This window comes from Microcebus murinus, chromosome 3, assembly GCF_040939455.1.
Source record: "Microcebus murinus isolate Inina chromosome 3, M.murinus_Inina_mat1.0, whole genome shotgun sequence".
Classification (NCBI taxonomy): domain Eukaryota; kingdom Metazoa; phylum Chordata; class Mammalia; order Primates; family Cheirogaleidae; genus Microcebus; species Microcebus murinus.
The window spans coordinates 68,887,952-69,032,130 of NC_134106.1; positions in this window are offsets into that span (position 1 = coordinate 68,887,952).

The window sequence follows — 144,179 nt, forward strand, 5'->3', positions numbered from 1 at the left end:
TAACTTGCATGAGTCCTTTTTAGTTTCTCTAAACCCTGCCCACAAGTGTGTAAATAATATTTTGATTAAGCTATCCCCACATATCTAACTTAAATGTGACATATCTTTCCTGTGGGGACCCTGACTGAAACAATTATATACCACAAAATCAGAAAGAAAAGGAAGGATCTCATATAAAATGCAATCCCAGACATAAAATGGGACTGTCCCTTCTAAACCAGCTGGCATGGTCACCCTTCAAAAGCCCAATCTTCATTTGACGATATAAATAAATTAAGGGGTTATTCTAGATTCCCCCCATAACAACACAACTTTTCACTCAAGAAAATAATATTAATAATAATGCTTGTCTCTAAGACCAGAGTAAATTGTGTCTGCTCTTAGCAGGAACATGGTGAGTTTAATATAAAATTGATTATTTGATCCTCACTTCTGTTATTTACATCTGAGAAAATCTGCCTTCTGAAAAGGTTAGCTTAGTTCTGCTTATTATTGTTACCAAATCATGATAATCAGCATTTAGAGGGATATTTAAAATTAAATAGAATTTAAACTCAATTTTTAAAGTCTGATTGAATGACATTTATTTTCTTCACAGAAACTAGAATTTGAAAGTATATGCCTTTAACAAGATTTGGTTTATCAAAATTTCTTTATTACTTTTATTACTACAAGATGTTCCTCTTCATCATTTTATTTTCCTAAAGGTTTATGTAAGTATTATCTTATGCTCAAAAAAATTGAGAAATGGTATTATAGTACAAGTATAATGGCACTCCTATAATATTACAAGTGGCAATAGAAGCAACAAAACTATTAATATATGATAGATAAAACAGAGGGCATTATTTTTTAGTTGACCACAACGAAGTGCCACACTTCTCAACCAAACAGTGTGGCCTCGACTACTTCTGTTTACCATAGATCATGGTATATATGTCCCTGTGCCATGGGTAAGGGATTATCAAGAATGACATGAAGTGTCACATTCTCCTGGACAGATGGGACAACCTCTCTCCTCTTAAGATTCCAGGAAGCACCTAATTGCCAGGGAAACCAGCTGATGGAGATGAGGATCCTTTCAAGGGTAATGTTTTCCATTTTTAGGAGTGTCTTTATATCTTGCCTATATCTTTAGTATAAGGCATAGAAGCAGTGCATTTAAGAGGTAAAAGCATTTTTAGCAAAGGTTAACAGGGTTAATCTAGACCCTAATCACAGCACATTTAATAGTACGGTTTATTCTGAATAATGAATTATTAGATAATCATTGTGTTTTAGAGTCTGGTACTATGTGTCATCTAAAAGTCCTTGTATTTCATTTTTTATAATTTAAGAAAGTTCTTTAAATTATTTGTATTTAGCCAAGAAGAGTAGAACTGAGATTTTATAGTTTTTTGCCCTATCATTTAAAAAGATGTATACTTCAAGATTCTTCTCCTGTAACACCACCTGTTGCATGTGCAGGTATCACCTGATCTTCTTTGCATGTTTTTACAGAAATTGGGACAAAGAGAAGAAATGTAATCATGATGTTTCTTCTGTTTGTTCTATAATAAAGTCTTGTGTCTGTAGCTGGCTAACTTGCTAGCTTACAATTGTGGTATTATTTCATACCCTTGATAGTTATTGATACAATTGACCATTTTCTTCACCAAAATTTTATATTCTGAAAATAGCAGGAACTTTGAGAAATGAGTTTTATATGGGTCAAATGTTAAAGTGATTAATTCCGATAGGCACTCATTCAATAAAATATTCACTTAGATTCTACAGCATTCTTAGCATTTTATAAGCTCTATGAATAAATGGAAAGCATATATCTATATAAAATATGACATAATGCTGACAAGTATACAATATAATTTTGCAGTCATGGTCTCCTCTCAACAAGATGACAATCTAATTGCCAAATTAATTTACATATTTATGAAGAAAACCTAGCAGATGAATAATCAATACACATGGATACCAGGATAAACCAGAAGAATAACTTAGAACTTCAAATTTATTAAATAAAAAAAAAACTACTTTCAAATTTAAGAGTTGACAAGATCCTTAAAGGAAACAATAGGGAGTGATAAGGAGGTATTAGAGCAAAAACCATGAGAAATAAGCATGTATATTCAAATTACAAAGAAATTAAATTTGTAAATGATTCAACTAGAAGCAAAAATATAAACCATGCAGTATTGTGATTTCTGGAACAGAGTAGCTAATTATCATTTGACTAAAAACAACAATTAGGATATTTTGTATTTTTTGCATACTCACCCACATCTGTGAAAATTTCCAATGAAGGAATTAAATGGTTCACTAAATACAGAATGCAGCATCCCAATACTACAGAGAGCAATCCTTGCTAATTGAAATGTGATGCATTAACTGACAATACACAGTATTCTTTATTTTCTTATAAGACATGTGTACTGGTGAAGATGCCTAAATGTTATGCTTATTTCACTTTAGAATTATCAAAAAGTTAACATTGAACTATTTTAAATTATTTCTAACCTTACAAATTAAATATAATTATAGGAGTGTGTGTATAATAGATAGATTACATTTGTATGTCTACTTATATATAAATATCCCCTTACCTGTATGTACATAAATGTGTACATATATATTTACACACATGCACTTATTTACTTATGGATAATAGATAAAATAAAATGAGTAAGAACATGTAGGGAACAAGATGGATGTGATCTCATTTCCACTGTGGTAACAACTATATTACACATAGATCACAGTAAGCTGACTCCTGCCTTGGGCTGTATACCTAAGGGGGCCCTACTTTCTTCAGTGATTTTTATGAAATTTCCTAAGTATTACCTTGATAACTGGACCTATCTGATTCGTAGATATCCCCCAAACAGCAAGGTATAGATCCTTTCTCAAAATACTCTTCACCCTTCCCAGGTGGTTGGAACCAGCTCAGAGCACTAGTGCCATTTGGGTAGGAGGATCTGAGCCCAGATCTGGACCCAAGTAATTCCTTGTATCTATTTATTTATATCAGAGCACTGTATAACCCTCTATTCCATGTGTGCAGTAAATTAGCTTTCCCAAGGAACTCTGGGTTCATGCCCAAGTGTTGTTTCTAGAAGAGTGGCTTGGTGAGTAGATCACACTCCCTGGCCAGCATGATATTTCTTTTGTTGCATGAGAGGGCTGTGAGGATGCTGACAAGATGCTGGCTTGGGTTGACTTTCTGGTATGAAACTGTTGTGTCCATGGGCTATATATTAATACCTACTTCTGGTCACCTACATTCTCCCTGAAGCAAAAGTTTGTCTTCAGTGGTCAGCTGCAAATAGCAGAGTATTAGGTTCAGAAAGGTCATAGTGAGCAGAGACAACAATGCCATTCATAGCAAGATAAGTTTTCAAGGACTTTCTTAGAATGGGCTCATGAAAAATGTATTAATTTGGGAGCAGGAATAGGAGAGAGAGGCCAATTTTTGGTAAGAAGCCCAATTCTATTAAGACCATAGAAATTAAAATATCAACTTAGTTTGTAGTGCTAGGTTGATGTGGACAAAGATATGTGGCTTACACATCTATAAACTAAGGCAAGGGACAGAAAAAGTTCTGAGAAACAAAGGAAGGGTGGCTGATCACGAGGTAACCATGTTTAATATATAATAATATGCAGGATAGTATAGGTAAGAAAGTAAAAGAAATTGTACCATTTAAAAGTAACATTGAAAATAGAAACATAGTTTAGCTCCCATGTTTCTGATTACTTTCCTATTAAAATGTGTCAGCATGTTAAAGGTTGAGTGAACATTAATTTCCCCTTACATTTATTTGGGGGAGAACCTTAAAATAGCAGTCAGAAAACTCACCTTTCAATTTACACCAAAATCTAATGTTATAAGAAACACAAGAAGAAGGAATTTGCCACCACATCTGTGAGTACTTGTTAAAAAGCTCAATCAGTAAATCCTGGTGAAATGAAAGTGTAGCACTTTCCCAATTTCTCCAAATTTTACCAAAATAAAAGGTTTCTTTGAAGGATTATGTACAATTCATTAAAATGTTGAAATGATAAGACAGCTCCATATAACTATGGATAGAAAAGCAATTGTCTTTCTGCAGATTCTTCCTGACGCTTCCAATAATTAATCACCTGTACGGTATCTTCTGGAGGACAGTTCTTCCACCAACCCATATGTATTTTCTGAAAAGTCTCTACCCACTCCCACCCAGGCTCTATCGGCCCAAAATCTGTGGAGCAGGAGACAAAGGGAACACTTCTAGAACTGAATTCCTGATATGTGTAGTTACAGTGCTAGTAGATTTTACTTCCTCTTACTGAGTCCAATCCACCAGCATTTGAAGAACCAGTTATAGAATTGAAGTTGTGAATAGTGAAATGAGTAACGGTGACTTCAATGCCCTGAATCATTTTCCTGTGAGATGCTTGAGGAAATACTTAATATTTGTACTCTGACTTCCACCCTATAGCTACTTGATGTAATAGGGTCACTGCCTTGTTTAGATTTCCTTTCTGGAATGAGTTTACTTGCTCAGAATTCAATAGGCTACAATCTGTCTCTTCTAATCCTATTCAGCCAGAGAGAGGAAAATGAAAAAAGTCATTTTAAACCAGATGGCAAAATAAAAGAAATTGATCTTTGGGACTCAATATAGACTCTATGACCTCACAGAGCTTAGTAGAAAACTTGGTATAATTTAGAATAAAGGGAAATTTCAAAAGGAAGTATAATTCTCCCTCCAAAAATGTGTAATATGTAATATTTTTGTTTGTTTGTTTTGTTTTGTTTTTCTAGAGACAAGGTCTCACTATGTTGCCCAGGATGGTTTCAAACTCCTGGCCTCAAATGAACCTCCCACCTCCACCTGCCAAAGCACTGTTATTACAGGCATGAACCACCAAACCTGACTGACATATATATTTATAGATGAATATATTGTGAGGTTATCATTTTACATTAGACTTACCACATTTGCAAAGGGAAGTTATTATACACTAGCAAACTCACACAACACACACACATATACACACACTCACAGAGGGGTTTAACTCCTACTACTATTCTTACTTGGGAGATAAATCTTGAACATGGGAAGATACAAGTGGAAAACAAAGTAAATTTAAGACATAAGAAGTGAATGAACACCGAAAACCAAAGATAATCTATTTTAATGCAGCTTATTCTACTTTCAACATTAATACAGAGATTCAGTCTGATCCTTGGAAGCAAAACAGGGCAAGTCCAGTGTTGCACTCCATACAAACATAAGAAAATAGATAAAATATTTAAATTAGCATAGAGAACAGACCTGAGGATTATGTTGCTTTCATTTTTTTTTTTTTTTAACTTGCAGGTTTCTCAAACTTTGCACTGTAATCTAGTGGAGATTTTGGTAAGAATGCAACACTTTCAAGGTGAATTTTTATTTATTTTAAACTTTAAAGTTTATTTAAATTTACTTATTCTAAAGAGGTAATGTGGGAAGGAGATGCCAAAGATGAAAATTAGCTACAAATGAGTTGTGCAGAGGAAGGCTATCATCAACTTACACAACTCTTCTAAATTTAAAACACTTTTTGTTAATCCCACTTGGATAGCCTGGGTACTTCAAACTCAGCAAATACAATACATGCCTCCTTATTTTCTCACTCTAAATAAGCACAAACTGTACTCGCTATTTTCTATTCCTGAAATGCTCGTACTATAGTTGGTCTGTCTTTTACCAGTATTTTTGATTACTAACATTTCCTGCATCCAATTCTTTCTTCCGAAGTTTTAAGTTCCTCTTACATTTTTCATAGTCCTTTTATTGATGGTATTTCAATGTTAAATTTGGTTACCATTTAGTTTTTGTCTGAAAAAGTAACTTCATATTGCTTCTACACTTTGGTAAACATATATATAATTCTAGATTGAGAATCATTTCCTTCAGCTGTTTTCAGATATTCTATATTGTTATGGATCTTATTGTCGCTGATAAGTCTGTGGCCAATCAGATTTTTTATCACTCTAGGACTTTCGTCTTTCTTCAATTCTGAATATGTCTTATTCACAATCAGTAGGAAGAAAATGTTCTCATTATAGTTATTTTCTATTCAAGGAACTACTATTATATGTGATTTTATGTTTTTATCATATCATCTGTATTCTATTTCCCATATATGCACTTGTCCAGCATAATATTTATAGTATTTTCAGATCTATCTTAAAACTTAAGTATTATTTCTTCATCATTTGGACTGCCATTTAAAATGTCCACTGACTTTTTAAAAAATTTTCAATAATTACCTCTTTTTTCACAAAATCATTTTTTCTCTTTTCAAATTTTGTGGGTTTTTTTGTACTTTTTTATTTTTATATTTGTTAATCCATCATTATCTCTTTAATAACATTATTCAATAATTAGGATGTCTTCCCAGTTGTTCTCTTATTTATTTGGTAATATTTTGACATGCTAATGTTCTGCTTTTTTATATAAGTTGATTCCATATTGGATCTTATGTGGTTTCTTTGGTTTGTGTGATCATCATTTATTTTTACCAGGAGATCTTTTTATTTTCTTTTTGTTTCTTTTCTATTTGTCTTTTTCTTTTGTTGAGCCACTTCTCTCCCCACTCCAATAATGCCCCATGCACTGTGGGTTTAGGAAATGTCTATATAGCATGGTTATGTGTTTCCTCTTTTCAGGTTCTCTACATATTTCACTGATCCTGTGAGATTGTTTGATATTTAGTTATTAATTTTTGAATCTTAGAACATCACATTTCAAGGTAAAAAGTCACATGCAATATAATATTGGCTGTTTGATTTCTCATGGATTTACTTATGTACAACATAGAATCTGGAAACAAAGTTTTCTTGTCACATCTGAGGAGCATATCAGATTTTGAGTATAGAGAGGTTTAGTTAAAATATGACTCTTTCATGGGGGCCTCAGATTATTTATTGCTTTCTGATTGTCTGCTATGTCTACAGGAAGATGGAAGATATATGAAAACTGAAGAAAGGGAGTAGGGAGAGGCACATATGAGGCCTAGGGTATGGTCCACCATTCACACTCATCTGAGAAAAAAGGCTACCAACATTTCCTAAAGCCATATTTGTGTCTCACTTATAAAGCGATGGTTGGGCACTCATCAGTGATTTAGGAAACAGGTATTTAATACATTGGCATTTGAACAAACATACTATGAGTGTAGCATCCCTGGACTTTAAGTGAATGATCAATTAATGTAAAATGTAGTTTTTTATCTCAGAGCTATTATGACCATATGGATATAAAATCCCTGATGCAAATGAAATGACATTTTAAATGTGATCTATTAATTTCTCTTATCATATATTTTTTCTCCCCTTTTACAATATGAAAACAGACACACAAGTCTGAACACAGAAAATGGGCAGATAAAAATCTCTACAAATTGCTGTTCATGGGTGGCCTCCTAATCTTTGTCTCTGAACATGAGTGGGTGGTACTGAGAAGTATGTGGAAGTAGGATGATAGAGTAATGATTGTTTTACTTTCTTTCTTCATCTTCTTTTTATTCTATTTTTTAGTCTAGGGAATTTAAAACCCAAATATATTTTCTTATGCCATGCATTCTGCAACATTATCAAATAAATGTTAGCTATTCTAACCATCAGCATGCCTTTGAGGAAGTTATCAAGAAGGAAATTGAAACTGACAAACCTCTCCTACATAGAAGAGAGCATATATTAGTTTCCTGTGTGAATTGGAGGAATAATACTTAATAAATACACACATCTACATAGTATTTTAAAAAATCTGTGAGTTCAGAAAAATTTTTCAACAAATTACTTTAAAAATCATTCTTTTTAATAATGAAGAATCCATTGAGGTAGATGATCTGACAGGATTTTTGAAGGAAATAAAAGTGACTTATACACTTTCCAGAAGATAAAAGAAAACTAAGTAGAAGGGTAGCAGGCCAAAGTGGCAACAATGGATGTCCAATTAATATCTCTCTCTTTCTTCTTTACTCAGTACTTCCTTAAGTTACTTCATTAAAGATGATGCTGCCATTATTTTAATAGTTTAATATGTTAGTTTTATAAAAAAATGAGAAAGCTACATATACCAAGCACCATCCAAAAGCAGATTATCCTCAGGGAAATCATATTACTAACCCTGGAAATCAGAAGACTATAAAAACTCCTACTCTTTTTCAGGGGGAGAAGAGGGGGAGTGGAGAGTCCGAAAAGCATCAAAGATGTATGCTGTTAGCTTCATAGATCATTTGTGCTCTCAACTTCCTGAGAAACCAAATCTGATTCATTTAAAAAGCAATCCAATGCTGTTGCCCTCAGCATAAGCTAATCTAGGCACTTCATTCACTTTGGTGATTGATAATAATGGCTTGTTAATAAGGTCAAGCAGACCTGATTAGTTTGTTCTCAGACTTTCTAATCATTCATCTCATATTGAATAATGGCATGTCCTTTAGTTTTAATTGGTAAAATCATATGTATTGAATATTGAATATAGGGCAATACTGCTTATGGGAAGATATGCACAGATAAAATTTTATAGTAAAAATGTGAAAAATATATGTGATTAATAATACCAATACTAAGATTTACAGACAAAGATTATATTTGACCTGAGGTTGTCAGGGGACCTCTCAGTGAAGGCTGGGATTGATGTGAGTCTTTAAAGGTGCAGATTGAAGGAGATGTGATGGGAGGCTCTTACCCCTAAGGATAATAGATGGAGTAAAGGATGCCCTAATAAATTAAAGAGCATCCAGTGAGCAGTGAGAAAGCAGTATGGAAGGATGGAAAGATTTGAGGATTATGATTTTCCTTGCAGTCAGATGTCTTTATGTCTTTGTGTCTTATGTCTTTGTGTTTTGGTACATCAAAGAGTAGTAAATTCCCCAATATACATGAATAAATGAATACCAAATCATCATTAATTGTGAGCAAAAAAGTACAAATGAAAGAATATTTAACAAAAATATAAAATGGAATTAAAAGAAGCTGTAATGACAATAATTGGTTAATAAGCAATAAAACAACTATGAGAATTCTGATGTCTTCACAATAGCATGGAAAAGAAATGAATAGTTGAACAAGCATTATGAAATAAATTTACCTTGTCAATTAATTGAATATGTTGAATGAAGAAGAAATTTAGGAAACTGCAAAATTTAGAACAGATTAATCAAACATTATCCAGTGAAACTCAGACTCAAAAGGGCTAACTCTTGTAGAAGAAAATGAACGGTAAATGTATTATGCAGAAGTGACAACAGAACATGAGAGAGAGAGAGATTTTTTTCTTACATGCATGTTTGGTTTTTGAATAATCAAAAGCTCATGAGAAACACAATTAATCTAAAAATGCAGCAGTGTTAATATAGATGGTATAACTCAACAATCACTTCCACATGTGTCTTTATAGCACCCAACTAACAGGGACTCAAGTTCAGCTTCTATCTCATTAAAAGACAAAGTTTCCTGTTATTCAAGTAAAAACAAGATCAACAGGGCTGCTTCCTACAAATGCTCCTGGGAACTCCTAAAAGGAGTAATGTATTCCTCTGCATTAAATATTTGATTTATTCAATACTATAATATGGAATGGCACTTTCAAATACTAAGAATGTATGTGAGAGGACATGATTGCCTTTCAATTCATAAAGTCAATGTGAAAGGTTTCAATATATATTTCCTCAAAAATGCATATAGCTCTCCAAAGAACCACCCAAGTATTTGAGCATGTTGGTTATTTATGAACACCGAATTTATCCACCTATGTTGAATGCTCAGTCAACATTTTGAATATTAAAATACTTAGCAGGGGCCAGGTATGGTAGCTCATACCTATAATCCCAGCACTCTGAGAGATGAAGGTTGTAGGATTACTTGGGCAACAGAGTGAGACACCAGCTCAACAACAAAAGAAAAAAGGAAAAAATAGCCAGTTGTGGTGGCACGTGCCTGTAGTCCTGACTACTTGAAAGGCTGAGGTGGGAGTATCACTTGAGCCCAGAAGTTTGAGGTTACAGTGAGCTGTGATCATGCCACTGCACTCCAGCCTGGGCTACAGAATGAGACCTTGCTTGCATCTAAAAAATAAGAAGTCAAAGTAAAAAATAATAATAATAATAAAATAAAAATAATGTTTAGGAAGTATAAGCCCATATTAACCTATATTTATGTATATATGCACAGATATATATGTAGCTGAAATTATTGTGGTTCTAGTTTAAGGTTTTCCAGAGGTTCTCATGGACTGTAGGAAACTGGAAGGTCATTCTACTGAGTATAAAGTATAACTTGTAAAAGTATAGTAAAGTAAAACATAAAAATTACTGCCATTTAAAAAGTATTTTAGGTGACAGAAATGGTGCAAAGAGCTTTACATATATTATCTCACTTAATTCTCCCAAACCCATTTACAGATGAATAAAGTATGTAGTAATTTCAATTTAGTGAAAACATTGTTATGCTGTGTAATCTTACACAAAATATTAAGTCAGAAAGTGTAGTCATTGACATCACTAAAGATGATGCATTTACTCATCCTTTTAGAAATTTGCAATTTTTATATCTAATGATTCTCATCAGAATTGGTTCTATAGGAAAAATCTGCTGTCAGTCTTCATGTTCACATATTAGTAAAAGTCACCATGTTCTTTCTTCTGGATGGACTTGCAATGTAGTCTATAACTTGTGGGCTAAGAAACATATAAATGCTTTTTATAGAATTTCCTATATTCCAAAAAGTAATTCTGAGCACTTCAAATATATTAAATATTAGTTTCTTTGGTCCTCATAAATATTTCTATTAATCATATTTTTGTAATCCCCATCATACAAATGAGGAATCTGAGGCACAGAAATATCAAGTACTGTTAGGAGTCAATTAGACTATGGCCACTGTGGCAAAAAGACCAGATTTACTCTCTAGATGGAAAGAACCAAAACATTGACCTCAGGCACTGAAGGACATATTTATCCCTCAGAGAGAGGAAACAAATAAGATAAGTCCTATACTATTGCCACAACTTACTGCTTTAAGAGAGTTTTCAGATCAGGATGAGGGAGTAAGAAGTCAGACAGAGCCCAGCTGAATGCTTAAGTAAAGATATAAAAGTCGAGCCTAGAGAGATGATATTAACTAGAGTTCTCACTACAGAGTTCTGGGGAGAAGAAAGCTGCATAGAGAGAGAACACTGGAAATATTGGAAAAGTCTCCCTGGAGTATACAGCTGAATAATCATCTGCACATGAACGTGATAGAGCTAACCAAGATCAGAGCAGAAATCACCTAAAATTATTTGTGATTACAGTGCACAAATCTCACTCAGAGCCAGAAATGCTTTCTCCCCAACAATAGCCAGGATAGAAAACCTCATATAGCCAGGATAAGGCAAGGCCTTTGCTGTGGACAAAAAAGTTTATGAAGACACCAAAAAACTTACCAATCAAAATAAATGACAATTTAATTCAATATTTTTAAAAATAAATATTAGTGACAAAATCCATAACAAATTATCAAAATTTTAAACAAAGATAGGATTCGCTTTAGTACCACACTGAGTCATGTTGTAGCCTGAGGCAAAAAGAAAAGGCAATAATACTGATGAATTGAGTTAATCTTACACTGAACACTGCTCTGGACCCACCTAATGAATGAAACAAATCCCAGAAGAACCATAGTATTTCCAAATAACATAACTTCATCAAGAGAAAGCTCATATATGTGTGTATATATACACACATATACATATATACACATGTATGCACACACACACACACACAAATAGGAAAATATTCCTACCCCTAAAAATATAAAATTTACCACTTTTACTATCCAATGAAAAATGAATAGACATGGAAAGAAGCAGAAAAATACAATACTTAATGAGAAAAATGATATATAAATGCAAACATAAACATATATTGGAATTAGCAGCGAAGTACATTGATATGGTTAGTACTCCAATTCATATGTTCAGAAGTTAAATGGAAGCAGAATAGATATAAAAAGTACCCAAATCTAATGTCTAGAGATAAACTATTATGTGACATGTGAAAAATAAGCTGAATAACATTAACTGCCAATTTGATATTGAAGAAGAGAAGTTTAGCAAACCTGGAGGAATAAAAATTGAATGTATTAAAAATGAATAGGGAAAATTTATAGCACTAAATGCTCATATTTAAAAAGAAAAAAAGATCTCAAATTAGTGCTCTTCTTCCTTCTTCTTAAGGAACCAAAGAATTTAAGAGGCAATTAAACCAAAAGTCAGTCAGAAAAAGGAAATAATATCATTCAGAAATCAATAATATAAAAATATAATAGCAAAGGAAATCAATGAAATTAAAACCTCGATTTTTATCATGAGCAAAATAAATAGTAAACCTGTCACAGAATTATCAAGAAAAAGAGAGAGAAGATACAAATTACCAGTATCAGGAGTGACTATGGTTATATAATTACATATTTTGTAGACATTAAATGAAAAATAAGATGTGCAACTCAACAAGGACGCCCATTCTCACCCATGTACTGGGGATTCTATCCAGTAAAATAAGGAAAGATAAAGAAATAAAATGCATATAGATTTGAAAGAAGGAAAGAAAGTAAACTATATTTGCTAACAACATAATTATCTATTAGAAAACATGATTATATCTAGAAAAAATATCAGTATCACTAAGAAGTGAATTTATGAAGGTTGGAAGATAAGTGATCAATATACAAAAGTAAATTATTATTCTCTATACTAGGAATGCACAAGCAAATAATTGATATTAAAAATGGTACCATTTAATTAGCATTAAAATTACATTCGTATGAAATGCTTGGTGACAAATCTGACAAAAAATGTAAAAGACCTGTACAGTAAAAACTGCAAAACATCTCTGAGAAATTAAAGAACTACTAAGAAAATATGCATTGACTTCATTGCTTAGATACTAACGATTGTTAAGATAGAAATTCTCCATATTTATTATCTTCAGTATAGAAAATCTGTTATCAGTGTACTCACTAAAATTCCAATCAAAATCCTATGTGACTTTTTCATAAAAATTGATGTACTTATTCTAAAGTCCATATTGAAATGCAATAGATCTAGTATAGTCAAACAAATTTTCAAAGCAACAGTACAAAATTGTAAGACTCACACTACCTGGACCAAAGTAGAGAATCTAGAAATAGACCCACATGTGTACAAATGACTAATTTTAGATATAGGAACAAATATAAATAAGACTCTTGTGTGTGTATACACATACACACACACATATATAAAATCACATAACACACACACACATATATATATATAATGAATCAAGAGAAGAACATTATAAATAAGACTCTTGTCATATATATATATATATATACACACACACACACATATGTAATGAATCAAGAGATGGACTAAAATTTAAGAAATTAGTTTTTTCTCTTTTTCAGTCTCTCTGTGTGTCTCACTCTGTGTGTGTGTATTATATTAACACACATATATAAATAAATATAATGAGTTTATTAGAAACTTTAAAATAACAAAAATTATATAATATTATAAAAGTAAATCAATCCATATAATTTCATACTCTTTTAGAAAGTCTTTGCCAAAGGTTCCAATTCTCTTAAATAAGTCATTTTATAATTGTCATGGGGTTTGAAAATCAGAATAACTAGAAAATTATTTAGAGTGAAAACAAAGGAACAAATTTTGCATGGTGATGTATAAAATAAGATTTTAACAAAAGCATTAAATATTTATTGAATCTCCATAACGGCTGTTATATGTGAGAGAACTTGATCCTCACTCCTACACTCTCAGAAATTAAAGCACAGGGAAGATAAAGTCTTGCAGCTTTTTGAGAGCTGAATAGAAACAGCTCAGTCCTGTACCTTTTCACTTCCCTTAAAGAGGTGGTATTTATTTAAACCAAGACTTTAAGAAGCAAATGTTTGCATAGGAGTAGATAAGCAGCATAATTGAGCTTTAAAATTCTCATAATCTCTCTCTCTAGTGACAAAAAAATACACGATCTCTCATCTCTCCCTCTCTCTTTCTCTCCCTCTTATTTGAAAAGCCACTGGAACATAATGCTATCTAATTTTCATTAGTAAGTACATTAATTAGGATGGGAATTCATAAGGACCAATATATTCATTAATATCCTTTTAAATAATATAATGTATTCTGTGGGGATTATTTGGTTAAAAGTCACTTATGATGAGGTTAATAATCTGTATTCTTACAATCTCTTCTACTGGGAAATCCTAAGGAGACAAGATATCTTTCAGATTCAGAAGACTCAAGAGCATTACCTATTGGTGTTGGAGAAATAATGTTTTGAAAATGGGGAGATTATTTAAAAAGACGTATTTATAACAAGTATTTGTATAAGAGATTATAATTTTAGGACCAGCAAGATCATTTATTAGTTGTTTTCTTCATTGCCCATATTTATAATGGCCCTTGCTATACTGTTGAATCTCAGTTTTCATATACAGATGTGAAATGACATCAAAGTTTGTGTACCTGATTTGTAGTCATAGTCATGAGAACAGAGTAAAAATGGTTACAAAAAAGTCAGGGTAGAACTCGTTATGGCAAATTAAAAGATAATTCAGGTTTTTCTACTTTTTCTAGTTTTATTGTGGCACCCAAGGTCTTCTATATTCTAGCTCTAAACTGGTTTCCAAAATGTACCCACCATTATTTAAGACCTCCATATCCCACCTACACACTCTTTTTTATTTTTTTAATTTTTTTTTTTATTTTGGCATATTATGGGAGTACAGATTTTAGGGTTTCAATAAATGCCCATTTCCCCCCCTCCCCCCAAAAGTCTGAGTCTCCATCACGACCATCCCCCAGATGGTGCACATCTCACTCATTATGTATGTATATACCCACCCCCCTCCCCCCTCCCCCCTCCCACCTGCCCAATACCCTATTACTGTAGTACCTATGTGTCCACTTAGGTGCTACTCAGTTAATACCAGTTTTCTGGAGAATATATCTGGTGCTTGTTTTTCCATTCTTGGGATACTTCACTTAGTAGTATGGGTTCCAGCTCTAACCAGGAAAATATAAGATGTGCTATATCACCATTGTTTCTTAGAGCTGAATAGTACTCCATGGTATACATATACCACATTTTATTAATCCATTCTTGGATTGATGGGCTTAACAAACCATATTCTTCCTCCTTTTCTCAGTCCTGTTTGTTGACTTTGCTCATGCAATTCTTCCTGTCTAGAATGGATTGCTTTTGTTGTTTTTGGCTTGTTTTGTTTCTTGGTTCTATATTGCCTCCAGGTAAGTACCCATAGATCCAGGCTCCAGGTAAGTACTCACAGACCCAAATGCCAGACTTGCCTTCAGAAACGCAGACTCCAGTGAACCTAGGATCCAGGCCTGAGCCATTAAACCCCAGTTATGGTCCATCCCCATGGATCCAGGCTCTAGGACTACTTCTGCAGACCCTGATTGCAGCCCTGTCCCCACAGTTTAAGGATTAAGGCCTAACCCCTTCCCAGACCAGACCCGATGGACTGAGTCTCCAGTCTCATCCCCATGGTCTAACTCATCAGGCCTATCCCAGTGCCAAGCCAACTCTTACAGATTCAGATTTGAGGCCTGCTTCAGAAGTATGTTGTCCCTATAGATCTCAGTTCCAGGCATACCATTGACAGTCTCAGTTGATAAACATACCCCTGTGGGCCCTAGCACCATGCTGTCTGAAACTCAATGAACTATAAAAAAATGCAGAGAGACAACTAAACAAAATTAGGGTAACAAAAATACGTGAAAAAAAATGAGAGTTCATCAAATAAAAACCATAAAAAAGAGCCAAACAGAAATCTGGAACTGAAGAGCACAATGACTGAGATGAAAAATTCTATAGGGAGTTTCAAAAGCAGACTTGAAAAAGTAGAAGAAAGAATTAGTGATCTTGAAGATAGGTATTTAAAATAAACCAGTCAGAGGGAAAAAAAATGTAAAAAAGTAAAGAAAGCTCAGGAGACTTACAGGACACCATGAAGCTAACCTATATATATGCAATGTGGATTTCACAGAAGAAGCAGAGAAGGAAAAGGGGGAAGAAAGGTTATTTAAAGAAATAATGACAAAACTTTGCACATCTGGGGAGGAAAATAAACATCCAGATCTGTAAAACCCAAAGAATTACAAATAGATTAAATATAAACAGATCTTTACTGATACACACTATAATCAAATTCTCAAAAGTCAAAAAGAGGATTTTGAAAGCAGCAAAAGAAAAACACCTTGTCACATACAGGGAATGTCAGTGGATTTCCCTGCAGAACCTTTACAGACCAGAAGAGAGTGGCTAAAAGAAAAATAGCTGTCATCCAAGAAAACTATATTTGGCTAAGCAAATTGCCAGAAATGATGAAGATATAAGGACTCTCCCAGACAAACAAAAGCTTGAAGTTCATCACTACCAGCCTGCCTTACAAGAAATGCTAATGGAAGTTCTTCAAGTTGAAATAAAAGGACACTAACTAATAATAGAAAACCACATAAAACAATAAAACTCCCTGGTAAGGTTAAAAATACCCTCAAATTGAGAATAAGCAGTAGTATAATGGTGATGTATAAATCACTTTTAAAGTAGGTATAAAAGTTAAAAGATAAAAATATTAAAAATAATCATAGCAGCAATAATTTTAGTGGACATACAATATATGAAAGATGTAAACTGTGATATTAATAACATAATAACATAAAATGTGAGGAAAGGAGAAGTTAAAGTATAGAGTTTTATGATTTTAATGTGGTTGAATTTAAATTGCTTAACTGCTGAAAATATTCTACTATAACTGTAAGAAGTTTTATGTAAGCCTCATGGTAACCACAAATAAAATACATATAATATATATACATATATATATACATATACACACATATATATACATATATATACACAAAAAGATAAAGAAAAATAATTAAAGCATACCACTACAAAAAATTATCAAATCCAAAAAGGATGATAGCAAGAGATTAAGTGGCACAAAGTAACTACAAAACAGAGAACAATTAGCAAAATGAAATTAGTAAGTCTTTTCCTAGAAATAACTACCTTAAATGTAAATAGATGAATTTTTCAGTTATATGACTGAGTGGATGAATGAATTAAAAAAAAAAAAAACAGAAACAAGATTTAACTATGCTGCCTACAACAGACACAGGTAAGCTGAAATGAAGGGATGAAAAAGATATTCCATGCAGATGGTAACCAAAAGAGAGCAAGAGTAGGCTATACTTATAATAGAATAAAATAGACTTTAAGTCAAAAATTGTCATAAGAGACAAAGTTCATTATATGATAAAGAGGATAATTCATCAAGAGGATTAACAATTGCAAATATGTATGCACCCAACATTGGAGCACCTAGATATATAAAGCAAATATTAAAAGAACTGAAAGAAGAAAATAGAAGCAATACAATAATAATATGGGACTTCAATATTTCACTTTCAATAATGAATAGATCATCCAGACTGAAAATCAATGAGTTAATAGCAGACTTCAACAACACTATAGAACAAGTGGACCTGACAAACATATACAGGGCATTCCATGCAAGAGCAACAGAATGAATATGCCCGAGCACTGAGCTGGGCAAACAAGGCAGCTGATGTTGTCTTGCGGGGACTCGGCTGTAGTCCCAGCCTGTAGTCCCAGGTACTCGGGAGGCTGAGGCAGAAGGATTGCTGGAGCCCAGAAGTTTGAGGTTGCTGTTAGCTAGGCTGATGCCATGACATTCACTCTAGCCTGGGCAACAAAGCAAGACTCTGTCTCAAAAAAAAAAAAAAAAAAAGAAAAAGAAAGAAAAGAAAATCCACAAAAATGTGCAAATTAAACAAGACACTCATGAATAACTAAGGAGTCAAAGAAGAAATCAAAATATATCTTGAGACAAATAAAATGGAAACATAGAATACTAAAATTTACATGTTGCAGACAAAATGGAAACAGAATAGTAAAACTTACATATTGCAGCAAAAGTAGTTTTTTTTTATTTTTTTTTTGAGACAGAGTCTCACTCTGTTGCTCAGGCTAGAGTGCCGTGGTGCTAGCCTAGCTCACAGCAACCTCACAGTCCTGGGCTCAAGTGATCCTCATGCCTCAGCCTCCTGAATAGCTGGGACTACAGGCATGTGCCAGCATGCCCGGCTAATTATATATATATAATATATATATATATATAAATAATATATATATTATATATATATATATAAATTTTTTTTAGTTCTCCAGCTAATTTCTTTCTATTTTTTTTTTTTTTAGTAGAGATGCGGTCTCGCTCTTACCCAGCCTAGTCTCAAACTCCTGACCTCAAATGATCCACCCACTTCAGCCTCCCAGAGTGCTAGGCTTACAGGTGTGAGCCACCATACCCAGCCAAAAGTAGTTTTAAGAGGAAAGTTTATAGCAATAAATTCCTTAAGAAAGGAGAAAGATTTCAAGCAACCTAATTTTAGACATCAAGAAAGTAGAATAAAAACGCAAATAAGCCCAAAGTCAGCAGAAGGAAGGAGATAATAAACATCAAAGCAAAAATAAATAAAATAGACATCACAAAAACAATAGAAAAGGTAAATTATATTAAGAATTTTTTTTAAAAAAAATTACAAACCTTTAACTAAACTAATCATGGGGGGAAAAAAGAAGACACAAATAGTAATAAATAAAATTATGAATGACAAAGGAGACATTACTACCAATGCCATAGGGGAAATAAAAGACCATAAGAGACTCTTCTGAAGAATTATAAACCAATGAATAGGATGATTTAGAAGAAATGGATAAATTTCTTTAAACATGCAACCTACCAAGACCAAACCATGAATAAATAGAAAATATTAATACATATATAATGAACATGGAGATTGAATCACTAATTAAAATCCTCCCAACAAAAAAAGCCTGAAACCTGATGTCTTCATTGGTGAATTTTACTAAACATTTATGGCTATTATGCCAATCCTTCTCAAACTCTTCCAAATAATTGAAGAGGAGGGAATATTTCCAAATTAAATTTATAATACCCCCATTATATTGAAAACAAAATCAGACAAAGACCCTAAATGAAAACAAAATTGTAAGCCAATATCCCTAATGATTCAAAAATCTTCAAGAAAATATTAGCAAATAAAAATTAACAGCATATCAAAATGATTATACACTGTGATCAAGTGGGATTTATTCCTATGATGAAAAAATGAATGGTTCAAAATATGCAAATAAATAATGTGATATACCATGTTAAGAGAATAAAGAATAAAAACTACATCATTATATCAATAGATGCAATAGTAGCATTTGACAAAATGCAACATCTGTGCATTAAAATATTCTTGAAAAATAAAGTATAAAAGAAGTACCTCAAAATAATAATGGCCATATATGACAAGACTACAGCAAACATCATGCTCAATGATAAAAAGCTGAAAGCTTTTTTTCTAAGATCAAGAACAAGATCAGGAAGTCCCCTCTCACCACATCTACTCAATATAGTGCTAGAGGTACTAGCCAGATTGATTAGACAACAGAGAGAGAGAGAGAGAAAAGTCATCCAAATTTGAAAGGAAGAAGTTAAATTGTCTTTGTATGCATATGACATAATCTTATATATAGGAAGGCCTAACATTTCACAAAAATGTGTTAGAACTAATAAATGGATTCAGTAAAGTTGCTAAATACAAAATCATCATACAAAAATCAGTAGTGTTTCTATACATGAACAAGGAACTATCTCAAAAAGAAATCAAGAAAAAAATCACATTTATAGTAGTATCTAGCAAAATATATTTAGGAATAAATTTGCCCAAGAAAGTGAAAGATCTGTACACTGAAAACTTTAACACTGATGAAAGAAATTGAAGAAGACAAGAATAAGTGGAAAGATATCCTTATTCATGGATTGGAAGACTAAGTATCATTAAAATGTTCACACTACCCAAAGTAATCTACAGAGTGAGTGCAATCCTTATCAAAATTATAATGATATTTTTCACAGAATTAGAAAAAACAATACTAAAATTTGTATGAAATAGAAAATAACCTGAATATCCAAAGCAATACTGAATAAAAATAGTAAATCTGAAGGCATTACACTACCTCATTTAAAAATATGCTACAAAGCTACAGTAATCAAAACAGCATGATTCACACATTTTAAAAGACATGTAGACCAGTGGAAGAGAATAGAGAACCCAGACGTAAACCTACCCATTTATGGTCAACTTATCTGTGACAAGAGTGCTAAGAACACACAATGGAGAAAAAACAGTCTTTTTGATAAATTGATAAATTGTGTTGGGACATCTCTGTATCCACATGTAGAAGAATGAAATTGGAACCTTATCTCACATCATATGCAAAAGTCAACTGAAAGTGGATTGACAACTTAAATGTGACACATGTAGCTGTAAAACTATAAAAAAAAAACGTGGAAAAAGATTCTAGATGTAAGTTTGGGCAATGAATTTTTGGATATGACCACAAAAACATAGGCAACAGAAATAAAAATAGACAAGTGAATGAGATTGCATCAAACTAAAACACTTCTTCATAGCAAATGAAACAACAGAGTGAAGAAACAACCTATGAAATGCAAAAATAAGTTTGCAAACATACAAATGATAAGGCATTAATATCCAGAATATATGACAAACTCAAAAACTCAATAATGAAAAAAATTAAAAATGGGGGAAGGACTTGAATAGTCACTTCTCAAAAGAAGATGTACAAATGGCAAATAGGTATATGAAAAAATTCTTAAGATCACTTATCATGAGAGAAATGCAAGTTAAAACTACAAAGAGATACCACCTCTCAACTGTTAGAATGGCTGTTAAAAGACAAAAGTTAAGTTTGGGCAAAGATGTGAAAAAAAGGGAAACTTTTCTGTATCGGTTGTGGGCATTTAAATTAGTAAATCCATTTTGAATAACAGTATAGAATTTCCTCAAAATATTAAAAAATTAATACTGTATGATCTAGCCATCTCACATCAGGGTATACAGTATATCCAAAGGAAATGGAATCAGTATCTCAAAGATATATCTACATTTCCATGTTTATTTCAGCATTATTCACAATAGCCAAGATATAGAATCTTCCTAAATGTCCATGAACTAATGAACGAATAAAAAATTTTATATATGTACATGGATATATGTATAATGGATATAAATGTGGATAAATTTATACATCCATAGTAGGATAAATAATAGGATTTTCTTCTTTTTTAAGTATAAATAATATTCCATAGAATCTATACTCACTCTTGAAAGAAATTCTATCATTTATGACAAAATGGATGAACCTGGAGGACATTATGCTAAGTGAAATAAGTCAAGCACAGATAGAGAAATACTGAATGGTCACATTTACATGTGAAATCTAAAGAAATTGAAATCTTAGAATCAGAGAGTAGAATGGTGATTACTAGGGCTTAGGCTGGAGGAGGAGGAATGCTGGTCAAAGCATCTAAAGTTTAGTTCTGAAAATCTATTATTCATCATGGTGACTATAGTGAATAATAATATATTGCATACTTGAAAATTTCTAAGAGAGGAAATCTTAAATATTCTCACCACAAATAAATAGGTATGTATGCTAATGAATATCTTGATTTAAGCATTTCACAATGTATATGTGCATCAAAATATCACATTTTATACCATAAAGACATAATTTTTATTTGTCATTTATATCTTGTAAAGTTATATGTGGTTGGGGGGCAAGAGTCCTCAGTATAGAGTAAATTTAAAATAACTACTCTCAATTTGTGTCTTTCTTTCTAACAAAAACTAATTACTCATATGTTGTATGGAAAATATCTATTTTTCTAATTTTGGACATTATTTCTAATGTACAATAAGAAACAGTCTAAAGAGGTTTGGGGACATTCTGAATAATTTGGTGAATGTAGGAAAGATAATGTAATTATTTTCTCTAGGAATAAACCATTTGAAAATACCAAAGGCATAAGTTCTTTTTGTATATATTTAAATAAGCTTTTTATTTTAGAATAGTTTTAGATTTACACATATGTTGCAAAGGTGGTGCAATGTTTCTATATACCACAACTCACTCACCCTATAATTAGCATCTTAATTTTCTAGGAGACATTGTCACAATTAATGAACTGATATGGATACATTATTATTAATCATAGTTTATACATTATATGAACTTCCTTAGTTTTTACCTAGTGTTGTTTTTTCTGTTCCAGTGTCCTGTAAGACAATATTACATTTAGTTGTGATGTTCCTCAGGCACCTCTGGGCTGTGACAATTTCTCAGACTTGCCTTGGTTTTGATGACATTGACTATTTGGAATAATATTGGTCAAATATTTTGTAGGATATGTCTCTAATGGAATGTGTCTGATATTTTTGTTATACATGAGTTATAGGCTTTTGGATGGGAGAGAACAAAGGTAAAGTTTCATTTTCATCAGATTGTTTGAAGAGTATGTGCTATCAATGACTTATTACTATTGACGTTAACTTTGGTCACTTGGCCAAGATCGTGCTTATAGTTTTACACTACTATAAAGTTACTGTCCCCCTCTTTTCATACTGTAACCTTTGGAAGGAATCTGATATGTGCAGCCCATGCTTGCAGAGTGATAACTATGTTCCACTTCCTTAAGGAAAGAGTATCTACAACTTATTTGGGATTCTTCTGCACAGATTTTTCCCTTCCCCTACATTTTTCATTACATCATATATATATATCATGTATATATGTATATATATGATAACTAATGAATATTTATAATATATTTGGGGTTATTATCCAATACTATGTTATTTATTTTCTTTGCCCAAATTGTCCAATTTTGTTCATTCGGAGCTCTTATTATTTGCTCCTGTGTCCTTTTGACATGGCTTGTCATTTCTGTATTCTTTCTTTTCTTTTCCTCTCTTTCTCTGTCTTCTTCCTTCCTTCCTTCCTTCCTTCCTTCCTTCCTTCCTTCCTTCCTTCCTTCCTTCCTTCCTTCCTTCCTTCCTTCCTTCCTTCCTTCCTTCCTTCCTTTCTTTCTTTCTTTCTTTCTTTCTTTCTTTCTTTCTTTCTTTCTTTCTTTTTCTTTCTTTCTTTCCTTCTTTCCTTCTTTCCCTCTTTCCCTTTTTCCCTCTTTCCTTTCTGGCACTGTAAGATACTTCATATTCACCTAGCATATCTCCTCCCTCTGCCCTAAAATCAGCCATTTCTCCAAGGAGAATGGTCTATTTTAAACCTTGAAAATTTTGCAGTGACTGAGCAGATGCACCAATTTATATAATTTCTTAAAGGAATGAATTATGTTTTGAAAGTCTGAAATGTCTATGTTCTCCAACCTTCATCAAGAATTGGTCTTATTGCAATTTAGAAAAAGTTGTGTGTATTTATATGCATTTAATTTATTCCCTACTATTTCATTCTTACTAATATCATTTTCTTATCTTCAATTATTTTTTCTTTTATTCGAGGTGCCTCCGTTTTTCTGTTAAATAAAAAACTACAGAAAGTGCTTTAAAGTTTTTGTATAAATGAAATTACTAGCTCTACTTTGCTCAAGTGTTCTGTCAAAGGTATTGGCGTAGTGCTGTAATTTTCATATTCTAGAAATGCAAATAACTTGGTTTAAGGCATATTACATTTGCTTTTCAAATAGGTGTCCTCTATTCAAACAGAATTGAGCTAGAGTATATTGGAAATCTAAGAATTACAGGCAATCCTCTTTCTACCACTTTAATATTAAATACAATTACGGAAAGCAGTGTACATAGAATGTCATCTAAATTTTCCTCTCAACATGAAAAAATATTTTTGACAATACATTGCAACTTTCTATAATGTTCTATATCAATGAAAGCCTCACTTTTTTTTCTATAGCTTACCAAGATTCTATTCAAATGAATCAACCTCATTTCACTTTATAATAGGAGATGGGAGAACATTGATTGCTTAAAATTCAAAGATCACTTTAAAGTCACAACTTACATGAATTTACAAATCTCCCTCATACCAAACATTTGTTTTTTATCAAACTATTTACCAAAGCTGTCAATTACTAGGAAAAATGTGTTAGAGGTAAATGATTGCCTCCTCACCCAGCACTAAAATGTGAAAATAAGGAAAATCAACATCCCTTGATGTTCCAGAATTGAACCAGCATTCTGGAAGGATTCCAGACTTGAAAATCATCTCTTCTGGAAAAAAAAATCAATAAGAAAGAGCAAGTCAGCCTAATTCTGTTGTCCTTTCAAAAATTGGAACTTCAGGCACAGAGGAAAGTAATGGAAAGGTAACATGTGGATGTCTTCTGTTTTCACCAGAGTAATCACAAATAGAAGGATTTCACCCTCATTTCTCTGAATCATCCCAAAATTGACATTAAAGAAAGCAGAATCTAATTCCTGAATAAAAATAAATATAGCTAGGATAAAGACAAGAGGAGTAAGGCACATAATTAGCTCACAGATGACTGAATACTAAATCTATATCTTTACTGCTCTCTATTGGTGACAAACTTCTCATCTTTTAATACTGTTTCCTTAACTAAACAACAAAGTTCTCAAATAAATCTGAAGACTTATTTTAACATAAGAGAATAAATATATTGAGTGTTTGACATGTTGAGATTTTCCATGTTTATTATATATATCTACAAACATTTTCTGTAGAGATTGCCATTATCGGAGCTGTATCCTTTCACAGCCTATTATAGTAAACATTTGCTGTGTAAATGATAAAAGGAAAATCCCTCTGTTCTTTCTCTGTATCTTTCTTTAACATATGCTTTGGACTTACCAAATGGCCTCTCCTTTTAGGGTAACCATTGCCTTCAATATCCCATCAATCACCCTGCTTGTTTCCTTCACAGAGATCATTATTCTCTGAAATCATCTTATTCATTCACTTAACTTACATTTTTATCATCTGCTACACTTTGTTCATGAATATAGTTTTATTATTTAGAATAATAAATTACATATAGTAGGCATCCAGTAAATAATTTTGAATGAATTTATGAATTGAGAAGGGAAACTATTAAGCAAGCAAACACTACCAGAGGTATCAGTTCTGAAAAAGTAAGAGGAAGTTTCTCATAAAAGCCAACATAATAAATGTATTGGATATACTCCCATCGTGGTACATAAGAGCTCTAGGCACCAAGAGGAAGTTTATTAATTCAAACAATAAACATTCACTTAATGCTTATTTGATGACCTGAGGTTAGCCAGGTACTTACAATAGGAAATAGAAACAAGTTCAAAAATCTAAGCAGAAAAAATAAAAAAGTAAATAGACTATTATTTTTAAAAAATTGACATAAACACTGTGTTAATAGTAAGCTTAAGATGTTAGTGAAAGTAAAAAGTTTTGAAAATGGTATGAAGGTTGGATTAAAGAGCATTCTTAAAAGGAGTATTTTAAATATTTATTCCACCTTGATACCATTCGTTAATACTTACAAGTCCTCAGTTCTCATCGCCTCAAAAATTGTTCAGCCCTATATTTTTCCTCTAAAACTCATATTAAACATATACTGGATTCTCCTTCTATAATACCCTTGTCTTTTATTTTCTTTTATATGCTTTTAATATATATATTTTTCTTTGTGTTGTATTCTGGGTAAATTAGTGTAACTTTCTATTTCATTAATTCTTTCTGCTTTGTGTCCAATCTGCTTTCTTAATCCACTCCCAAATATGACTTTTAAGGCTTTTAATTTTGGTTAGTTTATTCTGAACTTCTAGAAGATTTGCTTTGTCCTTTTTCAAATCAGTTATGTTAGTTTTTATAGTTTTCTATTTCCTGTGATACATTCCAGCTTGTCATTTAATGCTTTAAACATAATAAGCACAGTTGCTTTATAATGTAGCTGTTAATTCTTACATGTGGAGTCTATTTCAGTCTGTATAACAAATTCTCATAAGGCTTTAAGGCACTTACTATAAACCTGATAAAATTGATAATTTCTAGTCATTGACCTGGAGAAAAATTACAAAAGAAAATCATTTGAGTCAGCCTCAAAACACATTTCAAGGCTTGCACATCTGCCAACACAGGCCATGTATACCCAGTTCACATCTGTGTAAAAGCTGTAGTGAGACCATGATTTCTCAGAGATATCCCCATCTCCCTTTAATATTCTCTTTTTCTTTTTTCTTCTCTTGCTTGGCTTAATCTCTCCTCTAAAGAATTTTTAGGTTAAAGTAAAAAAGGTGCGTTTGTTGCTAAGTTGGTCTTTTCCTGGGGATTTAGCTATTTGTAGAAAGCTTATATTAAAAGAAATGTCTATAACACTTTCACATTGAGTTTTCTCCACAGGATTGCTGACCTGAAGCCCATGTGTGTATCACTGGAAATCATATCCTATTTACTCATATAGTCAGAATAGAAATATTACATAGGGATAATTTCTGAATAATAATGATCTACAAATGAAAAATGCTTCACAGATAATATTATAGTTAACAGATTTGTCTGGAATCCCTCAGTGTTGTTATCCAGTCATACAGAGGCTGCATCAGGGTCAGGTCCTGCCCATCAGGTGAAGGTGCCAAAACTCAGAGGCAACTTGAGAATTTCAGACCTTTTTTCTTATAGTTTTTAAGGATTAGATAAAGGAGACAGGAGAAAGAGGAAAAAGGGAGAAGAGAAGATATGAGATGAGACGAGACCCTCAGTGACCAACTTATGAAATCATAGAGGGGTGGTGAAAATGTAGTTTATTCAATATATTATTGTCTACCATCAATTTCTGAATATTGTATTTATTTCAAATAGATTGTAACTTCCGTCTACGAAAAGAATGATAGTCATTGTTTTATAGATTTAGGTTCAGGCTCATCTTATTAATAAATGATAAGTAATTACATTACCAAAATAAATGCATCCCTTTTGTTCTGTTACGATTAGTTGCCAGAGTATACTTCTTTTGATTTTCTGGGAAGTTTTCCAATGAAAAAATGATAATGAATGTAAGAATGTGAAGATAATTTTTTATGTCATCTATATTGAAGAGAGAAGAAAATAGTTGTTGTCAAAGTGGAAAAACCTTCAGAGAATAATTAACCTCATCTCTATTTCTATCCATTTATTTCTGAGAAATCAAAACTACTCTTGCACAAAGAACATTGTGCTATGTTTGAACAGTGATTTTGTGTCACTTTCGTAACAAATTTTAAATGGGCTATGTAGGTGTTGCTGATTCTGTAGAGAAGAATTGTTGAAATAATGAAGAAAAAGAAAATTGCCCTAATTTGACACCAAAGTTAAATTGAAAATAGCAAATAGATATATTATTACTTTAAAAATGCAATTAATTGGCTGTGATCATCTATTTGGAAAGTTATGTAGAGGATTATGAATCCATATGGAACATCAAGACAGAAAGGATAAAGAAGTAAATTTGCAAGTTAGACTGTAAGAACACTCTGGGAATGGCAGTAGCAATGAAAACTTTGTCATCATTAACAATAGCTGCTTAAACCTAGACTCCTGTCTTGTTTAATCTTTTATTTCCCATTCCTAACAGAGTGCCAGGCATTTGGTAAAAACTCAATGGATATTTTAACAGTGTTGATTCTGGTGATCCATGAGCATGATATATTTTTCCATTTGTTTATATCATCTGCAATTTCCTTTCTCAGTGACTCATGGTTCTCTCTGCAGAGATCTTTAACCTCCTTGGTTTAATATATTCCTATGTATTTTATTTTCTTTGAAACTATTGTGAAAGGTATTGAATCTTTGATTTGATTCTCAGCTTGAGTGTTGTTGGCATATAGGAATGCTACTGATTTGTGTACATTGATTTTGTAGCCTGAGATTTTGCTGAATTCATTTATCAATTCTGGGAGTCTCTTGGCAGAATCTTTGGAGTTTTCTAGATATAAGATCATATCATCAACAAAGAGTGATAGTTTGACCTCCTCTTTCCCCATTTGGATACACTTAATTTCCTTCTTTTGCCTAATTACTCTGGCTAGGACTTCCAGAATTATGTTAAATAGAAGAAACAGTGTGCATCCTCATCTTATTGCAGTTCTGAGTGGGAATGCTTTCAACTTTTCCCCATTCAGTATGATGGTGGTTGTGGGTTTGTGGTATATGGCTTTTATAATTTTGAGATATGTTCCATCTATGCCTATTTTGTTAAGAGTTTTTATAATAAAAGGGTGCTGAATTTTATGGAATGCTTTTTCTGCATCTATAGAAGATGATAATAAAATCTGTTTTTGCTTCTGTTTACCTAGTGAATCAATCACATTTGGATTTGCATATGTTGGACCATCTTTGCATCCCTGTGGGTGAAGCCCAGTTGGTTGTGGTGGATTATTTTTTTGATGTGCTGATGAATGTGGTTAGATAGCATTTTATTGAGAATTTTTCTATATACATTCATAAGGGATTATGGTCTATAGTTTTCCTTCTTTGTTGTGTCCTTCTATGTCTTTTGTATCAAGGTGATATTTGCTTTGCAGAATGAGTTGAGGAGGATTCCTTCCTTCTTAATGGTAAGAAATAATTTCTACTATATGGGCAACAATTCTTCTTTGTATATCTGATGATATTTGTCTGTAAAACCATCTGGTCCAGGACTTTTTTTGTTGCTGTTGAAAGATTTTTAATTTGTGCTTCAATTTTACTGGTTATAATTGTTCTGTTCAGGAGTTCTCTTTCTTCCTGATTTAGCCTTGGGAGGTTGTATATTTCTAGGACTTTGTCCATTTCCTCAGTATTTTCAAGTTTATCTGAATAGAGACTTTTAGTATTCATGGATAATATATTTTATTTCTGTGGTATACAAAGTGATTTACAGATTCAGTCAATCCCAATTAAAATACTAATGTCATGTTTTTGCATATCTAGAAAAAAAATTCTACACCTCAGTTAGAACCAAAAAAGAGCCAGAATAGCCAAAGAAATGTTAAGCAAAAGGAACAAATCTGGAGGCATAACTTCACCAGACTTTAAGCTGTACTAGAAGGATATAGTTATAAAACGGCATAGTACTCGCAAAAAGAGACATAAAACAATGGAACAGAACTGAGACCACAGAGATAAAACAATTCTCGTATTTCCATCTGATCTTTGACAAAGTAGAGAGCAATATACACTGGAAAAAATAATTACCATTCAATAGATCATACTGGGAAAATTGAATAGCCAAATGTAAAAGATTGAAACAGGAACCATATCACTCATCACTCACTAAAATTAATTCAAGATGGATAACATACTTATAAAAAGACATGAAACCATAATAATTCTAGAAGAAAATTTTGGAAATACTCTTATAGATATTGGCCTAGGCAAAGAATTTATAAAGAAGACCCCAAGGGAAATCACAGCAACAACAAAAATTAATAAATGAGACTTGATTAAATTGAAAAATTCTGCACAGTCCACAAAACAATCAACAAAGCAAATAGATAACCTACAGAATGGGAGAAAATATTCACATGCTATATATCTGATAAAGTGCTAATCACCAGAATATACAAAGAACTCAAGCAAATCAGCAAGAAAATATCAAACATCTCCATTAAAAAGTGGGTAAATTTCATGAACAGAAGCCTTTCACAAGAAGATATACTAAGGGCCAATAAATGTGTGGAAAAATGCTCAACATCAGTAATCATCAGAGAAATACAAATCAAAACCACAATGAGATATTAGCTAACCCCAGTGAGAAGGGCTTCTATCAAAAAGTCCCAAAATGATGGATTCTGGTATGGGTGCAGAGAGAATGGAACATTTACATACTATTGGTGGGACTTTAAACTAGTGTAATCTCCATGGAAAATAATATAGATATTCCTCAAAGAACTAAAAGTAAACCTACCATTTGATACACCAATCCACTACTGGATATGTACCCAAAGGAAAAAAATCATTTTATCAAAAAGAGACTTAAACTAGAATGTTTATTGTAGTACAAGTCACAATTCTAAAAAATTGGAATCAATCCAAGAGTCTATCCATTCATGAGTGGATTAGTAAAATGTGGTCTATGGACACCATGGAACACAATTCAGCCATAAAAAATGAATTAATACCTTTTGCAACAATCTGGATGGAATGGATGGAAATAGTGACTATTCTCCTAAGTGAAGTATTGCAATAATGGTAAGACAAATATCACATGCACCCACTCTTAAATTGGAACTAACCAATCATCACTTATGTGCACAAACAGAAGTAAAAGTCAAAGGAAATCATGCAGGTGGGAAGGGTGTTGAGGTGATGAGTGAAATCATACCTAATGGGTACAATGTACACTATGTGGGTGATACACTTATGACTTTGACTCAAGCCATACAAAAGGAATCCATGTAATTAAAACATTTCATCCTCATAATATTCTGAAATTTAAAAACTTCAATGGATGTTTGTATATTCACTAGATAATTGAAGGAATAAATTAATGGATCTTATTTGTTTCTTACAGCAATGCTACAGTGTATATGTATTATCTATCTTTTGTTATTGTCATTGTTTTAGCAGATAGAAGAAAAAAATAGGTTGGCATGGTCAAAAAACTGGGTATGTTTCTTTTATTAGGAAAAACTATAGACTGCATGTGTTATTTCATGTTCTCCCTCCAAATAGTGTTGTAATGCCATGCTACCACCCTTCTGAAGAAAAGAAAAGGGGAAAGGGCAGTACTCACCCAAGCAGGAACAGGCAATGCCATACCTGTTCCAAGACAGCTACTTTACTATTAGAGAAGATAGAGATAATAAGGGGAATTTTCGAGTCAATTTAACCCTAGGAGACAGGCACCAAAGAAATTTGGAGTGGAATGGAATGCCAATGATTATGCTGATAGTTGATGAAACAAGTTTCCTCATTTTTTAATTCTAGAACTATTGAGGAAGAATGATGGAGCATTGTTATGAAATAAAACTAAAAGGGATTCTACGAGGCAACTTCAATGACTAATAATCAAAATTAAGTCTTAGATGCAGTTTTTTTCACACATCTTGTAACCTCCTGAGATAAATCATAGTTTATTGAAAATAACAATGCATATTGTGAGGTAAAGAGGAAATTACCTTTTCCTTTTTATTAAGTAGCTGGAGGCAAATAGAAATCATGGTGCTTCAATAAGTGACTGCCTTACCAGATTCTACTGGAGCAGCATTAAATATCATCTCCACATTTTCCAACACACATATGCACTAATAGTGGATTAGGAATTTTATTGCAGTTCACTTTCCAATGCAAAGCCTAGATTATAAATGCTTTCCTCTGAGAAGCATTTCCAAAAGCTTCTCTTTATCGATATTGAGGAACAATTTCTATGAGATGTATCTAAAAACAAATAGATGTGTGTTCTCAAATTCATAATTTGTTTTGACTTCAGCCTTAGAAATTTGAGTGCCACTTGAGAAAATCTGCTTCTATCCAATTTCCTGGGAAACTAAATGCATTTTTTATGTGGACATATTTTTCTGCTTTTCAGAAGAAGAATGCTACATTTCAAAAATGAAAAGAGTAATCTTTTTTTCTTACTTTTTTGATAGATATAGTTATAATTTATATGTGCACATACAATTTTACCATATAGTATTAGAATAGCATGTTCCATGGATCCTTGATAATATTGGACAACATTCTGCCTTCAATGTAAAGTATTTGTAATCTTAAACAGAATAAATGGGTGTAATATCAGCTTTGAATAAGAATGTAGAAGAGAAGTTCAACAGCAATGTTGTGCTATATTTTTTATACCAGCTTATTTTGTTTTAAAATTTACCATCTTCCTCCTTGACCCACATCTGCACTCACCCAATCAATAAATAGTTAACCAATGTAATATACAAAAATCATTCCATTCACAGTAGCAAAAAACTCATGTAGTAGCTGGAAATAAATCTATCATAGTATTTGCAAGAGTTATATAGAAAAAAAAAACTTTGTAAATGAAATAAGAATATCTAATACATAAATGTCAAGATATTTTCTATTTCCTAATGGAAAACTTTGGATAGCAAAGATGTCAGTTCTCCATGAATTAATCTACAGATTTAGTGCAATTGCAGTAATAATTGCATCAGATCTTGAAACAAAATAGTTTTTGTGTTTAATGAAGTAAGTGACATTAATAATAAGAAAATTGTCCTGTGGTCCCCAAACCCCAGGCCACAGACTGGTACCAGTCTATGGCCACTTAGGAATAGACCCGCGCAGCAGGAGGTGAGCAGTGGGTAAGTGAGCAAAGCTTCATTTGTATTTACAGCTTCTTAGAAATAATATAAACCAGAAAATTAGATTCCTTTGACCCCAAAATATACTGAAGAATGTTAAGTCCTGATTATTAACAAAAGAGAGAAGTGATGCTTTTCTTAAACATTAAATCTTGTAAATCTATCTACCACAGCTTTGGGAATAGGTTTCCTGATATTGTATGTGTGTGTGTGTGTGTGTGTGTGTGTGTGTGTGTGTGTGTGTGTGTGTGTATGTTTGCATGTTTTAATGTCAACTATTTTATCACTCATGTTTTTGTTACTTAATAAGAATGAGATAAGTCAGCTGTACTTATCCACTGGCACCATCACTTAATGTTCTTACCATTTGCTATGTGTTTAGCTTCAAGATCAGTGTTCTGTAAGTGTAAAAGTAATATAATCTTACTTGAAAGAGATACTTTATTTTTACATCAGAAAAATAGGCATATAGGCATATCCGCTGGCATATGTATATATTCAAAATTTTAAAGTATACAAATAGGGAAATGGGCTACATTTTATATTGAAAAGTAATTTTTTATTTATCTTTTCTTAGAAATATTTCATTCTTACTTTATGCTGATTCTTTTCTATTGGGAACGTAGCCTTCATTTATGTCCCTTAGTTCTCTGTAGTCAATTTATCTGCAGATTTTACAAATTGACTCTCTTTTTCTTGTTCAGTACTGATGGTTCTATAAAACATTGAATTTAGTGCAAACTCAATTAAAGCCAGTCTAATTAACTATGATTCTTTATATTCTGTACAAAGTATACTTGTCTTTGTATGAAAAAGGCAATATGTATGATGTCTCTTAAGCCTTCATCCTTTTGTGGCATGTACTTTCTGTCTGCTGGAAAGTTGTTACTAATATTTCTAGTCTTTTTCAGATTCTTTTTGTTTGCATAAAATACATGACTCAACACCATGCTTCTTGGGCACAGAAAAGAATCTGTTTTGTAATGAAAACACAGCCCTTTTCTGAAAGAGTTCAAGAAAATGCTTTTTATGGCAAATGAATAAATAACCTGTGAAACTCCCCACAATTGAATATTATTAAGTCTAACAGGCTTATTAAGATTCATAAAGCAATTAGAAGCATTAGGCTGAATTCTCTTGTCAGTTTCTTGTGCCTGTCCAAACATTAAAGTCAATGGGAGCTGTATGCTTTTGGCCGTGGGCAAAATGTGGCCCATTTTGAATAAGAATAGCATCTGCAATTATACTAGCTGAGATAAAAATTAAAAGGTCCATCAATTCTCATGCTTCAGAGCATAAGATTATAACCAGATGGTGCCAGAAAGTTTCTGCTGGGCATGAGGACTCACTAATGGACAGGTGCATTGTGACAATTTTCTTTTGGCCTCCCTCCTCATAATGTCTCTCATACACACACAGATGCACCAAACACAGGACAACAAAACAAATGGGACATTTGCATTTTATCAGGATGAAATCCTCCCATGGCCTAACAATATTGAGACTTACATATCCTAGCAGCTGTAGGATATTTCAATGCAATCATTTTAGAATTGCATCCAGCTCAACAGCAATAACTTATCTTATATTTCTAAACTGGCTGTTTTTTGTCTTTACATGTGTCCTGGTAATTTCCCTTAAACTACATTCACCTCAGGGCATAAAAATATGGGGAAAACTTGCTTGGGAAAATGAAGATCAATTCATTAGAGTTTAGAAAACTCTACAGATAGATATAAAAAAACACAATTAAATGACACATATTCATTAAACACTCAGTAGTTTCTATGCAAAGTTTAGGTTTGTGAAAAATGTAAAAGAAAAATAAGATATCATACTTGCTTTCAGGTTGTTGACAATCCTTCTTTCAGGCTGAAGCTATAGAACAACACCATGTGAGATTTTATGTCACTGTCTATAAATTCAGTAGGAGTCCAGAAAGAAAGTGTGCGTTGAAGCAGTCAGGAAAGTTCCAGATTTTATATACATACGTATCTCCATTATACCTGCAATTATAGATGACTTACAAAATGCCAGGGGATTGTTAATTGATCATATAATTTATGAAATGCCCAAAGCACTAACATCATTTTTTGTTGTTTTTAAAAGATTTATAAAATTTACCATCATATAATTGTGTTAGCTTAGGTAATATCATATATTTGCATAATTTTATACTATGAAATTAATTTGAAACATCATTTCATATGAATATTCTTTAGAATCCAAATGCCTGAGGAACAGTATATTATGCTTATATTGTGGGGCGTTTAATTGAACAACCTTGTATTGAAGAGATTAGGATAGTGCTAATCTTACTTTAATAAACAAATTGTGTTTTAAAGAAAGCTAGTCGTATCATCCTTTCTTTTATTCCCCGGAAAACATTACCTTAGAGCATATAGGCCCAATCCTCTGTGCAGTTTTATGATTTATTTCTTTAATTTTGTAATTTATTTTGCTACACCAATAATAAATGAATCTGTTTTAAGAATTTAAGTCTGCTTAGACAGACCATATGCATTTAAAACAAATTGAATTTCTAACAGTTAAAAAAAAAGGAAAAAATATAATAAGCCTGCAAGGACAATTCATGCTGAATGAAAGAGACCAGGCATTGAAGGATGACTAATGGGCCCTTCCTTTCTTGGGATGTATATAAACAAAGGGTCATGCACAGTTGATCTTGACTACATGAGTTATGTGCACTCATTACTCATAGAAGCTATGTTTTTGGGCATGTGATTTGATAATCTAAAAACAATACCAACAACCATAAAAGGTATTTATATTTTGATTTGCTGTTTTGAAACAACTGATAAACAACTGTTGTCAAAATATCCTTGAAATAACTCATTTCTATCTAGGACAGATATAATTACTTAAAGATTCTCCCTTGTAAATAAATGTAATTAACAGTGGATTTCCCTTACTAGTTCTATTGTGCTGCTTGAAGAAATACTAGAACAAATTATCTTCTGGTTCACTATTAGGAGCAAGGAAAAATTTCCCCTTTGCCTTTTGAGGGTTCCCTAAAAATCACTGACAAGTGGCAGATTAATTAGAAAAATGGCATGCAAATTTATTTGAGTTTTACATCACAGAAGAGCCTTCAGAATGAAGACCCAGAGATATAGGGGAAATTTTCTATTTTTAAGTTTAGATTCAACAAAAGTATGGACAACTGTGTAGAATTATGATTAAACATATGATGTAACGCCAATACACTGAGTGGGGAAACCCAGAAAGGCCTGTGTATCTAGATACTTCTTGGTCTTTATGAGCTATGAGTATACATTCCTTCCTTCTGGGTGTGGGATGGGGCCCTGTCCGGAATGGGGTCTTATGGCCTACAGTCAAACAAAGTGGGTCAGATGATTTTTTACGGCCAGTTTTACAAAGAATAGTTTTAGGTTTTATGGCTGGCTATCAAGAAAAGGGGTTTTGGTTTCTATACCCTGCCATGTGAAAGAGGGATTCTAGTTTCCATAGTACTGGGAAACAGGAGAACAAAGGAAGGTCAGAGAGAAGCTTTTGCTTCTGAGGCCAGTTCTGAGGCTTTTATTTTGGAGCATTGTTTTCTTAGTCTCTAACACTGCAAAAGCAGTCTCTTAAATATGAATAAAGATATTTGAATATTTCAGATGCTTTTAAACATTTTTACATCATTCAACCATAATGGTCAACTTTATCGGAACAAACCTACTTTTGTCCTTCTTAAGTAGAGATCATTTAATTAGAACTTTACTCTTTGATCACTGTGAAATATAATCACTTTCTGTCATAAAAGCATAACTTTTATCAATATAGCTTCTGTTTGGGTTTACATATTAGGAAGTTACTTCATGCCTTGTTTTAGGTGTTCAATGTCCCAACATAGATATTTATCACCCAAATTATCCTAGGCTCCCTCATATAATGATACCATCATTAAACTTGATTTTTTTATTAAAACTGTTACATTCATTTCTGTAAAATTTATCTTGTTGATTTCACTTTGGTATTATGGTTCATCAGGTTCATTTAAATATTGATTTAGCAGTCTTTAATATATAGTCATATCTTGGTATGTAAAGAAGATTGGTTCTAGGACCCTTGTGGACACCAAAATCTATGGCTACTCAAATCCTTTGCATAAAATGGAATAGTATTTGCATATAACCTATACATATCTTCCTGTGTACTTTCAGTCATCTCTGGATTACTTATAATACCTCATACAATGTAAATGTTATATCAATAATTGTTATACTATATTTTTATTTTGCATCATTTGTGCAAATTGTGTTGTTTTATTTTTAATTATTTAAAGTACTCTATTTATTTACTTTTTGCGTCAATCATGTTGATTAAAAATATTTTTAATTTTTGGTTGATTGAATTCACAGATGTAGAACTTGTAGATATGAAGAGCCAATTATAAACTACTCCTTTCAGCTTTATTTAATGTCAGAATTTAAAAGACTGAATTTAATGTAGTCTCTTATAATACTATTATTAATATATAAATATAAAAATAATAAATAATATAAATTTAAAAATATATGGTATAAATACATTTATTATAATACATAAAAATGTAATACATCTTATACACATAGTTAGAGAGCTATGGACTCTCTACTAAATGTAACTTTCTAGTATATATCTCTCTTTAAAGTTTCGTTAGTTGCACAACTCATTTTAGTTAGTGAACAATTAAATTTTCTTTAACTCTGTGAGGGTGAAGGCAAAACTTTCCCTTTGTCCTCAGAAGGTTTACTGAAATATCAACTCACAAAAAATCAGATTAATAAGTTAAAAGGTATCAAATTTATTTAATGTGTATACATGAAAACTCTCAGAAAACAAGATTCAACTCCCCAGTGGGGTTCAGCAGCTTATATCCCTTTCTTGTAAAATGGGATATGGATGGGGAAAAAGAGGAATTCTGTTGCAGGGCATCAAAGTTCAAGGCTGCAGTGAGTTATGATTGGGCTGACAGAGTGAGATCTTGTCTCAAAAAGAAAATCATAGGCCGGGTGCAGTGACTCACGCCTGTAATCCTCTGGGAGGCCAAGGCAGGCGGATTGCTCGAGGTCAGGAGTTCGAAACCAGCCTGAGCAAGAGTGAGACCCCGCCTCTACTAAAAATAGAAAGAAATTAATTGGCCAACTAATATATATATATATATAGAAAAAATTAGCCGGGCATGGTGGCGCATGCCTGTAGTCCCAGCTACTCAGGTGGCTGAGGCAGCAGGATCACTTGAGCCAAGGAGTTCGAGGTTGCTGATGCCAGGGCACTCACTCTAGCCTGGGCAACAAAGCAAGACTCTGTCTCAAAAAAGAAAAAAAATCATATAAAACCTCTCTTACCTAATATTTAAATCATTCAATTTTTTTATTCAAATTCATCATTGCATAATCAGTTAAACCACTTAGTATAATTTTAGCCAATGAAATCAACCACAAATATATTGTAGTTATCTTAGAGAAACAATCCAGCGTGTAGCTCTTTCATAAATTAGGACACTTCATGTAATGAAAATTTAAATCAAAGTAGATTAAATAGAAAGAGGACAATTGGTACAAATAGTTGAATGGTTCAGAACGAGGTATACACTTTGGTTTGATTTGATTTGGTATTTTATCTACATCATCAAGTCTCGCTGTCTTTTGATTTTTCTCTGCCTTCTACAATACCAGGTTCATGATAAGATAGTTTTCCCTCAAGATGATAAAATATATCCATGAGTGTACAAATATATCTTTGAGAAGGATATAGAGATTGGTTTTGAGCATTTAGAGAAGTTATTTTCTTAGGATATTATTTGTCTGAGTTAGATCACCACATTGGTTTAGGCCTGGGTGAGCCTAACAAATCACTGTGACATGTTCAAAACCATTAGGGTTAACCCTTAGAGATTGAGGTAGAATTAACTCCTCCTCCCTTTCAATACCAGCACTATCTCACAACTGTAGGGCTGATACCTCGCAGGGAAGAGATGGAGAAAATATAGACATTCAGTGTACAAGTAAAAAAATAATTTTTTCAACAAAAGAAATAACCCGCCTCACTATGGAAACTGGGTAAAAGTGGTAAGGACAGGAATAAGTGCAGACAGGATTTTTAAAATAGGAAAAGCACATGTTATTGGAGAGGGGGTCATTTTCAATGGGATTATACCTAAGTATTTGTAAAGAGCAATTCATTAAAAATGAACAAGATGGCAGACGCCGAAGTAGAACTTTTAGAACATGAGATGGAAGTTTAAAACATGAGCCTGTAAGGCAGAAAGAATCCAAGACATTAACACCATAGACATGGCATATTAATCCTGAGCTGTACAGCTTACTCAAAATAAATTTTCAATTTACATGTCTGGCAAATGCTCAAAAATATGAGCACCCGATTTTGCAGAGAACTTACTATGAACCAAACATTTCTAAACACTTTATAGCAATTTTTATTACTTTAGGTGGATATTATTGCTTCTCCATTTTATAAGTGAGGAAACCAAGGCATACAAAAGTAATAACTTGCTTAAAATTATACCATGGCAGAGCAAAGATTGAAAACCAGGAAGTCTAACTCTAGAGTTTATGCTTTTAACCACTACCCATTCATTCTCTCTCTCTCTCTCTGTCTCTCTCTCTGTCTCTCTCCTCTCTCTCTCTCTCTCTCTCTCTATCTCTCTCACTCATTCAAGCACATGCGTGTAACTTTAGGGAATGAAACAATTAGTTGAGCTGTAAAGAATTGCTGGGCACTTTTAAATGATTGACAATGGAGCATTCTATATAGTCGCAAGCTTTTTCCAGCAATGATCAGATGCTGGTACTCACATTATATAGGTTGAATGGCTTCTATGATGAATGAATTACTGTTTTGTTGGCTGTACGTAGCAGAAAAATAAAAAAAGGAGAAATTAATTGGGGAGGCCTAGCAATGGTATTGCTGCATTAAACAGATTGCATAGGAAAGGAAATGCAGGCAGGAACATAGTAATGGTTTTGAAAAGAATTGTAGGTCAGTGTACTTAAAGCCTAAGGAGTAGAAACTGGGTGAAATGTAAATAAGAGGAAAGGATATCAGAGTTTAGGATTTTAAGCATAAAGAATTATGCAAAAATTCATATTGTGGTCATATTTATGGAAGTTATGGTCATTGAAATAGAAGTAAGAGAACTATAAGATTGTTGACTCAGTAAGCATTCTACTGTTGAAACAAAGAATGAGTTATTTTATATAAAAGTTTAAAGGTATATATCAGGCATTTTTTAAATTTTATTTTGCACAAGCCAAGCACATCTAGCTGTTTAGCTCCCAAATGATTTTAAAATAACATTTTTTAAATAATTTCATTTGTTAGTATGTTTGGCTGAGAGTAAGAAAATATCTTATTAAAAATTGGATTAATCAATAAGATGCAATTATTTCACTTAGTATGTCTGGAGATAGATAGTTCCAAATTATTCTCAATTCTCTATCCAAAGTATTTCAATAATTTCTCTCTTTTGTCATATAACCTACACTGGCAGCACATAGTTAATACTAATTACTTTAAAATGATTTTTTAACCAATTTTATGTGATGCTGATTAAAATACAAACTAAAAGTGAAGCCTATGGTACAATATAAGCCATCCTTTCATCATGCTATATACTTTTATTAGTATTATCTTTAATTAAATGGTTAATTTGGCTTTTAAGGCAATCATATTAATAATATAATATTGGCTGATATTAGGCTTATTTAACAGGTTAAAAAAGTAAAAAAAAACAGCTCTGTATTTGGGCTAAAAAAGAAAGTGAAGTGGAAGAGAGGTTATAGTTATACAACTTTAGAGCAAAAAGACACATTTTCAATCAAACAATAAAAGTTTTGATCAAAAAATAAGTGTGTATCTAGATACCTATGTCTTTTGGCTACTATCAAGTGTAGTAGCAATTCTTATTAGTTTGAAAATACTACAAAGTATTTTTCACTTCATTTTTTAAAAAGCACACAACCTTACCTTTTCTAAAATATTGCAATCTATATTTATATAATTTTAATTTAAAAATAAGATAAAATTGATTTATCATACATGTGCAAATTGTATTATTTGCATCAAAGACTAATTCTATTCATTCCTTTTTAACATCTTATGATACATTTTAAATAAAAGCTTAAACAATTAACAGTGACACCTTTTGCTCCATAGATTTGAAGTGGAAAATTATAATATAGTTAGAGGCTTTCTGCTCTATAACGACCCTTTTAATACTCCAGCCTGAACTATAGATCCTTAGGCAAGCATAATAAATATGTTACTTTGGGGACTCCAGCCACTTCCAGGAAGATGATGGTCTAATCATTTCAGGGAAAATGTCAGAGCATTTTCCCAGCAGATATTGGTAACAATGCAGCACAGCTGCAACTGTAAATGCTTCCACTCTCCCAGCTATGACTTCACCCCTGAAAGTCAATTTTACTTCCTTCTTGAAAAGCTTTTTGTAATCTGGGATTTGGTACCTGAAGACTGGTTTATGATCCCATGAAACTGGTAGATATTATACAATCCAGTCAATGAATTTAAGGATGATACCTCTTTTAAATATCTAATTATTGTCTATGTTGAAAGATTCTAATTATGCAATTGTTGATTGTTGATATTGGTAACTAAAATGACTCCTAGGATAACTCACATGTTCCTCAGCTCAGTCCCTAGTAAAATCAAATAAGAGATGATACAGAAATTTAAAAAAAACCACAAGAAATTATTATGAATAATTATTTACCAACACATTGGATTACCTAGAAGAAATGAATAAGTTCTTACAAAAATGCAACCTACCAATATTGAATCAAGAGGAAATAGAAATCCTAAATGGATCAATAACAGATAAGGAGATTGAATCCATAATGAAAAACATTCCAACAAAAATATCCCAAGACCAGGTGGCCTCACAGGTAAATTCTACCAAATACTCAAAGAATAATTAATTCTAGCAAGTTTTATACTCTTCCAATAAACAGGAAAAGAGGGAACATTCCCAAACTTGTTTTATGTGGCCAGCATTATCTTGATTTCAAAGCCAATGACAACAGGAAAAAATAAACTCCCATATCCTTGAGAAACACAGATGCCAAAATTTCTAATATAATACTAGCAAACTGAATTCAACAGGAATTTTAGTTTTTAATCCTAAATTAAAAGGATTATGCACCACAATCAAGTGAGATTTATCCCTGGGATATACTATAAGAATTAATGAAGGAATGTGACACACATAAATAAAATGAAAGATAAAAAATCACATTATCATCTCAATACCCATAGAAAAAGCATTAGATAAAATTCAATATCATTTCATGATAAAGACTTTGTAACAAAATAGTTATTGAAAAAATTTTCCTCAACACAATAAAGGCCATATATTAAAAATGTACATGTAACATCTGAATCAATGAGAAAATACTGAAAACTTTTTCTCTGAGATCTAGAACAAGGCAAAGATGCCCGCCCTCACCACTACTATTCAACATAATACTAGAAGTTCTAACCAGAGTAATCAGGACAGACAAAGAAATAAAAAATAAATAAATAAACTTCTAAATAAATAAACTTCTAAATCAGAAGTAAAGGAGTGAAATTTTCTCTCTTTGCAGGAGACATGATCATAAATGTAGAAAAACCTAAAGATACCACCAAAAACTCTTAGAATTAATAATAGGTTAATTATATTGTTGATATTGGTAACTAAAATGACTCCTAGGATAACTCACATGTTCCTCAGCTCAGTCCCTAGTAAAATCAAATAAGAGATGATACAGAAATTTAAATAAAAATTTAAATACAGGTTACATGTTACAAAATAGGTTGTATGTTACAATAGGTTATATGTTACAATGTTATAAAATGCAATCCATTGCATGTTACAATAGGTTGCATGTTACAATAGGTTGCATGTTACAATAGGTTGCATGTTACAAAATCAATATACAAAAATCAGTGATATTTCTGTATACAAACAGCAAATTAACTGAAATAGAGATAACAAAACAATGCCATTACATTAGCAAAAAATTAATATAATATTTAGAAAATAATTTAAGCAAAGAAATAAAAGACCTATATGCTAAAAATTATAAAACATTGATGAAAACATTTAATAAGAAAAAAATAAATAGACATTCCGTTTTCATGGATGGAAAAATTAATAGTGTCAAAATGCCTCTTCTATGCAAAGCAATCTACAAATTCAATGCAATCATATCAAAATCCCAATAGTTTTTTGTAACAGTAATAGAAAAAAATACCATAAAATTCATATGGAATCACAAAAGACTGCAACTAGCCAACACAATACTGAGCAAAGATCACAAAGATGGAGAGATCACATTTTCTGATTTCAAAATATATTTTAAAGCTCTAGTAATCAAAATGATATAGTACTGACATAAAAATGACCATATAGATCGATGGAACAGAACAGAAAATCTAAAATTAAATCCACATATGTATTTTCAACTGATCTTCAACAAGGGAGACAAGAACACATAATAGGAAAAGGATAGTCTCTTCAACAAATGGTATTTGGCAAATTTAATATCCACATGCAAAAAATGAAATTAGACCTCTATGTCACACCCTACACATATACCAATTAAAAATAAAGACTTAACCCTAAAACTTAAAACTGTAAAATTCCTACCAAAAAATAGGGAAAAATCTTATTGACATCATTCTTAGGAATACATTTTTGGATATGACACCTAAAATACATGCCAAAAAACCCCAAAATATATAATAGTTTGATTATATCAAACTAAAAACTGCACATCAAAGTAAATTATTAACAAAATGAAAAATCAGTCTACAGAATATGAAAAAATATTTGTAAACTACGTATCCACAAAGGGTTAATATACAAAAACAATATAAGAAATCTATACAACTCAATACCAAAACCACAAATAACCTGATTAAAAATGGCAAATGACCTAGATAGACCCTTCTCCAAAGAAAAAATTCATATAGCCAACAGACATATAAAAAATTACTCAACATTTTTAATTATCATTGAAATGCAAATCAAAACCACAGTTAGGTATGACTTCCCACCTGTTATAGTGGCTATAATAAAAAAGACACAGGTAAAAAGTGTTGTCAAAGATGTGGAAAAAGGGAACCCCTGTACAAAGTTGGTGACAGTGTAAATTATTATAGCCATATGATAAACAGTTTGGAAGTTCCTCAAAAAATTAAAAATAGAGATACCATATAATCCTGCATGCCATTTTGAGGTTTATAGCCAAAGGAATTTTTTAAAAGGTTACAAAGAGATATCTGCACTCCCATGCTTGTTGCAATATTATTCACAATAGTCTAGATATGAACAGAACCCTGGATGAAGAAAATGTGGTATATACACCCAAAAGAATATTTTTCAGCCTTAAAAAAGAAGGAAATCCTGTCATTTGCAACAGCATGGAAGGAGCTGGGGGACATTATGTTTAATGAAATAAACAGAACACAGAAAGAAAAATACTTCAAAATCTCACTGACATATGGAATCTAAAATAGTCAAAATGATAGAAGCAGAGAGCAGGATGATAATTTCTGGGGGGAGCTGGGAGGAGGGGAGAATGGGATGTGTTGGTCAAAGGGTACAACGTTCCAGTTACACAAAATGAGTAAGTTCTGGATAGCTAATGTACAGAACGAAAATGAGGAGTTCTGGATATCTAATGTACAGAATGAGGATAGTGATTAAAAATACTGAATTGTATATTTGGAATTTTCAATAAGGATAAGCATTCAATTAAATCATCTCAACACACACACTATAACATTATAGAGGTGATATATATGTTAATTAGCTGGAATGTAGTGATCATTTCACAATGTGTAGGTACATCAAAACATGAAGGTATCCACTCTAAATATATACAATATATATATTCCAGTGCTATCTCAATAAAGCTATCTAAATAAAACAAAGAAATTCAGCTGTGTGAAAGATGAACAAATAAGATTTGTCTTGAAAGATGGACAAACAAGAAAGAAAAACAAACAAGATTCCACTCTCCCACAGAATATTTGGAAGAATAAGTTCCCCACGTTTATATGAATACCTTTCAGGGCTTTACAATCCCAGAAAAATCTTGAACTGAAAAATAAAATGATTTATTTTAGTTGAATGTTTAAAAATCTCTAACATAATTTCTTACATGGTAGAAAAAGACATTTGCTACTTCTTTGTCTCCCAGGGTCACATACATAAAGTAATTTTTTAAAATGTATGAGTTAATTATGTTTGTGTTGGAGAAAATCTTGATGTCACTGAAATAATTTATTTTAGAATTTTTTTTTAGTGTTTAGCCGTGTGTTGGAGAATGAATACTATAAATTTTTTAGTAAGACAAAATTTGTTGACTAATCCCCAGTGTATTTCTTAGAAAATTTCTTTTTATATATAGTTCCATGTCATTCCTTTCTAGCCTGAGATACTTCATAGTGAATTTAGCCTTTGGTTTTGTTTTTTATTATATTATTACTATTATTATTATTTATTTTTTTGTTGTTGAAATATAATTTTGAAAGTTACTGACTGATAGATGGAAAAAGTGGGTTAATAGGGCAGTGAGTTACTGTGATTACTCCTTCAAACCATCACATATCCAACTATAAAATCTTCTCTGATTGTCAATGAAAAATATTGTTTACATACATAATTTTTACTTAAACTATTATATTTTTCATTTTTAGTTGATTTAAATTCTGTCTTCTTTCATGATATGATTCTTTACAGTAATTAATATGGTAATAAGCACATAAAAAGTGCTTAATATATTTTTGTTGAACTGAATTAAGACTCGTGATATGGAACAATGGAATGGAGACTTGATCCAAGAGGCAAAAGGCTGATTTCAATTCCTGGATCTGTCTCTGATAAACAGTATATTGTCTAGTTTTTGTTCAATATTTTTTTATTATTATTGTTGCTCTTATTTTAATGGTTTTGCCTTTAAAAATATTTTGGTTAGCATAAATTTTTAATTCAAGAATTTATGTTGACTATTATTTTATTAAATGTTACTTTTGTTTATTTTTTTTTCTAATAGAACCAGTGGATCTCTTATGGGAGGGATTTTAAGGTATTTAATTTATTTTTTATTTTGATAATTCCCATTTATTTAAGGGCTACAGTCTCTGATAAATTTTTGTCTCTATCTTCCAGGTCACTAACCTTCTTTTCAAATGTATCCACTCTGGATGGCTGGGTTAATAATTTTCACAATTACCTTTTTACTTATTTGTTTGTTTGTTTGTTTACTTATTTATTTGTTTCCAAGGCCTCTTAGTTTTTCCAAGTAAATTTCCTATTTATAGTTCTGAGTTGTTATGTCCTAACTTATGAATTTGAGCATGTTATTAACACAAAAATATTTTCATGAGTTATTTTTAACTATATTTATTTTATTATGTTTGTATCTCTGTGTTTGTGTATGTGTGTGTGTGAGAGAGAGAGAGTGAGATTTTAACATTTGCTAAATCTGTTGCCTTTTTGCTACTAATGTTTCTTCAGTATGTGTGTTCTTTATTGATTTGTATATATTTTGAAACCTAGGTGCCTTTTAAAATTCTTGGCTGCTTTTGATTTTTGCAGCATATTTTAGGACCTTAGTTGCAGAGATTATAATATTGTAGCATGTTAATTTCAGTGATAGACATGCTTATAGTTGTGTAGCCCTGTGGCCACTGTGCTGGGCACATGGCTTTATTTTTGCCCCAGATATTGTCAGCCTCTGAGACATAGTTCTCTCTCCCTACCCCAAACTCCCACACTCATTATATCTTGTTGTAGGAAACAACCTGTTTCCTCTTCTGTGGCCCTACTGGAAGGTAATGTTGAGAAATCATCTCATTTGATATTTTCTGTTGAGTTATTCCATTGTAGCATCCATTGTTTATCCCTTGACACTGCCATACTGTTAGATTTTATCACCTCTAACCATGAACTAAAGCAGTGAGAATAATAACTATAGCAAGAGTGGCATTATGTAAAATAATGCCAGAATATCGTGTCATTATATATTTCTGGTATATATACCAGAAATGTAAAGCCATCAAAAGAGAACTAAAAATCTATATTTCTTATTCATGACCTTTATGGTAATTTGGATTATTAATGAAAAAAATAAATTATTAGCATTTCACCTACTTACAGAAAAAAATCCAGAGCAAAAAAACCTAATCTTATACATTTTATATATGCATGAAATGTTTTTTTTTACATAAACTAAGACTCCAAGAAGCTGAATATAAAAATAATGAACAGAATATACATATTCTGTTTAAACTTGTAAAAAGAAAAGGGGTTTGAAATGCCAATATTGACAATGATGTTGGAAAAAAATCTAGAAAGAGGAACATTCTATAGTTCCAACCGTAATGTCAACAGCAGATATCTTTCATGAAAATGTTAGGCTTGGAGACTAGGTGACAGGGCTGAGATCAAATGCAGGTGCTTGAAGAACAGATATAGGTATTAAAGTAAACAACTCTCAAGCAGAAGTTACTTAGAAAGTTACTTAGAAAAATTTTTCTGCCCTTGAAATTGTCATGACAGTTTTAAAACAACCATATAAATTATGAAAATGGAGACTGGGTGTGGTGGCTTATGCCTATAATCCTAGCACTCTGGGAGGCCAAGGTGGGAGGATTGCTTGAACTCAGGAGTGGGGAGACCCCATCTCTACTATAAATAGAAAGAAATTTGCCAAACAACTAAAAATAGAAAAAAAAAAATTAGCCGGCATGGTGGTACATGCCTGTAGTCTTAGCTACCCAGGAGGCTGAGGCAGGAGGATCACTTGAGCCCAGGAGTTTGAGGTTGCTGTGAGCTGGGCTGATGCCATGGCACTCTACACTGGGCAATGGAATGAGACTCTGTCTCAAAAAAAAAAAAAAAAAAAAAAAAATTATGAAAATGTGAGGAAACCCAATTCTAGGAATTACTACCCAAATTTTTAGTAAAAACCAATCCTTTGGCCCTGAATATTCTTCCCCTCAGTTAGTAAGGCTATAAAAAAATCTAAGACCACCTTTTCTCCAGGGCAGCTGCTCTTTTGGAGCCTGCTCAGTCTTTTTCCTGAGTGTGTACTCTCACTTTCAATAAAGTTATTGCTTACTTGGCTTACATGGTACATCCTCAAATTCTTGGTGTTACAAACACCAAGAACTTGGACAATCCTCCACTTGGAGACCAGCAACAGAATTTCTTTTAATAAGTAACTTATCTTAAAATAATAAAATGGATAAAACATTGAAGGAAAAATACAAAGAAATACTATACTAGTTGGAGTCTTCAACTGACTCTTCCTGGTCTCCTCTTGTGAGAAATGCTGAGAGTTTCCCCTAAAACTAAAACTTCAAGCATTTTTAGTCCATGTGTAAAAATAAATAAATCTCATAATTCTCATTGGAGGACAGTCCTTAGAGGAATATATGGCCCTTTCTATCTTGGACCCATAACCTTATTTTCCTTATATCATACATTTCCACATTATATCATGCATTTCCAACCACATTCACTTGTGGTGTTTGGCTTGTGGGTGCTATCATCTGGGACAGGGATTTTTCTGGTCATCTTATACATTTCAGTCTCTTCTAATGTTTCTGCTTTGTTTGCCTCCTGCCCTAGAACTCCTTTTTTGTGATATTACAATTGATTGATGTCAGTTAGGAAAATACAAGCAAGTCAGAATTCTTCTTCTTAAAATGACTCAGTCATTAATTTCAGTTTAATATTTGCACTCCCCTCCACACACACGTATTTACAAGCTTTCTGCTTATAGACCATTTACACGGTACTTCCCAGGCAGTAAAACACGGCTGGTCATTTGACCAGTTCTTAAAAGCATTCCATTGGAATTATGTACCAAGCCATTTTAAGCACTCATTTAGAAACTCAGTATAGGAAACTAATTTGGAATAAATTTCAATTATTATAGAGCAGCCCACAGTCCAAATATTCTTAAACTCTGAAATACTCACCATCATTAACTTTACCTCTTTCAGCAGTTAAATATCACAGAATTATCTGCTGAGTTATTAAAACAGAGTATTTTTTTAAAAAAAGATGAAATGTGGATGTGCTTTCAAAGTTTCCTGTAATGAAAGCTGATTTTTAAACTTTGTGTCTAATTTGTTTCTGATGATATATATGAGCTTAAGGCCCCTATATGGCCGTTAGAGTTTGCTCAGTAACACATTTCAGAATTTACTACCAACTTGATAGCATTTTTAATTTAGTGAAGCAAAACGGTAATGCAATAGTGTCCCTAAAGAAAAAAAAACAGTATAATTATTTTGTGGGTTTTAAATTCCTCTAATGAAATCAATTCCAATTTATGTTCCTTTTGTTATAATATAGAACTTTCTTTAAAGCTCGGACGCTTTACTGCCTGTAATAATGGTGTTGAATGCTTCCACTTACAAGCTGGCTAATGGGATTGATGATCCTGAGATATAAATCTCATATTTGAGGGGTAGTGTGTAAGGTAACAGTATTTGCTTTGAATATAAAAATCATTGCCAAGTAGATCTTTCCTTTTCTCCTTTGGGGAATGCAGGAAAACCTTATCTTCCATGGTGGATATGCAGAACAGAAAGGCAGGAGCTGGAGAGAGTACCAATATTACTGAAAAACAGCGTAATGGGCATAACCGTGCTCATGCCTCCCATCATTCACTTTTTTAGAGATGCTGCAGCTGTTTTTGATGGGTCGTTGGTATTTAATCTGAAAAGAAAATACAGTCTAATGTCTCCATGTCTAAAAGCACAATAAACTGTGTTGAACATGAATAAAAGTTACTAATTCAGTCATTTTCAATATGCTTGGGCACCAGGCATAAAGATATAATGAGGGCACTGGTGCCATTGGAGCAAATCATGTATTGACATTAAGAACATTTCTCATTATCTAGCCCATAATAAAATGTCCAAATTATGTAGCTAGGTAAATTATTTCTCCAAATTTATCTAAGAGGCAAAGCGAAAGATAGAAGATTCTGGCTTTAACCTTCTGGCACACAAAATGTGGTTAAAGGGATTTTATTTCCCTCATAAGATGTTGCCTATACAAATTGACAGATAGAAACAATACTGCTTTCTGCAAAATTGGCAAAGAAAGAAACCTGGGTTCTAACCACCTGTTTCTTACTTAAATAGTGGTGTTGACCCCTGCTATGTGACCTGTGCTCAATGCCCTGAAACTTGTTTTCTTCCTGCGTGAAATAGTTTCAAGTGACAATACACAAGCTTTTTCCTCTCCTATGGCTCACCTACTTCTTTCAGGTAAAGATTTGCTGGAGATTAATTTGGTACATTTTATTTTTAACTTTAAAGCAAGATGCATATGGAAGTTCTAAAACTCTTCCCATTTATATTTTTTAAGAGAGGAGAAAATTCCACTGTCACTTCCTTGATCTCAGCACCATCTCGTCCTACCCATTCTCCTTAATCATGACTATCTGGTTGAGAAAGTACTTGTTGGTTCTTTTTCGTTAACCTGTCCATCTAAGTACCCTTGCAAAGGAGTCTTTCATGCTTTGGAATTCCCTGGTCATGATCTTAGCTTGTTGAAATCAATCGCATCAGTTTACAATCAACCTGCTGCAAATAGTTAACTCTCAAACACTCACATTCATGCCATCTTTCCTCTGAATTAACACAGTATGTTTTATATACCTATTTGATGTCACTTGAAGCATTCTTTAATGACAATATAAAGTAAAATAATCACCAATCATTAGGTAATCCTATAGTAATGAGTACCTGCTTTGGGCAAGGTTATATACTGATCACCCCAAACATGTATGGATGCCTCTGTGAAGGACCTTAAGATATAGCAGAGAAGCAAATCATAAAAATAGTAGGTACAAATTGTGATGAATGCTGTAAAAGAAGTCTATGACTACTAATTGTGATGAGCATTCTGAAAGAAACTCCATAGCTACATGAAAGAAATTAAAAGAAGAGCTAATATTGACTTGAGAGTCAAGGAATGTCTCTGAGGGAAGAAATTTATTTAAGACCTAAGCAATGGTGCACTTAAATAGTCACAGACAGGGTAGAGTGTTCAAAGCAGAAGTCACAATGGGATTTAAAGCAAAATATCACTCTGACCACTAAGTAAAAGATAAGTTTATGAGATATTCAATTAAGGAGATGCTGTAATATTTGAAGCACAGGATTATGTAAAATTAAATGTGGCAATAAAGAAGAATAAGGAGGTAGATTTGAGTTATGGTTTTGATGTATAATCATTGCTACTTTGTGATTGCTTAGGAATATGGAAGAAGGAAAAGTTGATTTATGTTTGCAGATACTCTTTGCCAAGATATGAAATCACAGGCAGAGATTCCATGAGGTAAGGAATATCCAGAGTTAAATTCTTAAGCTCAAGATACTTAGGAGATATCTAAGAGGATGGGTGAAAAAGGAAGATGAAAAAAAATCCATGTCTAAATCCTTGTAACAAGGAATATGTGTGATATGTATGAACAGTTCTAAAATAGATAAAAAGACCAATGCATATACATTATTACTTGAGGAAAAATACCTTTACCTATTTTCAAATGCTACATCTCCATCTACTAGTTTTTGTTATGATTATTGCTAGGTAATGTGAATATATTTAAGTAATTTTACAACAAAGGTAATTTGCATGTTGTATTTTATATCTTTTCATTTTAGAGAATTATCTTTCTACTTTATTTTCATATGAATTGTAGGTTAGTAGAAATGTGAAATCTGGAATCCAAACACTTTCCCCTTATGATTTTGTGTATATTGTCCTATTTATTGAATGAATGTATTGGTACAAAAAGGAAATTTATAAATTAATTTCAATTTAATTTAAAATGCTTTTGAAGGCAATTTTCCTTACTTATAAATTATTAAGAAATTTTTTGAATAGTTTAAGTGACATTTCACTCATAGTATCTTGACATTAATTTCTGATCATTTTAGTTTAGAATTGTATAATCTTCTTAATGTGTAATCTCTAATCTAATTTTATATCTAAGAAAATTTCTTAATTATTGTTTCAGAACTATTTATTCCATATTCTTGGACATTTTGAATTCATGTTTTAAACATCTGATTCGTTTTCCATGATAGTTCCTCTCTCATTCCTTTTTTAAAACATTTCCTGGAGTCTCAAAATATTCTTAAAGTAATTCTCTATGTTGCTAACAAGGGTTTCTATTACAATGTTTGTCAGTATTTTTAATTGAAGTATAACTTTGACTACTATGTTTTTTATTTCACTGATTTTCTTTTCATAATATTTTTAATAGAGTATATTTTATATAGGTGTTTTTGAGATATTTGCTTCTGTTTCATGAAGAAAATACTTTCAGAAGAATTAATTCTGGGCCCTGAAAGCTTGAAGTGTCTTCTAATATAACAAATATTTTTTTCCATTGCTCTGAAATTGTTGTTTTTCTGCTCAATTTAGCCTCCCACGCTCATTATTATCATGTGTGCATTCAGATGCTGACTTTGCATTTCACCATCAATTTTCTCCCTTTTTCAGAAAAGATGCTGCCAGTTTCTTAATCTGGGATCTATGAGAAGGCTGCTTATAGAACGGACAACCCCAGCTTCACTGTATGCCATGTAGTCATAGGTGGACACAGCAAGGAACTCAAGGTGGGCTCTAGAGCATTTTGAGATCAGGAAGGACTAAAACACAAACTTCTGGTGTCGAAGGAAGTTAAATGTGCTCTATGACATCCAAAGAGCTAAGATAAAAGAGGGCGTGAAGCACACAACCCCTTCTAATACAAGCAAAAGGAAAACTGGATTACCATACTGTGTTTCTCTGTTTCTGTTGTTTTTTGTTAGTTGGTATAGACTCATGCCTCAATGTCTCTGCATGTACCTATTTCAACTTTATTTACTTTAACCTTCAATGGAATAGGTTTAAGAACACATACAGATGAGTGTCAAATTCCTACTGTGTCCTTTATTCTCTTTACAACATAAGGATAATTTTTGATATCTCTTAACCTTATTTTTCTCATCTGCAATATGGGAATAGTAACTTTAATTTCCATCCTAGAGTTAAGGGAGTTTTTAATGGAATATTTATATATATTATTTAGCTCAATAATCTCAATCAATGTTACTAATATGATTATTATAAACTGTAAAAAATAATAATGATACTATTCTAAATCTATTCTAAAACATGAATCACTTTAATGAATTTATTAAAATAACAGATATTAAGTTTGGGTTAAACTTATGTAAATACATTCTTATGGTTATAATGAGTAGCATTAATCCACATTAAAAATGTTGGTTATACAAGTGTGTGTATACATTTATCTATTTGTAGAGACAGTACAGTTATAACTATGGAAAAATAGTATATATACTAAAATAAATTTATATTAGAATATTATAATATTAATATTTGTGTATATAGAAATACTATAAGGAACTACACCATGACATTAATAAGACAATCACTGTAAAATAAAAATTATTTATATTTTATCTTTTTTTAACACTTTCCTAATTTGCTTTCATAAAAACAATAAATATTTTTAATTAAAATGAATGTTAAAAAGTTCTTAGAAGATTTATTCACTTTTCTATTTTTCCATATAGTTCAGAAGATCTTGATATCATAGAATGTGTTTATGCAAACTAATTCTGTTTTTAGAAAGAAATATAGTTTAATAGTGCTCAGATTTAGGCAGATATCAAGCAAGTTGGATAAAATAGCCCTTCTTAAATTTCATGGGGACTTTAAATTTTGCTGAAAGTAGATTTTAGAAAATTATTAGAATAAAACTCAGATAATGAGAAAATTGCAGCAGCTATTTGGAGCTATCACAATTTAAACTCTAGGTTGAAAATAAATTGGTTAAGAATTGGTAGACAAGACACGGATGCAAATATCAAGGGCAAGTAAAGAATTGTGCTGCCATTATTCAGACCACTTGGCTAATTCAGAGACTTTCTCTAGAAGATTGTTCAATTCTTTAAAAGTTATTTGCATAGAGACAATTACATATGGTATATCTTTCTTCCAATTATTTTACACCATGCCAAACATCTCAATTGGTGAACATCTGAGCTGTTTTGTTTGTTTCTTTGTTTTTCAGAATATTACAGGGTAAAACATTTTGGCTACATAAATTGCTCTTGTACTGTTTGAGGGTTTTGACATTATCAACAGTTATCTACTACAGGGTCTGGCATTTTAATTTTTTTACTGTTATGATAGGATAGACAGCTAGAAATAATGAAGTGTGTTTAGGGAAGTTGAAAGAAAAATGTTTAGAGTATCTGTAACTGAATTCTATACCTTGGAGAGCCAGACTCCCTTAATTACATTGATTGTTGATCAAGACTGTGATCATGACGTTTTGCAGATATGAGAAAAGTCAAAAAACTGACTTCCCCAACATCAAATAATATTTGATAATGATCTTTGCTTCAACCTGTATTAATGCTAGGAATGCCTGAAAGTGGCATACTAAACACATAGTGAGAGTAATGGAAAACCTTGCAAGTCTCCATCTGCTAATGGAAGTCTCCACACTTTCTATCTAATAAAAGAAATGGAAAGTATACTTTTCTGAGACAACCAATAATTCCCATGTCTGTGTTTTGTTTTGTTTTAATTTCAGAAATCATGGAAAAATCAAATGTAAAAGCTGGGGGTAATGATAATTTGGTGTACCACTCTCAAACCACCTATTTATAAATATAAGGCCTCAAGAAGAATCATTTGCTAAATCAGAGTCTAATAATTTCTTAGAGGTAGAATTACTCAGGTCTTTTAGTCTCCACCAATATAAGTAAAGTTTCTGGTGTGTGTGTGTGTGTGTGTGTGTGTGTGTATGTGTGTATGAGAGAGAGAGAGAGAGAGAGAGAGAGAGAGAGAGAGAGAGAGAGAGAGAGAGAAAGGGAGTGATTTAAAGTATACTTATAGTAGTATTCCTTCTTTTAAAAAATAGTTTGGCATTCTAAATTATTCTGAATGGCATATAAAGTTCTATTTTTGTCAGTTTCATAATTAAACCACTTAAATTTTATAGCTAACAACAAAAAGCTAATATTTCTCCAACTTGATGCAATCTCTTCCTATAACTACAACCTAGAGTTACTGTCCATAATATTGTCATATTGTTTATACATTGTGAGTTTACCCAAAAGATATTAAAAATATATATACATTAATATGTTGACTTAGGCTAATTATTTGTGAGTCTAAAATTGGCGACCTAGCTTACATATTCAAAATATTTTTGTACTCTGGAGAGGTCGTAAAAAATCAAACTCCCTCTGAGACTGGACAATTATAATTTCCATAGTGTAGCATAGGATATAATGACTATCTCTTAATCAAAACCCAGGCTGCCTATTGTCATGCATTTTACGGCCTCCTATATAACACTACAGTTCACATTCCTGGAGCATGTAATATAGGAAGTGAAAGGGAATTCCTTAAACATTCATGCAAGATGAGGGCTAGAAGTGAGATTAATTTGTTATTGCATTTTTCAATATACATTTTTTAGTATTAATATTTAATACATTTCAGGCACACTTCTGAGCTCTGTGGACACAAAAATGAAATGACACAATCATCCCCTGGAAGAGATAGCAGTTAATTAGAAAAGACACACATGCAAACAGATAATTAAAGCAAAACTGGATACGTGTTCTAAAAAATATGGGAAAAGTTTTGTAAGACTACAGGGAAAGGAAAGACCAAGGTAGTCATCATAGAAGAGAAAAATTTTTAAACTTAGTCTTCTAAAGACTTCATAGAGATGATATAAGATTGTGTTAAAGAGAGGAGGGGTAGGGTAATTTTAGGTAAAAGGAGTAACCTAGTCAAAGTCAGAGGACCCCAAAAGATCATGGTACATATGGGAAATAATTAGCAGTTAAATGTACCTAGATCCTCCTAGAATTATCGTGTATGATATTCACATAATTTGGGACAAATTGTCTACAGCCTCACAAGACAATTTGACAGGTATAGAATGCTTAACAAGTTTTTATAAACAAACAAGTGTTAGGTTAAGTTTGCCTAGGTTCATTTACTCAGAAATCTTGGTTTAAATGTCCCTATGTTTCACATTAGAATTATGAGAGTCTTTCAGAGAACAGAAACCTTAATCATGTCCACTGCTTTGTGTTGATTTCTTCCCTGCCCCACAAAGTGACTTTCTCACATAGTGGACCATATCTGTATACGAGACAGCTCTTCACATAAGATGAGAGGGCATTCACTGACGTATTTAATTACTCTGATTCAAAGATGTTCTAGTGAGACTTCTGGTTCTTTGATGGTGAGATACTGGCAGCCCACTCGGAGAATTCAATCTTAGCATGTTCCTTGTTGGGCAAATTCTGCTTCTTCTTTTGCCCCACCTGAGTTCACCTACCTGTGACCCAGGTGCTAACAGATGAAAAGCTTTAAACAAACTAAAACTAACACAAGAAACATCTCTCTCTCACTGCAATCTATTCTCAGTTTAAGGATCTATGATATATGTACTGTTACTTATAGATTTTAAAAAGAATGATGGACACATCAACTATCACCACAAATATAAAATGCTTTTAGCAGGAGCCCTGCTAAAATTATTATTTATATACTTTAACGCTATCACCATCTTTAGTTCAAGTTACAATAAAGAACTCAAAGATGCAATCAATGCTCTTTAGAAAATTGATGTACACACTTAATTCATTTATATACACATAAAACTTATTTGTGTAAGAACAGCATGAGTCCAAATCATCTGCAAATTTGAAACAATTGGGTCAATAGAGTCTCTGCATGTAAAAGTAAACTTTTGCTTAGATCTAGCTATGTATAAACACCAAGTTAAAAAATTTGGCTGTTAGTGAGATTCCAACAGCCTCAAGGAATAATTTAGGCAGCAAGTGAATCCTTCTTAGAGGCTTATTTGCAAAGTTTACACTAATGTTGACTGCAGATCTGAGGAAATCCTAAGAGGGAAGTTGTTTTATATGTGTAAAACTAGTTTCTGAAACTGGTGGGGACAGAAAAAGACTCACTTTTTCCAGATAGTAAATATACAATTGAAACATTTTCTAAAATCGATCAGATGGATGTTCCAGGTGTGAAGTTTTCATAATTCTACATGTTATTATTACCCATTTCTTCACTTCATTAATTTGACTGCTACTAATAATAAAGACATTTTTGTTACTGCTCTAAATCAATCATTCTGGATATGTTACAATCACAGTTAGAATTTCACTCTATAGTAATTCATTTTTAGACACACTCTCTGGGCATTCTTTGCATGTAAGTGTGGTGACAGCTTGACCTAAAAGTTAAGAATTCAAATTCAGTGAGGGAAGTTAGCTTTGAAATCTCATTCTTGTTCCCTGTTACCTCCCTCCCTTCCAACTTGCAATAACTATTATAAGTAATATTTTCTTTTTCTCCCATAAGCTACCTCCTCTTGTCAAAGTCTCTTCCAACTCTGTAAATAGAGAGCACATTTTTCTTCATTTCAGCCTCAAGTTCTTACCTGGACAATAATACAGCCTTAGTTGATAGACTGACATTCAAGCTCTAGTGCACGTTTTGTCCAGTTTCTCCAGATGCCAACAATAAATGCAAGTTCATAGACCATATTCTAAAGCATGCTCAGAAGGTGTTCTCCTTTAAAGTTATCTGTTCTCGTTCTCTTATGTGATCTGAATTTTGCTAGTAGAAACTTGAAAGTTATGTGATTAAACCTCTTGAAGAGTCTTCAATTAAAATTCAAAAGCCTCTATGAAGAAAACCTTGGATTAAACACTTTAATGGACATTTTTAGAGAAGATTTCAGAGAAAACACTTTGTTTCAAATGACACACTGGGTGATGTGAAGAGATGAGGTAGTCTCAGGGGTAATGGGGGGTTGAAGAAGGATGGGGAAGTACTCAAAGCCACTTCAGCTACTTGACACTCTTCACCACATCTGGCATATTGTCCTAAAAAAAATTATGTATGTGTCATGAGAAAAGTGACCTTGGTGTTTCCGGAGAATGATATTGGTGGAAAATATGGAAATTCTGTTACCAGGTACATAATACAAAATAAGTCATGTCGTACATCATTAGTTGCCTTCATTTTAGAAATCTTCATGATCAAATTATGACTGATCTTTAGAACCAAAAACATTTAAAGAATAAGAAGAAATTACAATCAACAGGTAATTCAGAATGTCTGATCATAGCATATTAAATACTTTTGAATAACTCACTTTATTTTTATCTTATTTCCAGATAATTTGAGATATTTTTCTAATGATGTACCCACAGCCCAAGTAAATGAAAAGTTAACCTGTTAGGGTTTAAAATTCATTGTTGTTTTGTTTTGTTTTGTTTTTTATCTCCATCTGAATCTCTTCCTTCACCCAGCAGTCGTTCAGCAACAGATTGTTTAATTTCCATGACTTTGAGAAGTGGTGAATATTTCTGTTGAAATTGATCTCTAGTTTTATACCACTATGATCTGAAAAGATACATGGTACAATTTCTATTTTTTTAAATTTGTTGAAGTCTGATTTGTGGTCTAGGATGTGGTCGATTTTGGAGAAAGTTCCATGAGCTGATGAGAAGAATGTATATTTGGCTTTATTTGGGTGGAATGTTCTATAGATGCCTGTTAGACCCATTTGCTCTAGAGCTCTGTTTAAATCCATTATTTCTTTGCTTATTTTTTGTTTGGAGGATCTGTCCATTTCAGACAGTGAGGTGTTGAAATCCCCTGCTGCTATGACATTACTGTTTATCATGCTATTTAGTTTATACAGGGTTTGCTTTATATATCTGGGTGCTCCTGTGTTGAGTGCATAGATTTTAGGAATTGTTAAGTCTTCTTGTTGGATTTTTCCTTTTGCCATTATATAGTGACCATCTTTGTCTTTTTTTACTTTTGCTATTTTAAAATTTATGCTGTCTGAAATCAGAATCACTATCCCTGCTCTCTTTTGCTTTCCATTTGCCTGAAAGTTTGTTTTCCAACCCTTGACCTTGAGTCTGAAAGCATCTTTGTGGGTTAGATGCATGTCCTGGAGACAGCAGATACTTGGCTTATAATTTTTTATCTATTCAGCCAGTCTATGTCTCTTCAAAGGACAATTCAAGCCATTCACATATATTGAGAGGATTGATATTTGGGGTAGATTTCTGTTCATATTGTTGGGTAAGTTTTTATTATTTTGTTTTACCTCTTGAGCCATTGTGGAATATGGGTTCTGGACTTTTAACTCTTGAGTGTTTCTAATTTGGGGGTGTCTATTGTGCTGTTCAGTGTATAATGCAACTCTGAGTACTTCCTGCAGAGCAGCTCTGGTATTGGCAAATTCCATCAGTAATTTCTTGTCTGGAACAGTCTTTATTTCTCCCTCATAAATGAAGCTCAGTTTTGCCAGGTAAACAATTCTAGCTTGGCCATTGTTCTGTTTAAGAAGATTGAGGATAGGTACCTAGTCCTTTCTGGCTTATAGGGTTTCATTTGAGAAATCTGAGGTTAGTCTGATAGGTTTTCCTTTGTAGGTTATCTGTTGCTTTTTCTTTTTTTTTTTTTTTCTGTCTTACTATGTGAAGTAGTTCCTCTTTTGTGTGTACTCTGGCGTCTGATAATTATGTGACATGGTGTTTGCCACTTCACATTGAGTCTCCCAGGAGTTCTGTGTGCTTCTCGTATCTTGATATCTAGGTTTCTGGCCAGGCCAGGTATATTTTCCTCCAGTATTCCAAGAAATAGATTTTCCAGCCCTCGTGTGTTTTCTTCTTCTCTCTCCTGGATGCCTAGTACCAGCTATAGAAAAAAAAAAAGAGCAAATCTTTGCTCTCAAGTATTGCCAAGGCTGTTGTGACAGATTGTCATATAAACCTGCTGTGCCTTCGCAAATCCCTCAACCGCTTCCATTTTCCTTCACTGTTAATATCCACTTTCACCAAGTTAACCCTCATTTTTCAGATTTGCATGAAGCACCACAACCATGAAGGTGCAGGATCCCACTTAGAAGTATTCACTGGGCAGCCAGATGATTCAACATGGAAATGCAGAGTGTAGGGAGTGTCCTCTCCCTATCTAGTACAGCTATGCCTGTGAGGATAGAAAGCAGGAAGGACCCAGGCACATTAATCTTCTCTACTATAGGGGACCACTTCAAGCGATACTTCTCTCAACTCATCCTAAGTCTTGTATGCCAATTTATCTTCTATGTCTCATCACTGCCCAATTTCAAATGGTAACCAGGATGGTAATGAATTGCCTTGCATCAAATCACATCTGTTCCTTCTTCTCTTTTCCTCTCATTCTCATCACTCTGAGTTTGCAACTCCCAACTATTGTTACCACATTAATCATTTCAACTTACTTTATTTCTAGTGAGCCTGGGATAATATATAATCATGGAAGCAAAGGGACATACTAAGAGGCTAAATAACTGAATTACTATAAAAATTGGAAGTTAATTATTAAAAATTAGGAAAACTAGCAATGAAAAGATTACCTAATATTTATTGAGTATCCTTCATAAACTGGACATTTAAATTTAGTGTTTGTAATTTTTGAAATGACTCTGAAAGAGAAATATTGTTTTCATTAGACATTTTAGTAAAATGCAGGTCAGATAAGTAAACCTAAGCTGCATAGCTAAGTTATACAGCTAATATTGGTAAAATGAAGTTCTAACCTTGGGTTTTTCTGTGGTCAAAAATGGTATATTTTTCTGCCCAATGTTTAAGAGAACAGAGAAGGTTTCCCTGAGGATGACATTCGGTGTATATTTAAAGAGTTCACAAGGGAAAAATAAAGGACTTTCCAGGCTGAGGGAATAATGAGTGAAGGGGCATATATTATGTATTATAATCTGAATGCCCATATTATAAGACTAGAACTTTCTCTGTTCTCAATGGATTGTAACTTGAGCACTGCTACTGACCACATCACTACATGCAACATATTGAAGAAAAAAAAAATATCTAAAGTGAGAAGTAAACCTCATCTTGTCAAAGAGGAATAAAAAGTGGCTTACTACCACTTGCTGATTTCTCACACTTTTCCTCAATGTTTATGTTTATTTTCCTAATAATATAAGATCACTTATAAAAATGTAATCTAGAAATATGATACAAACTTTAAATAACCAAGTTTCTCCTTATATGTAGAATTGCTTTATAACATGGGCATTGACCCGAGAGACTAGGGGTAAGAAGGAAAAGATATTGCTCTGGGAATGCCAAGGTCACTGCTGTAAGGCATTAACATGCTGATGAATGATCTGCAGATTGCTGAGCCAGGAAAGTCTCAGAATTGTCAATACTTGAATAAATAAATAAATGAATGATTAACAAGAGTCAGAGATAATGATTCAGAAATAATAGAGTTTGGAAGAATGAACTCGGATATGTATGGAATTAAACTAACTAAAAAAGGATGAAACGGAGAAAAAGGAACCCCTGGCAAATTCAATCTTTGCTTAAGAGTCTCCTTCCATTGTGAATTGTTACTTATTTAACTTTTTTTGAGGGGCTGCGGGAGTGGAGAATGTGTTTCTTTTGGAAATGTTTCCTATCTTGGAATGACAATAAAAGGACCCTGACTTTTTCTCCTTTGGTATCTTTTGGTTTGAGATCATTATCTTAGTGAGCCTTGTTGTTATGTAAATATATTGTTCCAAAGCATAAGGCTAGTTTACTAGCATCTAACACATGAGATTGTATTCTTTTATCAGATAAAATATAATCAACTATGCACCCTGACAATTTAGAAGAGGGTAAGTTGTGATTCCTGTGTGAGTGTGGTGGGAAGGAAGAAATCTAATGGGAGAAAACAAGGGTTCACAGGTGTAGAAGGTGTTAGTGGGAAGGTATATTCACAAAGTCAGCAAACTGCACAAAAGTTTGAGGTGTCTGGCAATAAAATAACTGGACTTACAGAGAACATGTAAGGCATCATTCCTTTGGTGACTTAAGTTATTTTTGTCATAAAGCATTCCATAAAGAAATATTACAGATTAAAAGGAGGAAAGGATAAAGGAAGTATAAAATCCTTCATGCTGCTGCTTCTAATAACTCTGTAACTATTACATATTGCTCCATGGCTTTGGACAAGTGTATAAGACTCATTATCTGTAATTTTTCTCACTTAGAAAATGAAATTTAATATTTTATATGTATTGAAGCAGAGAACTGGAATAGTTGATTTTCAATTTTCTAACTCTCTGAAAGTTATTAGAAAGAGCACGATATATTCAGAAAACCAGAGAAGTGAATTTGTAGTAAGGAAGACATGGATTTGAATCTTGTCTTTATTACTTTCTGGTTGAATTAGCCAGGGTAAATTATTTGGATGTGTTGGGATATTGTTATTCTATTAAGAGTTAACCAAATGCTACAGAAGATGATAGATTAGATGTAAAAGGAATGGCAGAGTTCAGAGTTTGTACATAAGGATTCTGTTTTGAATTAACTTCAACAAATAAAACTTATTTTTATTTTTTCAGTATTTCTGGTGTTCATTCTCTTAATTTTTAGCTTTCTAGAACCTTCAGTTTGATAAATATTTTCATAGTTCCAGGCTTTCTCTTCAGCCTTTTTTCTGGGTTTAAGTAATTTCAATTTTCTCCTATTTTATTGAAGATTCTGATGGACAAACTTACAATAGAATCTTCTTTTTAACAAGTTGTTATAGATAGGACCCTTTCATAACAAGGTGCCAGAATTGCATATTGCCTTTTTGGAGAATTGTGACCCCGTGAGTCTTTGTCCATTTGTTCTGGGCAAATTGAGTCTGTGGATGCTACCACAGAACATGCCTCAGTAGACTCACAAAGGCAAAGTAGCAGCAAACCAGAAGGAACTGCTCTGAGCTAGACTTACAGAGCCAGGATTCCTATCACACTTTGGCCTAGCCCTCTTCTGTTCTCAGCATGGTCAATAACTAACCTTCACATAATCTTATTCCTGAAGTTCCAAATAACCTCTCCTGTAGCTAGACTTTTTATAGCTGCCTTTGATTCTTTTAACTTTAGCTACCCATATTCCATATGATCAGACCTAGTTTTTCATGGTGATAAATGCTTAGCATGAGGCTGATATTTTATAATGATTTATCATTGATGCCCTTGGTAGTTTAGCGAAACTCTTGGAGAATTAGTCCTAGAGGAAATGAGCACCCAAGGAGGATCTAAAGAGGAGGAAGGAAAACCAAGTCCGTACTTTAGAAGATCTCCTTTGAAACTATGAAAGAATCAATTGAATGTAAGTATAGATGAGTTTATGCAAGAAGTAATGGCACTAGCTATAAATCATTTGTAATAGTTTATGTGAAGAATTAATAGAGCAGTACGTTCAGAGAGTGAGAAGAAACAGGAGTAAAGACACATTGAAGTGGTAGAATGAACATGAATTGGAGTCTAATTAGATTTGAGAAGTGAAGGAGAAAAATGAGCTAATCATGTGCCTAGGATTCTGGATTGAGATACTTAGTTAATAGGAAAAGAATGCAGATTTGAACAAATATAAGTTTATATTAAGTATCAAGGAATGTGATATTTCTATGAATTGTACAGAGAAAGTTGTTAGCATTATGGAAACCAAGAGTGCATAGTTGCATAGCTTCATAGAATTTGTACATCTAAAATGCTGCAGGGAAGTCAAGAAAGGTGAGGACTGAACATTTCTTATTACATTTTTGTCCATATCCACAGTGACCCTTCTTTAAAAATTTATTTTAATAACTTGATGCTAAATCACCAGAACACTATGAGGTCATGCCATGAGATCTCTTGTCACAAATTAGTTTCTTCCCAAATAATACAAGTAGCAATACATTGCAAAGTTTATGTTAATTTCTATTTTCCATTGACTGCTAAAGGAAAAAACACGGACCTTTTATCAGCACCTTTTTTGGTCTTTCAGCTCAAAGTATTTGTATATGTGTATGTAAGTATGTGGGTAGTTATTCATTCTATCATTTGTTACCTCAATTACAAATATTAATAACAAATTAATAGCAAATCTCACCAGCAGTGTATGAGTGTTCGTATCTCTGCATCCATGCTAACATTTATTGTTTTGGGACTTTTTGATAAAAGCCATTCTTATTGGAGTGAAGGAGAGGAGAAGATCGGTATATTCACACCTAATGGGTGTGGTGTGCACCGTCTGGGGGATAGACATGCTTGAAGCTCTGATTTGGGTGGTGCAAAGGCAATATATGTAACCTAAACATTTGTACCCCTGTAATATGCTGACATAAAAAAGAAAATAATAGCAAATCCAGGATGACTATACAGTCAGGTGTTGAATTATTTTCTTCAAGTCCAAGGAGGCATTCTTCATGTGTTCTACAATATTGAATCAGGCTGATAGCCTAAACACAATCCACTTTCTGGTATCACACTGTAAGTGAAGTGAAACCTAATATCCCACCAACACCAAATGATTTCTTGAGGGTATAATTGGACACCTATTTTTTTTTTAATGAATTGGAATTCCTCCAGGAGACATACTAGTCTGCCTCAAGCTTTTATTAATACCTTTACCAAGTGTTTGTTAACATTATCCATACAGATATTGAGTCCATCCCCTTGAAAGCACACCATTCTCTCTAGTCAGTATCCTTTTTAACATCAGAGATCTTCAAAATCGTTACCATCTTCAAATTCATCATCATTGTCGTCACATCAGCACCAACTCTCTGACAGTTTAAAACATATCAACCCAAGCTTACTATGTACCATACACTGTGCTACTGGTTATATATTGGAAACTCACAATAACCCAATAAGGTGCAAATAGATATCACACAAAAAAAATGTTTTATTTTACACACAAGATAACAAAGCAAGAGAGTTAAATAAAATTTCCAAGTTTACATAATTAAAATGTAGCAGAGCTTGTACAGGAACCTGAGTCTGCTTCAACATTATATTAATATTTTGTTAACACATATAATTTATTTTGATATAAATAAAATACATCAATTTACTTCTTCAGAATTTTTGCATCTGTTGATTTCCTTCATAAAAGAGAAGTGGTATAGAGGTTTACATGCATCAAAATTACCACATAAATCCATTAATCTTATATAAGCAATATTGAAAAGATATTTTAAATTGGGATGAGCTTGTGTTTTATAGTTCTCAATATAGTATACACATGAAGACACCTAAAATGATATTTGAATGTCACGGAAAGCAGCCTAACCAATGGCATGTTCTTGTAATGAATAAAAGTAAGTTTAAAAGATGACAGCCTGTAGTAACACTAATAACCACATGAAAAACTGCTTGCAGTTGAAATTTAGAGAGATCAGTGAGGATTTTGCTGTACTTCTTTTGATTATTGTACCCTTAATCTATGTCTGAGAGTTAACTTCTTACAATGTGACTTGTAAATTTACTATCATGTTCAAGGATCTGAATATGTGCTTATATAAGAAATAGTAGAAAGACCATAGGATTTTTAAACATAGAAATGAGACAAGTAAAAGGGATTATGGCTGTATTCTTCAACTGCTTAAATATACTCATGAAAAGATTGTGATTTGCAGCAGGAGACTGAAAGACAACCGGCAGGTTGAGTTGGCAGACATATTTGAAGTAATACCAGAAAGAACTGACTAACATTAGAAGATTTCCAATAATCAAATTATTATCTCTGTGAAACAGAAAGTATTCAAGTGGAGCGTGAGTGGCCATTTGTCAGAGATATTTGAGTTTGGGTGGATGAATAGAATAGAGACTCTCAAAGGCCTCCACAAACACTAAGATTCTTCGATTTTATTATCTCTGTGTTCCCACAGTGTTCCAAGGGTGAGCGGCCATTACGAGGCTGGGACCTTGATTCCTGCAGCAGCTCTGTGAACTGGGAGAATCAAGTGGAAGGAGACGTGATTGGAATCCACAGGTCCTGAAACACAGTATGTTTCAGGGAAATTCTGAAGAGTGGATGTGACCTGAATATGAAATGACTAAAGTCAGTGAATGCCCTTTTTCTATGCTCAATTCCCAGCTACTTTCTTGAACCTCTTACACTGCTTGTAGGCAGGCTATTTTGCTTAGCATGTGCTTATTCCCTTCAAGTTGTTTCTTTCTTTTAAAGCAGTGGCCATTGTCAAGAATAGAAGTCTATTTGATAGTGCAGTGCCTGTGCATTATAGTTTATTGGACACTAAACTTGATTGATTAAGATTTTGGTTAAAATCTTAACCCAGGGGCTTCTGCTGCATTTCTACATTGTGACAATGGGTCTGAAGGAAGAAATTTTATTTGATTATGATTTTAAATTTATCACTCATTAATTTGGATAAGTGCATTAATTTGGATAAAGCATTAATTTGAGCAAAACAATAAAATTTATTCTTAAGTTTATGACAGTTTTGGCACTGCTAGAATAAAACCTATCTCCTAATGTACAAACCACTGGTTATACTGTAGAAATACTCTTCCTAGCTCTGGTTAAACTAGTTGGATGTATTCTATTATTATGTTCAATCTCTGCCCAGTACACATATCAAATTCCTCCAGCATTGGGTGCTTAAGAATGAATGTTGGGAGAAAAAAAATCTCATTGAATACAAAACAAACAAATAGGTAAAATTAATCAACGAGTTAACTAATTAGGGAAAATAATAATATTGAGCAACAAAGTAAACAGACCAGAACCTTCAAAATCAGCATATATATAAAAATAAGAAAAACATCTGACAATAACATCCAAAATATGATTGACATAAAATTAATAAAAAGTATAATCTATGATTTATAAAGTGAAATTGTTTTATTAGAGGGCTTAGGGTAAAAAACATGATGAGGTAAAATTAAGAAAGCACAGACAAGTGAAATATTTTCCAAATATGTTAAAATATAAAACAAAAATCTAGCTTGAACATAGCTATTTCTAACTTGAAATTGTTGAAGTGTACACTAAAATTGCAGAATTCTAAATCTTGAATCAATTCTAAAGGACATAGTATTAGAAGATAGTGGAAATGGCCATTATAATTCACTAAGTTACAATGCATCATAGAGGCAGAGTTCCCTATGATCTGATAATCTTTTTTCCTCTACTATTCTGTCATTATTTCTATACACGTTATTGGTTCTCATCCATCCTCACACCCCAAAAACTTGTAAGGGATATAATACATTATGTTAGGAATACAAACAGGAATGATTGATGTATGTGTGAATATGTGTGTGTAGGTGATAATGCATAGGTATGGCAGGGACGGGAGGGAGAAATTTAGCATATATCCTTAAAAAAATACCAAGAGAGGTCCTGATATTCCTGCAGACAAATCTGCCTCACTTCTTCTCTTCCTCTCTCTCATAACCTCCCTACAGTGAAATTTACTCTCTAGAATTCAGTGCGTATGCACACAATATGATTACATAGATTGTTTTTTGACCACCTAGCAATCATCTTCACTCTGTTGTAGAATCACATACAATATCCTGGACCAGCAGGAGAATGTGGACAATTCTTTGAACCTCTGGTACAATGCAGCAAAGAGCCCCGCAAACAACTGTTTAGACTATTCATTGCAGCTGTATAAGGAATCTGCCTGAGTTTGTTTCCCTTTTTACAGAGCCAAATTATCATTTGAATGAGTTGAGTAATTATTTGTTCATTACATAGGCACATGCTTGGAGTATGACCTTAGTAGTTATTAGTGTAGAATCTCAATCCTTTTATATGAAGAACGACACAATGTAAACAAGGCCAAATGTCTGGATACTTGATTTTTCTCCCAGCTTATCTGTAACTAGGACTATCATAAAATATGTCAATCTCTTTTACTTTATAATCTACAGGTTTCCTTTCATTGAAATTGAAATGATTTATTTGATGGCCTAATCTGTCTGTGTTACAATCATTTATACAATGTTGTATTATTTTTTTTTTAAGTAAGGGGAAAGAGTCCTCTGAATGACTGACTCTTCAGTTCTTCTCCCTACATCTTTTATAAGATAGAAACATCTGTCAAGTGTGTAAGTGAGGTTAATATGATATTTTAAGGAGAAAAGTTCAGGTTTGATAAAAGTACTAAAGAACTGTAAATTGAAAATATTTTATAGAGAAAAGAAACAAGTTATGGGAACTCTAGAACTAGACAAAACTAGGACTTAATTTCTAGATTATCACTTTAATGATTGTGTGACTTTAGGCAATGCTTTACCTATATTCTCAGTCTCCTGTAAAATAGTGGCAATATTTTACTTACATCATTTAGTGCTAAGAATAAGAGGAGTTATAATTTATGTACAGGAAATATATGTGTTTTTCTTTGGTGTCTCTTTATCCAAACTGCTTCTGGTCACAATGTTAGACTAGGTCCAGTTAAAGAAATGTATCCAAGGCCGGGCGCGGTGGCTCACGCCTGTAATCCTAGCACTTTGGGAGGCCGAGGCGGGCGGATTGCTCAAGGTCAGGAGTTCGAAACCAGCCTGAGTGAGACCCCGTCTCTACCAAAAATAGAAATAAATTAATTGACCAACTAAAAATATATATACAAAAAATTAGCCGGGCATGGTGGCGCATGCCTGTAGTCCCAGCTACTCGGGAGGCTGAGGCAGTAGGATCGCTGAGCCCCGGAGATTGAGGTTGCTGTGAGCCAGGCTGACGCCACGGCACTCACTCTAGCCTGGGCAACAAAGTGAGACTCTGTCTCAAAAAAAAAAAAAAAAAAAAAAAAAAAAAAAAAGAAAAGAAAAGAAATGTATCCAGCATGTTTCCAGAAAGGCACTGAGTTCCATAACTTCTACATGGTCCTTTGGATAAAGTATCCTATAAGCTTGTATATAATTCACAAAATACTCAAAGGAATCTACCTCCAAGGTGCAGTATGGACTTGAATGCTGCTAAAACCCAGTAGCTGAGTAGACAATGACATATATACTTGTGTGTATGTGTGTGTATATGTGTATGTCTCTAAGGATATGCATGTGTTTAAGTCCCAATGTACTGATGTTTCAATTTAAATCCCCATACATGCTACTTTACTTATGCTATTTTTTTCAAATTCATTTAAAAGATTATTGGACACCAGACAGCATGACAACTCCTTTGATATTCACCAGACATATTCTCTCTTACATAAGTTTTCTATTTTCATTATAATTTTGTTTTTATCTTACTGCATGTCTTAAGTAAATCATCCAGTAAGTATATGCGGAATATTGGATGGTGTTGGTAAGCCTTGATCTGCCGATAGGATCCATGTAAACAATACATCAGGATCATTCCAGCCAATAATGTGAGATTTTTGCTCAAATGATCTAGATGATTGGCTTAACTATTTTATTTTTTTCATGTAAATAGATTTGATGTTGGGTAGAGGACTAGAGTATTTTTAAGTTCCAATTTTTAGTACTAAGACACAGAAAATTGCAAAGATACAAAAAGATATGAAGCAGTTCTTCATATAGTTTATACAATATAATGGACTAAAGGATATATTTAAATTTATTAAATGAGAAATGAGATTAAGACTCACCATTTAATCAGAATAGATGGTGTTGAATAATGCCCAAAGCAGAGTGAACTCTAGATTGTCCAGAAATACCCATGAGGGGATTGCTTTATTGTTTAATTGTTAAATGAGTTAACATTTAAAATAACCTTAGTTTGTCATGAAGTAGAAGTCTGAAGCACGTAAAATAAGATGTGCTCCTTCCTCTGCTTAGAGAATGTATTTTGAAACATTTAAAAAAGAAAAAGTGGGTCTGTCTAAACAAACCCAATTTAAAATACTCCAGTGGCTTTTACTGGTCTTAAAATAGACTAAAATCTTTAGCATGGCTTTATAAGACTAAACTTGATCTGGCCACTGCCTTCTCTCCAGCTAGCCTTCTCTCCACCGTTTTTTCTTCCCTTTTAGAACTCCAGTCAAACAACAGTTTCTCAGTCACTTGTATTAAACACCTACTTTCCTGATATTGGGCACATCCAGTTCCCTCTGACAAATGCTTTAGCTTTTGCCTAATTACGCCTATTCTTCAGTTTCAAATATTGCAACCCCACGCAAGCCCACTCTGAACTCCCGTCATGTTCTCAGAGCATCATGTTACTAACTTAAAGTTTGACATTCATTTGTATGATTATTTGGTTTCTCTGTTTTCCTCACTATAGCATGAGATCTATATTTCTTCTTAGTTTTTGTCACAAGTAGCCTGCTTGGCATGAAGTAGGTGTCCAATAAAATTAGTTCACCACATTATTTTAAGTATAATAGAGAAAGAAGCCAGGTTCCCAAGAACACAGAGTTTAATTATTCTATTCATATAAGATGTTCAGAAAAAGCAAATCTATGGAAAAACAAAGTAGATTAGTGTTTACACAAAGCTGAGGGAAGGCATAGGGATTAACCATCAATTTGCATAAGGGATCTCACTGGAATGATGAAAATACTCTAAAACTGGTTTATAGTGAGGTTGCAGGATTCAATAAATTTACTAGAAATCATTGAAGTGTACGTTGAAAATGGGTAATTTTTATGATATGTAAATTATACCTTAACAAAAATCTTTAAAAAATATTCAATGTGGTCTAGCTTTTTGATTAAGCATGGCATAATCCCATTTAGGAATGTTTAAATTGTATCTACCTATAAAGAACCATATCAGTGGTTTTTACAGATTCCCATAGATCTTTTTGTTTTTTTCCATACGCCTCTTCACACCTTTTCTGGGCCTTTGCCTTAACAGCCTGTATCTGAGACTTTTCTTTGGAACATTTCCCTGGACTCCTGAAAACACTTTGCCCACCTGGCAGGCAGCATGGAAGCCACTGGGCATAAACTCTGAGCTGTAATGTATGCTCTATCTAAGGTTGACAGCACCTTCCCAGGATCTTTGTCTGGAAATACACCTTCTGAGCATGTTTTCCTTTCTTTTCTTGCTTCCTCGATATAAGATTTATCAAGTTCTGGGAGTACTTTAATAAATTTCTTGCACATGACCCTGCATCTCAGGGTCTGTTTCTGGCAGAACTTGACCCAAGATGCTGAACTTTTCATAAGTACCTGCTTTGAAAATTTTTTGAAGTTTCAAAAAGAATGCTGAGCAATTGACTATCATCCTAGTATATCATATTCCCTTACAAGTCCCAGACTTCTTCACATATTCTTTCAACTGCTCAGGATGCTCTGGAAGGTTCTTTCTGCCCCTTTTCTCTTAGATATATTTCAGATCCCAGTTAGACATTATCTTCACTCAAAGTCTTCTCCTTAATTTCCAATATAAATTGAGTGTTCACCTTCCAACCAATATTATCCTGTTCTTCCATTGCCATAACATATAATGTACGTTATAGAAATTTTCTTTTTATTGTTGATGTCTCTTTCTCAATTGTGTATATCTGAGAACAGAGATTTTCTTTTATTTCTAGATCTCTGGTGCCTCCTATAATGCCTAACATATAGTAGGTATATGATTAATGTTTATTGATTCAAAATAAATTATTAATCTATATTTATTAATATGGAATGCAGTATAGCAAATAAATACAAATTTAAGAAAGTTGCAGAGCAATTTGTATATGAATACAAATTATTATAAAATTACCTATTTAAACATATTTGTATAAAAATATTTGTATATTTGCATATTTGCAAATATTTGCATATTTGAAACATAAGTACTAGTGGTTATGTCTGGGTATTAGAGGTCATTTGTGATTTATAATTCATAATTTAAACTTATGTAACAATTTTTCACAGGTAAATAGTTAATGCAATGAAAGAAAGAAAGAAGAAAGGCATGTAATGAGTGAGTTTAATAACTTACAGGCTTTATGAACTGCCAGAGCAGGAGGTGGTGTTGTGGTTATTCTTGCTGTTAATATTGATGTTATTCTGATAGAGGAGAAAAGGGTTATATAGTCAGTATTAGTTATATCCTAACATGTACTACCTTTACAGCTTAAATATAAGGTTGAATTCAGAAGCCACATCATTTAGCCATTATTTAAAAAAAGGAGGGGGGCGGGGGATGAAACCAGTTCAAAAAAGTTACAGACAATTGTCTTACCTCAGCAAGTAGAAATCAGGAAATATACAGTAATCCTGTATTGGCTGAAAATCACATAATGGCTCTAGAATAGTATGTGAATTTTTATTTTTATTCTCTGGGTTTGGCTGTGTATATAAGACAGGCCATTTAGCATATATTGAGAGAGTAGCATGTAATGTGTATGTGCTATTGCATGCAGGCATTTAAAAATATTTCTTAGGATTATTGGTAATATTGAGCAGTTTAATTGGTTGCTATATGAATAATCATTATGTTGCCCAATTTCTATTTTTGTTGATCATCACCAGTCTGATATAAGGTAACATAAAATGACAAAATGCCATAAGGCTGAAAACTAGAACAAAAAGACCCCAGATGCTAAGAATTGACTATTGGCAAAATCTCTAGAGTTCGCTTGGGAAGATGATGCCTAAAATCCTCATTTTTCTTGTGAAATGGTCTTTTTTAGAACATTTCCACTGGGACACATATGGCTTTACCAGGTAAACCTTTTTATTTTACGTGTTGGACTGTCAATCCACAAATGTCACATTCCCACATCACTGAACTCTCTGAAAATAACAATAATAGTAAAAAAAAAAAAGACAGAGGGAACGAAGTTGTCACTTCTATTTGGCAGAATAAACGATGTAGGTCTCAAGTGATTGGCACAGAAGATTTTCTTTTCTCTGGTGTTAAACTGTGCCATAAGAAAGAAATCAACAAATCATTTAATAAAAGTTATAGTTTTCTTCCTTTCTTTGATATTTTTCTTCTTTTCTCTTTCCTCTGTTTTATTTTTCTCTTCTTCACTCTTTTGTCTTCTCTTCACTTTTTCTGTCTCTCCCCAACTTTTTCTGTCTGGTTTCTCTGGGTCCCCATTTTTTCTCTTTATTTCCTCTCTTCTTTCTTTTGCTTTCTTCCATTGTTCTTCCTTCCTCTATTTTCCAGGCTTCCTGCCTGCTTTCCATCCTTTCATCCTTCCATCCATCCTTTCTTCCTTCCTCCTTTTTCTCCTCCTCCTTTTTCTCCTCCTCCTCTTCCTCCTCCTCCTCTTTCTCCTTCTCCTCTTCCTCCTCCTCCTCCTCCCGCTGCTGCTGCTGCTTCTTCTTCTTCTTCTTCTTCTTCTTCTTCTTCTTCTTCTTCTTCTTCTTCTTCTTCTTCTTCTCTTTGTATTAAAATTTTGTATTATTGAGAAAACTTTTCCAGACTAGCATTTGAGGAAGGATATTATCTCACAGGACAACATCCATTACAATGTAGAAAATTTAAGACAAAATAATTCTGTTCAAGGGAAAGTAGGAGGTACAGAACATTAAACAGCAAATGACCTGTTGCTAATTTAGGGACTTCACTGGAATACCAGTGAGTATAATTAATACAATGCATTTAATAAGCCAGTGGCTCTCTATTAAAACTTCTGTATATTTAAAAATACATAAACATGATCTCATGCCAAATCTATTGAATTAAAATATCTTATGTTGATCCAGAACATGAGTATATTTTAAAAGCTCTATGAGTGATTGTAATATGCATTCATTGTTAAATATGAGACTTTATACCCTATGTTTGGTAAGTCAAAGAGAAGAACTTGTTCTAGTGTTTCATTCTAATGATTAAAGTATCTAGGACATAAATCAATTGTCATTAAACTAAACCAAGTAAACTAAGAAGTTTCCTCATTCTAGTCCTCTTGTCCAACTCATTTGGGCAAGAGTAGAACTGTTTCATCAGATGAACCTTATTCTTCTTTTATTTCTTCCACATGTATACTTCCTAACCAACTGAATTCTACCTTAAAGAAATCATTTATCATCCAGAAGACCTGTATACCCCATTGACAATGGCTTTAATGCACCCATTCATTGAAGCATGGCCTTATATTCATCAAACTGTGAAATGCAAACCACCCAGAGAATTTTGTTAAAAATGCAGATTATGAGTCAGTAAGTTTGTAGGGCCTGAGATTCTGTTTTTCTAATAAGTTCTGCCATTATGCAGACACTGGTAGTCCATGGACCACTTTTTTGAGTAGTAAAGGTCAAGGACACTCACCTATTTTCTGTCCCACTCCTAGATTTACCTACTAGGTTAAATTCCTTGCATTCTATGGGAGGTCCTTTTTGAACAGCTATCAGATGATTCATGTTCTGGCATCTATTAAAAAATTGTAAATATGTAGCAAAGCATAGCTTCTACTCTTATGAACAAACTGCATCTAGTTAGAAAAAGTAACTCAATATTAACAGGATACCACATAACTAACTAGGGTGATGATAAAGACAAGATGAAGTAGCTCAGTTATGTTATTGTGAACCAGTTAGTAAACAGCAGCTTATGATAAAGATTCAGGAAAAGGCAAAGTTGCTAAGTTTGGGGGCGAGCCATGAAAGATAAATAGGTGAGAGAGGGTTATGGTTGAGAAAGCAAGGAGAATATCTTAAAATTGATAAAGAGGAAAAATATTCATACCTAGACTTGTGTTCCCATTCCACTGTGGGACTCCTTGAGGGCAGAGAAAATGCCTGCTTAATGCCTGCTTTTCCCAGTGCATGTTCTATACATTTTGGCATAGAGCAGAGGAGTAATGAACATCTGTCAAATTGTACATACCAAATGAATTGAGAGACATAATACAGCTGGAATGATTAATTGGATGAGTGAAAGATTTATTTGGAGAGATTATGAAATTACTGAATATGTACTGAGATGATAAGAAAAACATTTTGGGGATAAGTTTGATTAATCTATCTATCTATCTGTATGTTTTAATAAAGGATAAAAAGGAGTGAATTCAGAATATTTAGTAAGACCCAAGAGTTTTCAAGAGAAGTATTTGATGTGGCATTAAGTTTAGGAACATCTCATCCACTGACAGAAAAGATAAATTGGAAGATAATGAATATGAATATATAAACCAAAGTTTTATGCAGTGAATTTTTTTTCACACTGCAGGGTGTCTCAGATGAGCTTGCAGTATTAAAATAAAATATGTTCAAAACAAAATTAAGCTTAATTGGTTTTAATTACAAATAAAGATGTTGATGTTGGATAATATTTTCTGTTTGGAGTATGAGTATTGGGAAAGGATTTTTAAAATTTTGATAAACCCCATGTTATACACATACTCTAGCTTTACATTAACTTGTCTGTATTATCCACTAAAATACAATTTTCTGAGTCGAATAATAATGGATTTCTAGGTGACTTGGACATGATTATTTACCTGATTAGAGACTAGGTAATTCATTTTAAATGATTAAAATGATTTTCTTTTTCGGAGATAGCGACTCATGGTGAAAACATATAACATTAGATTGATATTCTGTATATTCCTGCCTTTACATAAGTAGCATGTTCCACAAATAAATTGATTTAGCTTTTTCTTATAATAAGGTAAAAATAATTTGCCTCTTGCTACGTAGTTGTGTGCTGATGAATAACTCTGTCCAAGATTCTAGGGAATCTTCCATTATCTGATGGGGCAGTGGGAAAGGAGACAGCATAAAAACTCCAACCATGCAGACTGTTATTTTAAAACATACAGATGATTGCTAGTAGGGAACCATGGAAAGGCATAATAAGATACAATCAATTCAGTACTTCAGGAATATGACAGATGCAGACATATTTTAAAGAATAATATATCTCTTCTACTATATATCAGTTATTAGGGTGGAAATTAAAAGTGGAGTTAACAATGACATTTTATAATAAGCTCTAATCATTTTTAGGATATTGAAATTACCTTTAATATTTGACTTTAAAATCACCCCAGATAATTCGGTTACCTTGTTCCATTTTGCCTTGCCAATCTTTGCTGTTGTAGTTATTGCTTATTATTTTGTTCTTCTGTTATTGTAAATATACTGCCAAAGCTTTGCAATGACATACATAAGTATAAACCTTGTATCTATAATATCACCCCCATTTCAGCAGGAAGTAGCTTAATGAATATGTCACCCCTTCTCTCATAGATATAGAGGGGTAGAATTGAACGTGAGAAATATGTAACAGAGGGAAGGTCCTGGGGTCAGGGGAGAGATGATCTTCTGTCTCTTTAAACCCTCCCCTATTCTTTTTGGGAATGGGAGCCTGGCTTGTATCCCTGAGGCAGGTTAAGTCCTTTGTTAAAAGAGGTAACTCCCAGGTGACACCAGCCCCCCCCCCCATGGGTGGCTGGCAAAGTTCCAGGCTTTGTCTTAGGCCAAGATTGAATGATTAGAATAGTTAACCACAATAACCTAGAATGGAGGGGCCCTCCCTTTAAAAGCTCTGTATTTCTGCTTATGTTCAGGGAATCTGGATTTTGAGATAAGGTCTACCATTTTTCCTGCTCTGCTGGCAAAGTAATAAAACTTTTCTTTCCTCCTCCCCAAACCATTTGTCCTTATTCTTCTGATTCAGTCTCATTGATAAGTACTGAGATTTTGGTAAAAGAAAGTCAAATTCAAGAACATATTAAAAAGATCACTCATGATGATCAAGTGGGATTTATCTTAGAAATGCAAGAATGGTTCAACATACCTAAATTGATGAACATAATACACTATAATAACAAAATGCAAGACAAGAAAAAAAAATGATCATCTCAATAGATGCTAGAAAGGCATTTGACAAAATTTAACATCTTTTCATAATAAAAACTCTAAAAAAAGTATAGAAGGAATATATCCCAAAACAATAAAAACCATACTTGACAAGCCCAGAGCTAATATCTTACTCTATGGTGAAAAGTTGAAATCTTTTCTTATAAGAATGACCGCTCCTGCCACTTCTAGTTAACAAAGTACTGAAAGTCCTAATCAAAGCAATCAGGCAAGAGAAAGAAATAAAAGACATCCAAATTCAAAAGGAGGCAGTTGAAATGTCCCTATTTGCAGATGACATGATCTTAGATATAGAAAACCCTAAAGACTAGCAAAAAAACTGTTAGAGCCAATAAACAAACTCAGTGAAGTTGCAGGATCCTAAATCAATATACAATAATCAGTAGTGTTTCTGTACATGAATAGTGAACTATTTGAAATAAACATTGATAAAATAATCCCATCTATAATGCATAATATAAAAATATTTTGGAATAAATTTAAAGGGAGGGGTGAAAGAGCTCTACAAAGAAAATTAGAAAACATTGATGAAGAAATTGGAAAAGGCACAAATAAATGGAAAGATATCCCGTGGTCATGAATTGGAAGAATTAATATTGTTAAAATGTTCATACCACTCAAAGTGATCTACAGATTCAATACAAATTGAATACAATTCCTATCAAAATTCCAATGTAATTTTTCATAGAAATGAAAAAAATCCTAAAATTCAAATGGAATCAGAAATGATCCCAAATAGCCAAAGCAATCTTACAAAAGAAACAAAACCGGAGGCATCAGACAGATTTCAAAATATTTTATAAAATGATTGTAATGAAAACAGAATGGGTCTAGCATAAAATAGACATATCAATCAATGGAACGTAATAGAAAGTGCAGAAATAAAATCAAGTATTCAAAGTCAATTGATTTTAGACAAAAGTGTCAAAAATACACAAGAGAAAGAACAGTTTCTTCAATAAATGGTGTTGGAATAACAATATCCACATGCAGAAAAATGGGATTGAACCCTATTTCACACCATATATAAAACTCAACTAAAATAGATAAAAAGACTTAAATGTAAGACCTGAAATTATAAAGCCAGTAGAAGAAAACATAGGGTACAAGCTCCACAATGGTCTGGGCAATGATTTCTTGGATACGACCTTAAAAACACCAGCAACAAAAGTAAAAATAGACAAATGAAATTGCATCAAACTAAAAAGCTTATTCGTAGCTAAGGACACAATTAGCAGGGTGAAGAAACAATACATGTATTGGGAGAAAATGTTTGCAAACCATGCATCTAATAAGTGACTATATGTAAAATATATAAGGGATTTACACAATAGCAAGAAAAAACAGATTAAAAAATAAGCAAAGATTCTGAACATACATTTCTCAAAAAAAGAGATACTAATGGCCAACAGATAAATGAAAAAATGCTTAGTGTCTCTAATCATCTAGGAAATGCAAATTAAAACTGCAGTGAGTTGTCATCTCACACCTGTTAAAATGACTATTATCAAAAAAAAGATAATGATAAAATCTTTTTGATTTTATGAATGATAAAAAATGTCGGCAAGGATGTAGAAAGAAGGAAACTCTTGCATATTCCTTGTGGGGATGTAAATTAGTACAGCCATTTTGGAAAATAGTATGAAGGTTCCTCAAAAATTAAAAATACAATTACCATATGACCCAGCAATCTCACTTCTGGGTATACATCCAAAGTAACTGAATCAGTATGTTAAAGAGATATATGTACTTTCATGCTTATCCCAGCATTATTGACAATATCCAAGATATGCAAGCAACCTAAGTGTGCATTGATGGATGAATATATAAAGAAATATGGTATATAAACACAAGGAAACATTATGAGGCCTTAAAAAAAAGAAGGAAATTCTGTCATTCATGACCACATGGATATAACTGGGGGACATTAGGCTAAGTGAAATAAGTCAGACATAGAAAAGTAAGTCCTGTATGATCTCACTTATATGTGGAATCTGAAAAGTCTATCTCATAGAAACAGAGTAGACAGGTAATAACCAGAAGCTTAGTGTGGCAGGGAGTGGGGGGAAGGAGAGAGATGAGTAAAGGGAAAATTTTGATGAAAGTACACAAAATTTCAGTTATGAAGAAATAAGTTTTAGTGATTTATTTCACTACATGGTGACTGCAGTTAATAATAACATATTTTATATTTAAAAATCGTTTAAAACATAGATTTTTAGTGTTCTCACCACAAAAAAACAAAGATAAGTTGGTGAGGTGATAGATATGCTAATTAGCTCAATTGAATCTACTACACACACACACACACACACACACACACACACACAAAGATCAAAACATCACATTGTGCCCTATAGACAAAATTGTCAATGAAAAATAAATAAATAATATTTTCAAATGCTAGTTTTACAAGTAAACAATGAATGTATTAGATAACAATTCAATGAAACCCATAATTGTGATCATCATTGTTTTGACAAAAAATTGGTTAATGCCTATGAATCAGCAAACTTCAGGTACCTACCAAAAATATTAATAAAATATATAATTATTTTACAAACTATTGCTTAAGTGGTGCATAAATCTCACAGATATTTAGCTTCACAAAACATTTGAAAACTTGTTGCACTGTGAGTCCTAAAATTAAAGGTCAATATCGTATGGTGCCTTGACATGTGGTAAAATTGAGAGGGCTTCAAATGTCCTGGCCAAAAATTCCCTTCTCCACTCTGTTCTCATAGGTATGGTCCCAGACTGAATACCCTCTCTATCAGGGGGACCAAGCACAGTCCCTTATTGTCCATGAGTGGCAGGTGTCACTTCCTTGCCAGCCCACAGAATCATGCAAACAAGCCAATACATCCTCTTGTGGTAATTGGGGTGACAGCAACCAGAGAACACGTCATCCTTTTGATACTGTAAAACCTGCCTCCCACAGCCCCTGGTTATTCACACTGTTTCCAAGTACAATGCTCAGGAAGTCCTGTGTGGCATGTGGTGTTATCTTGCCCCAGGTTGTGAGTGTGACAAATAAACTGCTGTCAATCTCATTTGTCCTCCATCGGGTGCAATATGTTGGAATATCCCCATAACCCTGAGGCAGTAATCCATCCCTCACTGACAGGGTAACTAAGAAGTGATTAACATATTCATGATAAGCCAACTGTTATAGTCAGGCTGTGACACAATGAGGGTAGGTGAAGTCCACCTCAGGTCTAGACAAGAAAAGTGTACATTGTCTGGAAAGAATTTAAAAACAATGATGAAACTAATTAAAAGTGGGACTGTTTTTTAATTAGCACCATGTACTGGTAGTCAGCGATAAAATTCTCTCTGATGAGGTGGACCATCTTCTCTCGCACACCTATTTGTCATTGTACACAGAATAGCTAATGCATTGTGTGCTTATCATGTCATCACAAAAGATCTGTAGTGAAGGGAAAGTAATCAAGGCAAAATCAGACAATGTTTGAGAATTTGTTCCTAGCCAAAACCTTGAGAACCTTACAAAATGTAAATAGCCTATTGTTGTCTACCTATATGCTATGTGTCACTTTGTATTATGTTAAGAATTAAAATGTATTAAAATGGAGATTATACTCTAGGTGAAACTGAATGTTACCAAAAGCAGAAAGCAAGCCCTGTGGGAAATATTATAAATGATGTCCTCAAAATGTTTGGAAAGAAAATATATTATATATTCAAAGATCAGGCAGTTATCAATCAGCCATCCAAAACCAACAGAAAAGCCACTCGCCAGATTTGAAGATAAATATACCTGAAATAAAAGCCACACATGTGCCTTTGGAAAACCCAAAAAGATACAGGATTTCATGACTTATTCAAATGCAGCCATTTTAAAAGCATAACATTTTGAGTAGAAAGTACTCAGCACAAATCTTATCTCCGTCACATGTCAGTTGACTCACCTGACCAGGTCACATACATGCTAACTTGGAAATGGAAAAACTAACACTGAACAGAATTGCTTCAAAAAAGAGCAATGCTTGGTATAAAACACCAGGTATAATGCCTGGCTCTTGGTACATCCTTAGTAAAATGGACATGTTATTAGCATATTATTTAAGGGGCACCATCCCTTGGAATGTATGTATGCGTCTGTATAGAATATATATATGTGTGTGTGTGTGTGTGTGTATATATATATATGTGTGTATATATATATATATATATATATATATATATATATACTAGAAAATATCTACTGTCAAATGATCAAGATTGTTAATGAATAAAAAAGACAAAACATGCTATGAAAATACTTTGGGGGTAGGAGGTGGAGGGATGTTAAAGGTACTTGTGTAATTACTGTGGAGATTCTCTGGAAAGTAGCAATAAGGCAGCAGCCTTTAAACTCCTAAAGGACAAAAACTTATAAGAGGGAATTGACTACCCAGCCTTGAATGATTATTTCTATATAGAAGGTAAGGTAAAAGCTAAGCATATGTTAGAAGTTTATGACAGTATTCTACCTGAAAGATAAAGAGGGCCTGACCTATACTAAGTACAGTAGGAATAGACTAAAGGGGCAAATCTGAAGTTCATTTTGATTAGAATTTTGACCTGACCTGGAACCAATTCAGAATAAGGCTTGAGAAATAGGGTGAATATGTTGTCCTACTATAAACAGCAAAAAATATCAAATGTTTTAAAATTCCCTCTTAAAGGGTAGAAAGAAATGTGGAGCAGTAACAGGAGAGAAAGATTATTAGCATAACAGTAGGGAACCTGTACTTTCCCCTTGTAGGTTTAAGAAAGCAGAAAGATTAAACTCTTTTTTTTTTTTTATTTCAAGAAAAATGAGAATACAAACATTTTGGTTTCACTTTATATCTTTGCCTCTCCCTAGGAAGGGTTAGAGGTATGCCCTTCCCCTCCACAATGCTCACCACATCCCTCAACTGTGGATCTACCCTTCTCAACCCCCAAATCGCTGGTGGACACTACTATCATTTTAGCACCATAGTGTTAATCAGTCAGTACAAATTTGATGGCGAGTACATGTGGAGCCCATTCTTCCGATCTTGTGTCACTTCACTTCAGAAAATGGGCTCAAGCTCAATCCAGGATAATATAAGCAGTTCTAGCTCACTCTCATTTCTTATAATAGAGTAATAGTCCATTGTAAACATATACCAAATTTTAATAATCCACTCATGAATTGACGGACACTTGGATTGTTTCCATGTCCTTGCAATAGTGAATTGTGCTGCCATAAACATTTGGGTGCACATGTCTTTATTATAGAATGTCTTATGCTCTTTTGGGTAAATGCCTAATAATGCTATTGCTGGATCGAATGGTATTTCTATTTGTAGCTCTTTGAGGTATCTCCAAATTCTTTTTCACAAAGGTTGCACTAATTTGAAACCCCATCAGCAGTGTAAAAGTGTTCCTGTCTCTCCACATCCTAGCCAGCATTTGTTGTTTTGGGATTTTTTGATAGAGGACAATCTCACTGGGGTTAGGTGATATCCCATTGCAGTTTTGATTTGCATTTCTCTAATGATTAGAGATGTTGAGTATTTTTTTTAATATGTTTGCTGGCCATTTTTCTGTCTTCTTTGGAAAAGTTTCTGTTCATTTCTGTTGTCCATTTCTTGATGGGGTTGTTTGAGTTTTTCTTGTTAATTCTCTTAAAAGGAGAAGTTATGGCTAGGTAACTCTAGGTAATTCTGTGGGACAAAACAAATCCAAAGTGTGGTAGCCCATGTCAATCAAGAGGGAAGAGGTATAATCAATCTCTGTAAGACTTATTTAATTACCAAGTTGCACATTTAAATGCTATTGTCATTTTTTGCTTGGATCAAATTAACTTTAGTAGGCAATTTATGTAATAAAAATGATATATTTGTAAGGTTTCACACCTTAGGTTTAAGTATGTCATCCATTGTGTGTTGATTTTGTGAGTGGTCAGAGGTAGGGATCTGGTTTCAATCTTCTCCATGTAGTTATCCAGTTTTCTCAGCAGCATTTATTGAATAGGGATTCTTTTCCCCAATACATATTTTTGTCTGCTTTGTTGAAGATTAGATAACAACATGAGAATGGTTTTATATCTGGGTTCTCAGTCCTGTTCCAAAGTTTTTTTTTATCTCTGTTCTTGTGGCAATAACATGCTGCTTTGGTTACTATAGCCTTGTGGTAAAGCTTGAAGCCTGACAGACTGATGCCCCCAATTTATTCTTTTTGCTTAAGATAGCTTTGGCTATATACAAGGTCTTCTCTGGTTCCCTACAAAGCATAGAATTAGTTTTTCTATATCTGTAAAGAATGATGATGGAATTTTGATAGGGATTGCATTAATTCTGTAGATCACTTTAGGTAGTATGGACATTTTAACAATATTGATTCTGCTAATCCATGAGCATGGTAGGGTTTTCCATTTGTTTACATCTCCTGCAATTTATTTTCTCAGTGTTTCATAGTTCTCTCTATATGTGTCTCTCACCTCCTTCTTTAAATATATTCTTAGATATTTAATTTTCTTTAATGCTATTGTGGAAGGTGTTGTGTCTTTGATTTGATTTTCAACTTGACTGTTACCAGCATATATGAATGCCACTGATTTGTGTACATTAACATTTTACCTTGAGACTTTACTGAATTCATTTATCAATTCCAGAAGTCTCTTGGTTGAATCCTTAGGATTTTCTAGATATAATATCATATTAAGAATTTTAGAAGAAAATGTTGGGAAAACTCTTATAGACATTGACCTACGCAAAGAATTTATGAAGGAAACCCCCAAAGCAATCACAGTAGCAACAGAAATTAATAAATGGGACCTGATCAAATTAACAAACATCTGCACAGTGAAGGAAACTATCTTTAGAGTGAATAGACAACCTACAAAATGGGAGGAAATATTTGCATTCTACATATCCAATAAAGATCTGATAACAAGAATCTATACAGAACTTAAGAAAATTAAGAAGAAAAAAATCAAACGACCCCATCAATAAATGGGCAAAGGACATGAACAGAAACTTTTCAAAAGAAGACAGAAAAATGGCCAGCAAACAAATAAAAGAAGTGATCAACATCTCTAATCATTAGGGAAATGCAAATCAAAACCACAATGAGATATCACTTAACTCCAGTGAGAATGGCGTTTATCAAAAAATTCCAAAGCAATAAATGCTGGCATGGATATGGAGAAATTGGAACATTCTTACACTGCTGGCAGGACTGCAAATGAGTACAACCCTCGTGAAGACTGCAAATGAGTACAACCCTCATGAATGTAATTTGGAGATATTTCAAAGAGCTACAAATAGAAATACCATTTGATCCAGCAATCCCACTACTAGGCACATACCTGAAGGAAAAAAGGCATTCTATAATAAAGACATCTGCACTGGAATGTTTATGGCAGCACAATTCATATTTGCAAAGATGTGGGAACAACCCAAGTGCCCATCGATACATGAGTAATGAGTGATCTACAGAATTAATATATATATAATGGAATACTACTCAACTACAAAAAATGATGGTGAACTAGCACCTCTTATATAAGCCTGGATAGAGCTTGAGCCCATCCTTTGAAGTGAGGTATCACAAGAATGGAAAAACAAGCACCACATGTACTCACCATAACATTGGTACTAACTGATCAATACTAAGGTGCTCACATGGTAATAATATTCATTGGCTGCCAGTCAGGTGGGAGGGTGGGGGCTGCACAACTAATGCATACGGACCGCACTGTATAGGGGAAAGGCATGCTGTAGCTCTGGCTTGGGCAGTGGCCATGGCAATTTATGTAACCAAAATGTTTTCACTCCCATACTATTCTCAAATAAAGAAAAGAATGTCATATTCAATTACTTTTCAATACTTTAAATAAATAGAAATGGAAGCTAACAATTCACTGACAACTTTTGCAATAAGGAGCAAGTTTGCTGGGAGGAGGTAAGGTGATCAAGGCAGGATTAAAATACAGATTTAAAAAGTTCCCTCTAACACATCCTGATCCAGTTGACTACATATTTTGAGACTATTTGCCATCTTTATATAACCATTGTACACTCTGCTTTTCATAATCAGTCTGTGGTGGAAAGTCCTTTACATGGGGGAAGGAGAATGTCTTGCTCTCTTCTGAAATTACTTCCTTGCAAAAACCAAAAATTATCTAAGTGGTTACTATTGTAAGAATGAATAACTAACCTTTTATTTCACTTGCAAACTTCAGATCATTTCCAACCAGGAAAGGAGCATAACTTTACTGCCATTTTTTCATAGTGAAAATAAATCAGACTAGAGCTCCCTAATTTTCCATAATTTGTACTTTGATTTCCAGTTGTTCACAACTGCAAAACACTTCTTACAAACCTACAAGATGAAAATGAACCAGATTTTAAGAGGAAGGGGTCTTTTTTACCTTTGACTGAGGAATTTGGTAACTCCAGCTTTTTATAAATTGCACCTGCAAAATAACATCAGATTAATAAAATTTATTCGGGATGGATTACCATTAGTGAATGAATGAACGAATCAATGATTAATTTAATGAAAAAACACATTCTTCACTTATTTAGATGCAGTAAACCTGTTGCTTTTATCATGTCCGTTCTTGTGGACCATGCTATGTAATTTGGTCCATTGATCCCTGTTAAACAGATTTCAGATTACATGAAGATATCTTCTATAATATGAGCATACACTAAACCAGATGACCAGAAGGGGCAGGCAGAAAGAGGGGCAGTGGTTTCCATGCTTTCAGACTCCAGGTTTGTCTAGAATGAGGCTGCCATGGGTAATCACTTTATCAGGGACCTTGAAGAGTCCTTTTAAGACAATGTGGTTCTGAGCAATATGTTCTGATGTGTTTCAGGATTAATTACACTCCTATACTTGAAAGCTGAGCTCAAAATCAGAAGTGGTCAACACAGCTTCTGGTTTAACTTAATATTTTGATATAAACGATCCCCAGTACAGCTCTGAATACAGAATCAAGTGGCAAAACCAATACCTACTCTAAAACGATATTCAAGAAGCTTGCTCTGATGACTCTAGGGAGAATAGATACTGCTAGTGTTCAGGCTAAATATTGATTGAGGAGCATTGTAAATTCTATTTGTTGCTGAAATAAAGAAGTTTGGGGTCTGTGAGAGCCTCTTTAGGATGAATGAAACTGTCAATTTATAATTCAGGCTATGAAAGCTACATTGACTTCATTAGTGTATAACAAGGAAATAAGATTCAGCTTGTGCTGAATCATTGCAGAATACCCCTGATCTATGGTCATGCCATCTGCTCACTGTCCTAGGTGCTCATCCATTTCCTTTCATTCACATTTCCCTGTCCAGATTATAGCTATTCCTATACCCACACCAGAAATGCCACACCTTCCATGAGGATTTACCTAAAAAAGAAGATATTTCTTTCTGATGACTCCCTCTTTCCCTTCAAAATGTAATATTACACTTGTGGCAATTTAATTTTCTACTATGTTTCCCTGAAAATAAGACGGGGTCTTATATTTATTTTTCCTCAAGAAGACACCCTAGGGCTTATTTTCAGGGGATGTGTTATTTTCCCCTCAAAGCCTCAGCTTGCAGCACACACAGGATGGCCAGGACCTAACAGGGGGAGCTGATCTTGTTGGTGAGGCTGCCCACACCTTTCCAGTGACCTCTGGGATAGTAGCTGTCATGATGGGGCAGATGAGAAGGGCTGCTCATCTTCTTTACCGCTCTGCCACGAAATGCATGGGTTGTGCAGATACGCTCGTAGCCACGCCCATCACGAGGGCTTATTTTCGGGTAGGGCTTATATTGCTCAAATGCTTAGAAATCCTGCTAGGGTTTATTTTATGGTAGGTCTTATCTTCGGGGAAGCACAGTACTATTTGGTATAAATTTTAAGAAACTTACACAATTGCTGAATCACTGTTGGGGTGATGAGTGGGTTCTCTGAACTTAGAGAGGGGCATGCTGAACTCCAGCTTAGTAACCCATCAACTGTCTCTAGAAAACTTTAAAGCCTCAGGTTTTACATTTGGAAAATAAGGATAGCAACAGTAGCTGGTCACATACTTTGGGACATTAAATGATATAATATATGTAAAGCATTTAGTTGAGATTTTGGAAAAATAGAGATTTATTGTTATTTTCACTAACAATTGCTCAAAAATCATTGTATAAACTGAATTCATCTTCTCATCAGGAAAACACCTATGTTGCTCATAATGAAAATTTAAAGAGACTTCTATACAGAATATATAAGAATATATACTTAAAAATCAAAAGTATCAAAGGTCTGAAAGTCCATATAAATCATTCTGTTGAAACAATCCCCAAACATATCACTACCCTTTAAGCTATGATTCATATATTTTAAAATGGACTCTTTTCCCCCCATTCTGGGCAGGCCACATGCAGCTTCTTTCAACTTAGTAGTTTCACACCATTATGTTTCATTACACACTATGATGTGTTGAATAGGAAAACATTTCACTGACTTGCTGATGAAAATTTAACATGTCATTTATGTTCCTATTTCTAGCACTTAAAATGGTTTTTCAGGCTGAAATAACATGGTAAATAGATGTGATGTAGTTATGTGCCTTGAAGTTTTAAATAGAAAAAAAAAGAAAAGAAAAGAATGGCTATTCAAAACCATTATTGATGCTTGCAAGCCATATGCCTTAATTTGTAGAAGACAGAGCTGTGTGGGAGGCTGCCTAACTGGTATGTTTGAAGGGCGCGGGGAAAACCTTTTACTAAAAATTTTCAATTTATGGACTTACAATATTACCATTATAGTGTAGATGATCTTTTGATTTTTAAGAAATCCATATGAACATTCAAGTTTTCATAAGAATGATAAAATTTTTATTTTCAACCAATTAAATATATTTAGAGGCAGAAAGCCTGTCGCTTTTATCATATCCATTCTTGTGGACCATACTATGTATTTTGGTGGATTGATCACCAAAATATTGTCAATTTAGTAATATTTAGCAATTTATCAGAAAAAGATTCAAAATAGATAAAGGTGAGACTAGGAAAGGCCTAGAGAAAACTAAAAACAAACAAACAAACAAACAAACAAACAAAAGTAGAAAGGAATAAATGGTAAATTTTACCCCAGAACACTTTAATGTCTTCTATAAGAAGAAATCAATTTGGCATCCCATCATTCAACATTTGCTGGTGTTACCAACATTAACCAAAAGGTATCATTCAAGGAATTGTGTTTTTTTTTTTTATATAAATTGCTGTGGAGAGTAGGATTAGGGAGGTGGGTATCACCTCCACATATCAATCTGATATGTTTTGTTCAGTACTAGCAGTTATTAAAGAGACTCAGATTTTAAATGATGCTGTAACAAATTCACTATGCATAATTCTCTTACCTCTATACCTGGAGAGATGCTAAATAAGCATTTATATTTTACTGGGAATAAAATGCAATGGGATCAGGACAGCAACTTTTTTAGCCTACGTTTTATCACACATTCATTTTGTGCTCTTGAGCAATTCAGTTAAATTCTGTCTAGTTCTCAGTTTCCTTATCTCTAAAACAGGGAAGTTAAAAGGTTAATAATCTTTTTTGATTATTTAACAGGATGGTGGTAAAAATACTGAAAGTAACTGTAGTTTTTAGATGGATAGATAAATAGAACAACATGGAGTAGAATCTATAGTCATTTCTTTGATATCATTATATAAATAGATTCCTCAAAATGTTTGTTTTATATCACTCTTAAGATGTCTCCATTCCATTAATTATATCCATTAGGACTAGAAAGAAGATAGGGATATGGGATTTATTATTCTAATTTAGTATTTCTTAATATTTGTTCAAAGACATGATTTGAATTTATTATTAAATGTAAACCATGAATTTTATTTATATAGTCTCTTTCCTCTCATTATTAGTGTTAGTTGCAAACAATAGGATACCTTTGTACATGTATGGTGATGTGTTTAAGTTGATTTTCTATGGATTATATAGATTTGATCTAAATATGGAAATCAGCATTTGGCAGTCGTTTTTATTTCTGAATTTCAGTGTACTGACTGTATTTCATACTGCTTAATGCATTTAAATATTTCTATGCAATTTTCTCTTGAAAATCCCAACATATTTATAAATAGCCTCAGCCAAAACCAATTAAGTTCTTATTAGATTGGCAGACTCCATCCCCTTCTCATGTGGTCACTGCCACCTTCATCCTAACACTCTCCTTCCAAAACTCCTTGAGGATATAAATTAGTTTCACAAACAGTATACCTCTATAGAGTCCACATTGCTCAGTGGTTCTCATCTTCCATTTCTGTCTATGATCCCTTTTTAGCACTGCTCTTATCACCTAATCCTTATTCCTCTAGTGATGCTCCCAGGAAATGGATAGCATAGCCCATTTCAACCACTGCGTATCTGTTAGCAAATCTTCCTTCTCATCCCTACCAGTGGAATGAAAGATATTGCAATTAAAATGTTCATTATATTCCTTGTGTGTGAGTGTGTGTGTGGCTGTGGGTGTTTCTCCAACATCATTATAGACTATCAATTTGCAAATAATATATCTTTTTCTTAGGGCATCCTCTTGCCTACCTTGTTTCTTTTTACTACTCCAAGTTTTCCAAGTCCATGCCTATGAGCGTTACCATTTCAGATTTGATTTACTTATTACTTACTCTTTGAATCTGTCTTCTCCTGTCAGGGACTGTGAAGTCAAATATAATAAAGCAAGATAAGATCCCCTTTTGGGGATCAATTTTATACTTGACTGAAACAAGTTTTTCCACTACTCAAAAGGGAAACACTATTGCTATCCTGCAAGCCATTTGCTAAGCTTGGAATAGTTGTCTGTAACAGGAGTTTATAATGCGTTTGTTCAGAATAAAGGAATGCAAGGAGCAAATAAAAAAAGTATCTCTCTAACATCTCATTTTTTCAATTTTTTGGGAGAGTTCAAAAAGGACTGGTGATAATTCTTCTTTAAATGTTAGGTAGTATTCACCTGTGAAGCCATCAGGTTATGCATGGCCTTTTCTTTGTTAGGATATTTTTGATTACAGTTTTAATCTCCTTCTTAGTTATTGATCTGTTTGGGGTTTCTATTTCTTTATGATTCAGTCTTAGCAAACTGTATGTTTCTAGGAATTTGTCCATTTCTTGTATGTTATCCTCTTTCTTGGCATATAATTGTTCATAATAGTTTCCTATGATCCTGTTTATTTTTATGGCATTGTTGTAATGTATTCTCTTTCATTTCTGAGTTTACTTATTTGCATCTTCTCTCTTCTTTTCCTAGTTATTCTGCCTAAGGATTTGTCAATTCTGTTTATCTTTTCAAAAAATTATGTCCTACTATTGTTGATGTCTTTCTATTATTTCTCTATTCTCTCTACATTTTTCTACTTCATTACTTACTCTTTTTTCTACTCTTTGCACTTAGTTTGTCCTGCTTTTTCTAGCTCCTTAAGTTGTAAAGTTAAGTTTCTTATTTAAGATCTTTTTTTTAATGTAGTCATTTATTGGTGTAAACTTTCCTCTTATCATGCTTCCATCCCATAAGTTTTGCATCCCATAAGTTTTGGTGTGATTTTTTGTTTGTTTGTTTATTTTCATTTGTCTTAAGATATTTTCTAAATTCTCTTTTGATTCCCTTTTTGACCCAATAATTATTAAATGTATGTTGTTTAATTTCCACATTTGTGAAATTTCCCCTTTTCCTTCTGTTGTTGATTTCTAGTTTCATTCTATTGTGCTTACTTAAGATACTTGGCATGATTTTCAATCTTAAATTTGTTCATACATGTTTTGTGAGCTAACATGCCATCTCTCCTGGAAAATATTCTGTATGCATTTAAGATGAATGTGCATTTTGCTACTGTTGGTTTGAATGTTATGTATATTTATGGTAGGGTCATTGATTTTCTACCTGGATATACTACTCATTATTGAAAGTAGGGTATTGAAGTCTCCTACTATTATTGCACTTCAGTATATTTGTCCTTTCAGATATGTCAATGTTTGTTTTATATATTTAGGTGCTCTGATGTTAGGCACATATACATTTATAATTATTATATCTTACTGATGAATTGATCCTTTTATCATTATATAATGAACTTCTTTGCCACTTGTCACAATTTTAGACTTATGTTTTATTTTGTCTGATAGAAATGTAGCCACTCCTGCTCTCTTTTGATTACCATTTGTGTGAAATATCTTTTTGTATCTCTTCATTTTCAGGCTATATATGTCCTTAAAGCTAAAGTGAGTCTGCAGACAGCATATGGTTGTATCTTGTTTTTTGCTTTGTTTTATTTTTATCCATTTCACCACTTTATGTCTTTTGATTTAAAACTTTATTTCATTTATATTTAAAGTAATTATTGGTAAGTTAGGACCTAATATTGCTATTTTATTGTTTTATGTTTTATAATTCTTTTTGCCCCATCTTCCTCTCTTCCTTTTTGTGACTTTCTGTAGTAATGTTTTCTTGCATTCCTTTCTCATTTTCTTATGTGTATACATTATAAATTTTTATTTGTTGTTGCCATGAGGCTTACATAAAACATTATAGCAGTCTATTTTAAGCAGTATATTTTAAGCTGATTACAACTTAACTTCAATCATATTTAAAAAATGCTTACACTTTTACTTCCCCTACCACTTTTTGTTATTGATGATATAATTTACTTCTTTTCTAATGTGTATCTATTAACAATTTTTGTTATATTTTTAAATTTAAAATTACAAATTTTAAAAATTATAATTTTTGTTATATTTATTCTTAATATTTTTGTTTTTTAACTATTTTACTATAGTTAAATGCGATTTGTATATCATCATTGCAGTATTTCTGTATTCTGTATTTTTCTATATATTTATGTTTTCAGGAAATTTATACTTTCCTATGCTATTGTGCTGCCATTTAGTATTGTTTCATTTCAACTTAAAGAATGTTCTTCAGCATTTCTTTTAAGGCATGGTTAGGTGAACTCAATTAGCTTTTGTTTGTCTGAGAAGTCTTTATCTCTCATTCTTTCTAAAGGACAATTTTGTCAGAATTAGTATCTTGGTTGGCAATTTATTTTTTTCTTTCAGCACGTTGATTCCATCTTCCCACTTCTTTCTCCGTTACACAGTTTCTGCTGAAAAATATGTTGATAGTCTTACTGGGAAGTCTTACTGGGATAGTCTTACTGGGGGAATTTTGTATGTATTGGGTTATTTTTCTCTTACTGCTTTCAAAATTCTCTATTTGTTTTTGATTTTTGACAGTTTGATTATAGGGTGTTCACGTTTAGACTTATTTGGATTCATTCTACTTGGGAAACTTTATACTTCATATATCTGGATTTCTATCTTCCCAAACAGATTTAGAAAGTTTTCAGCCACTATTTCTTTAAACAAGCTTTCTGTTTCTTTCTTTCTCACTTCCCCTTCTGGAACTTTCATTATTTGTATATTGGTTTGCTTGGTGCAGTTCCATAAGTCCTTCGGATTTTCTTCACTGTTTTTTAGAATTTATTTTTTTTCTTTTTGCTCCTCTGAGTGAATAATTTTAAATGACCTATCTTTGAGTTCACTGGTTGTTTCTTTTGCTTGATTAAGTCTGCCATTTAACCTCCTCTAGTGAACATTTCAGCTCAGTTATTGTATTGTTCATCTCCAGAATTTCTGCTTTTGTAAATTTTTTATCACTTTATTGATATTTTCATGCTGTTCATGTGTCATTTTTTTTATTTCAGTTAGTTTTCTAATTGTGTTCTTTTGTAACTCAATGAGCTTCTTTAAGATTATTATTTTGAATTCTTGTTAGACAATACACAGATCTTTATTTCTTCTTCATTAAATCCCCAGTTAGTTACTAGGGATTTATTTTCTTCCTTTGATTGTGTTTTGTTTTCCTTATTTTTATGATTTTGTAATTTTGTACTAGTGTCTACACATCTTAAGAAACAGTTACTTGTTCCAGACTTTATTGCCTGCCTTAGAGATTCTAGGCTTTTATTCTTAGTTGTCCGAGGCATCTAGTCTTCTTTGTCTCCCTGCTCCTCCCCCCATTCTATTGCTCCCTTTTGTGTCCTCTGACTATTCTGTTTCTTTCAATGCTCAATGTAAAGCAAGACAGAATCAGTCACCTGCACAGGAACACTGAAAGCCTGGGGACTTTGGAGGTACATATCTCCTCTCCATCTTTAGGGAGAAGCCTTAGTTCTACTTTTTCTAATCTTGCAGGGCCATTAGAAAGGAGTCATCTATCCCTTTTTCTTTGTTCTTAGCTGCCCCAGGAATCCAGACTATACTGGCTCCTTCAACACTCAATGTTAGGTTATACAAAAATTGGTCCCTAGGTATATGCACTAAAAGGCTGGGAAATTGGAGGCAGACTTTGCTCTCTTCTCACCTTTCTCATGGGGAAGCCTCAGTTTTGCACCATATCTCAACCTCTCAGGGCCATGCTGGCTGCAGAGAGATACCTTCCCTTTCCCTTACTTTCCTTTTGTTCGTAGCTGCCCTAGGCATGGGGACTATTCTGCTTCCTTTTGTGCTCAGTGTGAGGTAAGACAGAAGACAGACCCTTGGGGAGCACACTAAACACCAACTCATTTGGCACAAATTGTAGGTTTTCCTTCTTGGATAAATAACCTGAAAGAGAAGATACCAAGTATCAGAAGGCCAAGTAACCGAGGGAAGTGGGTCAGATTTCTGTTTGTAAGTTTCGGGCATTGAATCATTTCTATCCCCTTATCTTAGTCAGAACTTCGGGGTTTCTGACTAATCCTTTCCAGATCAATGTAGTTGGCTAGATAACAACAAACCAATGTTATTATGTAATAAATATTGACAGAATAAAATGATTTAAATGAATTTACCAGCTAAAATACTTCCTTTTAAATGGAACCTCTTTTTAATTCAATGCTTATCAGATCCTGTATATCACTAAGTCATTTGGACCCATTCCATTAGGTAGACTTTTCTCTCACCATCAGAATAATCCCACAGAGATGGCTTTTTTCCTTCTTTGGAAATGGTTGATATTGCCCATTGGACAGAAAAAAAAAAAAAAACATGTCCTGAACTATATTTATTTCCACCCTATCTACATAGAGATTCTAAGAATATTAAAAAATATGTTTTCTCATCAAAAGTTTTTATGAGCTATAGGCCTAGCATTGCATTATCATGCACTCTGTTGTAACTAGAGATTTTGTATCCAAATATGTATGCTTATATATCCAATCTTTTATTCACTAACATATGATGGAGAATAAATTGCCCATCACAGGTCAAGTAAAAATTAACCAAGTCTAACAAATATGGAAAACATAACCTTGACCACATTATCTCATAAGCAAAAGTTTTACCATCTTAACTGTTTGAGTAAGACTTTAAGAATAAATTTACGTTATTTCCATGTCCTTTTTGTCAACTGTTATGTAATTACCCTCATTATAATAGAAGCTGCTTGGAAAGATTATATTGCTAAAAGTGAAATCAATGAGAAGATAACAATAAGTATCTCTTTCAATAGAAATTGCTTAAAATACGATCATATTGTGTTCCCTAATTACATTACAAAAAAAAAAAGCTTTTGAAAGCAAAAGTTGTTTTAGCCTCTTAAGAGAATGTCTTTTGAAAAGAGAATCATTCTCACCTCTTCCAATTTCTAGGAGGAAATAAGAAAGTTCAGTCATGAATGTGAATTACTGTCACTGTGTCAAAGAAAACTCACAGTATTGAATCAGAAATGAATGGATACTATGAGAGAAAAAAATTCTTCCATATATAAGAAGAAATTTATTAAAGGCAGAGTGGAAAGGTGTTATAAATACCCAATTGCTTTTTCTTTTTTTTTTTTTTTTTTGGCTGAATACTAGATGAGGAGGGATACTTTAATCAAAATAGATCTGAGGTCATTTTTCATTTCACATGAGCATCAGACTACGAAAAATGTATGGTTAATTAATATTCAAAATCTTTACACACAACAGTCTCTCACAAAACTGTATGGCATTAATAGTAAATCATCACATTATTTTAAAATAATTGCAAAAGCTAAAGTTGAGAGAATAGGCATTACATACAATCTAACCTGGACCAATGGCAAAGGAAAAGAAAATAGAAAATTAGTAAAAAGACCCAATCAAGAATTACATTTGTCTCGGATTGAAGGATATTTTATTATCATAAATCATATTAAAAATCATCTTATTTAAACCATTCATTTAATAGATGTAGAAATTTGGTGCAAAAAGATATATAGGAATCAGAGGATTTTTACAAACCACTGACATAAAAAGAATCCAAATGCCTGACTGAAGAGTGTTGCCCTAAATAATAAATTGAGTGTTTAAAAACTGAGGCACAGTTCTCAATAACATTAGCTGGTATAACTCAAAAGCTTTATATACTATAAAACTTTCATCTATAGGTAATACAACTGGCAAGTATAAACTTTTGTACTTTATATATACAATTTTTTATGTATTTCAACATGTTGCAATATATTTTCCTAATATCTTTAATAAACAACAGGCAATGTACCATATTTTTCTATGTGTTTCTATTCATAATATAGTTTCTTATATGTAGCATTTAGTCAACAGTTACTTACAATGATGAAATTAATGCACTATGGTACTTAATTTCCTTATTGATAATATGTATTTTCTCACAATATTTGACATTTGTCACTGTAGTCCAAATGGAAATAATTATTGAGAGAATTTCACAAAGGAGATTATATATAATATAAATACTATAAACACATACATATAGTATTTATATAAATATATAATGCTTATTATATGAATGTAAAATTAAATGTAAATTCAAAAAATTTATTTTCATTAAAAATAAACATATATACATATGTAAAACATATACATGTTTATATATATGAATTTATATATATATATAAATTCATTGAAAGGTTTCTGATGAAAATTTTATTGCAATTTAGCCACTGTTCCATTTTGACTAGAGTATACATTTAAATACCTCTGGAAGAAAGAGGAAGGTTTTTCCTTCTCCCAAACTTTTAATGGAGATAAATAAATTGTGTTTACATATCTACCTGGTTTGACATGGCAATGTGCACCTCAAAGTCCTTGAATGCCATGTGCTATGAGTTACTTTGGCTATGTAAGCTTCCTGCTTTCATGGAAGATTACATAGTGTACATAGGATGAAACAGAAAAAAAAATGGAAATTATGCCCTTAATCTTTCATCAGAGATGTATTAATATTCAATAGTTTCCTAGTGTGAGGAATGAATTTGTAATAAAATAACCTACATTTATATGAGTAAATATTCTTATCAATTATTCCAAGTCCTCATGTATTTCTTTGAAGTCTGAGCTAAGGGACACAGTCTATTACTATCATGGGGTAGATTAAAATGATTCTTAATAAATTATTACCATTTATAGCTGCAAATTAGACTTATTCATGAAACTTTAAAAAATACTGATGCTGACCTCTGCTTACTCATATGAGATCTTCTGGGAGCACTCTTAGCATATATTCAAAATAAAACTGAAAAACCATATTCATTAACCAATTACTCTTTTCCTAGACTTTATTTCATTGCATTATATTTGGCCAGTGAATTCACATACACAGAGAAGCACTTGGAAATATTTTGGTCCACAAAAGAATTTGAAAGATACATGATCACTAAAAGGTTGATAAACGACTGAATGTTGAAGGCAGAGATATTACTCAGAAACTGCCAGGCACTGATTCTTCTTCCCATTCAATGTGAAGGTGTTGCTTTACTGATGCTGACTCTGATTCAGAGCAAGAAATGCCAATATCTGTACACATTCTCCTAGTAGGAAATACATACATTTTTAAAAATATAAATTCTTTAGCAATAGTGATATTGACTTTAAATATAAAACAGAAAGAAGTAAGGTTTTAGAGCTGGTGTAACCTAACTTGGCAGATGAAATGTCACATCTTCCTGTCTCTGCTAGAAACATTGGTCATCAAAGAATGCTACATAGGTATAGGCTCCAACTACCCTTTTATTCTGTGGTCACCATATTCTTATCTTACCCTTCTCAAGTCACCTGAAATTTTGAATCCAGAGTGAGCATTAACTGTGAAACTCATCAAACACCAACATGATAGTATTTTGGAAGGGCTGTTAGTGAAGTGAATGAACTCAATATGTCTTGACAACGCATAGTACCCATGAAGGAGGCTATTGGATTAGTGATGGATGAGGAAGGCTTTTCATTTGGCAGTTCTTTTCAGTGGATTTCATCTTCATCTACTTTAATTGTACTTAGATCAGGTCAAGCAACCCAAAATAGCTAAGCCAATGGATGAAATAGCAAAAGATCCAGTTCTTTGGCCTCAATTTACATTTTAATCAATGAGGATTCAAAGATATTGTTTGAGCCCATATTTACATTAGTGAGTCTTATACTAGTGATTTGGTCAAGTATAAAATTATAAATGTGACATATGACATTATTTATATAGTAGAATAAAATATTACCTCTACAAAAAAGTCTTCAATGAATATCCTTTGTTGAATTAAGTCTTATGAAACTCTCTTACCTTACTCTGCTTTGTATTTTTGATATTGAAGCATATTCATTTAATCATTATTTTATTTAAGTACCATATTACAGGGAATGTGCTCGATGATCAATACATTGGCAAAAGAATACTCAGGGAAAGGTTATTCTCAAGGGAAGAAAGCATTTGTTATTTTTAACAGGTTTATTGAAATATAATTCACATAACATGCAATTAATTCATTTAAACTGCACATATCAATACTTTTTAGTATGTTTATGGAGCTGTGTAACCAACACCACAATCAATTTTAGAACATGTTATTACCCCAAAAGAGATCATGTACACTTTAGCTATTAATCCTCAATATCTCCACCACACTTTGCCATAAGTGGTAGCTAATCTGCTTTCTATTTTTTCTAGATATTTAATAAAAATGTAATCATATAATATACAGTCCTTTGTGATTAGATTTTTAACTTTCCAGGTTAATCTGTGTTTTAGTATATTCAATATTTCATTCCTTTTTATGGCTAAATAATAGGTTGTCTTTGTATTTTTGAGTTGTAAGTTATTTTGTACATATTCTACATCTGAGACTGTTAAGAGATATATGATTTACAAATATTTTCTCCAATTGTGTGAATTGTCTTTTCATTTTCTTGATAATGTTCTTTCATTCAAAAACGTTTTTAATTTTGATGAAGTCCAATTTATATATATTTAATTCGGTAGCTTATAGTTATTTTGTCATATCTTAGAAACCACTGCCAAATCCTACGTCATAATAATTTATCCAAATATTTTCTTCGAAGTATTTTATAGTCTTAGTTTCAACCCTTAGGTCTTTGATCTATTTCAAGTTAAGTTTTGCATATCATATGAAGTAGGCATATATGTTTTGCTCAGAAAAATTTATTAAAAACATGGTTCTTTCCCCACTGAATGGTCTTGGCACCCTAGTTGAAAACCCAGTGACCATGATATGAGTTCCAGGACTCTCAACTTGATTCCATTTACCTATACATCTGTTCTTATGCTGGTACCCCATTGTCTTGATTACTGTTGATTTATAGTATAAGTTTTGGAATCAAGATGATGAGTCTTCTATATTTGTTGTTCCATGAAACTATTTTATTGGGAGAGGGGTCTTCTGGTCCCTGGAATTTCCATGTGAATTTTAGCATTGAGTTATCAATTTCTTTAAAGTAGCCAGCTGGGATTCTGACAGGGATTGAGTTGAATCTATAGATGAATTTGTGTAGTATTATAATCATAACAATATTAAGTCCTCCAATTCATAAATGTGGGATGTATTTACATCTATTTAATTTATTTGAGCAGTATATTTTAGTATAAGTTTCGTACATCATCTGTTAAATTTATTACTTATAATTTTATTAACTTGATGTTTTTTAAATACAATTATTTTCTTAATATCATTTTCATCAAAAGCATATAGAAATACAGTTGACTTAACCACCTCGGTACGAGCGTCGACTATAATCAATAGCCACAGATGAACACGTACAGCCGAGCATCGACTTTAGCTGACAGCCGTGATATGACTTTTCTAATTTTTCATATATCAAAATAAAATTGTAGACATTTAAAAAATAACGTAATGAAAACATATATGTATGTGTTACCTATTCTGATTTACATTACAAGTAAAGCTGCCTGTAAAGTAAAACAAGTTTTCAGTGCTTTCAAGCTTTCCTCATCACATAAGAGCAAAACAGATTCATTGTCAATGCATAGCACAAACTATTGTGTGGACTGAGTGCCGGCTGTGGGCAAGATTTCATGGCCGGTGAGAGCGCCGTACTGAACTGGTTAAATATATTTATTTCATATCCTTCAACCTCATTGAATTTGTTTATTAATGCATTAGAATTTTCTATGTGCAAGATTATGTTATCTCTGAATACCGATTCAGATCCCTTAATAATCTGGATCACTTTTATTTCATTTTTCTTACCTAAATATTCTGGTAAGAATCTCCAATACAATGTGAAATAGAAATGGCAAGAGTTGATAACTTCCTATTGTCCCAAATCATAGAGAGAAAGTCTTTTATTAGTACTACTAAGTATGCTGCTATTGGTGAGTTTTCATATAAGCCCTTTATCTATGTTTAAGGTTTTTATCGTAAAAGAATGTTAAATTTTGTTGAATGCTTTTCTTTATCTATTAAGATGGTCATATTTTATTTTATTGATATGGTATATTACATTAGCTAATTTCCAGATGTTAAACTGACCTTGCATTCCTGGGATAGATCCCACTTGGTCACAGTATTAGTCTTTAGTATTAGTATGTATTTATATATGTATTTGAATTACTAACTTTTTTTTAGAATTTTTGCGTATATATTCATAAGAAATATTGGCCTGTGATTTTTTTTGTGTGATACCTTTGATTTTGGTATAAGGATATAATAGCCTTTGAGAATGAATCGTGAAACAATCCCTCTTCTAATTTTTGAAAGTATTTGTGGAGAATTGCTATTATTTCTATTATTTCTTTTTTAAAGGTTCAGTGGAATTCATGGGTGAAGACATCCTCTTAGGCTGTTTCTCTTTCTTTTTTTCTTTTTGGTTAGTTTTTTGTGTTTGTTTTTTTAACAAATTTAATCTCTTAGTTATTATGGGGCTACTTTGATTTTTTCTTTATTTTTCCTTGAGTTAATTTAAGCAGTTCCTGCCTATCCATGGATTTGTCCATTTCATTTAAATTGTCTAATTTTTTTGACATATGGTTGTTCATCATAGACCCTTAAGACCCATTCTTATGTCTGTAAGATCAGGAAAAATGTTTCTTCTTTTATTCTTTAATTTAGCAATAAAGCCTTTTCTATATTTCTTGACCAATCTAGATAAAGATTTATCAATTTTGATCATCTTTTCAAAGACTAACTTTTGCTTATATTAATGTTCTAAATTGCTTTTTTATTCTCTATTGTATTTTTTCTCTAACCCATATTATTTCCAAGTAAGTATTGTTCTACCTGCCCCTCTTTAAGCTTTGGTATATTGTGTTTTCATTTTTATTCAACTCTAAACATTTTCTTACTTCCCTTGGGATATTTTTCATCCCTCGGTTATTTAGGAATATATTGTTTTATCTTAATATATTTATAAATTTTCCAAATTACTTTCGTTATTGATTTCTAATATCATTCCATTGTGGTCAAACAATGTCATTTGTTTTATGTTCTAATAAATGGTCTATCTGGAATAATGATCAATGTGCAATTAAGAATTACTTATATTCTTGGGTATTGTTGGGTACAGTGTTCTGTCAATGTCTACTAGTTCTAATTAGTCTATAGGGCAGGTCCTGTCTTTCTATTTTGTTGGTCGGTTTTCTGTCTAGTTTTTCTATCTGCTATTGAAAGTACAGCAATTAAGTCAGCAAATATTTTTGTCTATTTTTGTCTTCATTTTTGTCAGTTTCTGCTTCCTGTATTTTGGTTCTCTAATGATAAGTTCATATATCTTAATGATTGCTGTACCTTGCTTATAGATTAAATCTTTTGTCATTATAAAATGTGCTTCATTATCTCTAGTAACAAATTTTTCTTTCTTTTAAATCTATTTTGTCTTATATTGTATAGTCACTTCAGCTTTCTTATGGTTGCTGTTTGCACCATTTTTTCCATTTTTTTACTTGAATCTAGTTGTATATTTGAACCTAAAGTATGTGTCATGTAAACAGCATAGACCTCTATCTCATTTTAAAAATTTAGTCATATAATATCATACAGCCTTTTGATTACATCTTCAATCCATTTATATTTAATTTTATTATTGACATAATTGGATTTATGTCTACCATCTTGCTTTTGGTTTTCCATATGTATTATTGTCTTGTTTTGCTCCTCCGTGTTTCTTTACTTTTCTAATAATTGAATCTTGAATATTATCTAATGGATATTTTAATTCATTTTAAGATTTTTTTTACTACATATTTTTGCTATCTCCTTGCTATTTGCTCTAGGACTTAACATATCAGAATATATCATAGGACTTATCAGAATCTACTCCAGATTTATACTAAGTTAATGATATACATAGTGGCATTCTCTCTCCTTTTGTGGACCCATTGTTATAACATATTATGCACATATAAATTAAAATGTATATAAATTTAAATTTAAAAAGAGAAGGCAATCACTTTATGGTGATGGTTTTGTTAGGGTATGCTTTCTGGAAGAAGAAGACTTTTTATGTCTGTAATTATTAGACAAGGGGAAGCACTGGCCAGTTAGAAGGAAAGCTGGAAGTCTGGAATGCTGCAAAATGTTTAAGGGATTTGGGTAGGAAAATGGGTACCTCTCACCATAAATATGCCCTTGTTCCTTCAAAGAATTACTGTATGTGCTTAACTTCTAGCCAGGTTTCTTATTCCTATGTTTTCAGAAGCTATTCCAAGGTCAATAGAAAAACTTCCTTAACAAAACTTGATCTACCAGAAGTGACTGTGGATATTTTCACAGAACAGATTTTAATAATTATTCTTAAAATGTAGTCATTTTCTGTAACATTGTAGCAGATTCTGTACCATTTTATTTAAATTGATCCAACTAGTAGTTTCTCAAATTTGAGAAATTATAAACTTCCAAAACTATACTGACAGGTTTTCAACATGAGGAACAATACATTAAAATTTTTTAAAGTTCCTCTTAAATGATTGTGGACAAAAAGATCCTAAAATCTGAAAGCAAATGCATTCAGTGTAATTAGGGTGATATTTAATGTGTTGATATAAATGGTTTATAATATTGCATGCTTAAATTATTATTTAAATATTAATTCCCAATTCTAAAATTCTCACAGTAAAATTTCTTAACCCGAGGATATATCTGCTAACTATCAGAATTCTTTATATCCTAGTTTAAGGTACACTGGCTTAAGTTTGCATTCTTAAAATGCTTAATAGTCACTTTCCAGTTGCAGTAATCCTTACCCATTAGATAGGGATGGTTTGTCTTTAAAGAGCTAACATGACAAATTTGTCAGTAAAGGTAGGTGCTCTCTTAAAAAGTCTATCCTACTTTTAGTAGTACGTTGAGCTCGTTCTACTGGATTAGTTTTTGATGGATTCCAATATCATCTGACTGAATCACAGTAACTCTTCAAATTTGTTGGCACCTCAATTGATTCATTATTGATCAACTTACTTATCCCTTATACTGCTGAACTCAAGTCATCTTTGCTTCACTCAACACATCACTTGCCCAGGTTAATAAGCTTTGAAGTTTCCGAAGTAGTTTACAGTCACCTCTTTAACTGATAAATAATCTGGTATATTTATAATATCTATATTTACCATGTGTACTTGATATTATTTGTCCTTTAACAATATTTAATCTTTTAAAATTATTCAGTAAATAGTTAAGTAGACAATATTACCTTTCTCCAGTGATAGTCATAAAATTCAAGTATGTTATCAGGTAAGCATCTGATTTATTATCAACTTATTTACATAATTTCATTCTTCATTAAAATATCACCTAAGAAAAGAGGTAGATTAATATAAAGTAATAATATGTAACCAGTAGAAACATGATGGTGTCTTTGAAAATTTTATTTTCCTTATTTATGTCCTAATGTATAAATCCGTTAACTATAAAAACAGTATGTTCCAACACTTTGTGGTTTTTACTTCTTTTACTTAAAACAACCAATCTGACCACAAATCCACAAACACATACACACACAGTTACCCTGAAAACAATGACATTTCTTGCAGCTCTTAGAACTATAAAAATAATAAAGCTTTTTTTTTTTTCACTTACACATAGAGTAATCTTGAGAAAAAAATATTCCTGGGCACTTGATAATCTCCTTAATTTGAACTCATGCTATGCACAGCCAAAAATGTAACCCAGCCATGCTGTTTTTATATTGCATTCTCACTATAGTAGTGCTCTTATAAGGTCAATACAATGGGCCCTGCATATAGGAGACATGGAACACCCTCATAACTTCAGCTGTCTTTCACTATGCTGCATTACTCATGCTTCAATTTTATGAAGGCAGCATTTCCCTTTCCCTGAATTATGGGCTTATTTCTTTGTCTTTATGTTTGCTTATGACATTTATCTAATATAAAACACCTTTACAACTTTTGCCCACTTGAATATTTTCTTGTGTCAATACTCAGATATAATCTTTCTCTTCCTAGTGTCTACAGAGTGTTTTTAATATTTTATTTATATTTTATTCTTATTTGTTTATTTTGTATTTACTTTATTTTGTTTATTTATATATAAGGTTACAATAGACTGCATATTGTATAGAGTTTTAGACTACAGTTTAATATTTTTCGTTCAATATGTATTCAGCATTTGGTACAAAACACTCCATGGGCCCTTTTAATATCAGAGTTGACAATTTCAAATAACTTATTTTTAATGGGGTATAAACAATAAATTAAAGATTACAAAATCACATAAAGTAAGATAGGAATTACAATGTAGTAGAGTTCAAGAGAGAGGCAAATTATTTCCAATTGTAGTACCTAGAAATGTCTCCATGGTCTAGGTGACATTAGATAGGCTTTGGAGACTTAAGATAAAGATGGTGATTAAGAAACCATATTGGCTACAATCTAAAAAACATCCAACATACAAACAAAACAGCCCTAAAATTTTACCAAAACAAAGATGAATTATTGAAAATTTGAGTGATTAAAATTATTTGATTTCAAATTTTCCTGGAGCATAAGATAATTTATAACCCAGTATATCTGCCAATAGATCACATCCAGCATAGCCGCACAATGCCAAAACAGGGACACAGAAAGAACCTACTTATTGAAAAAGATCATAAAGTTCAAACTTATTTTCAATCTTTATAGACATTAAGGTAGCAGTGAAATGTGTGTTTGATTATAGATGAAATATAAAGTATAATAACTGAAATCATTAGTGACTTTGGATTATATCTAATTCTACTAAGTGAAGTATCACAAGAATGGAAAAACAAGTACCACATGCACTCACCATCAAATTGGTATTAACTGAATTAACTGACCAACACTTAAGCACACATAAAGTAGTAACATTCATTGGGTGTTGAGCAGGTGGGAGGGGGTAGGGGGATGGGTATGTTCATACCTAATGGGTGAGGTTAGCACTGTCTGGGGGATGGACATGCCTGAAGCTCTGACTCTGGTGGGGCAAAGGCAATATATGTAACCTAAACATTTGTACCCCTGTACTATGCTGAAATAAAAATAAATAAATAAATGTTCCACTTCATTGGCAAATGAAATTTTACCAATAATACTTCCATGCGCAGTTATACTATTAAAACAAAACTTAAACTGAATCCAAATGGAGGTTTCACACTCTATTCACTATAGATTCATTTATGAATGTGAAATATGTCATAATGTTAATTGTATTACGTAAAAGTTTATGTGAATGTTTATACATGTGTTCATGTATATTATACACATATACTTAGTTGTACATAGGACATATACAAGTGGATCAAATTTTCCTGAATTTAAATTAAATAAATATTTTAAAGAACAAAATAACTTAGTCACATAGTAAGCAGAAAAGCGTAAATTATATATGAAATTTTAAGATTATCTTATCTATCTCTTCAGCTCCTCTGTAGCTTCTTTTTGGTTTCTTTTTATACCGGAGTGATATTTATTAATGACATGCTTATTCAAAAAGTGTCCTCAATTTTCAAAGTTTTTTTAACTTGAGTTTTTTAAAGTTACAAGTATATTTCATTAGTTAACTTCTATTATTTCTCTAATTTGAGGGCATCTTATATGACAATTGTATTTGGCAAAAGTTCTCAGTGAACTTCTGTTATCTTCACAATTGTCACAGCTGCATATTTACATTTATGTGAGCAACAGATTAATGGTCATAACCTCTGCCAAATGCTATGAAGGCAGGAATCAATCTGTAAAGTGTCTGGCAGAGGATATTTATTGGGTAAATATTGTCCAATAAACAAAAAAAATGAATGTATGAATAGAAATTGTGAAAATTTCATAAAAGTCACAAATATATTTAAAGCAGTTTCTCATGGAATAGCAAAGTGACTAATACCAAGTAGTCACTTGGAATATTTATTTAAAAAATGTTTATAGTTTCAATTACTATATTTTCAACTGATATTCTCTCTACTAATATTTCTACTCTCTGCTATGTTATAGATAATGGAGATCCTTAAATAACAGGCTGAGAAATTTCTATCCAGTTTAAACAAATGTGTTTAGGACAAGGAGAGATGTGTGTGTATAGCGGAGACTGAACAAATTAATAATCAAAACTGAAGTTATTTTAATTATTAGTAAAGCTTAGGTGATGATTGTAGAAAACAGAAAGTGTATGTTCTTGTGATCAGTAGTTTCAGATTTTATAATTGATCTCTCCCTTTTTTGATGTCATTTCTTGAAAACACCATTTTAATAGGTGATAAGAGTAAAAGAAGGGTGCTGTGTCACCACTGCACTGATGACAAAAATGGATCTTCTTTGAAGACCATCGAGGCGGACACACTTGGATACCACCACAGATGTACCTCTGCTGCCCTCTTCCCCACCCTATGACACATAGGAACCTAGGATAATGACGAAAGGCTGAACTCTTAAAAGGCCAAGCAGAAAAATATTTCATTAAAGCTATGTTTGTGTCTTGGTTCATGTCACTTATCAGAACTGAATTCTATGGCCACAGAATGCAGATTTCAATCCCAGAATATGTCTTACATTTCCAAAGCAATCCCCTGTGTAAAAGAAAGATTCAATAATTACAAGGCTGAAACTGTTGGATGAGCATGGGCTCATGCCATGAATCTTTTTCATTTTCTTTTCTTTTCTTCTTTTTTGAATGATATTGCACCATTTTTCAATTCGAAAAAATGGCCTTGCCATTCTTCTAATTGAATTCATTAGACTTTCCTATAGTCTTTTTCAGTGGCTCAGCTGGCATTCTTTGTAAGTCTCCATAATACTTCAATGCAGGTGTACCCCCAAGTAGCAGAGATTCTTTAAGGAATTTAGTATTCTGGCACTGGACATGGAGGAATAAAAAGACACTTCAAACCTTCAATTTTTAACCACAGACAATACTAAAAGGTGTTTATTATTGCAAAAACACTCAGATGATGTTCAAAATTTTTCAAAATAAAAAAATAAAGTGGGAATAAAGCTTTGTTTAAAATATAATTTGAGAATAGACAATGATTATTAAAAATTCATAACTATAAAGAGAAAGTTCACAGGGAACACATGGGAATTAGAAAGCCTTATTATTCCTATATTAAGTGCTGCACTTGAAAGGAACTAATTCGTACCTATGTGAGGATCACCAGCTGAACTTCATATTCCATGTGCATAGATTAACAATTTACATTTCTTTCCTGGAATGCCATTTTGTACCATAAAATGGCAAGCTATAGATTTTATGTGAGAGGCTCAATAGTCATGTATGATAATATGTAATTTACAAGACAGAGTAGTACCAAATAGGGAGCTTTGGGATTCTTTGGATGGTGAGGAAGAGGGACAGTTTGGCTAAACAGTTTCAACTGAATTTATAAAGGGAAAAATGCCTGACCTTTGAACATATTTATTAAGGAGACCTAGGCATACTCATCATTTCTGTACTGCTGTACAGATTATAGGGACCCATAAAGCTTTGTAAAATCTTCCCAACTTTCTTTGTTACATTTCCATAACATTACAATATCGTTGGAGATTTCTTCTTCCTCTAAGGGCCCCTTTCTTTCCTGTTTTGCCTCATCAGTTATTCTTCTTTCCAAAACAGTGCATCCCAGAGGAGTAGTGCCCAGTAGTCAGTGCTCGGATCTCCTTTTTATCACTTGTCCTTCAAAGTACCTTATCAAATCCTTGAGTCCCACCTTGTACCTCTATTCGAGTTACTCCCAAATCTACTTTTGTTGTCCCTCAATCCTATTGTTCTAGTTATGAGAGTTTAACTCCAAATCTTCAAAATAGTATGACATAGTCATGCCATATGAAACATGACTAAAATCAAACATGTTTGTCTTAAGTCCAATTTCTACTGCATTTTGTTTTTACTTCTTTTAAAAGCTGTTAAATCAGCTTTTAAGGTATTCAGGCATAAATCTCAAATAAATTTCCGATTACTTACTGTTATTAGGTCCTAAAATCTAATTTAATTGCAAATTCCAACAGATATTTCTCACAACTGTCATTACATGCTTACTGTATTACCTACTATCAAAAGTTCTACAATACTCTCATTATTCTATACCATTCTATAGCTACTTTATGTTTCAATGTACCCTTTTACTACAAAGTAAAGAATAAATGCCTATACTGAGATTCAAAACTCTTTCACAATAAGATATACATATATAATGTTTTTGCTTATTTTTAATTATAAGAACAGTGTATAGATTTATGCTATCATGTTAATATTTTTATTGTAAAAAAATTCCATGTGTTCCACAGAACATTTATTATTAACATAGGGAATAAAGCTATCTTAACACTGCAAGAAACACATGCCCATCATCTTAATCAAATGATTCAATTTAACATCACCTATAATGGGGAAAAATCAGTTCATGTTCATCCCAATAATAGACTGATAAGGAAAAACATGCCCATCACTAACAAAGTGTTCAATTTGAATTTAATCATTAGGTAAATACAGACAAACCCATAGTGAGAGACCTCTAAAAACCACTAGCCTCACCTCTTTAAAAATGTCAATAGAATAAAGCAGCCCCCCCCAAAAAAAAGGAAAGAAAAAGAAATAACTAAAATTGAGGGGGTGGGAATCTCTTAGATTAATGAAGACAAAAGGAACATGACAATTAAATGAAATGATTAGATCTTAATTTTATCCTAGATTTTAAAAAATTATGACTAGAAAGCCTATGAAGACCTTTAGTGGGGAAATTTACAAACTTTAAGTATGGTTTATTCTGATATTACAGGAGAAAGTCACTGTTCTTAGGAGACATATTGAAGCATTTAAGGATAAAATTTCATTATGACCGAAATAATTCTCTTTGAGAGATAAAGAGAGAGTACAAATATGACAAAATGTTAACATTGGGTTCATTAGGGTGAAGGATATATGAATGCTCATTATATAATTTTTAAAATTTTCTTACAATTTGGAAATTTCAAAATAAAAGTTGGAGAAAAGGAAAATGTGATAATAGTGCCAATGTTTTTCAAGCATTTTTATATTGTAAGGACAAGTCTTCAACAAACTAATAAGAGAAGAATTGTGTATTTTTCTGAAAAGGCTTGATTTAAGAGTCACCTTATTCACAGGAGTGGCTCTCGATGGGTATGGTTTTGTCCCTGAAGGGGATCTTTGGCAAAATCTGGAGACATTTTTGAGTTTTGATTATCACAGCTTGATGAGATTAGATAGGGTATGGAGTTGCTACTTTCATCCAGTGGATAGAAAGTGCTCAAATATCCTACCATGTACAGACCAGGCAGCAAGACAAAGAATTGTAAGTACTGAGGTAAAGAAATCCTGATATATAAGAACCAAGAAACCTTTCTTTTAAAATGCAAGTAACTCTGACAATATGCACACGATTAGCCATACTTTGTGATATCTACTGTACCTTACAGCTCTTGTTCACAGTCCTTCCTATCTTGAAAATTCTTCCTTTTTTGCCATTACTGGCGATGTCCCTTCAAGATCCAGACTGGGAACAATTAGGTCAAGACTTTTTCTCTGATTCAACTTTTCATGCCCATAACATATGTAAATCAACAGGAGATTTTAAAGAATGAGATAGTGCTAATTATCCAAATCATCCACTGTGGTACCATTATCACTGCTAGTGAATAACACAAGGCACCAGTTCATAATAAGACATGGTACTTTTTAATCTCTCGCACTTTAAGAAGGTGCAAAATTTCACTTGGAAATATTGGATTTTGCTGGCAATCAGTGGCTAAAGGAAGATAAATGTGGCTTTTTGTTATTTGCATTAGTTTTATTTGACTAGATTTCCCTTATACCTGGGGTGTCAGTCCTCAATAATAATAATTATGGATATATCCATAATCCATAAGGCTTTCACTCTCCATAATGCTTATTGCCCCTTGTGTCTATTGCCCTTATTAGGATATTTTATTGCCCTTATTAGGATATTAATCACATGCTAGTTATTTATTTAAATGTTTTCTTTTACCCTTATGCTATAATAAATTATATTATTTTCATTATTATATTTTATCTTATTTCTCTTTGAAGTCAAAAGTTTATCCTATAATTATGTGCTATTTCTCAAAATTTCTAATACAATACCATCCAAATAATGTTAATAAATATCTGATAATTGATCAGCTGAATCCTTGGGATCTTTTTTCAGATGCTTATGGAACCAGAATGATCATACCAATCACAGGCCCTTGTCTATCCAAGGTAGTCCTTAGTTGCTACTTCATTTAAATCATGATTATGATGTATTTTTACTGCTCAACTGGTTATCATTTAATTGACTTAATCAATCTACTGGTGTTGATATTATGTATAATCAGCCTACCATTCACAGAGCAATGAAACTGGCATTGTACTACAGTTCTTGTTTTCCAAAACAGTGCATCACTGTCAATTAATAACTCTTTGTAGTATTTAACAAACCTCACTCTATGGTTTGTAATTTATCAAATAATTACATCATTGTTTAGAACATGTCCTTTGAAGGACTGACCTGTTTAGAAAGATGCATTTTAAGTGTTGCCAAGAAATGTCTTTTATATGTGTAATTGGGGATAAAATAATACAGCTTGATATTTTTCTCTTTCATTAAAAAGTTATTCTTTTAAAATATAATGATCCTGGAGGAGTCAACACATGTATTTAGGTAGTATCCATTTTTGGTATAATATTGTAAATTATCCTTCCTCTTCACAAGCAGATTGTAAGCTTATTGAGGACAAACACCCAGGTATATGGGAAATCTAGACAAAGAGAGCAAATAAAAACAACAAAAACCAAATTTTACCTACTTCAACCACTGGTGGCCATCAAAACAAACATTTCCAGATAAGGTTTTATCTTCTCATACACTCAGAGATGTCATGCTTTATTATAATCTGGTACCTTGTACTGTAGGCTAGCAGAGTTAATAATACCACAGTAGAAGATTTGGGTAATTAGTATTTTTTCATTTTTTTAATCTCCTGTTCATTTATATAGGTAATGTAACCCTGGTTTGGGCCAGTAAGTTCTAAGGCTGGTCACAAAACCAAGAGTTGGCTTTCCCTCCATGCAGTCCTTTGGTTACCATTTTAACTATCATGCTTTATCTAAAGACTATAGGCATAAACCTGGCAGAATGCAGTAATGCACAAGAGAGTTGTTTAAAGCAGCAGCAGCATTCTCTGGAAATTCTCTTAGTTTTAGAACAACGTATACTGTACACTTATTTATCCAAAGAAGCAAGATTTTTCTCAAGGTCTTTTCTCTGGAAGCCGTCAATGCAGTTTATCTTGGGTGTCAAGTTCCAAACTGCGGCTTATTGTAAGATTTTATTTTGCCTTAATTATTCTTCAAAAGTTTATAGTCTAGTATAACAACAAATACTTTTAGGTCAGTGGCATGAACATAAAAGTAAGGATTTATATTCAGCAAATATAAAAATATAGATACATGACATTGATCTTCATCAATTCCCGAGAGCATAAGTATTGTTGACTTTAGCAAGAAGTTTCCTGTGTGGTATTTGCATAGCACTTTATACATGCCAAAGAACTTTCATGTTATCTTGTTTCACCCTGGCAACAATTCAGTGAGTTTGGCAAGATAGAATTTATAATTATTATCTTACATACAGAAGAATGGAAAACACAATTTTTATAAGTAATATATATTTCTCTGGTTAAAAAAGTAAATCAAAGTTGGAAAAATTCAAATAATATAGATAGAATTATAATTAGAGAGAAAATTTAAATCCTCCAGAGTCAACTCTTTCACTTAAAGATAACCTTGGTTAAACAAATGTTTCTTTAATAATTCTAGTATATATTCTAACATATATTATAATAGTGTTTTTCTTTTTTTAACACAATTTGCATTATATCATGCATACTATTTTTGTGATATTCTCTTTTTGAAATATGAGTATCTTTTCATGTCAAGAAATATAGAGCTAAAATTATTTTTAATTATGAGTCAGATATTCCATATTGATGAATATTTAGGTTGTTCTTATGGTTTCACTATAGTGGGCTATGTAGTTTGAATGGAGATATATATACATATATATATTTTTTTTTTCAAATTTATTGGAATGTTTCTGTGGATGAATTTTTAGAAAAGATGTCATTAAGTTGAAGGTTACAAATAAATATTTCTTCAGTTTATTCATTTTGCATCATACATATATATATACATTTGATTACGATTCATATGTGTTTTACTGATGAAATTTCCAACTAGTATATGAAGGGGACTATTTCCCTCACAACCTCACTAATGTGGGTTATTTTTCCTTCCTTCCTTCCTTCCTTCCTTCCTTCCTTCCTTCCTTCCTTCCTTCCTTCCTTCCTTCCTTCCTTCCTTCCTTCCTTCCTTCCTTCCTTCCTTCCTTCCTTTCCTTTTTCTTTCTTTATTCTTGCTCTCTCCCTCTCTTTCTTTTCTTTTCTTTCTTTCTTTTTCTTTTCTTTCTTTTTTTTCTTTTCTCTCCATATCTTTCTTTCTATTCTTTTTTTCTTTTTTTTAATTTCAGCATATTACAGGGGCACAAATGTTTAGGTTACATATATTGCCTTTGCCCCATCTGAGTCAGAGCTTCAAGCGTGTGGACCCCCCAGATGGTGTTCACTGCACCCATTTGGTGTGTATGTACCCATCCTCTCCTCCCCCTTCCCACCTGCTGGACACCTGATAAATGTTACTACTATATATGCACTTAAGTGTTGGTCAGTTAAGTCAGTTAATACCAATTTGATGGTGAGTACATGTGGTGCTTGTTTTTCCAGTCTTGTGATACTTCACTTAGTAGAATAGGCTCCATCTCTATCCAGAATAATATAAGAGATGTTAAATCACCATTGTTTTTTGTGGCTGAGTAGAACTCCATGGTATATATATACCACATTTTATTAATCCACTCATGTATTGATGGACGCTTGGGTTGTTTCCACATCATTGCAATTGTGAATTGTGCTGCTATAAATATTCTAGTGTAGATATCTTTTTTACAGAATGTCTTTGTTCCTTTGGGTAGATGCCCAGTTATGGGATTGCTGGGTCAAATGGTAGTTCTACTTGTAGCTCTTTGAGGTATGTCCATATTCCTTTCCTTTCTTTCTTTCTACTTTGATAATCAGCCTGATAAAATAATACATAGTTGTTGTTTTAATATGAATTTTATTGATTACAAGTTTTCATTGATTATTGAATAACCTTCTACCACTGAGGTGACAGAAAAAAAAGTCATACAAAGGATAGGAGCTGTTCTACGCAAGTTGTGCCATTCATTCTATTAGCTGTGGTTGGTAACAATTTGTCTGTCCTATAAGTAATTACATTTATGGTCTGGTTTATGGTTCTTCCTCATAGGTATTATTTGAGGAATATAAAAATACAATCGACCTTTGAACAATGCAGTCATTACAGGTGCCAACCCCTTATCCACACAGTCAAAAATCCATGTATAACTTTTGATTCCACAAAAAATTAACTGTTAATATCCTACTATTGACCAAAGGCCTTACTCAAACATAGTTGACTAACACATATATTACATATTATATGTATTGTATACTGTATTCTTACAATAGAGTAAGATAGAAAAAAGAAAATTCTATTAAAAAATCTTAGAAAACAGAAAATATATTTATTATTCATTAAATGGAAGTGGAAAACCTTAAAGGCCTTCATCCTTGTTATCTTTACACTGAATAGGCTGAGCAGGAGGAAGAAGAGGAGAGTTAGTCTATCCCTTCCTGCCTCAAATCCTGGTGCTCACTTCTCTTCCTTACTAATATATGTCCTTTGTGCCATTTTTTTTCCCAGAATATGGTACTTTTGTCTGCATTAGAAACCTGTTCATGCAGATATTCTTTCTCTTCAGTGATGCTCTTTTATTTTCCTTTTATTTCATCATATTATGTAGGTACAAATATTGTTAGGGTTACAAATATTGCCCTTCCCCCCTTCCCCCCTCCATGTGTCCAATCCCCGGGTGGTGTGCACCACACACGTTATGTAAGCATGCACCCCTTTCCTCCTCCCCCTCCCGCCTGCCCACCACCCGATAAAATGTTTTTTTTTCTTTTTTGTTTGTTTATTTGTCTGTTTGTTTTTGACATTTTGGTTACATTGTATATCTTTGCTTCTCCCTAAGAAGGTTTAGAGTTATGCCCTTCCCCTCCAAAATGCTCGCCACATCCCTAAGATTGGGTCTCCCCCCACCCCGAATCCCTGATGAGCATTGCCACCATTTGAAAACCATAGTTTTAATCAGTCAGTACCAATTTGATGGCGAGTAGATGTGGAGCCCATTTTCCATGTCATATGTTGCCTCACTTTGGATAACGGGCTTAAGCTAAATCCAGGATAGCATAACGGTGCTAGCTCAGTCATTTCTTAGGATTGAGTAATAGATACTTCACTTTTATTTTTTTTAATTGTTATATAATAACTTCAGTTTTTCTCAAATCATATTTGTCTATAGGTATGCCTTTCTTATAGCAATCCTGTACCCCCTGAAAGCTCCATTTTCAATATGAGATAAAAAGATATTTTGCAAAATGTACAAGATTTTTACACCAGCTGGCATAGTAGTAGTGACAGCTTCACAAATTTTCTTTTGTTTTTTTACAGTGGTCCGTACACTGGATTAATTTATCTTGAAATGGCAGGGAACCACAGCTGCAGACCTCAATCTATGGTGCATATTAAGCAATTCAACCTTTTTTTTTTTTTGCAATGTCATAACTTTTCTCTGCTTTTTGGGAGCACTTCCAGCATCTCTAGAAGCACTTTGTGTGGGTCCCATGATGTTATTCAAGGTCCATGTTATTGCACTAAGCATGATGAAACATGAGAATCACAAGAGATCACTTCTCACTATGATAAGCAATTTACTAGATAGATGGACTGTTCACATGGAGATGATTAGCGTGGCATAGCATTTGAAAGGGGTACTGGAATAGATAATCTCAACAAAAGCTCACAGCAATACCAACAAGAGGTGGCTACAAAATTATTATAATAGTACAATAGGTACTACATTTAATTTTATCTAGTTGTGATTTCATATTTCATATTTATATTTGCATTTCTTTCAACTGCACATGGTACCACATATGATATGTGTTTATGTATGTTTTGATAAATTTTACCTTTTTATAATAGATTTGTGTGTTTTATGGTAATAAATAATAAAATAGGCTAGTATCTACATATATTTTATGCATTCATGACATACCTAACTTTGTATTACTTATTTTTTTCCCATTTCTAGGCTATGTTGTTCATCTGCAAGATTTTTCAAATTGTTGCAGACATCTAAAAAATTTTTCAACATATTTATTGAAAAAAATCTGTGCATGAGTGGACCTATACAGTTCAAACTTGTGTTGTTTATGGATCAGTTGTGTAAGTGTAAACTTTATAAAAGTGACTTACAAAAAACATCCACAATTTTACTGCTAATTATTTACTGCTAATAGAGTCCTACTTGCTTAGCTTTACAAGGACAAGGGTTAACTTTTCCTGACTCAGCTTTACAACCTTAGCTGCCACTCACATTTTCTAATACTGTCTGCTAATGACAAACTGAAAATGTTGTCATTTTTTTCATGTCTGTCTGATTCTGCATGCATACTTCCTTTGGCTGTTATTAACCCCAATTTCTCACTCAAAAACTCTTCACCCACCTTCAAGATTCCCTCCATATATTCCCTATTTTGTGAAGCTTACTCTAATAATGCTATTAGAGATCACCTGCACTCGAATGCTTATAGCAGCACAATTCATAATTGCAAAGCTGTGGAAACAGCCCAAGTGCCCATCAATTCATGAGTGGATTAATAAAATGTGGTATATGTATACCATGGAGTACTATTCAGCTCTAAGAAACAACGGTGATATAGCACATCTTGTATTTTCCTGGATAGAGCTGGAACCCATACTACTAAGTGAAGTATCACAAGAATGGAAAAACAAGCACCACATATACTCACCAGCAAACTGGTATTAACTGAGCAACACCTAAGTGGACACATAGGAACTATAGTAATTGGGTATTGGGCAGGTGGGAGGGGGGCCGGGGGGCGGGTATATACATACATAATGAGTGAGATGGCATGATCACGCTTAAAGTTCAGACTTAATATGCTGAAATAAAAAGAAGAGATGTTGGCAACTTTATGCACATTTCAGTAATATATTGTACTTATGATAATGTGGTTCTGAACACACTGTAGTCTTGTTTTATCAGATAAAATTGGGTTTGTATCAGGTCTTCCACATGGTAGACATGCAATTTTGAAACAGTAACTTAAACAACATATAGTTTCTTTTCTTTATTTGTAAGATGAAGATAAAAGTATTTTAAAATATATAGAATTATCATGGATATTAAATAAGTTATTGAGTGTGAAATATTTCTCACAGCATATAGAACATAGTAAGCAATTAATAAGTAATAGCTATAATTATTTATTAAAATATTAAAAATGCATTCAGTACATGTAACTAAAGAGGAAATTATATACTATTACTGCTTTAATTATATTTAAGGTAATATTTTCTTCTCTTATATTATAATCTCCTGAAGTTCAGAAACAATTTCTTTAAGCTTCTTTGTGTTCATGAAGTAACAAAATGTCTGTCACAGAGTAAATAAATAATATATATTTACCAAATAAATAAATGATATGAATAAATAAATATTTCATTCAGGTTGCTGTTAGTGCTGTGTACTGCTTATGAAGTCAAGATACATAGCAGAACTGATTGGGTAGATAGACAGATTTTCATTATAGTCTGTCAAAGCCAAGGTATTGGCACTTGTGCTGGGTATCATAATGTAAATAGACAGATATATGTGGTAATTGATGATGTTAAAAAATCTCCCTTTCACCCCAAATGCTCTCCTGGCAGAATATGATGGCCATTATTTCATAAGTTTCATTTAGGCAAGAATGGAAGAGTTTTACCCTAGATTGTAAGTGGCTGAAGGCAAATATTTTGCTTAAACTTCAGTTTGATACATGGCAGGGAAAGGAATACCAGGACACTTGAAAGAGGGTAATATTTATTTTTTATTAGAAAGAGGGAAGATAGAGTAATATAAAATGTATTTGTACCAGAAAAGGCCTTAATGAATTTTCATTAATTTAAGTTTAAATTTAAGTAATCACATATAGCAACTGACTCCTATGGATAGCACAGGTCTATATTAATCCTAAATCTTCAGAATTACACAAAAGGCAATAATCATGTCTTTCACAAGTTGACCCTGTCTTGATACACTTTTCTTTCTCAATAAAATTTCAAGAACTTTCAGCATCCCATCATTTATCCTGAGCTTCCTTTCTATTCATCAGAGTAATTTTAGAGGTCAGTTTCATTAGTCAATGTCAGTGAGCAGTGTGGATGACTCCCCACATGTGAAATGATAATAGAGTTAACTCAAGGAAATTTTATCATGAATACAAGGCACTCACATTCCTTTTGAAACAAAAAATGCACACATGTAAGAATTTTTAAAAGAAATACCAATGCCAATTTAATACAAACTTAAACTCCATCTGATTTATCAGAGACAATATCTCTCTGATAAGAAGAAATTTCTCATGGACTTCTTGTTAAGAATGTTTGGAAACAGTTTTCCATGCTAGGCACTGAATTAAATAATAAATCTTGAGCATCTTTGGAAATTCCCATTAAAAGCTATAAGAGAACACTTCTAAAATTCATTCTGAGTTATTTACTGTTGGTATGAGATCACACAATGCATACTATTATATCTAGCTTCAAAGGCCTATTAGCTAAGTCAGAGAAAATTATACACTAAGAAAAAACATGGGCTTTTAATTGGTTATATAGACTATCTTATAATTTTTCTCTTTGTTTCTACCTTTGAATAGAAATGATGATTAAACATTCTTCGATTTTAGAGAGCTGAGAGTGCTGGAAATTTCAATTCTTTCTTGGTTTCAACACAAAGTAATTAGAGGGGATTCTCTGTAGATATGGAAAGCAAGTTCTATAACCTCAAGTGGAATCAGATTTCCACCTTAATTTGAGAAGTTCCAGTGTTGGAGACAGTTGGAAGCAGTGGAGCAGGAGGTAACTGATATAATCACTGACCAAAGTGTTTCCTGAAGGAAAAATAACCTATTTAGAACATAAAAAAGATATGTGTGTAGAAATCGTTGCTCCAGACCACAATCTCAGGCTGAAGGAGGAGGAGAGACTATTTTCCTTTCAAAGAGCTCTCTAACCTCTCAAAATCTCCATATTTATTGTAGGGAAAGGCATACATGTTTAACAGTAAAGAACATATAGATAAAATCTTTGGCGTCATACAGTAAGCACATTGTTCTAAACAAGTCTATTTGGCAAATACATTAAACTTATGATTATTTTGTTATTGTCTTGTTTCCTAGGGCTATAAAGAAAAGGGCAAGGACGCAACGTCAGTCATACCCCCATGCATTCATTACAAAGCCTGCTTTATGCAGCTGGCTGACAAACATTCATATCCCAAGTCCTGTTTGCAGGACTGCTAGATGTCTGCCTTTCTCACAGTCCCTTTTAACCAGGTCTTTATGCCTTTTCTAACATCCTCTACAATGTGTCTTAAAATTCTATAGTAATACTACCTCATTATTAATGTCATTGCTGTGTTATATTGCAATATTTATTTTTGAAGCACTATCTAGATTTGAGAATTTATTTGTATATATTAAGTTTGATTGATAATGTCTATGCATAACAAAAACCACAAAGTAAATTTGCTTTTATGTTAGTAGGAAGTTGTCTTAGTCTATTCAGGCTGCTATAACAAAATGTTTTAGAATGGGCAGGTTCTAAAGAATAGAAATGTATTGCTCACAATTCTGAAGTCTGAGAAGTCCAAAATGAAGGTGCACACATTAGGTGTCTGCTGAGGCCAGTTCCATACACTTCGCCTTCTTGCCATGTCCCAACATGGCCGAAGAGACAAGGGAATTCCCTCCTGCTTCTTCTATAAGGGCGCTATTCTCATTTATGCGGGTGGAATCTTCATGAACTAATCACTTCATGAACTAATCACTTCATGAACTAATCAGTCCCATCTCTTAATACTATCACATTGACTATCAGGTTCCAACATATGAATTTTTGTGTGTGGTGAGGGGACTGTCATTTAGATCATAGCATAAATAAATGAGAAAACACATAGAGCAAGACCCTTAACAAAGAAAATAACACTTTTCAACATTACCTAATTTGAGGGGAAACATTAAATTTTTTGTTAGAGCAGTTAAGAAATTATTAAATGGAAAATCTGGAAAACCATCCTGTTTTTATCAGAACAAAGTTTAGGATATGTATATATTATACTGAAATTACACATTGTGATTTTAGGATGATAGTTTTGTCTGTATTGAAAGTCAGATAAAGTTAGAAATGTTAAATTAATCCCCTTTTTATTAATAGTATATTCTTGGAATGTCATATAGAGAATAATCAAATAATAGAAAATACTGTAATTTGATGCAAATGCTATTGACAACATCCCATCATCAGTAATTGATAATGTTTTTAGTTTTGGCCACTTTATCTCTTGTCTGGAGTGTTAGTGAGTCTGTTTTATTTATTGCTCTTTATCCATTTAAAGCCAGAGAATAAATGAATGAATGTCTCGGTACGGGAAAAAACTATACCTGTAAATCTTAGAAATTTTACAAATTTTAGAATTTTCTTTAGTTTGGATTGTAGCCTTGCCTTTGGCCTTCACTTCTAACAGTGATACCTGATTTCTGCTATCTGCTGACCAGAGAATAGAAATTTTCTACTAAACTGCTGAAGTTTTATACATTTTAGAGATGGTTTCAGCAAAGCACACTCTTTATGGCAATTGACAATTTTCTTAAGGTCCAGCACAGTGTATAGATCACACTAATAGCAACTAACTGATCTTCCCAGAGGAGGCATTCACCAGGACTATCTAAAATCATCCTACTTCTAATCTGTTTTGAAAATCAAAGATTTCACCATTTCTGAATTTCTTAAGGTCATTGATCTATTTTATGTTTCCTGTGATATAGAGCCTAATCTAGTTTGGAGTTGAAAGATGGAGTTAAGAAGGCAAAGTGAAGAAAAGAATTTTGAAAGGCAGTACTTTTAGTTTAAAGGGCTATGCATGACAATAGCACATGCAACAACAAAAAATGTTTCTTGCATCTTTGCAGAGGCTCTAGGATGCTAACCCAGGATGTTTGACTGATAATAATGTAACTATATGGTTTTATATTAGTATAATTTTTGTGGTCAGTTTCTCTTTTCTAATAAGTATTTTCAGTAAAAACTTCTTTAGTGAGGGGAATTTCCTGTGTCTGTGTGTGTGTGTGTATGTGTGTGTATGTATTTAAATCAAATTACTTAACATTTTTATTTGGTACAAAGTTTTTCTTTTCTTTTCTTTCTTTTCTTTTCTTCTCTTCTCATCTCTTCTCTTCTCTTCTCTTCTCTTCTCTTCTCTTCTCTTCTCTTCTCTTCTCTTCTCTTCTCCTTTCCTTTCCTTTCCTTTCCTTTCCTTTCCTTTCCTTTCCTTTCCTTTCCTTTCCTTTCCTTTCCTTTCCTTTCCTTTCCTTTCCTTTCCTTTCCTTTCCTTTCCTTTCCTTTCCTTTCCTTTCCTTTCCTTTCCTTTCCTTTCCTTTCCTTTTTCAGACAGAATCTTACTCTGTTGCCCTGGCTAGAGTGCTGTGGTGTCAGCCTAGCTCACAGCAACCTCAAACTCCTGGGCTTTCAGCAATCCTCCTACCTCAGCCTCCCAAGTAGCTAGGACTACAGGTGTGTGATATCATGCTCGGCTAATTTTTTCTGTCTTCAGTAGAGAAGAGGTCTCACTCTTGCTCAGGCTGGTCTCGAACTTCTGAGCTCAAGCAATCCTTCTGCTTCGGCCTCCCAGAGTGCTAGAATTACAGGTGTGAGCTACCATGCCCAGCTGTTATTTGTTACAAAAATTTTTGATACTGTGTTCTTGTCAAAGTCATATGCCTTTATTCTTTAAATAAAAAATACAGAGAAGTGGAAAAAAGTCAAGGCTATAAGGAAAATAATATCTCTGTCTTCCCTCACACCGCTGTGGTGTTTGAAATCACTTTTCAACATTTCAATCAAGACTTCCGAGGAGCACTGTCTTCATATACTTTTACAGTGAACTCACTACCTTCCAAGTCTGCCTAACATATTGCAGGTTTAAACATTTCCAGGCTTGGGAAATGTTGAACTGAAACATTTTCCATTTTAATTTGTGTATGTTAGTGTTGGTACTGCTTTCTGAGAAAGCTTAAACAGGTATGAATCTCTTTTCTATATGATTTTCCCCTTCCCAAGTCCTTCAAATATTTGATGTTTGCAAGCATGCACCCTGCCAATCTCCTCCACAAACTCGATAAAATTTAAAACAATTTACAAAAGTCATGATTTTCAATTGTTTAACTATGATCTCCTTCATATATTCCAGGACATTCAATCCATTCTATTCCAGAAAAATAAAGAACGGATAGTGGTGTTGGAAGTGGAGTATAGGAAAGGTCATTCTGCTCTTCCTGTTTTTACAGAAAATTTATATACTCCACACTCCCCCAAAGGGGATGAGAGAGGAAAATTGATGAGTTCTTCCAGTTCACCCACCATTTATTTACTGGCTCCCCTGAAAGGATTAATACTGTTAAAGAGGAATTGCATTGAACTATTGCAACGGGGGGGGGGGGGTAAGATTATTGCAATAAAGGAGAGAGACTGAACTTAATTCTATTGATACAAAAGGCAGAAGAGATTTTAGGCATAGGAGGGACATAGTGGAAAAGTATTCCAGGACATCAAGGGGGAAGTTGGTCGGTGTGATTATGGAATCTGTATTTTGTTAACTGGAATTTATCAAAGTTAGGCTGCTACCTACCCTTTAACAGATACTAGGAGATAGGGGCTCTAACTTTCTTGATAATTACATTTCAAAGGAAAGCCTCCCAGATTCTTGACAAAGTTATACTTACATTGTAAAACTGGCAGAAGATTGAGAGCATAGTTATATTTCAAAAGGGCAGAGAAAGAATTTACACTTATGGGCTTATTGTCAGGAAGAAAACTGTTAAAAAATTAGTCAAGCTGGGGGGGTGAAATTAGGCTATCTTGGTCAATATCTACTTTTGATTGTTGAAAAACTAGCTTTCACTGGACATATTAAATAGTGAAAAGAAATATTATGTTAAGAAGGCACTAACTGGATCTCTCTTGGCAGTTTTTGTGATGCCAAGAATGGTTCTTTTAAGTCAATCATTTTTTATTTCAGGCATCTGGATAAATGTGTAGCAATAATTCTCTAAATCTTTATATATTTTTTTCAGATGGGTAGAATATCTTTTCTTTGTAGAAAATGGATAGAAGCTTATCTTGGACTGAAAGTAACAACTTTGTTTTGCAATCTACCTTACTCAAGAGCCCTGTATTTTGGCAGTTATTGGACCTCACCTAAAAAAGGTAATACCTTGATCTCCTTCTTCCTACACTCAACTTAAGAATACATTTTTTTTTTCTTGAATAGAACCCAGAGGGGTTGAGAAATAGCGACTGTGATCCTTACATCCATCAACTGGAACAGAGTAAGGAGAAACTCTAGGAATTAAGTATCTAAAGAACAACATGAAACAGACGAGGGATCTGAAATTGCCTATAACTTGGTAGAAGTTGCTGGTGAGAGAAAAGATACTCCTTATGGGAATAGGACACTGAACAAAGTGGGATTGTAATGCAAGAACACCTATGAAATTTGGTTTAGGAAAAACTATAGATTGACTAAAACTAAGAGGAGAAAAATACAGAAAGAAAAGAGAAAAATGTACATGGAAAACATGAGTCAGAGATCCAAACTGATACTCCATAAGCCACTATCATGCTGAACAAAATGACAAGTTTAGTGTTTCAAATTCATAGCTGACATACCAACTACAGGGCAAGGAAGCTAAAAATCCAAACAGGAATCAGGTAATTGAATAAATATTTGAATTTGGTAAAATTTATTGGACATTCTATAGATGACGACTCTCCTCTCCCCTTGTCATAATATAAGCCAGTCAACTAGAACATGACGTAAAGAGTGGTGATCTCATTTGAAGTGAAGAATCCAACGTTGATCTTAGTACTCTATGGCAGTAAATAGCTTATTTTTCCTGGATAATCCCTTTCTATGGATATAGCCTGAGAAACGAGTTATTATTCTTTGCCCTATCTAACCTTTTGAGTTAACAACAAATTTAAAAGTCCTAAATATTTATTTTTAAATGTGAAAATCTATGTGTCAACTTAGAGTACCATAATGTCAGAGATGAAAAGAGGCTTAGAGTTAATCTATTAAAACCAACTTATTTTAGAGATAAATACGATGGCCAGATAATTTAACTCCAAATGTGGACCATCTGTTTGAAATCTCAGTAGAAACAACCTGCACAGTAGGGGCTTCAGTGCTTGTTGACCAGGGTTAGCCCTTCTCTAATACACTTAAAGAAAGTAAATCCAAGGTCTGTAGAGAATATGAGAAAAAACAAAGGAAATAGGAGGTTCTTAAAGGAATATATTTCCTTCAATTTGTATTCATTAAAACACTACAGGGTTTATTGAAGTGCCTGCTACTTACATGAGAAAGCTCAAAATCAGCATAATGCCTCAGCTTCAGTAGAAAATGTTCTGATCTAAACAAAACAAAACAAAAAAGTGGAAAAGTAAGTAAAGCAGCAGATTAATAATGGAGATGCACATCACAAGTCACTTTAAAATAAGTCTAAATTATTCAAGCTGCAGAACACAATTTTCAATTGAAAACCATTTGATATAAGTAACTAAGATACCACTGAGACTTATAATATAAGATTTTGAGCAGATTTGTATCTTTGGTGACTCCTTTACAATTTCTTTGCATATGCATAATATATTAGAATTAATAGTTGAATAATGGATGCTTGTCTGAAGTTACCTGTCAAAGCCATGATACTGAAAATATAAATTATTTATTATAGGAATCTAGTCAAATCAATCTTGGATTGATTTGTATAATAAAATTTAATGGAAATTGCATCAAATTTTGAGTCAAAAATTCAAGCACAAATTACAAGTCCTTCATTTTTGTAAGTGGAAAGCTGGGGCAGAAATATCTATTACATTTCCCTCCTAGGCTTTTTCTATTAGAGTAAATAAGCTTAATGTCTTTATGAATATTTTATAAAAACCATGAATCATTATTCAAATATTAGTTGGTTACCTACTATTGGTACCTTTCATTAATAGTAATAAAATATTAAAATATCAGCCCTTTTTAAGAAATACAAATTTAATATTGGTGACAGTTAAGCAAAATTACAATCATAATGTGATTTTAATATAATGAATCCCCCAAAAAGAACAACTGGATAAAATTTTAAGGATCCAAAAAGTTTTCTGGATGTGATGGTTGCATTTATGGACAACTTTTATAAAGACACTAGGTAGATGAAAATTGAGAAGAACATTCTGCGAAGAAGGACAATAAAAGGGGGGCAAGCCAGATTCGAGTTGAAAAGTAAAAAAAAAACAAAAGGAAGGTTTCTGTGTCACCTAAGGAGTTTGCATTTGATTCAGAATGGTTCAAAGCACCGATTTACATTTTTGGAAATTTATTCTGGCTTTATTACAGGGAACAGTGAATTGCCGATAGCAAAACTGCATGGCAAGGAGACTCGTGGGAAATCATTGCAGTTATTCAGTAAAGGATATTGCTAAGTCAGTGATAGAGAAAAATGAGAGAGGGAAATTTGAGAATGAGTAAAGCAAGAGAAGTGACAGAATTTTGAGGCTACTATGATGAGAATCTAAGAGAGGAAGGTGGCAGTGATAACTTGGAGTTGTTACTTTCTTCAAGATTGGGATAATTGAGGACATACAAAATTTAGGAGATGGAAGAGAAGATACATTTAGTTGAAGCTGTTTATGGACGATTCAGGTAGAGGTTTGCAGTAGGTGGTGAACCACATGCAGAGGAAGGCGATTTGGGCAGACATACAGATACCATAATCGGGATCCTCAGCAAGGATTAAGTCACCAAGAAAGTGTGAAAGGCTACTGTCTACCCTTGTTAATGAGAATGAACACTGACTAGGAATAAATTGATAATATCCTAATCATGCTTGAGACCCCATTTATCACTGGAATCCATTGTGTGAGGTTTCACTTTCTATTTCTGTGATACTTTTCAAACAGTCAGTAGCCTGAGCTAGGAAATCCAGTGTTATTGTACTTCTCTCTAGGTCTGCATTTGCAACAAAAGAACAAGTAGCTTGTGGCTTGAGAATTTGGACAAGAAGTTTGCCCATGTGGTGACTGTGGACTTTTGTCGTGATGGAAAAAGAGATGATGGCAGTATTGACAGCTGGGCTGGGACAAAATGGCTCATCAGCAGCCCGGAACTCTGAATGGGTTCAAAGAGCATATACAGTAGAGAAATATATTCCTTGCTGAGATGCCTGAACATTATCATCAAAGTTATGAACTGGGCTGGAACAGACAAGGTCAGGATTGTGAATACATAATAGGATTGGTATTTCCCCTCTCTATTCTGTGTAATAGAGATGTGGCCTGCTATACAGTGTTATAAAAAATAAATAAATGTTTGATAGATAATGACCTAGACAATTTAAATTTATTTTAAACAATATCCTTTTCAGGTATTATTTGATCTTTTAGTATCAGTTTCCGAAACTATTTGACCATCATATCCATTTTGGCTCAGTATATTAGTGATAATGGAGCTGATTTTGAGAAATACTAAAGTAGATAATGTAGGTCAGGTACCAGTGTGATATCTGGCATAATTCATACTCAATAACTGCTAATTTTAAAATAAGTAGCACATGTTGATATGATCTCCTTATGCATAACCCTATGGCCCCATGATCCAGGCAATACTAAACAGTTGGCTGTGTCCCAGAACTTGCCATGTCTTGACTGTCAGAAACTTAGAACAGCAGCTTCCAGTGCAATTCAGCTCTGGTTGGTAAAGTTAAAGTAGAGAGCAGAACTGCACATTAGATGCAATCTCAGTATTTAGAAACTGAAGAAAATAACCTCTAATAGATTTTTAAAAGTTACTAAGAGTTAAACCATAGAAGAGGTCCAGTTAATATCTGCATATGTTAATCAAGGCAGGACAAATGACGGGGCTTGCTGAGGCTTCCGAGGATGTTTCAGCAGTACTTACAGGGGTTTCCCCAGTGGTAACCTTCAATATATTTAGAGATGCTCTGTGGTGGGTGACAGTTGCATGTGTCCCCACCAGCCTATCTCCCTAAACCTCCAATCACTAAAATAAAAGAATTACATTACACAAAGCTTCCTCATTTTAACCTTCTAAAAATCCCTTAACCTGGTTCCCTTCTACCTCTGACAAACTGGTCTACATTAGAGAGATACTGCAATATCCAGAAATTATTCTTTGTGGTCTTCTCTTTGATATCATCACTTATAATAGCTTCTCGTTGTAATACTCTCTCTACAACATAAAGAGATACTTTAAAAATTCACATATTATTTTTAAAGACTTTCAGTGGCTTCACTCTGTTCTGAGGGTTAAGACTCATAACATTAGCATGTGGAATGTAGTCATGACCAGCCTACTAAACTGAGACTTCATTCCCACCAGTTCCAACCTCCATGCAGACCTCATGCCAGGATGACACTAAGCCCCCTGAATGAACTAACCTCTTCATTCCTCAGGACTCCTTCACATGCTGTTGCTTCTAGATAAGATCTTCCATATCTCCTTGTACACAGTGAACTCCTACTTACCCTTTATATTTCTGCAGAAATTTTATTTCTTCAGGAAAGTATTCTCTAATTTGTCATATTATATTAGGACCTTATGTTATAAGATCTCACAGCACACCATAATTATCAAATGAATATTTTATTTTCTTCTCCTAACCATTGCACTTATTTGAAGACAGGAATGGTGTCTATTTTTGAACACTCTTACATCCCTAGTGCCAAAAAAGTTGTATGCCCTGTAGTAGGTTCTTAGTAACTTATTCCACAATCCCCAAGAAATAAATGAATGGATACATCAGTACTGAAATGAGTGAATCAAATATTTGAGCTCAAGCTAATGTCACAAAGAGACTGGCTTATCTGCTGTACTCTCTTCCTTCTAGTTTATTATCTCTACATACCAAAGAGGGTAGAAGGAAGGTGTATCATCAGCCTGAGCAGAAGAATGAGTGCAAGAAAGAGGTTTTTGGGGTAAGAGATCCTTGACAAAGGCCAAACATAATATGAATTTAGCAGATTAATTTCTGCTGTGGGTTTCTAGTGCTCTTCAGGCAGTGCCTTTCTGTTGTTAGGTCAAGCTCACTTAAAGTGATGGGGAATGTTTTATCATGGTTACTTAGTGGTTGGTCAATACTTTTTGTCCGCTAAATTAATTTACCAAGCCATTTGGAAACAGAATAAAGAGAGAACATTTGCCAATGTGATAGTAATGTTGAGAATCATTTTTTTTTCTACAGCATTATGCAAAATGCTGGATAATATAAGCATGTGTGTGTATGTGTGTGTGTCTATTGAAATGTAAGAGAGAATCCTTTAAAAGTATATGATACTTAGAATTAATTTTACTAGAAAGTGAGTTTGTTTAATGACGGCTTTCAAAAATAGAGGCCCCTATTCGTGGATATATCACCAGGCTTCCAGATTTGAGTGGGTCATCTATAAATTTATTTTTAGTTTTCTTCATATAAGAAACCAGATATACATGATTTGTATGTTCAATCTACTTTGGGGATAATTAAAAATAAAGTGACATTCATGTTCATCAGAAAATTGACTATTTTCTTCAATCGTGTGTCCTTCGAAAACTAATTATGGCAACACTAAGTAGCACTTATTAACTGTAATCCTATTAAATCCTCACAACAGCTCAGTGAGTTGGGATCCCTTATTATTCCCATATTATAGATGAGGAAACTGAGATTTAAAGAAGTTGCATAATGTGTTTAAGGCTGTGTAGGTAGTAAGTGAGGGAGCTGGAGATCACACCCGGGAAGTCTGATTTCAGACTTTCTCTCCTGAAGACGGTGAGCGCTGATGTTCAGACATTTACCACATTAACACTTTCAGCAAATATTTATATATTGACTATGTTGTGCCAGGGATTGTGTAAACTAGGCACCAAGAGTGAGAAATCCATCCTCCAAGGAGCTCATAATCTAGTAGAAAAATTAGACAGCAATGGGTTTATAATAAATAGTAGGTGCTATTAAGTATATAGTATACTGAAACCACGTGGTCTGAAAACAGAAAAGGATCAAAATGATTATTTATTACAGAATTTAGTAAAGAAGGATGAGAAAGAAGTGTTTATGAAAGAAATATAGCAAAGGAATCAAAAAAATAATATGGGAAACAATATAGTGTATTAAAGAATGAAAGTAGTTTATTTAGGATAAAACAAAAATTATAATTTGGGAAGTGATGTGTGAGGAAGCTAGAATGTAAGGCAATGGCCCAAACCTAATTGCCTTACATTATATGCAAACGATTTGGGGCTTTTCCCTGTAGACAATGGCAGTTTTAATATCTTTTAATATTTAACCATCAATTTGAAGAAATACATTTATTATTTTAGGAGATTTCTTTCTATGCCATCAGTGTAAATAATGTAACAAGGGAATGCTGGCCTCATTCCTCATGAGAAATTATTCAGATTCGGGTAGATACAGACCATGCCAGTGTGGAAAACAGAAGTTTTCAGAGCTAGTCAGTTTTGAGAGCTAATAAGGAATTCATAGACGATTGGATTAGAAAACAATGGGTGAGGGTTTTCAGTGGATGAAAATGCCATGTTATTAACTAGTTTTTAGTTACTAAAATGTTCAAATGGATATACATGTTTTAGAATATTTTTAAACAATAGTTGGGAACTGTTCTTATCTAAAATATTCATCTAATTAAAATTATCACCTTTCCATGATCTTGTCAGCCATTTGAAAGTTGAGGGTAGTTTGGTGTTAATAGCTTGCCTACCCTGCCCAAACATCCTTGCAGTGTCTCTGGAGGAAGTTTTTGTTCATGAAATGATTTGATTTTGATTTTTTGCAACATTTACAGAAATCTTTGCAATAAGCACCACTAGAGTGATGCTGAGAAACTAAGGTTCATAAATATTCACCAACTTTAAACCAATCATTCTTTTCCAGTAACATGCAAAAATCACTTATTGTCTGTTTTGCCACCTCCATGTTTCATCAATATCTTGCTATCTCCACACTGGGCAGGAGAGAAATGCAATTACTCTGCCAGCCGTGGCTTGATTCCTGATTTCCAAGCAGCTCAAGGTTTACTAAAGAATCCTTCTTTATTTCCTTAGGCATAATACAGCACAGGAGGAGCTCCAGCTTCCTCCTGGAGTTGCAAACGGAAACAAGTTGGAGTGAATTTATTTCTGAGGTTTGACACTTCTTCAATGTTAATATATTTTCAGTCTAATTTTGTTATACATTAGCACATGCTCAGAATGTCAACCACCCCCTTATTGCAGATCGCAGATTTAGGTTAAGTTGGTATTTTCAAGTGTTTGCTAAAGAGTAAGTGCCTTATGCCTTTCCAGTTTTATCAATTTGGGTTTTATTTAATTCAACTAAACATTAGAGAAAATGAATGCTTAAGATAGCATTGTGTATGATTCAGAATAAAATCACAGCATGTTCCATGAAGTGACTTTTCCCAGACTATATATTGTGTGTAAATTGACAATGCCAATCATTTTTACATTTTAGGTGGTTCTGCTAATTTTCTTTGCATTGATAAGCAGTATATTAAGTTTTAACATGCAGTGGATGCTACATTAGGATTCCAAAAATAGGAGGTCCCGTAGGAAATAACTAAAATGATTTCCAACTACTTGTAACACCCACCTTCATTAAGTGACCGTCTCCACACATAAGATTTATTTCCCTAATTTAAGGCAGGAAATATACTTTAACTGTACCAAATGCTACTCAATACTTATGTACTATGATAGTACTGTCTATAATAGACTTAGTGATCCAAGAACTCATAGAGAAGAGAATAGAGTTTTCTGATGGCACTCGGTATTTAATAATAAGCAACTAATTGGAATTTAAATCTTTTTGGTAGAATAATATTTGTGTGTGTGTGTGTGCATGAATGAAAAATTGAACAAAATGCCATGTTCAAATTTTCTAAGGGCAAAATTATTCAAAAAAATTATGCCAGCCTCTAAAATGCTAGAAGAAATATTTTTTTCAAAAACTCTTTATGGATTAATAAAGTATAAAAGCACTATTTTGAGAATTACAATTAAATTGCATTCGACTCTATTCAGTTAAAGTTTTCTTTTTAAAGTAAATTTCAAAATTACACTCTTACAGATTAAATTTCCAAGTGCATATAACATCAGATTTTGTTGTAGCTTTCTGTAAATTGTTAATTTAAAAAGTGTCTTGGTTTAACCACTAATGTGTCTTTATTCAATTAGAAGAATAAGAAAATTCAATTCCTGGTAATATGCTGAATGTTTGCTAGCCAAAGAAATTTAATATTTGAGACTCATCACTGTGAAGTAAGCAATGTCTTTTGATCATTATACCTGAAAATTGGTTAAATTACTTCCTTTGAAAAAAACTCCACTCCTTTACACTTAAACATAAAACTACTATTTTATGTTAGAGAGGAGAATAAAAGTTTTCAAGCACAGTGAATCTAGCTATCTTGGATGAATAGCCAAGAACCAAGGTATGCGTAAGTAGAATAATGAAAGTAATTAAGAAAAACAAATTTTGTTTGAAAAAATAAATATATTTGAAATATAATTGAAATGTGTGTTTCTCTGTGCGTGAATGTGTATGTGTATGCATGTGTATTAAAACTAAAAATGAAAAGATAGTGAAATGGTAAAGACACAATTAAAAGGTAATGTTTTCATCTGAATGATGACAAGGAAATATGGTAGAAAAAGGCACATTACCAGATGCACTTTTATTTGTAATGAGCTAATTTGTGGGTTGAGTGGTTCACCAGATTTTTTATATTATTTAATAAATACCTACATAAAAATAAAAAAAAGAATTTTTTCCAATCTCAGTTTAGGGAAACATTCAGCTTGAAAGACAATTGTTTTGACTCTTATAACAATGTATGCATCAAAGAACTGAATTCTCTTGACATCCAACTCACTTGCATTGTGTGAAAGTCAGTAATCTGCAGGAGGAGAAGTGGCAAGAACACATGCTTAACTTGGACATGTGCCACTAGAATGAAATAAGTCAGAAGAAGTCAGCTGAAATGCTTTATCTCATTAAAGGCCAAGTGTGAGTTAGTGTGAAAAAATGTAAATCCCTTAGGGATTGCAGATTTACGGAAGGTTCATATCTCTTATGGGCTTTTTCTTCATGAACCCCAACAGGGATTCATAGTGAAGACTGGAGAGAATCCTGAGAAATCTTCCCTTGCATGGCTAGCTTACAGGAAGGGAATAGATGAAACTGCTGAAACTTTGTCTAGATGCAGCCCATCTTTCTCCTTTATGGAACAAAGGTATTAGTCTTCAGATAAAAAGACAACAAATTGCGTCACCTAAAAAGACTGGGAAGCTCACTGCAGCTGGAGGAAGGGGATAAGAGCCACAAAAGGGCATAGATAAGTGCTAAACCTACCAGTATAGATGGAAAAGGAGCCTGAGTAATTGTGAATATCCCACCCATGAGGTTCTTGGACACAGTCCCTGGGTAAGACTGAGGCTAAATCAGAACATCAGAGAATAATTCCCTACACTGATCCCTACTTCTAAAATAACAAGAATTGAGTATTAATAACTGTAGAATACAGCAGAGAGCAACATAAGACCTTTTTTTTTTTTTTAAGTAGCATGAAAAGAGAGAAACAATGAACAAGGTGATACCAACACAAAAGCACAAAAGTGTCTATCCAAGGAAGCCTCTTTGTCTCCTCAGGCCTGATACTCCCTCAGCTCTGGAAAACCCTTCCTTTGCCTCAGGCAGCAGCATCTGGATCAGTAGGTGACCATAGTAGCACCAGAAAACCAGACAAATCAAATCATAGAAAACAGCTCTGAAATTTAAACCATAGGCCACAAACATGGGCCAAACCTGAATGCTAAAGCTAAATAGGCTGAATGCCTGGCAAAACAAAACTTTTAAAGATGACCCAGGTTCTCCTAACATAATAGCCAAAATGTCTAGGAAACGATAAAAATGTACTCCATATAGCAAGAACAAAGAAGATAATGACCTGAATGAGAAGTCAATCAATGGACACTGACACTGAGATGAATCAGATGTCAGAGTTTTCTGAACAGGATTTATAGCAGTCATCATAAAAATGCTTCGATTAAAATTTTCTTAAAACAAATGAAATATGGGAATTCTCAGAAAATAAAGAGAAGTTATAAAAAAAACAACCAAATGAAAAAAAAAATTGATAAATTGGACTTCATTGTAATGGGTTGAACAGTGTCCCCCCAAAAGGTGTGTATTAACTTCCCTGACCCTATAAATGTGACCTTATTTATAGAAAGGATCTTTGCAGATGTAATTAAATTAAGGATAGTTAGACGACAGCATCTTGGATTATTTAGATATGCCTAAATCCAATGACAAGATTTGTTAAAAGAGACACACAGGGGAAAGGCAGATAAAAAAGAGGAAAAGCACATGTGAAAGTGGAGGCCATGATGGAAGTTATGAGCTGTAAGCCAAGGAGCGCCTAGAGCCACCAGAAAGCTGAGCAGCAAGGATAGATTCTCACTGAGAGATTTCACATGGTGTGCAGCCCTCCCAACATCTTGATTTTGGACTTTTGGATTATAGTACTATCAAAGAATAAAGTCCTATCGCTTTAAGCCACCAAGTTTGTGATATTTTGTCATGGCAACTCTAGGAAATCAACACATTTATCAAAAAACAAACACACCACACAAACTTTACCAGATATCTTGTTCAGAGGATATGAAAACAAGCTACACACTGGGAAAAATATTTTCACACCACATATCTGACAAAGGATTAATATCTATAGTATATAAAAGACTCATAACAGTAAAGAAAACAAAACAAAACAAAACAAAACAAAAAAAGCCTCTCTCAAGAAAGAATCATCTATTCCAAATGATAATAGTGTTGGGGGTGAAAAACCCCAACTTACACATAAACCTAGCATATGGCCCAGCAATTCTACCCTATGCATTTCCCAAGAGAAATAAAACCATATATTCATATAAGACTTGCATCTAAATTTCATACTAGCTTTATTAATAATAATTTAAAAAAACATGAAACAGCCAATGTGTCCATCACAGATTCATGGAAAACTATATTATATTCATAAAGAAAACCCTACTCGGAGATAAAATGGAATAAATTACTGAAACATGGATAAATCTCAAACATACTGAAAAAAAGAGGCCAGACACAAAAGAATACATACTCTACTCATCTCCCTTTTTACAACATTGGAGGACAGGCATAATTAAATCTATAGTGACATAAAGTTATTCAGTAAATGCCTTATATCAACAGTGAGGAAATTGACTACAAAGTTGCATGAAGGAAATTTTTGGAGATGATGCAGATGTCCAAAATGGGCATACCTTGGAGATATAGTAGGTTTGATTCCAGAACACCACCATAAGATACCTATTGCAATAAAGTGAGTCATACAAATTTTTGGTTTCCCAGAATATAAAAGTTTTTGGTTTCCCAGAATATAAAAGTTAGATTTATATTATACTATAGTCTATTAGTTATGTAATAGCATTATTCCTAGAGAAACAATGTATGTACATCAATATAAATGAACTTTATTGCTAAAAAAATACTGCTATGGGTCTTCACTGAGTTGTAATTGTTTTGCTCATGGAGTGTCTTGCCTTGAGGTTTATGGCTGCTGATTGATCAGGGTGGTGGTTGCAGAAGGTTGAGGTGGCTGAGGCAATTTCTTAAAATAAGAATAAAATTTTCCAGATAGACTGACTCTTCCTTTCACAAAATGTTTCCGTGTAGCATGTGATGCTATTTGATAACATTTTACCCACAGTAGAAGTTTTTTCAAAATTGAAGTAATCCTCTCAAACTCTGCTACTGCTTTATTAATTGAGTTATGTAATATAAATCCTTTATTGTCATCTCAACAATGTTCGTGACACCCACACCAGGAGCAGATTCCATCTCAATAAACCACTTTCTTTGTTCTCCATAATAAGTGACTCCTCATCTGTTCAAGTTTTATCATGAGATTGCAGCAATTCAGTCACATGTTAAGGCTCCACTTCTAAAGCTGGTTCTTTTGTTATTTCCACCACATCTGCAGTTACTTCCTACATTGAAGTCTCAAACCACGCAAAGTCATCTATTAGGGTTAAAATGAACTCCTTTAAAACTCTTTAGTGTTAAACATTTTGGCTTCCTCCCATAAATAATAAGTGTTCTTTTTTTTTTTTTTCTTTTTCTTTTTTTTTTTTTTTTTTTTTTGAGACAGGGTCTCACTCTGTTGCCAGGGCTAGAGTGCTATGGTATCAGCCTAGCTCACAGCAACCTCAAACTCCTGGGCTCAAACAATCCTTCTGCCTCTGCCTCCCAAGTAGCTGGGACTATAGGCATGCGTCACCATGCCCGGCTAATAATTTCTATATATTTTTTATATGCACAGATAATTAGAGACAGGGTCTCGCTCTTACTCAGGCTGGTCTTGAACTCTTGAGCTCAAATGATCCACCCACCTTGGCCTCCTAAAGTGCTAGGATTACAGGCTTGAGCCACCATGCCCGCCCTTATTCTTAATGTCATCTAGAATGATGAATCTTTTCCAGAGGGTTTTCAATTTACTTTACCCTGATTCATCAGAGGAATCACTACCTATTTCAAATATAGCATTATTAAATGTATTTTCTAAATAAAACTTGAAAGTCAAAATTACTCTTTAATCTGTGGTCTATGGAATGGATACTGTGTTGGCAGGCATAAATAATTCCTTTGTACATCTCCATCAGAGCTCTTGTGTGACTAGATGCATTGTCAATGAGCAGTAGTATTTTGAAAGGAATCTTTTACTGTGAGCTGTAGGTCTCATCAGTGGACTGAAAATATTCAGTAAACATGGTATAAACAGAAGTGCTGTCATCCAGATTTTGGTGTTCCCTTTATAGAGCACAGGCAGAATAACATTAGCATAATTCCAAAGGACCCTAGAATTTTCAGAATGGTAAAGGATCATTGGCTTCATCTTAAAGTTCCCAGCTACATTAGCCCCTAACAAAAGAGACAGCCTGTCCATTGAAACTTTGAATCCAAGCATTGACTTCTCTTCTCTAGCTATGAAAGTCCTAGATGGAATCTTCTTCCAATATAAGACTTCTTTGTTTACACTGAAAATTGGTTGATTAGTATATCCACTTTCATCAATTATCTTGGCTAGATTTTCTAAATAACTTACTGCAGCTTCTATATTAGTACTTTCTGTTTCCCCTTGCATTTTTATGTTATGGAGACTATCTCTTTCCTTAAACTTCATGAACTAACCTCTGCTAGTTTCAAACTTTCTTCTGAAGCACCCCCACCTCTCTCAGTCTTTGAAGAATTGAAGGGAATTAGGGCCTTCCTCTGGACTTTGGCTTAAAGGAATGATGTAGCTGATTGATCTTCTTTGCAGACCACTAAAACTTTCTTCATATAAGAATATGTTTTGTCTTATTATCATTCTTGTTCTCAGTGGAGTAGCACTTTTAATTTTCTTTAAGGACATTTCATTTGCATTTACAACTTGACTAATGGTTTGCACAAGAAGCCTAGATTTCAGCCTATCTTGGTGTTTGACATGTCTTCATAACCAAGCTTAATATTCAAGCTTCTGATTTAAAATGAGGGATATGAAGCTCTTCCTTTCATTTAAACACTTAGAGACCATGTAAGGTTATTAATTATCCTAATTGTACTATAGTTGTATCTCAGGAAATAGGGAAGCTAGAGGAGAGGGAGAGGGATGGGGAAATGCTGACCAGTGGAACATTTATTTATCCATAAACACAGCTGATTATAATACAGTGGGTTGCCATAGATGGACAAACAAAACCAATGGAATCAAAGTTTTCAAAGAGGGCTTTCCTATTTCACCTTTCTAATATAACCACCCCCTTCATAGTATCCCCTCTCTTTTTTTTTTTTTTTTTTTGTAGCTTGTATCTAACTGCATTGTTTATATACCCACTGGTACACTAGTTGCAAGATGCCAAGACTTCTTTTTATATTCATTTACTTGATGTGTCTCTAACACTTAGAATGATGTCTGGCATTCAGTAAATGCTCAGTGAATATGTTTCGAGTAGATGAACACATGCATAAAATTTTAAGTGTTCCATGAGGTCTTTTTAAATACCACCAGGCTGAGGCACTGTCCTTCATGTTGCTTTCACAGAAATGCCCTATTTATAACTTTGCCTATTTCAACCTCCATCTCTTTTTATTTTCATTTTTTAATCTGTTTGTTCCCCTCATTTGACTATGCTCCTTAATTCAGAGACTAGGTGTTTATATCCCTTAACCCAAAACATCCACAGCATAGTCAGCCCTCAATACGTTTTAATTCAATGAGTTAGTGAATGGTTTTTACAGATAAGAAAATAGAGCCTTAGAATTCATTAATTGACTTTCTGCATCCCACATTTGCATAGTTGAATTACTAATTTTAAAAATTATTTACTTTTTATGGTTTACTACTCTCATTAAGAAATGGAAGTAATGGAAAGAATAGTATTAACTCTCAACTGTCTTAGAGCCAATAGTATGCACTGTAATATTCCAAGGATGTGCTTACAAAATTAAACATTTTCTACAAAGAACTAACAGAACTATTGTTTTGTGAAGCATAATTTTGGAAACTTAAACTGAAAATTTATAAAAAGTAGACATGTATTGTTGTCTTGTGTCACGTGCATCAATAGGGATTATATACATGATCTTATTAGATACTCTCAAAAACTCTGAGTCATGTTGTTTTCTCCATTTTTAAGATAATAAAATTAAAGCCTCACTAAGTTAAATTTACCATAGTCATAAGTGAATAAATGGAAAACTGAGTTTATTTCATTTTAATGACTATACCTATCCTGTTTTACTATTATCATGCATAGGTGGCATGCCAACAGTATCAATGTATTAACTATTAAGAAGAAGAAAATGTTTGGATTTTCCACAGTTTCTTTAAGGGAACTTCATGAGATATCCTGTAATATTCTAGTTTTGAAAGATGTGTACTTTAAAAGACATCGACCTAAGGAGAGAGCTCCAGATTCTCTTGGTCTCATGATTATTAAAACTTTTTTAAAGTTAAAATTCTTTATACTTTTTTCTTTTTACTCTTTTTTTTTTTAGCGAACTTGAGACTCCTGGTTTACAATATTAAAACTTTTAACATGAAAACCATTTGTAATCTTTTTTATCTAATGGTTTCCAAAACTTCTTCTCAGATACTTTATTGACTAATCCATTTAACACTAAGCACTTGATCTAGCATATTCTCAGCTTTCATTTATCACCAAACACTCAGAGCAGTTTAATACTTGATCTCCTTAATGGGATGATAACTTCCTCAATAACAGCGGTTGTCACTTTCTGCCAAGGAAATATTGAGCAACACATACTAATTGCATCTGTAAATAAATGAACCTAAAGATATTTGAGAGAAAGTCAGTTTGAACAACAAATACTAAATTATCATAAATCAATAGGCAATAATTATTCCCAAGGTTTCTTGTATATATCCAAACATATTTATGAAATAGTGATGATTTCAAAAATTCTCAAAGCAAAAGTGTTCACTGCACATTTGATGAAGTGATGACCTTTATCACCCATGGAAGTCCTTCAAAAGCAAATCTCAAGGTATGGTATTTCTTCTCACTGTTCATATTTAGCCTTCTTTCTATCACCCTGAGATCAGCAGCTCTATATACCTGAAGTTACCTGCAGTCTTTCAAGTCTGAAAATCTGGTTGAAGTTATAACTTTTTTTTTCTATATATATTAGTTGGCCAATTAATTTCTTTCTATTTATAGTAGAGACGGGGTCTCGCTCTTGCTCAGGCTGGTTCGAATTCCTGACCTCGAGTGATCTCCATGCCTTGGCCTCCCAGAGTGCTAGGATTACAGGCGTGAGCCATCACGCCCGGCCTGAAGTTATAACTTTTAAGAACTTACTAGGGTCAAGTTGTAGTTGAGTGATTCTTTCAAGTGCTGATTTTGCAAACAAAATATAAACAAAAATATAAACATCATGTACTTCTATGATTTTGCAGTCATGCCATTAAAAATTTGTCTGGCAAGTCTACAATGAAAAAACAAGTAGTATCATGTAGTATTTGTATTCCTGTATCTGGCTTATTTCCCTTAACATAATGTCCTATAGTTTAATCTGTGTTGTCACAAATAGCAGAATTTTTTTTTTTGAAAAGCTGAAAAATGTCTCATTATGTGTGCGTGTCACATTTTTAAAATTCATTCATAGATCCTTAGGCTGTTTCCATATTTGGGCTATTGTGAAAAATGTTTAAATAAATATGAGAGAGCAGATATCTCTTTGAGATAGTGATTTTCTTTGGATGTATAACCAGAAGTGGGATTGCCAGATCATAAGGTAGTTCTATTTTTCTTTCTTTTTTCTTTTTTTTTTTTGAGGAAATTTCAGACTGTTTTTCATAATGGATATACTAGTTTAATTCCCACCAAACTGTAAAAAGCTTCACAAATCCTTGCTGATACTTGCTATCTTCTCTTTTTCTGATAATAGCCATTCTGTCAGGTATGAAATGATATCCCATTGTTGTTTCTATTCAGATTTCTTATATGATTATTGATTTTTCAGGTACCTGTGGCCATTTGTATGCATTCTTTTGAGAAATGTCAATTTAGGTCCTTTGCCCATTTTTAAATCAAGTTATTTGTTTTTTTGTTGTTAAGTTGTGTGATTTTCTAATATATTTCAGATATGAATCCTTTATCAGATACATGTTTGGTATATATTTTCTCCCATTCTTTAGGTTGTCTTTTCTCTGTGTTGTTTATTTCCTTTGCTGTGCAGAAACTTTGTAGTTTGATGCAATCCCATTTGTCTATTTTTGCATGTGTTTCCAAAAAAATAATTGCCATTCTTGCACCCACCTGTGGGTAAAGATTTTTCACTCATTGAAACCAATCTTTAAAATCTTGAAGACATTATTACTGCTCTCTTACATACACAGACATATATGCAAGGCTATTGGAAACATGAAATATCTAGGAAGCACCACCAAAGAAACACAGTAATTTTATAGTAACTGATCCCAAAGAAATGGAATTCTACAAATTACCTGACAAAGAATTGAAATCAATCATCTAAAAGTAGTTCAGTAAGCTGAAAGAGATCATATCACATAATAGACAATTTAACAAGTATCAGAAAAACGATGCATTCATTAACAACATGAGAATTTCAATAAAGAGATAAAAACATAAAAAAGGGCTAAACAATTCTGAAGCCCTACAACACAATGAGTGAACTGAAAATTTTAATAAAGAATTTCAACAGCAGACTTAAGAAATCAGAAAAGTGGATCAGTAAACACAAAGAGAAATATTCAAAATTAAACAGTCAAAGGAAGAATGAATGAAAAAAGTAAATGAACTCTATGTGGCTTATAAGACACCATCAAGCAAAACAATATACATATTATGGGAGTTCCAGAGAAGTGAAATAAAAGAAAATAAGGAAGCTTATTTAAAAAGTAATGACAGAAACTTTTTCAATCTGGGTATGGAAATAGATATCTAGAATGATGATGCAGAAAGAACTCTAAGTAGGTTAAATACCAAAACATCTTTTATTTCTTTTTGTGTTTGATTTTTGTTTATTTGTTTTTAATTTTCATTGCTTTTTTGGTAGCATTAATCATTTTGTCTCTTTCATGAAATACTATAGCATCTAACTACATAAAGTATCTTCACTGTATCTTAACTTGGATGCTTATACTACTGTTATATTTTAATAAAAGATGCAATACAATGTCTCCAAAATGTAACATACTATAATACCTTTCCAAGGGCATTCAAACAAATTCAAAACTGTGCATTCTGCGCAGTTGGTTCTCAAAGTGGATTCCAGTAATATAATTTTGCACTATGCATCCACAGTCTAGACTCATTGGGGTTTTCCTTTCCTCCTTATCTGAAATATTCTTCCCCACCACCCCCCCGTGATGTTCTGCAGAGCCAAAGTGAGTGTTTTAATAAAGCTCAAAATAATACATTACTTTATTTGCTTATTCTTTTAATCATTTGCAAATTAATTAAAAATAATATTTACTCTTCTTCTGGAATTATGATGATGCCCTGGCACTCCATATAAATGGTCTACTTGTCCTACATTTTAAGTAAACCAAGAGCAGCCAGTGCCAGCTTCTCTCTCCAAGGCTTACAAAAATTCACCAGGTCAGACCAATCCTTATATTAACTCTCACATCCAGTTAATAAGAACAGTAGATATGCCTTTTACAGGAGTATGATGGTTGATTACTGTCTGTCTTCACATCCCTTTCAGAGAAAAAAAAATAATACCTATATTCCAAAGGTAGGATGTGCTAATTATAATCACATTTAAAGGCTGAAGAGTATCTGGGAAATAGGGAAACATCATTTTGTTCCTCACTTACACTATACTCAGCCAGAAGACCTTATGATTTGTGTGTATACTTATAGAGCAGGAGACAGAATGATCTGAGAAGAGGCAGCATATGGGGATAAGCAAGATATGGCTATGCTTCCTTTGGAGTATGCCTCTGTCTTCAGGATTCTTTGCCCACCCCCTGACCTTCCCAACCCCAGCAATAAGTTAAAGTACAAAGTTAGGTGGTTAGATGGAATGCAGTAATCACCATATGTGGAAAAAGTGCTACCTACCATTCAAGTAAGATGACTCTTTTTTTGTCCTATCCTTTACATTGCCCCAAGAATGGATTAGGCAACCATGCTCTTGACCAAGGTTCTAACACAAATCTAGCTTGTACTCTAGAAAACAGAGAAGAAGAACTTTGAATTATGTAAATAACATTATAGCTTTGAACACAAACAGAATATAGTTTTAGAAACCAATACAAGACGACTCATTATATGGGGATGGCCAGAAACTTAAGGATATTGAGAAAGTAGTAGGTAAATAGATGGACGTGGGTCTGGTGGGACACAATTGGGGATGTATTTTGCGAAAATAAACCATCTCCTCTTTATAACCCATTGAGCAAATTATCTGTAAACTAAATGCATATTAATTCATGCAAAATTTACTGAGCAGTTACCATGTACCCAACAACAATACATTCCCAGGAAGCAAGCATGGGACAATATAGAAAAGACTTTGGTCATCTTGAGATTGCAGGCTGATAGATGTTACCTCATCTGTAAAAGCTTCTCTTGCTCTCATCATAGGGCGAATTTAAGTCCTACATTTTATGATATTTCAAACTCTGTATGTATACAACTAAGCAAATACTATTTATTGTAAAGTTCAATCTCGCAATTGCAATATCTTATTATTTCAAAGATGCTCTTAATCCAGTGTGGGGGCCAAATTTGTATAGAATCTTATTCTAAAACGGCAAGCCAGAATGAACTCTGGCATCCCCAAACTTTGTAACCTTGGACAATTAATTTATATGAATCTCTGTCACCTGAAATAAAAATAACAATAGCCTTCAAGGGTTTGTTGTAAATATATATATATGTGTGTGTGTATAATCACTGGATGTACAACAGCTATTTACTAATGAATAATCCCTTTTCCATGTGTCTCTTTCATTTGTTTGTTTTGTGTCCTTAAATCATTCACTATTTTAAAAATGAACTTTTGGCATATGCTAATATAGTACTATTATTTCCAAATAGTGTTCCTATGTCTTATCTTTATTCATCAACTCCTTTCAATATGCCCTTCAGTATTTTTCACAAAGCTTGTCTTAATTTGGTTTTAAGCTTTCTAGTTTTATATTCATGCAACTCCTCTGTTTTTCTCTTCCAATATGTGATCCTCAGTTTGTCTTAATACGTTGTCTATTTTAATAGTCAAGCTTAGAAAATACATCTTAAGTTATCAGGTTAGGTTTGTATTTGCTCCCTCATTGACACCATATATCAATTATTTATATTTTTGTAGTCAGATTTACAACCATAGTCGATATTATCCTCTTTGAACCACATTCCTTTTTAAAGTCTGATTAAGGTCTATTTTTCCTTTTTAACATTTTTCAAAGTCACCTTTTTGTTTTTATATAATAAAGTAAAATTAGAGAGTCACATATGTTGTACTAGGAATGACCCTAAGAGTTTTCTGGTTTAACATTTTTTATTTTTCATATCAGAAAAATGCATGACTCCAGGGATAAGTAACCACTTTCTAGGTCACAAAACGAATTTGCCTTTTAGTCATGACCCCAACTCCAGAGAATAGATTCAAATGCCTGTCTTGGAATTCTGAGCCTCATCCTCAAAACGCTTTCACATTCATTAGTCTCAACTGACCTACAACCATAAAGTAGACTCAGACAATCTAAAATACTTTCAGGAAAGATAATACCAAGAAGATATTTTCTTATGAACTGTTAGTTCTCTGGTGAATTACACTCATGAAAGCTCTCCTTTCACCTTGGTCTAGAAAATTGAAATTTTCTCTGACCTATAATATAGGAGTTTGACTTCTATCTTCTGTCGAAAGAAATGTCTTGGTGCTCGCAAAGTTAGAATTCTCACAGATTCCCACTGGATGCAAGGAGCAATTTCTATTTGAATTCTTCACAAGTGCAATGAGCCTAAGAGAGGGAATGTTCATAAATACTTCATTGTTTTTAGCTGTACCTTAAATAATAAATAAGTTTGGTTTGCTGAATTTTTGTTTCTGAACACAAGGCCCATTTTTTCCATTACAAAATAGGTTTAAAAATATGATTTCTTTCCTAGTATCCATCCAGAATTATTTATGATTTAAGAGTCTACAATTTAAGCTGATAAAATGAGAGCAAACAAATTTATATCAAGTCTGAAATTTAGGTTCATGACAGGTATTGCAGAAATGACTCACGATAAGTGTTCCAGAACTAGCCTATGGCCGGTGCTCCAGGGCTGGTACCTATACTCAGTGATTTGAATGATCTATATATTTACACAGCTTATCAGAATTGTTGTTTCTATGCATATGATTATTGTGTGAGGCAATGGAAGACATTGAAATGAAAAGATAGACAGATTGTGTTTTTGTTTGCGATATCAGACATTCTGTTGAACTATATAAAACAGTTAATATTTATATTTTCCCATATGTTCATGTAAAAATTAAGGCTAGGAACATTAATTTTAGTTGCCACATAGGAATTTTTGAGTAAATCTATATATAGTAGAATGAATGCTTGACTTATAAAAATTATTTATTATAAACTCTCCCACTAGCCATTTGTGTTAAAAAGCAAGATGTCACTGAAACTTTGTACTCATATATTAAATGAATGAATTAAAATTTAGCTCACATGAGTTTATGAAAATAAAATAAATTAAAATATTTTTAGCAATAATTAATGTTTAATGTATATGTGTTTGCATGTGCATGCCTGTCTGCATTATATACATATATATTATACATGGATGTGTATATATGGAATATTTATATCTATATTTGCATGTATAATAATATATGTGCATGTGCATATACATAAACACATATATACATACAGAAACATACACAGAATGTTAGTTAAGTGATGTAAGGACCTTTGGAAATTATAAAGAGCTGTATGAAGTTGGAATGCTAATGAAATTTAATAAAATTATTTAAGCAATGTTTCTAATAAGAAAGAGAGGAAAAAAGAGTAGTGGTTCAAAAGTAAGAATGAAATTTATAGACAGCATTCAGAAAGATAAAAAGAAGTCTTTTGATGTAATATATTAGATAAACAGTTTTATTAGAAGCCATGTTTCAGGGATAGGAAATTCATTATTTGACCAATATTAAAAGATTTTAGAAGATGCAAAGAAACATCAGTCTCATTAATTCAGTTAATGAATACAGTTTGGCAAATTGTTCAGACTGGAAATAAGATTCACTTTATGGTGTCTGAAAAGCAAATGGTTCAAAACAGAATTTACAGAAGATCTGGTTATACTACTTTGAAACCTATGAAATCCTCCAAAGAAACTAACATTGATCAAGTTTCACCTCAGGCATCACTCATTAGCACTATAAGCTCTGCAAAAATCACCTCCTTGTTATCCCTTTTTATGCTTCTCATTATTTAACATATTTCATTTTAGACTCAATAGAAAAGAAAAGCTATGCAAGTGTCATCCCATGGTTCAACCAGCATATGAATGTGTTTTAGACAGAGCACCAGTGGTATTGTCTCAGGCGAATCTGCCTTCTTCCTTGCTTTCTGTTCTATGCCATGTGCAAACAATGATTTGCTTTCCTAAATTTTTTTCTTGCAGTATTGTTCAAGTTGCTTACAATTCTCTGTACCTGTGTTGCTTAAAGTAAAACATGATTAATTATGATGTGTTTGACAAATGCTTTGCTGAGAAAAATGTATTTTAATATAGCATGAAAAAAATCACCTTTCATACTGCTGTACATTGCACCACAAACTAAAGAATTGCAAAGATTCATGGTGTTTACTAGTAGAAAGTTAAATTTCTAGTTGAAAAGTGTACCTCTGTCAGATGATTTTTCTATCTTATAGATGTCCTTTATTTTTATTTAATAGCTCACTTTAACCATTCAAAAATATGTTTCAGTATTCCTTAATTCATGAAGATTTTTTTCACTAATATGTAAAGAGAAAGAGATGTTACTAAAGATACCTTCGAATTTGACCAAAATGTGAACTTCGTGGTCAAACAGATATGATCAAATATCCTTTCCTTTCCTTTCCTGTAGCCTCTGTCTGAAGAATCATTTTGAGACATTAAGATATCTCAGCTTTTTCTACATTACCCTGGCTTAATTGATTAGATTTTAAATCTCTGTGAGTTGAGCAAAACTCATTCAACCAAGCTTTCAAATTATTAATAATTTAGACTTTCTTATTTCTAAATCAGATGATTTCTAAATCCAGATGATATGCACTGAGATAACCCTACATGTTGTTTATGTATTCACAATATTTCTGTACAATTTGATAAATAGCTTGTGCTCAGTTTCACCATCCAGAAAATGCCCCACAATCCATCAACCAATAGAGTAAAGGCCAGCACACCAGGACTCTACTCTAGCACTACACACAGCTCCAGTTCTGATAACATGTGCTCATTTTTCACAAATGTTAAGCACTGTAATGTCATCTTAATTACCTCCTACCTACAATGATCCCTTCACATATGTGAGGGAAGTGTCTGTCAAA